Below are 144179 nucleotides of genomic sequence, written 5' to 3' on the forward strand. Positions count from 1 at the left end.
TCTGACATACAGACCACCTACGCCTAAGGCCTCCTCCTGTGGGAAACGGCTACCGGTGGCAAGCACTTTATCTTAGTGCTTCAGTTGCCCTATATTCAGCCATGACTGCTAAGAATGCCTGTTTTCTCTCCAGTGATTGCCATGTCCAGTGGAAGAACTGGGCAAGAATGAGGAAAATGGGGTGTGCTGGGAGGAGCTGCCCTAAAAGTGCACCTGGCTATTGAGGTGGGACACACAGCAGGGGAACCAGGGTCCAGATGAGCTGGGGTGGAGGGGGCTGTCCAGGTGCCAATCACAGGCAGCTACAGTCAGACAGAGTGAAGGCGAAGAGTGACATTAGGATAGAACAGCACAGAGAACAGAGTCTCCCAGTAGCCACCGCGGAGGGTAGTGGAGGAGAGTCCAGGGATATTCACTTGTTGACACACTTTTATTAAGCACCTATGGTGTGCCAGGCACTGTGCCAGGTGTTAGGAACAGTGAACCGATAAGAAAGTGTCTTTGCCCTGAGGGATTTTGCATCAGCAGGAGACGAGTGTTGTAAAGGAGAAAGTAGCATCTTCCCTGGGAGGACCTAGGAAGGGCATCTACTCTAGGCTAGGAGGAAGAGAAGGCTTCCTGGAAGCGATGCCACTTCAGACAACCTAAAGGATGCATAGGAGCCAGCCAGGTAAAGAGGGGAGAAGGGTACCCCAGACTGAGGGACATTCCCAAGTTTGAAGGAAAGTGGGTCCATGCTGTTTAATGAACTGGAAGAAGTCTGCTGTCTTGGAATTTAGAATACGTGGGTTGGAGGAGAGGGCAAGTGATTTCAAAGGAGTGAAAGATAAGAACAAGCTCCAAAAAGTTTTGTCAGTCAGGTTAAGACTTTATCTAAGCACCGAGAGAAGTTCTTTAGAAATGTAAGCTGGGGGTCGAGATCTGATCTGGGCTTTGGGGTGGAGGATGCATTTGGAAAAACAGCTCAAGTCTTCACAAATGTAGGCGAGCGACGCTGGTGACCAGGGCTCGGGTGGTGACTGTGGAGGTCGAGAAAAGTGGAAGAGTCGGAGCCATTTAGGACGAAGACTCGCCACTTGACAGCAGCTGATCCAACTGGGAATGAGAGAGAGGAAAGAGAAAGCAAATGCAGCTCTGAGTTTCCTGCTCCGGCTACAGGACAGGGAAGGGGGACGTTTGAAAAGTAGCTGGGCCATCCCCCTCACAAGTTCACCCCAGCTGAAGGGAGCAGGGCCCACAGGCTGAGAAAGGGACTTTCAGCCCTGGCAGGGGGAGGCAGGAGCAAGATGAGCCCTGTGCCCCTCTCTCCTCTCCTTTGGTTGTCACCTCCGCACATGCTCCTTGCGCCCCGCCATCCCAGTGGGTCCGCGGTGGGGATTGACAGCCTGTGCCTCGTTCTGTGAGTGGATCCCCACCTACCCCTCAGCTCCACTAACTCTGTCTTGTCACCTGACACCTTGGGCACGTGAAAGTTAATCAGTTAGGGCTGAATAATATGCCATTGTGTGTGTCTGTATACATACCACATTTCTTTATCCAGTCACCCCTCAACACACCCATGTTATCTCCATAATCTGATTATTGCAAATAGCGCTGCAATGAATGCGGGAGTGCAGACATCTCTGATGTACTGATTTCAGTTCCTTTGAGTATATACCCAGAAATGGGATTGCTGCAACATAAAGTAATTCTGTTTTTCATTTTGGAGGGAACCTGCGTGCTGTTTTCCTTTTGGCTCAATCAATTTACAATCCCACCAAAGGCGTATGAGGATCTCCTTTTCTCCACATCTTGGCCAACACTTGTTATCATTTGACTTTATGATAAGAGCCTTCCTAACAGGTGTGTGTTACATGTTATGGTAATCACTTCACAATGTATATGGATATCAAAGCATGACATTTTACACCTTAAATATATGCAATTTTGATTGGCAATTATACCTCAATAAAGCTGGGGGGCAGAAAGTTAGTCAGTTAACATTTGTGAAGAAATTTTACATCCCTGGAGAGACACTTTCCACTAGTTAAAATTGTTACCTTCATCTGATGTGAGACTCTCTAGCTTTTTCAATTTCATATACCCAGAAAGCTAGCGGAGGACTATAGCTAAACCATCATCAAAAACTTTCAAAGATGACAGAGAGAAGATCAGAAAACAAGCAGCTTCTTCTAGTCATGCCTTCATTCATTTGCTCATTTCACTAATACTCATTGTCATTTAACAAATATTTTAAACCTCCTTTGAATGTTCGAGGTTGTGTTAAACACAGCTGTGAACAAGACAAGTTGTCTGCCCTCATAGTGTGTACATTTTTGCAAGGAAGACAATAAATAAATGAATATTAGCAAATCAGTACCAATTTTGGTAAGTACTACAAAGAAAATAAATGAGGTGAAGAGCAGAGAGTGCCTGAGAATGGCCTTTCTACATGGACTCATTGGGGAAGGCCTGACCTTCCATGTGACAAGGAGACAGCCATGCAAAGAGCTGGAGGATGTGGAATAAAGGAAACTCTTGTAGAATGTTGATGGAAATGTGAATTGGCGCAACCACTATGGAAAACAGTGTGGAGTTTCCTCAAAAAATTAGGACTAGAACTACAATTTCATCCAACAATGATGCTTAGGGGTATATATCCAAAGGAAATGAAATCGACACTTTGAAGAGACTATCTGCTCTCTTGTGTTTATTGCAGCATTATTCACAATAGCCAAAACATAGAAGTGACCTAAGTGTCCCTCAGTGGACAAATGGATGAAGAAAGTGTGGAATATACATACAATGGAATATTATTCAGCCTTTACAAAGAAGGGAAACTTGCCCCTCACAACAACATAGATGATTCTGGAGGACATTATACTAAGCCAGCTACTAAAGGACAAATACTACATGATACCATCTTTATGAGTAATCTAAAATACCATAAAATTCATAGACGCAGAGGGTAAAATGATGGTTGAGAGAGACTGGGGGAGGGGAAATGGGAAGGCATTGGTCAAAGGGTACTAAGTTTTGGTTATTGGAGACGAATAAGTTTTGGGGACCTACTGTACAGCATAGTGCCTATAGTTAACAGTAGTGTATTGTATATGTAAAAATTTGCTAAAAGGGTAGATCTTGAGTATTCTTATCACTAAATAACAATAGTAATAAATAAAGAGGGCAGGAGGAAGCTTTTGGAGGTGATGGATAGGTTTAGGTCATAGATTGTCGTGCTAGTTTCACGGGGCTACACTTATCTCCAAACTCACCAAGTTGTATGCATTAAGCACATGCAGCTTTTTCTATGTCAATCATACTTTAATAAAGTGGTTTGAAAAAAGGATGTTGGGTTTCATTCTAAGTACAAAATCACCGGATGTCTTAGGCAGGGAGTGACAATATCGGCTGTGTTATAAGATTACTCTGGCCACACTGTGGAAAAGAGACGGGAGTAGAAACAAGAGACGACAGTCAAGAGGTTGCTGCAGGAGACCCGGTGAGAAATGCGAATGGGACCATGTCTCTGTGGAGATGGGAAAAAAGTGCAACAGCTTGGAGGAAGATTTGCTGGGGAGGGACAGGCAGGGAGGTTGGGGACAGGGAGAATCTCTAGTCTGTGCAAGGCACACGCCTTCTATTTTCTCTTCTGTAAACACCTCCCACCTCATCTCAACTGATGGCTTGTGGAAACTATTCCTACGTGGAATCACAGTTTAGCAGCTATCATTGGATTTCATTCGACTGAAGTCTATTTTCACATCCTGGCCTATGTGTCAGGTATATTTCAGGTCACAAAGGAAGAATTCTGTGCCCAGCCATCATCACTGGTGGGCAACTTTTTCATTGCTTGGCCCAACTTACCTTCCCTTTCCCTCAACCCCACCCTCCTGGAAAGTTTTGCACTTGCACAGCTGGAAAAGATGACTACTGGGGGCTGAAATGCCACCACTGCCCAGAGGGCCAAGGCATCACTTTAAAAATAGAATATTGAGCCATTTAGCAGCGTAGTAAAAAGTCCAGATGCCTCCATTACGTGGAGGATCTGGCCAGCTTGAGACAATCAAGAGGGGCTTTGGGACCCTTCTAAAACTTTCTTACCCCTGTTGCCCCTTAGTCTCTACCTCAGTTTGCACTCATGACACAGCTAGTTCATCACTGCTTTCTGTGTGCTATGAAGTCATTTGCACATGGGGCATCATCTCAAATTTTAGGCTGTCCTGTATGGACAACACGGTGTCCGTCTTAGCCTCAAACTAAGAAAGTGCTTGCAGTAAAAACACACTGATTGACCCCCCACACTTTATCTCCCTCCCCAAATAGACCTACTTTTTTTTTTCCTGTGAAATTTGCACCCCCTGAGGTCACAAAGTCTGCTGCATGTGTTCACGCTTTTGGTGTCTCCTGTTCATTAAACCAGAGCCGGTCTCACTTCTCTCCTGGAAAATGAACCAGAGCTGGTCAGGGCAAGGACAGGAATTACTGGAGGATTTTGTGTGTGTGTGTATTCAAGTACAGGACTTTCTTAGCACGTCCCTGGAAAGAAAATTTATGGGCAGTAATTGGTGACAGGGAAAGAGATACGTGGCGCTGGCCATCTGGTGGTCTGAGCAGGCTGTGGCTTTATTTCATTCAGACGCTGTTTGTCCTTTTGTAGATTCCAGCTGTCTCATTAGATTGCTCCTTGGCACCAAATATTCTTTCCAAATCATTTCGTTTCTAATAATAAAATTAACCTAGGATTTTTAAACTATTTCTATATTAAAACTTTTAAAAATATATTTTTTGGTTTGAAGAAATTTTGCGGGTGGGTGAAGACTTCCTGATATTTTCTCCCTATGTCATCCCCATAAAACTGTTACAGTGAAATTCTTCTGGCATATTAACATTTATATACTAGGAAGAAAAGAACCTAAGCATATGGCTCACCTCTCTGTCAGCTCTGACCCTCTCCAAATGTTTTCTCAGACTATGCTGTTCCTGTGCTGCCTTCCTAGAACAAGTACTTCTCTGGGAAATGGGAACCAGACTATTTATTCCTGAAGGAGAATTAAGTTACCATTTATCTGAGCCGCAGCACTGAAGTTCAGGAATCACGATGATTTTATTCTCCCACTTTGGGGTGTTTTTCTACTAGAAGAGACAGATTCACATGGATTACTTTCCCACTCTTTTTGTGTGTGTGTGTATGTGTTTTAAAACTCTATTTCTTAGATTACATACTGTAAAATTGACTCCTGCGAATGTGCAGTTCTATGGGTTTTGAAAAATGCACACATGCGTACATCTACCACAATCGTGATATACAGAACATTCCATTGCCCCTGAAATTCTCTCATGCTGCCCTTTTGTGATCAACGCCCCCTCACCCACACCCCACTCTTCTTTTTCCCATCTCTATCGTTCTGCCTTTTCTAGAATGTCATATAAATGAAATCATACACTCTATAGCCTTTTGGGTCAGCTTTTCACTTAGCAAAATGCATTTGGGACTCATGCAGGTTGCTGCGTACCCCAGTCCTTCGTTCTTTTTACTGCTGAGCAGTGTCGTGTTGCCTGGCACACCACAGTCTGCTCATCCGTTCACCTGCTGAAGGACATTTGGGCTGTTTTCAGTTTTTGGAGATTACATACAAAGCTTCTACAAACGTTTGTGTACAGATTTTCATAGGAACGTAAGTTATTATTTATTTAACAAACATTGTTAAGCCCTACTACATATCTAAGGCTATTCTATGCACAAGGGATGCTGTGATGAGTAACATTCTCACGAATTTACATTTTGGAGAGGGAGATGGATGATAAACAAAATTAACATATTGTGTGCTGGATTGAAAAGTGCCCCCAAAATTCCACATCTGCCTGGAACCTGTGAATGTGACATTGTTTGGAAATAGTATCTTTGCAGATGTAATCAAGTTAGGATAGGGTTATGCTGGATAAGGGTGGGCTCTCGATCTAACATGACTAATGTCCTTATAAGAAGAGAGACATTTGGACACAAAAAATCGAGAAACAGGGAGACGATGGTAGAGGCAGAAATTAGAGTGAGGCAGCTACAAGCCAAAGAACAGCAAGTGGTGCCACTGCCACGGAAGGCAGGAGAGAGGCTGGCACACACTCTCCCTCAGTGCCTCCAGAAGGAACCTACCTTACTAACACCCTGATTTCAGACTTCTGGCCTCCTGAACTGTGAAAGAACAAATTTCTGCTGTGTTAAGCTACCTAGATTGTGGTACATTTTTATGGCAGCCCGAGGAAATTAACACAATTTACGAGTGATGATAAGAGAGGAGAAAAAGTAAAGCGGTTAAGTGGGATAGAGAGTTGGAGTGAGGGGGAGATTGCAATGTTAAGTTGTCCAGAAAAGTCCTCCATGAGAAGGTATCATGGACAAACAAAATTGGCGGAGGTGAGGGAGTGACACACGACGATGACGATACCTGCAGAAAGTGCTCCTGGCAGAAGGAAAAGCACGTGCAAAGGCCCTGAGGTGGGGGCAGGCCTGCATGTTCAGGGAATAGCAAAAGGCCAGTGTGGTTGAATGGAGCGGCAGAGAAGGAGCGCAGAGGAGAGGAAGGGCTCAGAGAGGTGGTGGGAGCCAGGTCATGGAAATGCCATGGGCCGTTGTGAAGTCTCCGGCTGCTGCTCTGACTCAGACATAAAGAAAGCTCTCAGAGAGTTTGGAATTTAGAAGCTGATAGATAGAGAGTTTGGAACTCTCCAAGAGTGAATCAAGGAGTGACAAGATCTGGCCTGTATTTTCATAGGATCTTTAAGTTGTTGAGAATATTCTGAAAAGAACTAGACAGAAGCTGGTAGACTAGGTGGAAAACCATGGCAATAACCCAGCTGAGAAATAATAGGAACTTAGACTAGGGTGGTAGTGGTGAGGGTACTTGCACAGGGTCAGATTCTGGATATTTTTTGTAGGTATGGCCGATTAGACTTATGGCCAATGAGATCAGATATGGAATCTGAGTAAAAGAGAAGAGTCAAATATGGCTCTAAGGTGCTTTGTCAGAGGAATTGGAAGAACAGACTTGCTATTTACCAGGAGGGAAAGGCTGTGAGAAGGCTAGGTACGGTGGGAATGATCAGAAATCATCTGGGGAAATGTTAACCTTCAGATGCCATTTATATATGCAAGTGCGAACATTGACTAGGCAGCTGGGTATCCAAGATGGAGTTAGGGAGAAATCTTGGCAGGAGATTCTAGTTTACAGTTGTTGGGATAGAGATGGCACCACATGTTGTGTTCTGGTATCCTTAACACACCTCTACCATGCTTCTTATTTTCCTGCAGAAGGACCATATAATTTGACAATGCAGGAGGGTGACCCTGCCTCTGATTAATGACAGTTCTGCACCCCTCTTATGGAAAGAATTATAAAAATGGCTTACTAAAACCTGTTCAATGTCTTAGATTGTTATGTATTTATGATTTATAATCCTTCTGTCTTAAAAAATGTGTTAGGAAGTTCACAACGTTCAAACACATAAAATACAAAAATCATAATTTGAAAAAGTAAAAATAGCAATTAGAAAGAGAAGTTAAATAAGTAAACCAAGTACCATGAGTAGGGGACTTCTTTACAATCTTTTTATGATCATTACACTTCCTGAAAGGAAGAAAAGACAACAGGTATCAGCTTCCACGGCAAATTTCTAAATAACATTTTATTATTACCTCATTTTTGAAAAAACTTTGAATGTATTACTTGGAATCAATGAATGCAAAGGTTTGTACTGATCATCGAGATCTAACCTCAAAATTGTATTGATTCCTAGTATTAATTAAACATTGTCTCCTATGAAGATTTAATAACTAAGTTATGACTCCTTTGCAGGAATCCTTGGCCAGTGACCCTAAAGTAAGTATATCAATAGGAAGAAAGCCTCTCTTCTAGTTTAGAGCATAGAGGGTGGTGGCCCAGTGATACAAACAGGTGGATCTGAGAGGATGACCAGGACTCAGCTGGGAGCAGGAAAGAGTTCAGGGGAGGGCTGAATTCACTGAGGGCTGAACCCCCGGGGGACAGGGACTGCTGTGATTTATTCTTTTTTTAAAACAATATTTATTTATTTTTGATTATGCATATTGACAAGGTACAGAGTTGATTATCAATATTTGTGTACAATATGTGATAATCAATATTATTAGCATGTTCATAGTTACAAGTTGTAATTATTTTTTGCATCTTTTACCCACTTACTCCCTAACTCCCCTCCTGCTCCTCCTTTCCCACCTCTAGTAACTGTAACCCTGTTCTCTCCTTCTGAAAGTTCAATGTTTTATTGTGGTATTTCTTTAATTCTTCCTTCCTTCTTTTCTTCCTTCCTTAGCTCCCACTTATGAGTGAAGACACGCAGTATTTCTCTTTCCATGCCTGACTTATTTTACTGAACGTAATTTTCTCCAAGCTCATCATGTTGCTGTGAATGGCAGATTTTCATTCTTTTTTATGGCTGAGTAGTATTCCATTGTGTATATATACCACATTTTCCTTATCCAGTCATCTGTCAATGGACACTTGGGTTGGTTCCATATTTTGGCTGTTGTTAATAGAGCTGCAATGAACATGGGAATGCAGGTATCTCTTCAACATGATGATTTCCATTCCTTTGGATATATACCCGTAGTGGGATTGCTGGATAATATGGTAGTTCTGTCTGTAGTTGTTTGAGAAACCTCCATATTGTTGTCCATAATGGCTGTACTAATTTACAGTCCCACCAACAGTGTAGAAGAGTTCCCTTTTCTCCACATCCTCACCAGCATTTGATATTCTCAGACTTTTTGTTAATAGCCAGTCTAACTTGAGACGATGATATCTCAATGTGGTTTTGATTTGCATTTCCCTAATGATTAGTGATGTTGGGCATTTTTTTTTCATGTACATGTTGGCCATTTTTATGTCTTTCTTTGAAAAATGTCTATTCAGATCCTTTGTCCATTATTTAATTGGATTATTTGTTTTTATACAGTGAACTTGTTTGAGTTGCTTGTGCACTCTGGATATTAATCCCCTGTTGGATATACAGTTTGCAAACATTTTCTCCCATTCTGTAGATTGTCTTTTCCCTCTGTTGATTGTTTCCTTTGGTGTGTAGAAGTTTTTAGTTTGATATAATCCCATTTGTTTATTTTTTCTTTTGTTGTCTGTGCTTTTTGGGTATTATTCATAAAGTGTTTGCCCAGTCCCACATCCTGAAGTGTTTCCCTAAGTTTTCTTCTAGGAGTTTTATAGTTTCGGGTCTTATACTTATAAGTCTCTAATACATTTTGACTTGATTTTGGTATATAGCAAGATTTATGGGTCTCGTTTCATTCTTCTATACATGAGTATCCAGTTTTCCCAGCACAATTTACTGAAGAGGCTGTCATTTCCCCAGTATACGTTCTTGGTGACTTTGTCAAGGATCAGTTAATTGGTTGCAAGAACCTGTGTTGTTTTCTGGGTTCTCTGTTCTGTTCCATTGGTCCATGTGTCTTTTTAATGCCAGTACCATGCTGTTTTGGTTACTGTAGCTTTGTAGTATAGTTTGAAGTCAGGTAATGTAATGCATTTAAATTTTTTTTTTTTTTTTTTTTTTTTGCTCAGGTTTGTTTTGGCTATTTGGGGTCTTTTGTTATTCCATAGGAATGTTAGGATTGCTTTTTCTATTTCTGCAAAGAATGTCATTAGCATTTTGATGGAGATTGTATTGAATCTGTAGATCGCTTTGGGTAGTGTGGACATTTCCAGATCATTAATTCTTCCAATCCATGAATATGGAATGTCTTTCCATCTTTTGGTGTCCTCTTTAATTTCTTTCAGCAGTTTTGTGGTTCTCATCATAGAGATCTTTCACCTCTTGTTAAATTTATTCCTAGGTATTTTATTATTTGTAGCTATTGTAAATGGGCTTACATTCTTGATTTCTTTTTCTACTTGTTTGTTGTTGATATACAAAAATGCTACTGGTTTTGTGTCCTGATTTTGTATCCTGCAACTTGACTGAATTTGTTTATGAACTCTAGGAGTTTTTGATAGAGTTTATGGATTTTTCTGTATATAGCATCATGTCATCTCTGAACAGTGACAATTTGACTTTGTCTTTTCCAATTTGGATACCCTTTATTTCTTTCTCTTTCCTAATTGCTCTGGCCAATATTTCCAATACTATGTTGAATAGGCATGGTTATTGTGGGCATCCTTGTCTTGTTCCTGTTCTTTAAAGAAAAACTTTCCATTTTTCCCCCTTCAAGATGATGTTGGCAGTAGGTTTGTCATATACGGCTTTTATCATGTTGAAATGCTTTCTGAATTTTGTTAAATGCTTTTTCTGTATCCATTGAGATAATCATGTGATTTTATTCCTTGCTTTTGTTGATGTGGTATATCACATTTATTGATTTGCATATGCTGAACCATCCTTGCATTCTTGGGATGGATCACACTTGATCGTGGTGTATAATCTTTTTGATGTGCTGTTGTATTCTGTTTGCTAATATCTTGTGTATGATTTTTCCATCTATGTTCATCAAGGATATTGGCCTGTAGTTTTTTTTCTTTCGGTTGTGTCTTTGTCTGATTGTGGTATCAGAGTGATGCTGGCCTCATACAATAAGTTTGGGAGAGTGGCCTCTGTTTCAATTTTTGGAGTAATTTGAAAAGGATCTGTGTTGATTCTTCTTAAAGGTTTGATAGAATTCAGAAGTGAAGCCATATGGTCCTGGGCTTTTTTTTGTTGGGAAACTGCTGATTTCTACATCAATCTCATTGCTTGTTATTGGTCTGTTCAGGTTTCGTATTTCTTCTTGTTTCAGTCTTGGTAGTTCATATGTGACCAGAAATTTATCCATTTCCTCCAGGTTTTCAAATTTATTGGCATATAGCTGTTCATATTCATCTCTAATGATTCTTTATATTTCTGTGGTGTCAGTTATAATGTTTCCTTTTTCATTTCTGATTTTTGTTATTTGGGTCTTCTCGCTTCTTTTTTTAGTTATTCTCCCAATGGCTTGTCTATTTTTGTTTATCCTCTCAAAAAACCAACTTTTTGTTTCATTGATTTTTTTATATCATTCTTTTGGTCTCTATTCCATTTAGTTCTTCTCTGATCTTAATAATGTCTTTCCATCTACTAGTTTGGAGATTAGATTCATCTTTTTTTTGTAGTCCTTTGATATTTAACAGTAGGTTGTTTATTTGAAGTCTTTCTATTTTTTTGACATAAGCACTTATTGAAATAAATTTTCCTCTTAGTACTGTTTTTGCAGTATTCCAAACATTTTTGCAAGTAGTACTTGTATTTTCATTCATTTCTAGGAATTTTCTGATTTCCTGCTTTATTTCTTCTTTGACCACTCATCATTCAGGAGCATGTTGCTTAATTTCCATGAATTTGTATATTTTCCATAATTTTGTTTGTTTTTAATTTCTACTTTTATTCCATTGTGGTCTGAAAATATACTTGATATAATTTCAATCTTTTTAAATTTGTTGAATGTTAATTTGTGACATAACGTGTGGTCTATCCTGGAGAATGATCCATGTGCTGATGAGAAGAATGTATATTTTGTCATTATTGGATGAAATGTTCTGTATATGTCTGTCAAGTCCATTTGGTCTAAAATGCTGTTTAAATCCAAAATTTCTCTGCTGATTCTTTGTCTAGATGACTTCTCCAGTGATGAGAGTGGCATGTTAAAGTTTGTAGCTGTTACTGTGTTGGAGTCTATCTCTCCCATAAGATCCAATAACAGTTGCTTTATATATCTGAGTGCTCTGATGTTGGGTCATATATATTTATGATTGTTATATCTTCTCCCTGAATTTATCCTTTTATCATTATATAATGTCCTTCTTTGTCTTTTTGTGTAGTTCTTGTTTTGAAGTCTGTTTTATCTGATATAAGTATGGAAACTCCTTGTTTTTGGTTTCATTTGCATGGAATGTCTTTTTTCTATCCTTTCACTATTACTCTGTGTGTCTTTCTTAGAGAAGTGAGTTTCTTGCAGGAAGCAAACAGTTGGGTGTAGCTTTTTAATCCATTCAGCTAGTGAATATTTTTAAGTGGGGAATTTAGCCCGTTTACATTCACTGTTGTTACTGAAAGATATTGTCTTATTCTTGCCATTTTATTACTTTCTCTATGGTTGTTCTATATTTCTTATGTTCCTTTCTTTCCTTTTTATTATCTTTGTTATTGGGGGTTGTTTGTTTGGTTGGTTGGTTTTTGTAGTAATAAAATACATTTTCCTTCTCTTTTTCATCTGTATGTCTGTTCTACTAGTGGTTTTATTCTTTCCTGTTGAAAAGTCTGCTGTTAGCCTGATGCAGATTCTCTTACAAGTGATTTGACAATTTTCTCTTGCTGATTTTAAAATTCTTTCTTTGTCTTTGACTTTTGATAATTTGACTACAATGTGTCTCAGATTGTTCTTTTTGGGGTTGAATCTGTTTAGGGATCTTTGAGTTTCTTGGATTTGTAAGACCATCTCTCTCCCAATATATGAGACGTTTTCAGCTATTATTTCATTAAATAGACTTTCAGTGCCTTTTCCTTTCTCTTCCCCTTCTCGTACTCCTATAATAAGGATATTTGTATGCTTAAAGTTATTAGAAATATTTTGCAGATTTTCTTCATCTTATTAAATTCTCCTTTTTCTCTTTTTTGCTTTTTTTGGGGGTTCCTGCTGTGTTAATCCAAACAGCCTGTCTTCTAGTTCAGAGATTCTTTCTTCTATTTGTTCTAGACTGCTGTTTATGCTCTCAGTTGTACTTTTTATTCCTTTGAATGAATTCTTCAGTTCCAGGATTTCTACTTGATTTTTTTTATTATTGTTTGTATCTCTTTGTTGAATATCTCATAGATGTCCTTGAATTTCTTTGTTACTTCACTGTGATTTCTATCTATTTTTTCATTCATCATTTTGAGATTCCTTTGGGGTTCCTCCTCAGGCAATCTGTCTATTTCCTGCTGTTTGGGATCTGGTATTGTGGAATCGTAGTCTTCTTTTGGGGGAGTCACTCTTCCTTGTTTTTTAATGCTTCTGATATCTCTGTGTTGATATCTGGATAGCTGGAGGTATAGTCACTCGTTTTAATTCTAGGAGTGATTTTTGAAGGTGGAGACTCTTTCCTATAGAAGTATTCTATATTGATAATGAGGTTGGGCATTTTAAGTTTAGATCTGGATGAGTATGGTAGTGCAGGCTTTGTGAGACTTCTTCAACTGTGTTCGATCTTAGAGTTGTCAGTGGGTGCCTTTGTGGCTTAGGCAGAGGGACCATCAGCAGTTTCGTATTGGAGTGGGTCTCTTGCTGGGGTGTATGATCGGCTGTCAGTCAGTGGGTAGATGTATACTGTTGCAGCAGTTCCTGGTAGATATGTAGGGGGCCACTGGCTCAGCTGTTGAGTTTGGAACAAGCCTGTGTGGATGCTGCAGGACCCAGAAGCTTTCTAGAGGGGTCCTATAAGGAGGAAAACCTGCTACTCAATCAGCTGTTGGTTTGTGAGTAGGAGTACACAGCTGTTGCAGGGTCTGGAAGCTCTGAAGGGCTGGCATGATCAGCTGTTGAGCCTGATACAAGCCTGTAAGGGTGCATCCAAAGTCAGCAGCTCTGCAGAGGCCTGCTTTCAGGTGCCTGAGCCCCTACCTGACCCACTGTCAGTCTGGGAGCAGATACACACTGAGGCTACAGGTCCTGGGAGTTCTGTAGAGGGCCCCTGGCATAGCTTTTGAACCTGGAGCAACCCTATATGATGACGCAAGGCCCAGAATCTCTGTGGAGGCATTCTGTAGGAAGGGAAAGCTGCTTCCCAAATGTTGTTGAGCCCAGTGAGTCTGCAACGGTGCAGCTGAGCCCAGCAGCACTCTGGAGACCTGCTTTGGGGAGGGGTGCTGCATGAGTTCAGAAGCTGGTGTCTTGGTCCTTCCATCTGTCCTAAGCTCCAGGCAGCCTGTGCCTTGGTTCCATCTGTGCCTGAGCAAGCATGGTAGAATGTAGACAGGGCCTCCAGACAAAGGGACTCAGGGTCGTTGGGTCCAGCACAGGAGTCTGGGCTCCAAATAGCTGAGATTTTGGTCCTACCAGTTCCCATGTGAGCACTTGGAGAGTCATGGAGGGAGGTGGGGCTTCCATTGAGTTAGCTATGGACACTATAGGCAACCATGGGCTCAGCCCTCATGGTCTGTGCAAGGCAGACACGAATGTGGGGAAACACTGCACTCCAGTGGATTTTCTGCCTGCCTGCCTGAGGAGGAGGGGTGCTGAGTTCAAATGCTGGGGTCTCGGTCTTTCTGCCTATCCTAGGCTCCAGGAAGCCTATGCCCCGACCCCACCAGTGCCTAAATGAGTGCTGTAGAATACAGGGGTGCCACCACATGAAGGAATTCAAGCTTGCTGGGTCTGGTGCAGGGGTCTAGGCTCCAGATATCTGGGACTGTGGCCCTGCCAGCACCCATGAAAGCATGTGGAGGGTCCCAGAGGGAGGCAAGGCTTCTGCTGGGCTTGCTATGGGCCATGCAGGCACTTGTGGGTTCAGCCCCCATGGGGCCATGCAAAGTGGGCTGAGAATGTGGGGAACCACTGCACTTCAGCAGATTTCCTGTTCAGCAGGTCTTGCCTGCCCACCTGGAGGGGAGTGAGTGCTGAGTGAATTCAGACATGGGTTCCCAAAATGTCTGGGGAGACCTCCCCAAGGTGGGGATCACTGGCATTTGTGGTGATGGTGGAAGTAGCTGGGGTCTTTTCCTGCCTACCTTCTTTCCACCCAGCTCTAGGCTGGTCCCCTTGGCAGGGCTGAGGCTGGATGCCCTGCTCTGCTCTCAGTGGTTCCATTCCCTTCTTCGGCACTTCACAAGAATCTCTTCACTCTCCCAGTGCTCTGCACTGTGTTTCTTCTGGTTCCAGTCAAAATATACTTGTTGGTCTGCTGTTTTGGTCTCTTTTTATGGGGAGGGGACTAGTGCCAGACCTCTCTAGTTGGCTGTCCTAGGAGGAAAAAAAGACTTCCTTATTCTTACTCAGTGATGCTTTGAGGTCTGACGTCATCCACGGTTCCTGCTTTTATTAAGAAATTGAGTCGAGTCATGATCCTAGAGGGGTTCCTTCCCACTCACCCAAAGAAGAATCCTGAGCTAAGAATGTGCCACTTTAGAGCCAAGGGTGTGAAGCAGGTGGATAATACCACATCTCTCTAATTTGAGAACTTGGTGTTGCATGTTCAATAAAATTGGGTCCTGGGTGGGCATTAGTGAAAATGTTTTGATTAGTTATTTTCCTCCTAATTTCTCTTGCCAACTCAGAGAGACTATCTAAAACAACTGGTAGGGGTTAGATATTATAACTGAATGCTGAATTCAACTTTGAGCTTCAGAGTAACCAAGTTAAAACAAATCATTAGATTTTACTCACAAAAGGTAAGTTTTTAAAAGGCTTATAAATTTGCATGATGCTACAGACTAAATATTTGTGGCCCCCTAACATGTGTTGAAATCCTAACCCCAAAAATAATGGTATTAGGAGGTGTGGCTCTTGGGAGGTGATTAGGTCATAAGGGATCTTATCTCATAAATGGGATTAGTGCCCTTATAAAAAGAGACCATGGAGGCCGAGCCTGTGGCGCACTTGGTAGAGTGCTGTGCTGGCAGCGCGGCGACGCTCCCGCCGCGGGTTCGGATCCTATATAGGACTGACCGGTGCACTCACTGGCTGAGTGCCGGTCACGAAAAAACGACAAAAAAAAAAAAAAGAGACCATGGAGAGCTTTCTTACGCCTTCCACCAGTTGAGGTTACAGTGGAAAGACAACCATCTATAAACCAGGAAGTGGGCCTTACCAGATACCAAATCTCCCAGTGCTTTGATCTTGGACTTCCCAGCCTCCAGAACTGAAAAATAAATGTTTATTTATTAAGCCACCCAGTTTGTGATGTTTTGTTATGTCAGCCTAAAAGGACTAAGACAAATGGAAAAGCATTTTTTTTTTCTGGTGTAAATCTAGGAAGTACTTATTGCATGGAATTTAGTGTCATGGATATTGGATGGTAGTAAGAAATGCTTACCACCTAGCTTTTGAAAATGATACTGACTATAAATAATCACACTAGTATTATTCTCACACAAAATGTGTAGCACTGCATACAAATCAAAAGCTATCTTCAAAGAATTAGAATTCACACAAACCAAGTCTGATTATATGAGTATAACCTTAAAATGAAAAGGGCTTAGGAAATGTAGAGGAATTAATGATTAATGTGTCTTTTGTGCAAACACTTTAAAATGTCAGATATTTTTAAAGACAAAAGTTTGAAAGCGCTGGACTGGCATCAATTCATTATGCTTAAAGTCTTGCTATTCTGTAATGTTGATTAAAGAGATGATCATAAAATTTAAGCAGGGATTACAACCCACATTGTCTACAAAGGCCAGGTTGGTAAGAGAATCAGGTAGTAAATAGAGAGTTATGAGGACTGTGCAAACTCAAAATTACATGACTTGTTATCAAGGGGAATCACTACCCAGCTTCATCCCATTTTTATTTTAAGGAAATACAGACACATTATTATAAGACTTTTCTGGATTTTCAAAAACAAAGAAAGACAGAAATCTGGATTTTATCTAAATTTTTACTCTCTTTCATTAATTTATTTTAGACATATGTTAAAAGTTGATGCTAAACTAAGATGTTAAAATGTAAAAATTTAGATGTTAATAGTTGACATGTAAAGGGACTTCCTCTTCCTGTTAGAATGTAGAAAGTCATAAAAGGACAATTCTTCCACCTAAGAGGTCGTACAGACTGAATAAGCACACAGATTCTTCCCCATGCACAAGGCAGCTGTCCACCAAAGGCAGGGGGTAAAGTTAAAGAGTTGAGAAAAATCCTTCCAAGATTCACAAGTCTTTGGAAGCAGGTCAGCAGGGCAGAGAGAGGTTGCCTGGAGCACAGAGAACTGGAAGAAATTTTCAGATCAAAGAGAATTCCAAAAAAGCTGAGAAACCCAAAAAGCTGGTAGCCGGGTTATAAAATATATCAAAGTCTTGTGAGTGCACAGATCCCAAGCCCTGTTGAAGAAAAAATACTGATCTCTGTTGTAAAATTTAATATTATTTCAAATGTAGAACTGTGATAAGTTAAAAGCTCATGTAGAAATATCTAGAGAAATTGCTAAAATATACACTAATATCATAAAAGTTAATAGAGGAGATAAAATGGAATATTACAAAATCTTTGATTCATTTAAAAGAACATAATAACAGGAACAGCAGAAAAAAAGGATGAGGCAAATAGAAAACCAATACCAAGATAGTTGACTTAAGCCCAAATATCAATAATTACATTAAGTGTAAATGGATTCACATGTCATGTAAAAAGTAGAGATTATCAACTAGACAAAAAATAAGACCCAATCATTAACTGTTTACAAGAAACACCCTTGAAATTGAAAGACACAGCCAAATTAAAAGTAAAATGATGAGAAAAATACACCACGTAAGCACTAAGCATAAAAAGTTGATATAGGGGGCCGGCCCCATGGCTCACTTGGGAGAGTGCAGCGCTGGTATCACCGAGGCCGTAGGTTGGGATCCTACATGGGGATGACCGGTGCACTCACTGGCTGAGCGTGGTGCTGACAACACCGTGCCAAGGGTTGCAATCCCCTTACCAGTCAAAAAAAAAAGTTGATATAGGTATATTATGTCAAATAAATACACTCTGAAACAAAGAGCATAATCAAACTAAAAGAGAATCATTTGAAAATGACAAAATGGTCAATTCATCAAGAAGCCAAATAAATCACAAACAAATATGCACATAATTAAGAAGCAAAAACTGTCAGAAATTAGGGGAGAATTCAAGACAATTTTAGTTGGAGGACTTAACATCTTTTCCTCAGTAATTAATAGAAAAAACAAATTAAGAAATCAGTAGAGATATAAAAGGTTTGGATGCCACTATACTAGTATCTAACTTGACTCAGTTTGTATTCATAAGAAATGCAGTATCTTAAAATGCAGAATTCACATTTTTTTTCAAATACACATGAAATATTTACCAATAGACTGTATTTGGGGCCATAAAACTAGTTTCAACTTATTTTAAAAGACTGAAATAACAAAATATATTCTCTTATGGGACTGCACCCTTTTTCTAAGCAAAAACAACAGATGGCCTAAACAGATAAAAGGTGGCACCCAAGGGAAGTTAAGGGGGAGGGCTAAGCATAGAGAGGCAAGGCACGTGCACATTTGACCTTTTCAAGGATTGGCCTAAGCTTAGAAATCCCCACATGCTAAGCATATAAATATGATCTTTTGTGTTACAATAAATGGAACTGCCTGACAGAACCCCCGCTGCGTGTGCATGTGTTTGTTCCCTATCTGAGAGAGCAGCGGTGTGCTCACCCATCTCTTGGAATCTCTTTTTGCCCCATGTCCTGGGGGGGATAAAAGGGCAATCCCTTTGGCCCCAACCCTTTAGGGAAAGGAAAAACCTGTTGGGGTCCCGTGTGGCTGCTGGAGACACCCAACATTCTCTGTCCATAATAATATTAAATTAGAATTTTAAAACAATAAGATAGCTAGAGACATCCCCCCTAATACTCTTAAATGCTCTTGTAAATAATCAATGGGTCAAAGAAGAAGTTATAAGAGAAATTTAAAATATTTCAACCTAAATGACAGTAAAAGGACAATGTGCCAAAATGTATGGAATTCAGATAAAACTGTGCTAAGGGGAAAATGTTTAGCATTAATTGTTGATATTATAAAAGAAGAAAGATAGAAAATCACTGATCTCTACTTCTACCTTAAAATTAGTAAAAGAACAAATTAAACCCACAGTAAATAAGAAAAATAAATATAATAAAAATAAGGGTTGAAATCAATGAAATTTAAAGTGGAAAATCAATAAAGAAAAATCAACAAAATCAAAATTTGGTCTAGTGTCATGAACATAGACACTAAACTCTATAACAAAATATTAGCAAATTGAATCCAACAGTGTATAACAACCATAATACATTATGACCAAGAGGGGTTTACCCCAGGAATGCAAGGTTGGTTTGACATATGAAAAGTAATCAATGATATTTGACACTTGAACAAAATAAAGAAAAATTATAAAACCATCTCAAGAGATGACTAAAAAGAGCATTTGACAAAATTCAACCTTCATTCATGATTTCAATTTAAAAAATAAAAATACTCAGCATGTAAGGAATTGAAGAAAACCTCAATCTGATAGATTAATCTTTAAAAATAACAGCTGATATAATACCCATAATGTGACGCACTGAATGATTTCTCCCCAAGACTGAGAACAGGGCAAGGAAATTCACCCTCACCATTTCTATACAATATTGCACCAGAAGAGATAGGCTAATAAGGCATGAAAAAGAAAAACAAGGCATAACGTTTTGATAAGAAGAAGTAAAACTGTCATTATTTGCAGATCATATGACTGTGTATACAGAATTCTTTGTGGAATCTACAAAAAGAATTCTATTAAAACTGACAAGTGAATTTACTAAAGTTGGAGAATACTCATATTAGGGCAAAATACAGAAACAACAAAATACACTAACAACAAACAATTACAAAGTGCAATTTTAAAACAATACCACTTACAATAGCAACACAAAACTTCAAATACCTAAGAATAATTCTAGCAAAAGATGCACAAGATGTTTACACTGAAAACTATAAAATTTTCTGAGAGAAATTAAAGAAAACCTAAGTAAATGGAAAGATATGCTATATTAATCAGCTGAAGGACTCAGTACTGTTAATATCCATTTTACCCAAATTGAGTTTGGTACAATTTAATACAATCCCTATCAAAATTACAGCAAGCTTTTTTGAAAAATTGACAAGCTGATTTTAGAATGTATACAGAAGTGCAAAGGACCTGAAGAAGCCAAAATAATCCTGAGAAAGAATAAAGTGGGAGGATGTATACTACCTGATTTCAAATTTACTAGAAAGTAATATTAATCAAGACAGGATGCTGTTACAACAAAGATAAGCAAATAAATCAATAGAACAGAATAGATATTCCAGGGCAGGTCAGTTAGCTCAGCTGGTTAGAGTGTGCTGCTGATAACACCAAGGTCCAGGGTTTGATCCCTGTACCAGCCAGATGCTAAACAAAAAACCCAAAAAACAAACAAAAAACCCCCACCAGAATAGAGACTCCAGAAATAAATCCATACATATATGGCCAGTTGGTTTTCAACAAAGATGCTAAGGAATTTAATGGGGGAAAGAAAGTCTTTCACACAAATGATAATTTTTTTAAAAACCCTGGAATTACATGGACAAAAGATAAATAAATCTCAAGTGCTGTCTTAATTTGAGATGGATTATAGACCTAAACTTGAAAACTAGGGCCATATAATTCAAGGGTAGATAAAGATTCCTTAGGTCACAAGTGCACTAGCCACAGAAAAAAATATTTATAAATTAGACCTTATTAAAATGAAAATCTTCTGTTCATTAAAAACCACCAATTATAAAATTAATAGGGAAACCACAGACTAGGAAGAAAATATACTAGCTAAACATCTATTTTTATTTTATTTTTTTTTTTAATTTTATTTTGTCGATATACATTGTAGCTGATTAATGCTCCCCATCACCAAAACCTCCCTCCCTTCTCCCTCCCCTCCCTCCCCCCCAACAATGTCCTTTCTGTTTGTTTGTTGTATCAACTTCAAATAATTGTGGTTGTTATATCTTCTTCCTCCCCGCCCCCCGGTTTGTGTGTGTATGTGTGTATGTGTGTGTGTGAATTTATATATTAATTTTTAGCTCCCTCCAATAAGTGAGAACATGTGGTATTTCTCTTTCTGTGCCTGACTTGTTTCACTTAATATAATTCTCTCAAGGTCCATCCATGTTGTTGCAAATGGCAGTATTTCATTCGTTTTTATAGCTGAGTAGTATTCCATTGTGTAGATGTACCACATTTTCCGTATCCACTCATCTGATGATGGGCATTTGGGCTGGTTCCAACTCTTGGCTATTGTAAAGAGTGCTGCGATGAACATTGGGGAACAGGTATACCTTCGAATTGATGATTTCCATTCCTCTGGGTATATTCCCAACAGTGGGATGGCTGGGTCGTATGGTAGATCTATTTGCAATTGTTTAAGGAACCTCCATACCATTTTCCATAGAGGCTGCACCATTTTGCAGTCCCACCAACAATGTATGAGAGTTCCTTTTTCTCCGCAGCCTCGCCAGCATTTATCGTTCATAGTCTTTTGGATTTTAGCCATCCTAACTGGGGTTAGATGGTATCTCAATGTGGTTTTGATTTGCATTTCCCGGATGCTGAGTGATGTTGAGCATTTTTTCATATGTCTGTTGGCCATTTGTATATCTTCCTTAGAGAAATGCCTACTTAGCTCTTTTGCCCATTTTTTAATTGGGTTGCTTGTTTTCTTCTTGTAAAGTTGTTTGAGTTCCTTATATATTCTGGATATTAATCCTTTGTCAGATGTATATTTTGCAAATATTTTCTCCCACTCTGTTGGTTGTCTTTTAACTCTTTTAATTGTTTCTTTTGCTGTGCAGAAGCTTTTTAGTTTGATATAATCCCATTTGTTTATTTTTCCTTTGGTTGCCCGTGCTTTTGGGGTCGTATTCATGAAGTCTGTGCCCAGTCCTATTTCCTGAAGTGTTTCCCCTATGTTTTCTTTAAGAAGTTTTATTGTCTCAGGGTGTATATTTAAATCCTTAATCCATTTTGAGTTGATTTTAGTATACGGTGAGAGGTATGGATCTAGTTTCATTCTCCTGCATATCGATATCCAGTTATCCCAGCACCACTTGCTGAAGAGGCAGTCCCTTCCCCAGTGAATAGGTTTGGTGCCTTTGTCAAAGATCAGATGGCAGTAAGTGTGTGGGTTGATTTCTGGATTCTCTATTCTATTCCATTGGTCAGTGTGTCTGTTTTTATGCCAGTACCATACTGTTTTGGTTATTATAGCTTTGTAGTATAGCTTAAAGTCAGGTAGTGTTATGCCTCCAGCTTTATTTTTTTTGCTGAGCATTGCTTTGGCGATGCGTGGTCTTTTATTATTCCATATAAATGTCTGAATAGTTTTTTCCATTTCTGAGAAAAATGTCTTTGGAATTTTGATGGGGATTGCATTGAATTTGTATATCACTTTGGGTAGTATGGACATTTTCACTATGTTGATTCTTCCAATCCAAGAGCATGGAATATCTTTCCATCTTCTTGTATCCTCTCTAATTTCTCTCAGCAGTGGTTTGTAGTTCTCATTATAGAGATTTTTCACCTCCTTGGTTAACTCAATTCCTAAGTATTTTATTTTTTTGGTGGCTATTGTAAATGGGCAGGCTTTCTTGATTTCTCCTTCTGCATGTTCACTATTGGAGAAAAGAAATGCTACTGATTTTTGTGTGTTGATTTTGTATCCTGCTACTGTGCTGAAATCATTTATCAATTCCAACAGTTTTTTTGTAGAGGTTTTAGGCTGTTCGATATATAGGATCATGTCATCTTCAAACAGGGACAGTTTGACTTCATCTTTTCCAATCTGGATGCCCTTTATTTCCTTCTCTTCTCTGATTGCTCTGGCTAGTACTTCCAACACTATGTTGAATAGGAGTGGTGAGAGTGGGCATCCTTGTCTAGTGCCTGTTCTTAAAGGAAAAGCTTTCAGCTTTTCCCCATTCAGGATGATATTGGCAGTGGGTTTGGCATATATGGCTTTAATTACGTTGAGATACTTTCCCTCTATACCTAACTTATAGAGGGTCTTTGTCATGAATGAGTGCTGAACTTTATCAAATGCTTTTTCAGCATCTATAGAGATGATCATATGGTCCTTGTGTTTGAGTTTATTAATATGGTGTATCACATTTATTGATTTGCGTATGTTGAACCAACCTTGCATCCCTGGGATGAATCCCACTTGATCGTGATGAATAATTTTTCGTATGTGTTGCTGTATTCTGTTTGCTAGTATTTTAGTGAGGATTTTTGCATCTATATTCATCAAGGATATCGGCCTGTAGTTTTCTTTTTTGGTTATATCTTTACCTGGTTTTGGTATCAGGATGATGTTTGCTTCATAGAATGAGTTTGGGAGATTTGCGTCCGTTTCAATCTTTTGGAATAGTTTGTAAAGAATCGGTGTCAATTCCTCTTTGAATGTTTGGTAAAATTCTGCTGTGAATCCATCTGGTCCTGGGCTTTTCTTTGTTGGGAGCCTTCTGATAACAGCTTCAATCTCCTTTATTGTTATTGGTCTGTTCAGATTTTCTACGTCTTCACGGTTCAGTTTTGGGAGCTTGTGTGTGTCCAGAAATTTATCCATTGCCTCCAGATTTTCAAATTTGTTGGCGTACAGTTGTTTATAGTAGTCTCGAATGATTCCTTGTATTTCAGATGAATCAGTTGTAATATCGCCTTTTTCATTTCTAATTTTTGTTATTTGAGTCTTCTCTCTTCTTTTTTTTGTTAGCCATGCTAATGGTTTGTCAATTTTATTTATCTTTTCAAAAAACCAACTTTTTGATTCGTTGATCTTTTGAATTGTTTTTTGGTTTTCAATTTCATTCAGTTCTGCTCTGATCTTAATGATTTCTTTCCGTCTGCTAACTTTAGGATTGGATTGTTCTTGTTTTTCTAGTTCTTTAAGGTGAAGTGTTAGGTTGTTCACTTGCCATCTTTCCATTCTTCTGAAGTGAGCATTTAATGCAATAAATTTTCCCCTCAATACTGCTTTTGCAGTATCCCACAGGTTTTGGTATGATGTATCATTGTTTTCATTAGTTTCAATAAACTTTTTGATTTCCTGCTTGATTTCTTCTTGGACCCATATGTCATTAAGTAGAATGCTGTTTAATTTCCATGTGTTTGTATAGTTTCCAGAGTTTTGTTTGTTATTAATTTCTAGTTTTAATCCATTGTGGTCTGAGAAGATACATGGGATAATTCCAATTTTTTTGAATTTACTGAGACTTGATTTGTGACCTAATATGTGATCTATCCTGGAGAATGATCCATGTGCTGATGAGAAGAATGAATATTCTGAGGTTGTTGGGTGGAATGTTCTGTAGATATCTGCCAATTCCAATTGGTCTAGAGTCTTGTTTAGATCTTGTGTTTCTCTACTGATTCTTTGCCTAGATGATCTGTCTAATATTGACAGTGGAGTGTTCAGGTCCCCTGCTATTATGGTATTAGTGTCTATTTCCTTCTTTAGGTCTAATAGAGTTTGTTTTATAAATCTGGCTGCTCCAACATTGGGTGCGTACATATTTATGATTGTTATGTCTTCTTGATGGATCAGTCCTTTTATCATTAAGTAGTGTCCCTCATTGTCTCTTTTTATGGTTTTTAGTTTAAAGTCTATTTTGTCAGATATAAGAATAGCTACTCCAACTCGTTTTTCTTTTCTGTTTGCATGGTAAATCTTTTTCTATCCTTTCACTCTTAGTCTGTGTGAATCTTTATGGGTGAGGTGGGTCTCTTGTAGGCAGCATATAGTTGGGTCCTGCTTTTTGATCCAGTCAGCCAGTCTGTGTCTTTTAATTGGGGAATTTAAGCCTTTAACATTAAGAGTTGTTATTGAAAGGTGTTGATTTATTCCTAGCATTTTATTGGTTGTTTGGTTGTCTTAGGTGTCTTTTGTTCCTTGCTTTCTGATTTACTGTTTGGTTTCTTTGTTTGTTGGTTCCTTAGGTTGTAGATAGTGTTTTTGTTAGCTTGTTTTCTCTTCATGAATGCCATTTTTATTGTACTAGCGGGTTTAGATTTTTCTTAGGTTTTTATGGCAGTGGTAGTTATTTTTCCGGAACCAAACCCAGTACTCCCTTGAGGATTTCTTGTAAGGGTGGTCGTGTGGTAGTGAACTCCCGCAGTTTTTGTTTGTCTGAGAAATATACTATTTGCCCCTCATTTCGGAAGGATAGCCTTGCAGGGTAGAGTATTCTTGGCTGGCAATCTTTGTCTTTTAGTATTTTGAAAATATCATCCCATTCCTTTCTAGCTTTTAGGGTTTGTGATGAAAAGTCTGATGTTAACCTGATTGGGGCTCCCTTATAGGTGATTTGACGCTTCTCTCTTGCAGCTTTTAAGATTCTCTCTTTGTCTCTGAGTTTTGCCAATTTGACTATGACATGTCTTGGAGAAGGCCTTTTTGGGTTCAATACGTTTGGAGATCGTTGAGCTTCCTGGATCTGAAGATCTGTGATTTTTCCTATACCTGGGAAGTTTTCTGCCACTATTTTGTTGAATATGTTTTCAATGGAATCTCCATTTTCCTCCCCTTCTGGAATACCCATGACTCGGATATTTGAGCGCTTGAGGTTGTCTGATATCTCTCTCAGATTTTCTTCCATGTCCTTGATTCTTTTTTCTTTCTTTTTGTCTGCTTGTGTTATTTCAAACAGCCCATCTTCAAGTTCAGAGGTTCTCTCTTCAACTTCGACAAGCCTGCTGGTTAAACTCTCCGTTGTGTTTTTTATTTCGCTGAATAACTTCTTCAGTTCAGCAAGTTCTGCTACATTTTTTTTCAGGACATTGATTTCCTTGTATATTTCCTCTTTCAGATCCTGTATACTTTTCCTCATTTCATCATGATGTCTAGCTGAGTTTTCTTGTATCTCATTCAGTTTCCTTAGAATTATCACTCGAAATTCCTTGTCAGTTATTTCAAGGGCTTCTTGTTCTATAGGATCTAGAGTATGAGATTTATTAACTTTTGGTGGTGTACTTTCTTGATTTTTTGTATTTCTGGTGTCTTTTTTTTGGTGTTTATTCATTGTTGCAGGGGGTTTCACAGTCCACCGGTTTAAGACTAATGGCTAACTAGGATGTTGCTGTGGTTGCCAATTTGGTATGGCTCCCGCCGTGACTGCTCAGTTGGCCTCTAGTGTCTTGTGTGTGTGGTTGCCTCGGGTCTTGGGCTTCTCCGGGGATCCACCTTTCTGGTCAGCTTGTACTCTGCTGGGCTGGTGGATCACGTACCACAGGGTGTGTGATCTCTGTTGAGCTTTCACTTTCTGTACAGGACTTCTCCCCGTTCCGTGTGCTCTGGCCCAGGCTGTTAGATCGTGCAGTGGCGACCCCACCGGGTGTGTGGTTTCTGTCGAGACTCTGCCTCCCTGGCCGCACGTCTCCCCCCTCTGTGCACACTGTGCTGGGCTGGGGCGTGTCTTCTGCACCCCTCGTCTATCAGCTGGGCCTTCAAGACCCTGCTCAGCACCGCCTCGCCCAGGAAGTCTACCAAGTTTCTGCTAGGCACAGACGACCGGTCTCTCTGGGTGCCTTTGTAGCACTGTGTAGATCTTTCTCGGGTCTTGTTCACCTTTGTATCCCCCCGGTATAAACCGAGTCTAGTGCCCGCCTGCAGCCTGCTCTCCGGCAGGTTCAAGCGGACCTGGGAACTCTCCTACCACACACTATTCCCAACCAGAAATTCGTTAGGCTTTTTTCCAAACTGGTGGTCGCAGAGATGGTATCTCCCTCCCAGTAACAGGAAGTTTACCGGGGCCGGAGTCCAGGGTGTGGTGGAGTGACAGTCGGCCTTCACGTACTTTCTAGCCCTCCCAAAACTGGTCGGGACGCCCCACACCCCCAGTCCTGCCAGAGAACCGCGGAGGGAGTGGGAGAGGAGGTCTGCCCGCAGGGTCCGGAAAGCCCCGCGCCAGGCCAAGCAAATGGGCTCAGTGATGGCCGAGCAGGGCGGAGCTGCCCGCACCTGGGAAAATGGAGGCAGCACCGGGGCAGTGAGTGGCCTGGTGGTGCAGGCGGAAGCCGCGTGGGCATTCACCCCCCGAACAGAGCTGTGCCAGGGATCACTCACAGTGCTGTGCCAGGTCGGGCGCTCGCTCTGTCTCTGGTTTGTTGCCTTCCGTGTTCTCGGCGCTGCCGCCTCGGGCTGTTCAGTCGCGGCGCCACTCGGGCGCTCCCAGGAATCTTCTTTAATGTCGGCCTGAAACCTCGAATCCTGAATAGGGCAGCTGGCCGCCTTCAGTGCGGCCCCAGCCTCCGGGATCCTGGCTGCATCCACAGCAGCCCTGGCGCCGTGTTCCCTGTTTCAAGACTCACTTTTGCAGCTAAGAATCAGTTCTTTTCCTGCTCCACACTTCAAAGCTGTTGCCTGTAAATGAGGCAGCCTCTTCTGCCGGGGGCAAAGTGGCGTTGAGCCCCCACGACCGGCCAGCAGCAGCAGTCCTCCCTTAAGAGATGGCCAGAGGAAGGTCCACAAGTTTCCCGGCTGCCTGAGGCCCAGTGGCCACCTTTTCCACCTCAGCTACTCCGCGCCAGCCGCCTCAGCCGCCGCCATCTTGAAACTCTAAACATCTATTTTTAAAAATAACCCTAGTATCTAGGATGTATAAAGAACATCCATATGTAGAAAAATGAAACTATACCCATACCTCTCTCCATATACCAAACTTAAATCAAAATGGATTAAAGAATTAAATATACCTCCTAAAACTATAAAGTCCTAAAATAAAACATAGGGACAACACTTCAGGAAGTAGGACTGAGCATAGACTTGATGAATACAACCCCCAAAACACAGGCAACAAAAGGAAAAATAAACAAATGGGATTATGTCAAACTAAAAAGCTTCTGCACAGCAAAAGAAACAATTAACAGAGTGAAAGAACAACCAACAGAGTGAGAGAAAATATTTTCAAAATATGCATCTGACAAAGGATTAATATCCAGAATATACAGGAACCCAAACAACTTAATGGCAAAAAAACAAGTAACCTAATTTAAAAATGGGCAAAGGAGCTGAATAGGCATTTCTCAAAGGACTATATACAAATGGCCAACAGACACATCAAAAAATGTTCAACGTCACTCATTATCTGGGAAATGCAAATCAAAACCACAATGAGATATCATCTCACTCCAGTTAGGCTGGCTAATATCAAAAAGACAGAATAACAAATGCTGGCAAGGATGCAGAAGAAGGGGAACCCTCCTATACTGTTGGTGGGACTGTAAAATGGTGTAGCCATTATGAAAAATGGTATGGAGGTTTCTCAAACAACGACAGATAGAACTGCCATACAGTCCAGCAATCCTACTGCTGGGTATATGCCCAAAAGAATGGAAATCATCATGTCAAAGGGATACCTGCACTCCCATATTTATTGCAGTTCTATTTACAATAGCCAAAAGTTGAAACCAGCCTAAATGCCCATCATCAGACTAGTGGATAAGGAAAATATAGTATATCCACACAATAGAATACTACTCTGCTATAAAAAAGAATGAAATTCTGCCATTCACAGCAACATGGATGAATTTAGAGAAAATTATGGTAAGTGAAATAAGCCAGGCACAGAAAGAGAAACACTGCATGTTCTCACCTGTGGGAGCTAATATAAATAAATAAATAAATAAACAAACAAATAAATAAATAGAATGAAAAAAAACACACAACAACCACAATAATACTTTGAACTTGTTAAGAGAAGTGAACAGAACTGAGATTTCCAGGGATGGAAAAGGAGGGGGAGGGAGGTGGGAAAGGAAGGAATCGGTAAAAGGCCATGAAAATCAATTACATTGTATAATGATAAATAAAAATAAAATAAATTTTTTTTAAAGTGAACAATTCAGTGGCATTTAGTCTATTCACAATGCTGTGCAACCACCAACTCTATCAAGTTCTGCATTTCCAGTTATCCAAAATAAAACCCAAATAAATCACTCCAAAATTTTTTAAGAAAAGAAACAACTTACAACTTAATTTTTTAAATGGGCAAGATATTTGAACCAACCCTTTACAAAAAAAAAAAAAAAGATGTACAAGTGATCAATTGTACAGAAAAAGAAGCTTATTATTATTCAAAGATAAAGTCATATTAAAAACCAAACTGAGGCACCATTTCATACTCACTAGAATAACTAATATCACAAATTGACATTACCAAATATTAGTGATGATGTGGAACAATTAGAACTCTCACACACTGCTCGTGAAAACTTCAAATGGTACAACAACTTTGGAAAACTGTTAGGGAATTTCTCTTAAAATTAAACATATATCTGCCCCATAGCCAGAAATTACATTTCTAAGCATTTACTCAAAAGAACTGGAAACATATTCAGGCAAAGACTTGCACAACAATGTTCATAGCACTGGTATTCATAATAGTCAAAATCTGGAAACAATCCAAATAGCTATCTATCAACAGGTTGCTTCTTGGGGAGCAGGCTGACTAAAACGAGGCACAAAGGAACTTTCTGGAAGAAATGGAAATGTTCTATATGGTTTTCCTGGATGGTGGTTACATGGACATACACAGTTATCAAAACTCCAAACTAAACCCTTAAAACCAGTGCATTTTATTGTGTACAAATTATACCTCAATTTTAAGTTTGGGAAAATTTACGATAATTTTTAAAGTCAGGTGCCTACATGTTTTCTTCTGATGTAAAAGAGACATTGGGATAGAATGACCAATATTTTTCTTAAAAGGAAAAAGAAAGTATGAAATCTGCTTAAGCACTTGGATACTTAGTTGCAACTTCATAAATATGTATCATTCAGCAATAATTTTGAGATGCAAGAAAAATAACCCTATTAAAATGTGCAAAGGACTTGAATGGATATTTCTCCACTGAAGACAGACAAGTAGCCAACCAGGTGATAAAAAGATGGTTAACATCACTAATAATCATGGAAATGCAAATCAAAAGCACCGTGAGATACCACCTCACACCTGCTGGCATGGCTATTATCAAAACAAAGCAAAAGATGACAAGTGTTGGCAACAATGTGAAGAAAAGGTAACCCTTGTACACTGTGGGTAGCAATGTAAAATGGTGCAGCCAGTATGGAAAACAGTATGGTATTCCCCAGAAAATTAAAAATGGAGCCACCACCTAGTCCAGCAATCATACTTCCGGGTATATATCTGAAAGAATTGAAAATAGAATCTCGAAAAGGTGTCTGCACTTCCATGTTCATTGCAGCATTGTTCACAATAGCCAAGTCATGGAAACAACCCAAATATCCATCAACAGATGAATGGATAAAGAAAATGTGGTATATGTACATACAATGGAATATTATTCAGCCTTAAAAAAAAAATCCTTCTTTTCTAGCTGTGCTTAAAAAAAAAAAAAAAAGGAAATCCTATAATTTGCAACAACATGGATAGACCTGGAAGACATTATGCTAAATGAAATGTCAGTCACTGAAGGACAAATACTGCATAATTCCTCTTACATGAAACATCTAAAATAGTCAAAGGTAAAGAAGTAGACTGTAGAATCATGGTTACCAGGGGGACAGCAGGAGGGGACATGGGGAGCTGTTCAGCTGGTAGAAAGTTACATTTATACAAGATGAGCAAGTTCCAGAGATCTGCTGTACAACATAGCATCTATAGTTAACAGTAAGGTATGATGTATTTAGAAATTTGTCAAGAGAGTAGATCTCATGTTAAGTATTCTCCTACACCCCACAAAAAGAGAGAGAGGAGAGAGAGAAACACAAGGAAACTTTTGGAGGAAATGAGTATGTTTATTACCTGAATTATGGTGATGTAAAGTGAACATAAGTGTATACATATGTCCCAATTGTATCCATTAAGCATGCGCAGTTTTCAGTATACCAATTATATCTTCAATAAGCTGGGGGGAAAGGAACGGGAGAGTAACTTTGGGACAGTATTACTAAGTAAACTGCAGACTTTATGGCAAATTCACCAGTTTTTCATTAATATCCTTTTTCTGCTCCAGGGTCCACAACTGCAGTCAGGAGTGATTTCTCCTCAGATGCTTCCATCCTTCAGTATTGTGTCAATCTTGCAGTGTCTTTCATGACCTTGATGGACGTTTATTTTACATAAGTCTTACAAGGAAGAAGGGCTTCCCAATTAGAGAATCACACACATGCGCACACACACACACAAACACAATGCTGTTAAGGAGTAGAGGATAAAATCTTATGTGGGAACCAAATATTTTTAAAGGAAAATAAAATAAACAGGCAATTCTGATCAACCCTTTCTTGGTCCTTAAGGCAGGCAGCCCCTGAAGCTTCGTTAAGAAATCCAGCTGATCTTCAGAAGAGTTTGAGGGTCTCTAAGAAATAGAAAGTAAAGGACAATAATGTTTAAACATTTTAAGAGAAAAATGTTACGATCTCCCAATAACGAGCTTCACGGCCAAATGGGGTTTTTTTCTTTTTTTCTTTTGCTACGTTCTGTTGAGAGGTGGTTGTAGGGGTGCATTCATTTAAACTCGGAGAAATTTCTGACCGAGACTATAATTTTAGCCTTAGTTAGCTGATGTTAAGTCAATCTTATTGACAGTAATGACCCCCCAGGCTCAGTTGTTTCTTAACACCATCTTTGGTTGCTAACAATAAACCATGTTATCAATATAGAAGAGGTTACTTGAGGCATACAGGAGGGCATGCATCCAATCGATTGAAGAGCCCTGCCAGATTATTTAAATTTATGCTAGTAGAAAGGGAGGCAATGACAAACTACAGTTTTGCAGCATTTAGAAATGAAATTCCTTTTGAAAGAAGATAATTCTTACCCACCCTAAGCCAAGAGCATTATCCTACTAGAAGTTTTGAAAAAGTGTTATATGCAACACTTTGAAAGTGTGTTGCAAATGTTAAAACATGTTCTAGAGAATATTCTTTTCTATTTCATTGAAGTCTGTCAAGAAATGAAAGCAAAAAGCCCTACATCATCCCATTTTTCTCTATATTACATTGTCTGTTAGCTGAGCAATGATACAGCAGTTATCAGAAGTGGTAAAGTTATAGTAAAACTTCATATTAAATGCTCCACGCCATTCATTTTGTTTTGTTTCTTTCTTATTTCAGAAAACCTTGTCCAGTCTTGAAGGAATATATAAGACACTAGTAGGCCTGTAAATTGGGACAAAATAGAGTTTTTCTTTTGTGGAAACTGCATAGACAACACTTCAGGTCGACCCTGATGAAGTCCTATGGAGGAGCTAAAGTTCATAAGAGACGATGATACCACCTCCTGCTCTCAGTTCTGCCAGATCCTGAAGAAAAGAGAAAACCTTATCTTACTATTATTTTTAATTTTAAATATTCACAAATGTTTTAATATGACAAAGGAAATCATTGATAAAAGTAATAATAACAAAATAAAAAATTCTGCATGGCAAAATATACCATAAGCAGAGTCAAAATACAAATGGAAAAAAAAAAAAAGAAGGGAAAAGGTATTTGAAACTCACATCATAGACAAAAGGATAATTTCCTTTATAATGATCTCAGAAATCATTAACACCAACAAACCAATAGTAGAATGGTCAAAGAACAGGAACATATAAAAACTATAAATAGCTCTTAAACACATGAAAAGATGCCCAGTCTCAGGCAGAAAAAGAGAAGTAAACATTTACACTAAAATTAGATGTCATTATTTCATTTATCAGATTGGCAAATATCAAAAAGTTTGGTAGTCCCAGGGTTGGTGAAATGGCAGGGAACGAGGCACTTTCACACATTGCTGATGGGAGTATGGAGACGATGGGAGACGGAACAGACGATACAGACATCAGTTTGGAAATTTCCATCAAATGTACCAAATGTACAAGTGCTATGTTGTTTGCAATAGTAAAGGAGACCCATCAATGGGAATCTGGTTAAATAAGCTATGGAACATACATAGAGTGGAATGTGGTATTGGAAAGGATATGAGAGTTTCATATGTGATGGTCTGGGGAGAAAAAACTTCAGTTTTTAAAGACGGAACTCCAAACCCTCCATCACGTACCCAGGATCAGGTTTTAGAGTACGAGGAAAGATGAAAGAATTCTCCTCTCCAAATACCTTTGGCATTCAGAGGGCAAAGGAGGACTTGGTTCATTTCCAAGTGGGGCCCAGAGAGGCAGGCAAAGTCCTTGTCTTAGTCTGGGGAAAAAAAAAAAAAAAAAAGTAGATCCTTAAAAAGGTCTATTTGCTACTACTTTTCAGGGAGTACAAAGAAGCAGGAGTGAGGGATGGGGACAAGGTGAGTGAGGCAGAGGAGCAGATGACGAGAGGATGCACTACCAAGCTGGCCACAGTAAAACATGACCTGTTGCCACATCTTTCCAAACAGATCTCTGAGAAGTCATATAAAATGAGTCTCAGGATTCTCTGTCTGGGGAATGAAGGAAGGATGGAGAAAGAATTTATCCACCATCCATCAGTTCCTATTACATTGGTCAAAGGTTCACCCAGGAAGCACTAACTACCCAGCTCTTCCAAGTTGTAAATTTCATGGGGCACCTCAGCAGAGAACATGACTGTGGTAGACGCATCGCCCCACAGCCACCACCAAACCATGCCACTGGTCCCCACGGAACTTCTTTACCTGGAGAGGAGAAGAAAAAGCCCCCAAATGAACTTAATCTGAAATACTTAATCTGGAATAAACTGGATAAATTTTCTGCCACCAGGCACAAATGAGGCTCAAGATAGACATAAAATTGACGTATAGAAAAATAAAGCCACATTCTTAGCATCCCTGAGCACATGGCATGAAGATATTGGTCGTGCTACTTGTATATTGGCTGATTCAGTGGCAGCAAGATTGAGGCTCAAAACCTGTTCAAATTGGTCTAAAATAGCTGTTTCAGGAGTACAGTTTGCAAAGAAACACTGATTAATAAAGAATCGATAGGGCTGGTTTTCTAATGAAAGTATACTTTTCTCTAAACAAGTATATTACTTAGCTGGGGCTGCTCTAACAAAGTACCACAGGCTGGGTGGCTTCAACAACAGAAGTTTATTTTCTTACTATTCTGGAGTCTGGAAGTTCAAAATCAAGGTACAGCAGGGTTGGCTCCTTCTGAGGGCTGTGAGGAAGTGTCTGTTCCAGGCCTCTCTCCTTGGCTTCTAGATGGTCATCTCTCTGTGTCTTCCCATTGTCTTCTTTTTGTTTGTTTCTGGGTCTAATGATCTCACTTTAACTTAATCCCCCCTATAAAGACCATATCTTCAAATACAGTCACATTCTAAGGTACCAGAGGTTAGGACTTCAACATAGAAACTTTTTATTGATGGAAGGTGTCCATTCAGCCCATAACCACAAGCTACCTTCCCCCTCCCACAATGTGTGTGAGGCGCTATGAGGCCAGAGAGGAAAGGACCAACAAAGGCATTGCCCGGGACATGTGTGGGGAAGGGATGAAGATGGTCAATAACCAGGAGGCTGGGGAAAATTATTGTAGTCATAGACACAGCAGACCTCCTGCAAGAGACAAATGTAGACTTTAACAGATGGAAAGGTATCCCCTGTTCTTGGATAGGCGACTTGACATTAAACAAGAAAGTTTGCCATATAGTAATTTGTCAAGTCAGTGCAATCCCAATAAAAATTCCAACGAGCTATTTAACGGAGTTATACAACTTGATAACTAAAACTCATAAGGGAAAACAAACATACAAGAATAGCCAAGAAAATTTTGAAAAAGAAAAATTACTGGAAGGAACTAGATCTCTCAGACATTAAAACACTATAAAATCTCTGTTAGCCAAACAGTGTGATACTGGCACGTAAAAAGAGAAATAGATTAGTAGAATAGGATAAAATGTCCAGAAATGGATACAGGTAGATACAAGCATTTAGTATATGATAAAGGTGACATCTTAAATCACTAAGAAAAAAATAAATGGTGCTGGAACAACTTAGTCAGTGGTGGTTGGACAACTCAATGGTGCTGATAAATGATTTGGAAAAGATAAAATTAGATTCATATCTCACATCATACACAAAAATTTTGTACTCTAGTTAGCAAATATGTTTCTCACAGGGGTATGGGCTAGCCATTCTACTACAATCCTTTGTATATATTCTAATATTGAACAAATAAGTGAATATACTATACATAATGCAAGCCAGGTTTCTCACTATGAGAGGAAGAAGTTACAAATGAGGAAGCTAGAAGGAACCTTGTGGTGTTGGATTGGAATCAGAAATATTAGGATGAACTCGTAGTTTTTAATATATATGCAGATAAATGAATTAGAAATAAATGTAGATGTAGATGTGTGAGTTATTATAAACAGTACTCACTGAGACAATCTGGGATCAATGATACCACAGAATAATGAGAACAGTCAGTACGCAGATTTTTGTTTTCTAAATACCATTCTCCCAAAAAAGAAACCAGGCTCCTTGGAGGAGTGGCTGATACCAGGGCTGGAGCAGATACAAGATAAGATAAGCCTGGGACATCTTAAGATGCTAAAAAATAAGGAAGTGCATGAAAAAGAATTGGGCAGGTCAAAGGGACACAAGAGTCAAATGGAGGAATTCCCAATGGCCAAAGTTGAAACAAGTTGAGCAAAAATAATAATGATAGCAATGACAGTATTGGATTAGAAACCATAGAATAAAATAAATATCCATGAGTCCCTGTGGGTATAAATACATACTTGAATAAACAAATAAATTGGGGATATGGGACATCTCTTCTTCACAAAAGAATTCCAATTAATAAATGCAAAAGAAGAGAAGAAAATAAAATCACCATCAGGCAAGAACCACAGTACTATTTGTTACAGACAAGATCCATTAATGGATGCTAAAATTAAAGGCAGAAGTTCAAGGAAAAACAGGATATTAGTATACTCTCAAAGTATCTCCCCAACTCTATTTATCAATTTGAAATGTAAAAATAACTATACAGTGACAATCCAGCAGACAATACCTAAACCAAGTGATCAAAATTAATATCACCAGTAATAAGATGGATCTACTCTCTCTATGGTATGCTGAGAAGAGCACAGCATCACCTGTGGTATTCTTGTCAAAAATGCATAAACTCAACCTAATCATGAGAAAACATCAGACAAATGCAAACTGAGATATTTTCTGCAAAATAACCAACTGGTAGTCATCAAAATTGTCAGGGTCATGAAAGACAGAAATAATTTGGAACCAGCACCAACTGGAGAAGACAAAGAGATAACTAAGTGCAAGTGAGGTCATGGACAAGATCCTGGAACAGAAAAGGGACATTAGGGAATAAGGAAAAAATAAAACTAGTGAAATTTGAACAGGTCTCTCTTGTGAACAGAACTGCACCAGTGTTAATTTTTGATCTTGATCATTGGTTTTGATCATTGCACTGAGGGTTTATAAGTTGTTAACATCAGAAGAAGCTTGGTGAAGGTACATTTTAAGTAGATACTATCTTTGCAACTTTTCTGTAAATCTAAACTAAAAAAGTTTTTCTTTAGAAAGACATGGGAAGGGGGAATTATCTATTACAATTTCCAGCTGTATGGGAAACGGAATTCAAGAGAAAAGAATTCTGTGGATAAAGCGGTTCAAAAAACAAAAAAAGGAATTACACATGGAAGACACAATATAACACCAGTTATCCTCTGAACAAAACACGCACCCGTAGCCCAGTGGTCCGCTTGTCTCCTTAAGCCATATCAGAGGACCTCCTCTGAGGGTGACATGATGGGGGACAGAAGGAACAGCTTCTAGAGATCAAAGCACAGGCCATTCAATCTCTCACAAGATTTTTGGGAGGATTAATGAGGAAATATGTGCAGAAGAGCCCGGTGTGGTGACTGATGAACAAGGGGTGTTTGACAAGGTTAGTTTCTGGAAGGGAGGGTGGGGCTTAGTGTTTATCCTAGCCTCACATATCCACAGAAGAGGGGGACTTTTGCTCCACTCCACAGCAAGTAGCAGTGGGAAGAAAATTGCCCATCTCCCCCCTCTTCCTTAGGAGAAGGTGCATTTTCTCTGAATGTTGAAGTCACAGTGACTAATGAGACTGGGTCACATAACCAGTGACTTCTCTGCACTCACTGACCACAGGCTGCCTGCCTCAGTGTCCATAAGGAAACCCGCAGACGCCTGCTGCACGTGCTTGCCTCCAGCAACTTCCACCCGCAGGTAAACAGGTGAGTCAGGACAGCAGGGATCCCAAGATCACTTTTCCATGGGTAATCTCAGTTTGGTCCTTACCCAAAAGCACTGCTTTTAGAAACAGATTAATGAACTGTAGTCTGATCCTTTGATAACACATGTATTTTTATCTCTGGTCTTGTCTTTAGGGACACACTCTTTGGACTTTGGAAGAAAAGAGAAGTGATAGAAACTGGGTGTCAAGCCTGACTCTGAACTTCCTACAGTTCTATTCCCTTATGTTCATATATAGGAGACTTGAATTCAATGTAATTGTGATACATTATGTGATCCTTGTCCAGGAGGGTTCCTGAATTCTATTCATGCCTAAATTGTCAATTAGAAATTTTTTTTGTGAAAAGAACAATAAAATCCAAGGGCAGGGACTCTACTACATCTGAAAGATCTAGCTATAATGATTTAAATTCTGATTTTTTTCTGGTTGCCAGAGTGTGAAAGGGAAATTAGAAAGCTTATTAAAAGAATCCTTTGCCAGTTCTGGTTTAGAGATAGGTAGATCGATGAAGTGATTGTTTCCCTGGGAAGAACCTCACTACGCTTCCTTCCCCCAAAGTCTGCTACTTATGTAATATTTTAAACATTTATTGAACAGATTATATATACACAATAGTCAGTGAATGCTGTGAGGAATACAAAAGATTTGTGAATTTCCTCAGGAACTCACAATCTCACTGAGAAAATGACAGACTGAAGCACAAAATACATACAGAGATTAGCAAAAGCCATCGAGAGTACTATAAGATCATGTGACAAAATGTGGTAGAACCAATAAGTGCTATGGGGAAGTCAAAAGAAAAAAAGATCAGGATTGCTAAAAATGTTTGAAAAGGGCTTCATGAAGACATGAAAACTGAAATCGATTCTGAAGACTTTATATTTGTCATGGTCAAGACAAGTGCAAGTAAAAAATGGTATGGTAGGCAGAATAACACCCCCCCACCCCCAGCCCCACTGCCCCCATGTCCATGCCCCAATCCCTGGAACCTGTGCAAATGTTACCTTATGTGGCAAAGGGACTTTGCAGATGCAATTAACATGACCAACTTTGAGAAGGTGGGATTATCCTAGATTACACAGGTGAGCCTATTCTAGTCACATCAGTCCTTAAATGTGAAGAAGACAGAAGGTCAGTCGGGGAATGGGATGATAGAAGAAACAGCAGGAGAAATTTGGAGTGGGAGAGAAACTTCACCCACTGTTGCTGTCTTTGAAGACAGAGAGAGAGGCCACCAGCCAAGGAATGCAGGCAGCCTCTTGAAGCTGGGAATGGCCCTCAGCTGACAGCCATCAAGGAAACAGATCCTCAGTCCTACAATTGCAAGGAACTGAATTCTGCCAACAACCCAAATGATCCTGGAAACAGAATCTCCCCCAGAACCTCTAGAAAAGAGTGCAGCCATGCCAACACCTGGATTTTCGTCCAGTGATGCCCAGGTAAGATTTCTGACCTACAGAACTGTAAAATAATAAATTTGTGTTGCTTTAAGCCACTAAGTGGGTGGTAACTTGTTATAGCAGAAACAGAAAACTGTACACATGGGCACAATTCCCATAGCTTGCACAAGGAAACGTTAACTCTTTTCCTGCACAGTGCTTATCTATGCAGCCCACTGGGAACACGATGAAATAGGGCTGCGATCATCCTTTTCTATCTGAGAGTCCTCACAATGGCTGCTATGGTCATAACTCACTGCAGCAGGTTTCCTGACACAGAGGTCTCCATGCACTGATCCATCTAGTCCTAATACCTTGGACAGAATTGAATGAACTAGGGAAGGTCACCTGACCTAACGCAACCAAAATAGTTCAGAAGCTCATCAGAAGGCCCAGGAGCATGCTATCCTCCTGCATGGTGGATGCCACAATCAAATCCTCTACACGACACGAAAAGAGTCATCAGGCAGATGGTTTGGGGGCAGGAGGAAAGAGGTTCGCAGAGAACAGTGATTAAAAGAAGGCATTCAGAAGCTAACAGAAGGCATGAATGTAACCCACAAGTTAACAGAAACCCTGATATTAAAAGAAAAAGAGAGGAACATAAGCAGTTATCTGAGGATGCTGGGCGCGGTGGAAGCAGAGCATGCACGATTGTGCAGAGAAGGAAGCAAAACACCCTACTGTGGAGGGGTCATGAAAGAACAGAACTGCATGAATCAAACTGTACTTGAACGAACTTCCAGGCTCCACGAAGCCCTCTGAGAAACTTTCCCATTCCTTATTTCCTGTTCTTTGTATCCTATAACAAGGCTTTTTCTCTGTAGGTAACCTGACATCTCTCTTATCCTGCAACCTGAAAGAGCTGACTGGTTGCTGGGGATGACTTGCTCTTCTGAACAAAAAGGTAACTATTGTAAGGGACCCTCTTGACCTCTGTGGATTTCATTTATTGTTGTCTGTTATTTACTAAGAAGTTGGCTATGATTTTCCAGAAAGTACTCTGATAACGACGCCATTCTAAAATCACAGAAATGAGAAGTTAGAGTAGGCAAACAGGAAATCAAAAACTACCTTTACTTCTACACAAACGTATCATTTATCAATTAACGATATGCACAATCATAGTCTAGTACCGTTTTCAATTGTTTTGTGGGTATTAGTCCTTTTTCTGCTATTAAACTATAAATTTCTGAGGACAGAGGCTCTATATGTTATATTTGAATGTAGGGTACTTAGTTACATACCTAATAAGATGATCAAGGTCTTCACAGCATAATCAAAGATCATCTTTCCTCTCTTTCTGTCACAAAATACCATCCACCTTGATCTACTCTTCATAAAAGAATCCTCTTCCAAATGGTTTATTTGTAAAAATAATACCCCACCAATAGCAGACATCAGATCTGCTACTTGGAAATATCTTTCTAAGGAAAAATGAACGGGGTGTTACTTGAAGGAATATTTATGGTTTCCTTACCTCTTTTTTAGAAATGGATAAACATAGCTACCATTTGCTGAACACCTGTTATGTATCAGTCGTTGTGTACACATTATGACTGCTCTTCACAAGAGCTCTTGTGACAGGCAGGCACTGGTCACTTCACTTTAGTGCTGAGGAGCTGGAGTTTAGAGGGATTAGACTGCTAGGCCAAAAGGGTTGTGCTCAAAATGGCTGATTCTGCAGTCACTATTTTCCAGAGACCTCATGCCCCACCTCCTCATGCCTGGCTTGCATTCTTTGCAAATTGATTTGAAGCGTGCAAGTAAGCAGACTCTGAGTACCTCAGGAAGCAGGGTTATGATTCCTACTTGAATCTGCCTAATGTAATTAATAAGATCTCAGAGAAGTCAGTGGTCTGTGCTATAGCTTTAAGGGGGAAATGTTTCCATTGAGACCTGGTGCCACCTGTTGGCTAATCTGTGAAACTGGTGATATAGTTAGTTTCACTCCCACCTCCACCCCCAAAATCAAACAACCAAGAGGTCATGCAAGAATTCTTTAAAAATAGAGCCATATCAAGAACATTTTTCTCAGCCCCATTCCTTCCCACCTCCAGCCTCTAGTATCTGCGTCCAGCCAGTTGATGACACATAAAAACTATTGAATTTTAAAATCAATCTCAGTTCCCATTTAGTACTGTAAACTGTGTGGAGGCAAGTTAGACATGCACATCTGTCCTTCCATAACTGGATCACAGATTCCCTGACTTTATTCCTGTCTATCTGTGCTAGAGTTATTTATATGTAACAGTGTCTTCTTCTAGATAATGAATCCCCAAGGGAATGGGCAGAGCTTATCAATCTAGATGTACTGGCAATACACAGCACAATGTTGTACATGTATTGGGGGCTCAAATATATGTTTAATTTTTAAGAAAAATTTTTCCTTAATGAGCATATGGTATCAGGTGAGGATCAACTTTGAAATGCTTCATTAAGAGAAAAGAGATGACTTTTAATGACAGGGAGCATTAGAGATCCAGGGATCCAAGGGAGGAAATGTAAATTTCAAATAGAAATAGTCATAAATTTTATGTGAAAGAACTGAAGGTAGAAATACTGATTTCTGGGAGCAAATATTCCCCTTCCATTTATCGATAATTTTTTCTTTTTCAAATTTTTTTCACAAACATTCTGCAGTATAGGGTGTTACATGACTTACCCAGAGGTTATAGTGTATGAGTCAACACTGGAGCATGGGTTTCCTGCCAGCGTTTTTTTCCACTTATGATATCATCTCACCGTATGGCCAGAGATCAGAATATTGTCATACACATTCTCCTATTCACCTTTCAAACCCAGTTCAAATGTCATTTCTTTGGGAAGCCTTTTGTGGTACCCTCAGGTAGAGCTCATGGCATCATCCTCTGGAATCACATGATATGCAGCAACCCTTTTTTCTATTTTCAGGGTTTTCTTTCTCCCACTAAATCATTAGTACACTTAGCACAATGCTGGGCACATTTTAGATATCAATAGTCATGAACGCACATTGACTCCATGCTGTCCTGAGCAGTGGCTGCCTTCTGGGAATTCACCGTTGATGGACATAAGGCAGGATGGCCTCTTTCACCAAGTCATATCTGGGAGATTATAAACAAAGCATCATGACAAAGAAGTCAATCTCATGATTTAAAAGATTAACCAAGACTTTAAACAGCATTTAGAAATTGCCCATTTTTAAATGTTAAATCCCAGTGAACTGTGAAGGACCCTAATAGAAGTGCTGGAGCGTATAATGTTATGTAGTAAGTGAAGTGGGAGTCAGGGGCTCAGGTTTCGGAGCCAAGTCCTGGGTTCAAATAAGAATTTGTTTTCTCTATACAAGTGATTTTATCGCTAAACCAAAATCTATCGTTTTTGACCTCTCTCCTTTTTTTGTATCTTATTAGTAAACTATATGCAGTCTCCCTCCTTCTACCTTTGACTCTATATGGTATATATGGTATATGCTCAAGTCAATACCCAGTGATCCCTTTAAAATGTAAGTAAGATCTGCTCAAAGCCTTTCAAGTGCCCTGTTAATGGGAAAGAGGGTGAGGGGATGAGAAGGCTAGGGGCAGACTCCTGGAGATGTGATTCCACAGGAAAGCAGATCTTTATCATTACTCTGAACTATCAAAAAGTGGAAAAGATTGGACTCGAAATGTATGCATTTTCACATAAACTTTTACTCTTGACTATTTCAATATAATAAGAGAAATACTTAGATTTATTAAAGTTCAGCTGTTGTAAATGATTATTAAAATAAATTTAATTTTTTTCACCTGCTTATTTGTGAAAAGTTTCCACTTGATAAACTATCAAGAATTTGAAGCAGGGTCGGCTGGTTAGCTCAGTTGGTTAGAGTGCAGCCTTGTAACACCAAGGTCAAAGATTCAGTTCCCATGCTGGCCAGCCACCAAAAAAAAAAAAAAAGAATTTAAAGCGACTGTCCTTAAAAAGCCTGGTCAGAAATTGTCTTTGGCTGTTTCAAGTCTAAAAGCTAATACAAAAAATTCATGGTCATAGAGGTGAGTTCATGTCTTTTATTTAAAATAGAGCAAGATTTTGTTTGTAAGTTTTATGAAAAGTAAAAGTTTAATATTTTCCTTCATACTCAGTTATGTATTTTTCTAATACTTATATAACATCGAGAAAATAGAATAACTTTTTTTCATGGAGCTTGATAAAGATAATCCCAAATCCCCTCCAGTTTCCCCAGTCTGCATACAAATATCATCACTTTCTGTGTGTACTATTATATAAAATATTATTGAAAAGTACTGGAATAATGGTCAAGAGAGATAGAGATAGCAGACTCAATTTAAATCCACATTCTGCTACTCACTACTAGGTGATCTTAAATGAAATCTTCCTGAAATTTGGTTTCCTTATCTATAAAATGGGGATAACGCTATCGAGCTTTAGTGAACTATGTGAGGGGATGTCTGTAAAGCACTTGGCACAGTGCCCAGCATGTAGTCATTGCTCGGTGAGTAACAGTTGTGTCATGGTGGCAGTGGTGATGAAAATGCTCGATGCTGAAGAAAACCTTCAAATTACAAAACTAGCTTTACATTCAGTTCTTGAGACATTTGCAGATAACCAAAACTATGACTTTCCTGTATCTGGAACTTCGTGAAAGTGCAGTTAAGAATTGTGCACTCATTACATGAGCAAGAGTTGAGAATCTCATTCCCACACACTGTGCTGAAAATTCTCTCAAGTTTATTAAATTGGGATTAGTACTTAAATTGCGTGGTCTCAGCATGCTACACAAATTGCAGGGGCTAAGTAAAGATTTCTTTAATTCAACCCTGAAACCATGAAATGTAACCTAAAGGAAATATTACAGTGTATGCTGTCATTTTGCTCACTTTTCTCAATTTAAATATAGATATGAAATAAAAATGGCACCATCTCTCCAAGAGTCTCATGCATTTTTCATACATGTGTGGTATTAAAATACCTTGAATATCCTGAGCCTCTTACTGTTTTTTTTTTTGGTTTTTTTTTTTTTTTTGAGTTATATTTATGACGTTCTACTATCTGCAAGTCAGGTTCCACCTAGAAGGAAATATTTATACACACCAGGGAATCATGCATAATTTAATGCCGAAGCAGGAAAGAAAAAAGAAAATGTGCCAGCATGTACTACAACATCACTTACAAGTATATATGTCTAAGTAGGAGTTGAAAATCAAAGACTTTTCTCTTAAGCAACACCAGATATTGAGAGTAAGAAAAAATTTAATTTGGATTTTTCTATTGACTATTCCCTAGAAAACCAGGGCATGATTTATTAATCTCTAAATTAAGGGGCAAAAGAAAATTCCCAGAGTATCTAAAGATAAATTTTTAATATGACGAGAAAGCTTAGCAACAGAATAAACTGGTATATATTATCTATGTAATAATAAACTCAATTATATTCTGGCAATAATCTCTGGCTTTCTAACAGTTAGCATTTAGGCACGTTTATTGCAAAACTGCATAATATATTTTCACTGTTGGCACCTCCATTTTATTGTTTTATTGAAAATTGATGTTATCTGAGAATTTTAGAGCATTATTGCTTCTGCAATTCATAGTACTTAATTATATGATCAAGTTTTTAAACTATATAATAATGTCTAATGCAGCAATTTAATAATATAAATATGATGGTGGTAACAAAACAAAGGTGTGTTGATTTAATAATGTTAAAGTGAAGAAGAATAACAAAAATTTTTATATACACTTGAATTAAAACTAGCAAAAAGTGTGCATATATTACACAAATAAAGACATTGTGATTGTCATTAATGCTGTTCATAAATATTTCAACATTCTTCTTCTGAATGCACAGTGGATATATTAGCTTCCTGGGGCTGATATAATGAAAGCAAAGTATAACAAAGTATGTACCACAGACTGGGTGGCTCAAAACAATAGAAATGTAGTGTCTTGCAGTTCTAGAAGCTAGACATCCAAAACCAAGTTGTCGGTAGGTTGTTTCCCTCCCAGAGCTGTGAGGGAGAATCTGTTCCAGACTTGCCTCCTAGCTTCTGGTAACCTCAGGCATTCCATGTCTTGTAGGTGGCATTCTCTCTGTGTCTTCACACTGTCTTCCCTCTATGCATGCCTGTCTCTGTGTCCCAATTTCCCCTTTTCATAAGGACAGCAGTTGTATTAGATTAGGGCTTAGCCTAATGACCTCATTTTAACTTGATTACCTCTGTAAAGACCCTATTTCCAAATCAGATCACATTCACAGGTATGGGAGTTAGGGCTTCAACATCTTTGTGGGATACACAATTCAACTCATAACAGTGGGAATGCACTTTTCCCACCCACTTTGAAATTAGGCCTGATTATGTGACTTGCTATGACCAATGAAACGTGAGCAGAACTAATGTGTGTCATTTCAGTGCATAATCCTGCACATCTACTTTTTCCTGCCTGCACACACACCAAAGCATGTGCTCAGATGGAGCTTCCATCAGCCTGAGCCCCTGAGTAATTCTGATGAGCCAACCCTCTGTTAAATCAAACTAAAAAAAATTGACCTGAGAAAACCTCTTTATTCTCATTCCTGAGCTCCTACGTATGAACCGCAGCCTAACTTAGCACGTAAGCACGTGGGCAAATTGAAAACCTAACTTAGGAGTGTGCTTCTGTGACAACAGCTAAATATCAGCCAATTGGAGGCAGTCAGCTAGTCTGTACCACCATTTCTCCTTTCCTGCCTATAAATATAATGGACCATGTGTTTTCAGCTGTAGACCCTCTGAATTTGTTCTGATGCAAGGGGCTGCCATATTCAATTAATTGTTTTTATTTATTTTTTCTTTTCTTACTCAAATTACACTATGTTAAATTTAATTTGCCTAAATTTGTTCTTTTAACAGATTGGTGTCAGAAGTGGTATACAAAGTAGCACCTCCAGCGACCCCTGGAGCATTGAGTGACCAAGTGAGGTGCCCACAAGACCCATTGCATCCGTTGGTCTCTCACAGCAACTGGGGTTCTTATGTAAGTTATCTCTCAGATTCTGGAGCTCCATAAATTTGTGTTTTGAGCTATCTGAGTTTGTTTGAGCAAGTTTTTTTATCAGGACTGGATTCGGAAGACAAGATTAGATCCAATAATGAACTGGATTCAATTCATTTAGAGGCCTCACATGTCTGGCTGGATCAAACAAGACAGAAACTGGACTGGGTCCAGGATTAGACTGGATGAGATGGTGATTACTACTGTAGGAAGTGAACTCCAGCTTTGGGAAATTCACAGGGGTTTTGCACTCTATCATCTTTACTTCTTTCTTTTCTGTGTTCAAGTAGAGAAAAATCTTTGACTTCATGGATCAAGGAGATTGCAAAGCCAAAGCCAAGATTTAGCACAAAATGAGATCCTTAATTTCTAAAGCACTGAGTACTCCAGCTTCTGGCTATGCCTACATTTACATGTGTAAGTTTTAGGCCCCAGAAGTGGCAAATGCATAAAACATAGTGAAATCTTACTAAAGATCATTTAAAATTATGTTGGAACATTCCAAATGAACAACAGTGCACTTTAAACTGAGGGCCCCCTAATTAGGCTTATCAAGGATGCCCGTTGATATGTAAAAGTTTAAAATTTGAAGATTTCAAAATTTGTATTGTCTCTTTTAAAAAACCCTTTACAAAAGGCAAATAAAAGGCTTAAGTGAATAATTGATAATAAAAATTGAATATGTTTACCTTTTGGCTCAGCCCTTAGCTCAATAAATCAGGTTAGGGACAGAAACTAAATTAAAAGCAAACTATCTAGATGGTCTCCAAAGTATTATCTCCTGTCATTCAACTGGTAATTTTGAACAGATTTTTGTATTTTCTTCTAGGCTCATCTGTGTGTCCTCTCCTAAAATCCTATGGTGATGTTCTATGATTTTATTTTGTCTTGGCATCCATTTTTAATCTGTTTTTCTATCTCTGGCAAACCCAAACTCCTTGGGAAAAGTTTGTATTCTTTCTCTGTGCTCTGAGATGTAAATTTGCTACTTTGTTTTTTCTAAAATATGGTGAAGGCTTCAGCCATGTGAAGTAGATAAGCTTTGACTTCTTTCATTAAGATTCATGATTTGAATCCAAACTGTCCTTTTAAATTAGCGAGTTTTATATTATATCTTTATTTGTTTCTGTGTTTCCTATGCATGCATATATACACGTGTAGGCTGTATGTTGTGTCTACTTGTTTATGTCTATACATGTGTTTGTATATAGTCTACTTGGTACCAAATTGACTTATAAATAATGTGCACTAATAATAAGCATAATTGCTTTCAAGTTCAAATGACTTTAGTTTTTGAAATTGTTGGGTAGAATAGATATGTTTTCAGAATTTAATGTAGACATTTGTGCCGAGGTTTGTTTATTGATCTAAAACTTATACTGTCTCTGATGTTTTAAGGCCAGAAAATTGTTGCTTTTGTGATATGTTTTATACTTGCTTAATTTGTTCATGAACTAAAAAGCTATGAGAGTATTGGCCGCTGGGCTTCCCCAAAAGCTTTACACATATCTTGCTGTTAACTCATCTTTGGTTTTAAGCCTTTAAATTCTGGAGTTTAGACAGGTAGCCATGGTGAGGCCTAGGGACATGTGTTCATAGCACATGGGCCACCAGCTACAGGACAAAATCCAATATGGTCTCTGCCTCCTGGCCCTGCTGGGAGGGACAATATTCTTTAGACATTATCTTTCAGCCTCTGTTCTTGAGCTTGTCATGGCTGTCTTGGATGCCACGTGTGTACTTATGACCCAGGAAGGCTAGAGAAAGGGTACCTATGTCCAGTATCTCAAATGCCTTAGTTAATACTGGTTGATAAAGGTTTATCTTGGTATGAGTAAATTAGACAAATGTGAATGGGTTAAACACTTGTAAATAAAATTGTCATAGTTTCAAAAATTCTTTCAAGTAATTTAAAATCTTAAAGTCATGTTATGTTAAATTACATAATAGGCAACCATGAATGTCTGAGTCATTTCTAAGTAAGTTAAAATACTGAAACATTAGTTATTATACATAATTTTTAGTTTATATACTCTGATGTTTTGTTTTTATATGATATTTTAAAAGCTAAATATATTATATCAGTTTAAAAAAATTGAAAATATGTCTTTTCAAAAACAACTAGGAAATGGGTTTCATCTACACATTGATAATAATAGTTTAAAATTCCTTCCTTAGGTTTTTCCACTGGAAGTTAGGATTACTAAGAGTTAAAAGAGTTAATATATATAATTGGAACTACTAAGTAAAAGAAAATTTTACATGCAGAGTATTTAAGGAGCACTCTAAAGAAATATAATTTTTTATTTATGTGAGGAAATTTTTTATTTACGTGAGAAAAGTAAAATTTTTTTGGTAAAAAGGTTACAAAAGAACATGAAAATGTGCTGTGGTTTTGTTAAAGGAAAAAATTTGTCTACTTTAAATGGTATTTAAAGAGTATTTCAAGTTAAAAAAATAGAAAGAAATGTTATACATATATCTAAATGGATACAGTTTGAAAAATTTGTAAGAGATTATAAAAAGTCTATAGAAATCTTGTCTTGTTTGGTTAAAGCTGACTGAGATTGGATAGATTTGTTTATTATAAATTTTTATTGAAATTAGTTTTAGTATTAATAGTAGACTAGTACAGAGTAAAGTTGGTTTTCTCTTCTAAATAACATTTTCACCTTTTGAATAAACTGCAAAAAAAGAAAAAGAGGGAAGAATCAGAAACAGATTCTGTATATTTCTTAGGTCTTTTGATTATTTGGATAACTGAGTCTCCCCTCTATCAAAGAGTAAAGGTTTTCACTTTTCAAAATCTTACTTTTGCTAAATGAATGACTATTATTTTACAAGGACTTGTAATCCTATTTTGATCAAGTGTTGTAAACTTTTCACATATTTCACAGGCTTTCCAAAATCAAATTTAAAAATCAATATTAAGTCTTTTTTACCTCAAACTAACTTTGGCCCCTAAAGCATTCAAAAGAGAGATAATAAACAGGCTTATGTGATATGTTAAGTTATATGGGAAGCATTGTCAAACAAAAAACAGTGTTTAACTTTTTCTATTTTTTAAATTATATCTGTATGGATATGTTATTAATATATGTTCCAAAACTGTGTGAAATTCCTAAAGTTCTAATATGTCTTGGTATGTTATCAGTTATAATTATTATTGTGTTAAATTATTGTAGGTCAAAGAAATAACCACATTTTCTTATCAGTTGCATCTTTAGTCATGACCATTTTAAGTTTTGTTGTCCACAGTTAATTGCTTAATTTTGATGCTTTTTCTTAAAGCTCATTACAAACAAGTATAATCCTAAAGTCTTCAAGGAGGTTCATGAAAAGTACTCTGACAAGTACAGTTTTCTACTAACTTTAGATCATATCATTGCAGTAAGTAAGAATTACCTGAACCGTGATTAAAAGAAAAAAAGCTGACCGGTTTATAAAACTGCTAACCAATAGCAATCAAGATAAGAATGAATTAAATACCAAAAAAAATGCTTTGGCAAATTTTTGTGCTAAGTTAGCCTGCACTGAAATTGATAAGATATGTAATTTGAATGAATTCCTTAATCCAAATCAAGTTACCTTTGATAACCCATTTGATGACAATGTGAAATTGTGAAAAACAATTGGTAAAACAAAATTGGTATTTAAAAAAATATATGAGAATCCAATGTTGAGCATGAACTGATGGAGAGCCTGGGTGGCCGCCTGGTCCTTTCTGAGTCCTTAGAGCTTTGTTACTAAAAGCTCTGCAATCCATGACTCATCATGGAAAAGATAAAATATTCCAAATTATGGGGAAAAATTGTTGTGGTGACTATTATAAAACTGGTCATAAAATGGTTTATGACCAATGTCTGGTTTGTCAAACTCATAATTCTGGGAAGACAATAAAAACTTCAGGTGAATTTCTGCTACCTGATGGGTCATTTAAACATTTATAGAGGGATTTCATTCAACTGCCATTTTCAATGCATGTTTTCTGGTTGTACGGAGGCTTTCCCATGCAGGAAAGCCAGTGCAGCAGCAGTAACTTAAAGGTTATTAAAAAGTGTGTTTCTCTCATGGGGCATTCCTGTAGAAAGTCTCCAGTGATGGAGGTACTTGTTTTACTGGACAGGTTATACAGCAGTTAAACAAGGTTCACAGAAACAACAACCTTAAGCAAAGCTCATTTAATTGACTAAATTGCCTTGGTCAAAGGTATTGTAGATTTATGGCAATTAGATCTACTTCTAATGGGAAACATAAGTTCACCCCTTATGAAATATTCACCAGAAGGCTTATGCCCCTAGTAATGGAACCTCTTGCATCTCCTGCTCTTCTAAACTCTGATGTGACCAAGTGCTTCAAGGATTTAATGCATTACGCCAAAGTGCATTTTTACCAGGTTCTAGAACCTGGAGATTGGATCTTCTGGAAAGGACACCAGAAAAAGACTGCCATTGCCACCCACTCTGCAGCAAAACCTTGGGACCTTGAACTTTGGGTACACATCTCACAGCTCAAGGGCCCCTCCAGACTCTTGGAACTCTACACCCCTTGGAGACCTTAAGGTAAAGCTAACCAGGGAAGATTCTCCCCAGAAGGAGATGGCATCATAGAAGTGAACAGCTTTTCCAAGAACACAGATCAAAATATCTCTGCCATCATAAAAGCCTTGTGCCTTTTTTCTTTTCTATTATTTCCTGCTATCCTATCCTTTCCTTTTCCCCACAGGAAAATCCATGGGACCATAATGAGGGGATGATTTTAGCTCAAGCTTATGCTTTAGCACAAAACTAGAGCAATTGTTGGGTTTGTGGACTGGTAGCCAAAACTCAGGAAATAATTCCACTGACACCAATGCCTCTCCATGTTCCCAATGAGAATCACACGGAAACTCCAAAGGAAGAGTGGAAAGATATCCTTGATGTTCTAAACATCACTGCTACCTGCTTTCCAGCACTTACTAGAAACAAAACTCTGACTTTTCCAGTTAATAATCTGGTTGCTACAAAACATAGAGTGATGCCTGCAAAATGTATATTGTGCTTTCAGGCATCACACACTCAAGATCTGGGAATTATCTATGTGGGTACAAGTAATTGTTTATATAATGTCACCAGATTAAATCCAGTAGGGTCTCTTTTTTTCCAAATATGGTTATATAACCTTACAGCATGCTATAAGGGGGCCACAAAAAAGTAAATTTCCCACTAGACATTGTTCAAGAGCTATGCAAATTTATGAGTAAACAGATTTAACTGATGCTTGCTGTAATGCAACTACGTGGCCCTCCTTTCCAGCATCCAAGGGCCTATATTGAGTCTGTGGAGAATCTGCTTATTTGTACCTTGCTATTTGGTCTGACTCACTCTTGCCTTTCAAAGCACATCCCCTGCAAGCTCTCATAGGGCCAAAAAAGTCAGTAAATGAAATTAACACCAACCCTGAAAAAGATTAAAATACATTAATTTCTGATGAAGAAAGACTCCAGTGGGGTTCCTGAGGGCTCACTCTTGGTGGTAGTGGAATACCAATTGTATAGAATTTGAAGTTAATCCATCAATTGGGAAAAATCTTGGATTTTGTAGCCTCCTTAGATCAGACCTTCCTGGGTTCAGACATGAAGAAGCTACTCTTCAAAAAGGGGATGATAACATACATATTCAACAAAAACACTTCATGGACCATGCAGCTTTAGACCTCCTTTTTGCTTAAGTCGAGGGCTTTTGCTTGTTACTGAACAAAACTGAATGTTGTACCTACCTCTCCCTGATTTTGTTACCACAAAAGCTTAACTAGAAAGGTGGTTGACACAGCTGTTTCCTTAGACTCTGCCACCAAACACATTAAGGAAATTTCTCAAGAGAAAGGAACATATGATGTGTTTACGGGAACAACTACCAGTTGGTTGCAGGCGTCCGTAATGGTGGCTGGCAAGCTTGGGTTTTCCAAGGTTTTCTAGTCTTTGTATTTCTTCTAGTAGGTCTCCAGTTATTAAGACTCATGTAACTAGGCTAACAGCAAAAATGAATCCTTCTTTAAATCAGGGCACTTTACAGCAAACTATGGTCTTTAATTGCTGCCATACCCTGAAAGAGGACTATGACCAAGTAGACTCAAACATTGTTGAATTACCTATATTGCCTGCCATAAGAGTTCCTCTGAAGTGAACCAAACTTCTGTTTGGGTTTGGTTCACTTCATAAGAACTCTTGTTTGAAGAGTACACTTTGGTTTTTTAATATTTTCCTTTTGATAGTTATCATAGCCCCCCCCCCATTGCGCTGTATTCTCTCAAGTCTTAGATGTTTGTGTGCAGACATCCATCACTCAATGAATGGCCTCACTTCAACTACATCAGCAATAACATGAGCATTGGTCAACTGGTGTGATGTTGAACTGCTGAACTTCACACTCAGACCAAAGAAGACTGGCGAACTCCAAACTGAGACCAGAGAAGTCTCACGAATTCCACACTGAGACTGAACAAATCATTTGCGATGGTGACAAAGAGTGACATCAATGCCCAAAGTTTTGGTTAATCTGAGAGGCTGACTAAAAGGAAGGAATTGTTAAATCAAACTAAAAAAAGAATTGGCCTGAGAAAGCCTCTGTATTCTCATTCCTAAGCTCTTCCTTACAACCTGCAACCTGACTTAGCACATAAGCACGTGGGCGAGTTGAAAACCTAACTTAGAAGTGTGCTTCTGTGCCAGTAGCTGAATCTCAGCCAACTGCAGGCAGTCACCTGTTGTGTACCTCACTTTCCTTTTTCTGCCTATAAGTCTAACTGACCAAGCATTTTTCCTATAGTATCCTCTGAATCTCTTCTGACTGTAGGAGCTACCTGATTCGAGAATCATTTTAATTTTTTTTCTTTTCTTTCTCAGATCCAACTTTGTTAAATTTAATTTGCCTAAACTTATTCTTTTAACACCTCTTTGGACATCATGAACAAGAAAGGTAACAGAGTTATAATATTTGAATAATTAATAGAATTGTAGGCTGGAAAGAAACAATTGCTCCCACCCTAAACAGTAAAATATAAAATTTAGAAATGCATTGAGTAACAAGGCTTATTAAAACCCAGCCTTGGAGCAAGAAATAATTCAGAAAGATCACACCTATTGTTAAGCCTCTGAATGAAATAGAATACCTGGGAGTAACCGTCAGCTGAGTGTGGTGCCCAGTAAAGACTTTTGATAGGACAAAAGGGTTCAAAAAGGTAAGCAAGAGGGACAGTCATACACTGCCGACCAACTTTGAACATAAAGTATAAAAATAAACAAATTTTTGCAAATTAGCAACTCAGTCAAGAGAGAGAAGGAGATCAGAAAGCAATGAAAACACAAAGTATAACAGTTTAGAAGTCTAGAAAGGAACTGTGGGCATGGTTATGGATGCATGAAATTGATAGGAATCATATAGATAAAAAAGCCTACTAAATGCCTAAAAAAATCTGAGCCCCCCCAAGAAGCTCTAAGCCTATCCTGACTGATTCAGTAATTAAGGGAACACAAGAGAAAATTAAAATAGTTGCTCTGTCAAGTAGTTAAAATTAGGGGCGAAATTTAAGTTTTATTTTCTTCCACAATGTTTTATAGTTTTTTTTTAATAATGGGGTTATAAAGACAAAGAAGTAATACAGAAAAATTTAAACTCTGGTGGCTAATAAACATATTTTTCATTCTCAAGTAAATAACATTCTCCCAGGCAGTACCAGCCCAAGGTCAAGGATGTGAGTAGAGTGACATGGTATTGTGAGAATCTCAACACAAATCAAAAGAAGTTGGCTGTACTGCAGATTTCCACAGATTCCCCAGGCAAGTGAGCACAAATCATATTTGGGCAAGAGAAACTATATTTGGTAAAATTTTGATAGGATGCATTCATGTCTGAATGTTTTAATCATTTGTTATATTTTTTACTGCAGGAATATGTTACATGTATTATACTCTTTTATAGTTCAGATTGATTTTTGTGCAAAAAATAAGCACTGTAATAAATGATGTACACAAGCTTCTTTTCTACTTTTCAACAAGCTCATTAAATTCCTTATTGATTCAAATTTACAGTTATATGGTTGCAAGCCCAAAAGAGTATAGAAATTCAAGTTCACGTTTACATCTATATGTTACTATCTGCGACAAACAAGTGCATCTGATCTTCTCAGAAAGATCAGACAATTTAATAAGAAAAAGAAAGAAAGGTAGGAAGGGGGGAAAATCGAGGTTATAGAAAGCAGAAGGGAATCTTTGATGAGAAGGAGTATCACGTTCAAAGCAAGGTCTCAGTGAAATTATTTGAGTCTTGATTTTGATTTTAAAAGTGAAAGACCAATTCTAATTCAGTCAAATCTAACCCCTTTGATCTGGGGAAATCTTCCTTAGTCCGGAAAAGAGATTTTATGGTAATGAATCCTTTGGGGAATCAGCCATCCAGCAATCCCAAAGGAATGGAAATCATCACATTGAAGGAATATGTGCACCCCCATGTTCATCACAGCTCTACTTACAATAGCCAAGATATGGAACCAACCTAAACGTCCATCAATGGGCAACTAGATAAGGAAAAAGTGGTATATATACACAACTCTGCCATAAAATGAAATTCTGCCATTCACAGCGACATGGATGAGCTTGGAGAAAATTATGTCAAGTGAAGTAAGACCTCACTCGTAAGTGAGAACAAAGAAGCAAGGAAGGAAGATCACAATAACATGTTGAACTTTGAGGAGAGAACAGACCTATGGTTACTAGAGGTGGGGAGCGGGAGAGGGAGGGGGTTAGGGAAAAATTGGGTAAGAGACACAGAGATAATTACAATTTGTAATAATGAACATGCTAATAGTATTTATTTGATCATCACATATTGTACAAAAATACTGATGGTCAACTCTGTGCCCCCAAAATATGTATAATCAATTATGCTTCAATTAACAAAAAGCAATTTGGCAACATCTCCTGAGTGACCATTTATTTATGTCTCTGCAGTTTACATATCAATCTTCAGATCTAAATTGGATATTCACAGGTGGGATACATGTTTAAAATATCTTCCTTGGCGCTGAGAGTTACTGATAGAGATGAAGCCAGTTTTCCTCGTGTTCTACCCCAACACGCATGTGGGTGCGGATGGGCAAACACGTATGCAAGTGCGTGCACACACGTGCACACATGCACCCCTTATTGTCACGGGTCCTATAGCTAGAGCCAGATTCAAACATGCCTCAAGGAGCCAACAAAAAGTTAAACCCCAGAATAAAGGATTATCCCCCCAAAACATTGTAGAACTTTGCTTGCTCATGTTGGCAAAACTCTAGAGAATATGTGGGAGAACGTATTTTGAGGTATTTAGCAAAGAAGAAAAGAATGCAGCTTTAGATCAAGCCTAAATTTATCATCATGTGCACTCTTAGCAGAAGTTCTGGCTTTGATGTCCTTCTCAAATAGCTGGGAGTGGCGCTAAAAGTGTGTTCAGCTGGTTCACAGAAATTTTGACTCATTGTCGGACCACAGTGAACAAAGACAAACTGCCAGAAATTCCTCAGTGGAATGTAGTGAGTGGATTCTGAAGACTTTGGGAGAAAGGAATGCTGAAACGTATTTACTGTGTGACTGTACCCACTCACTCCCAGACTATGTCCCCCACAGTGATTCAGAAGACACATCCTGCACCAAGTCCTTAGAGGGCATGCCAGTATCTATGAAACGCTCTTTAGTCACTGATCTGCATAAGCTAAGGAGTCCATTGCAAGATACTCTATTGAAATGGGCTTTCTGACTTCAATTGGATTGAAAGGATCCTGACAAAGACCTTAATCTCTAGCAGCACAGAAAGATGGCTTTTATAACAGGTATCAAGGCAAGCAATTAAAATGGTCCAGTTCCTTACCAGTGATTGGGGGTTCATTGGGACAGAATATATGGGCAGCTCACTGAGATCCTATTTTATTTTTTAATGAAAAATGTCCCAAACCAGGTAAACAGAAGTCTTATGTGACAAACAGTAAATGAAGTCTGCTTATGATGATCCCAGTACGTTTCCCAACACATTCTGAGGTGATTTCCACAGTTTCTGAGCCAAAGTTGAAATGGACATCCTCAGGAACTGAAGCCCCTCTATATTGGCTCACTAGCCCATGGCAATAGGGATACGATGGAAGAAAGGTCCAAATAGAAGTCCGTTGTTCTTCCTGCTCCCCAAGACAGTAAACCCCAAACTTAGAAAAGCAAAAGCTAAACATTTCCCTGGGGAAAATTGCGGAGATTAACGTCATCATCAAAGAGTCAGAAGATGCAGAGGTGGTAAGCCTACAAATCCTCGTTTATCTCTTTCAGTTTGGCCAGTGTGAAACACAGATAGTTCTTGGACTCAGGAAGTGGATTTTGAGAAACTGAATCATGGTGGCAAACAAGAACAACAGTTTTAGAAGTTGTCTCCTTACAGGAGCAAAGCAATTTAGGTCTGCCCCTGGAATGCAGTTCTGAATCTGGCAATTGCTTCTGTTGTATACCAACATATATATTGGGATTCAATACATACATACATATATATGTATTTTATATATATGTTTATATAATATACCTATTATATATAATATACATTTTATATATATAAAATACATGTATATATATATAAAATGTTTATCCATTTTATAAATTTTACAAGTTATAAATTTTTATACATTTTATTCATTTTTATACATTTGCATATATTATATTTTATATATGTTTGTGTGTGTGTATGTGTGTATATATATATATATATATATATATATATATATATATATATATATATAATGCCATAAGTTAACTTCTGTCACTTGGCAAGACAGCAGTACACCTTAACATTCTCTCTCGAGTTAGGTAGTTAGATCAACTCTCTTCTCTGTGTCACACTTGAGTATATAAGACATTGACTACCTTAACATCATACTGGTTCAGTACCTTGATAATGTCATCTCATGTTGGCAGGACCAGGAGAGCAGGAAGTGGCAGGTACTGTAGATGCCTCAGAAAGATGTATGCATGCTGGAGAGCTGGGGAGAGACCCTGTGAGAATAAAGAGGCCTAACTCAGTAAAGAAGGATGGCCGAGATTCAGTGGTTTCAGGTGCATTGGATATCCCCTCTAAAGTGAAGGCAAGTTTCTCACTAAACCAATAAGAAAAGCACAGTACACTATGGGTCTCTTTAAATGTGGGATGGAAATAAGTTAGATTTGGGGTGATGCTCTGATACATTTACCAAGGGACTTGACAACCACCAACCTTGTGTGAGGCCAACGCAAGATAATATTCTCCGGATGGGTAGACAGTAGAGCCAGCCAGCAGAGCCAGGAGTTCTGCTATCAACCTTATCACCCAAAGATGAGGGGAAGTCAAAGGGTCTCACATAGATCAGGAAGTTGTATGGAGACCATATCAAACCCCTCCAGGAGAATCACAGAGGTGGCCCCTTGGGTTCTAAAGGAGATTGTTCTTTCAAAGTTCATGGCTTGCTATTGAGCCCAGGTTCAGGGTGAATGACTTACCATAAGCACAAGTGACCGGAGCTGTATATATAACCCAACGATCTCTGATCCACCCAGCCATAAGTTCTGGCATAACCATCTTCACGTGCCCAAGCAAGTCTTGAAGACACAAGGAATTTGCTTGAGCAGGTTGCTTATTATACCTGCCAGCCTGCCTCTTCCTGCCATCCTGCCAGCTCTTCTTCAACACTCCTGGTGAGAGTATAACAAACAGCATTTCTTCTCAACAATAATCCCATTTTATAGTAAAAGGAGTGAGGCAATAAATTGACACCCATGGGATTCACTGGTGTTATCATATTCCACAACAGCCAGATGTAGCAGACATTACATAATGGTGAATTAGCCTATTAAAGACTTGGTTGAGTTCAAAAGGACTCCACATCTGCAAGGTTGGACTACCACTGTACAAAATGCTATAAATTTGCTAAAACAGAAGCAAATCTATGGAACATAACAGTGGTTCCACTGAAGTGGAATGTGACAATTTCAGGCATCTCATGCCAGTGGGTAAAAATGAAGGAAACGGTATTACGGTACTAATGATTATTTCTGATTAGCAAAAAGAATAGTCTGGAAGCTACTTCCTGGGAAAGAGTCTGAACAGAAGCCAGACCATCACTTGTGGAATTCCCCTTGTAGGCATGTCCAGGGGACGAGGAGTTAATTAACCTGCTCTGTGTCAGGCACTGTAACAGGTATTTAGAATATAGCAATTAAAAAAAAAAACAAATAGGGCCGACCCCGTGGCGCACTTGGGAGAGTGCAGCGCTGGGAGTGCAGCAACGCTCCCGCCGCAGGTTTGGATCCTATATAGGAATGGCCAGTGCACTCACTGGCTGAGTGCCGGTCACAAGAAAGACCAAAAAAATAAATAAACAAATAAGAGAGGGATCATCCTGACCCCCAAACACCTGAGGCAAAGATTATCAAAGGGCTGTAGAGGAGGCAGGTCATAAATTCTAAATACAACCTCTTGACCACCTGCACTAACTTTTCCCTCTCTCTTCCTCTCCTCCCATTATTATATATAAGTTTTATTGGTGATGATCGGCTTTAAAAATTAATTCAGAGATGTCAGAATAACAAGATGGGATGAAGACACACCAGAAGAAAAATGGGCATCTCTCAGGAATACTGAACCAGGTACAAAATCCAACGAAGTTTTGGGTTATCTCCATTGAAGAGGGAATGGATATCTTCTTGGCTGTTTGAACAATATTCCCTTTTTTTTCTTTTTCAGTGTAAGTGTAGAGAAAGTTTAGGTCTCTTAAGCAGTCAGAGAGGTAGGGTCCAGTAAACACTGCCCTTTTTTTCTTTTTAAACTCCCAGCAACCAAACCCGCTTCTTCATTGTGTGCGATATGGGAGAGGTACCGTGTTTCACCCCCCATTCTGGAAGCCAGTGTGAGGGGATCTCTCTCTTCCAGTCTCTATCACATAGGAACAAAAACGCAGCCAGGTGCATTTTCCAAACTAGGCCCCTGAAACTTTAGGAAGTGATACAAACATGTAAAAGTTTAGGAGGTAAATGCAACAGCAAAATCAATAGGTCAATGGTATGTCCATCGACAAGAGCCCCAGCAGGACCCCAACCAGATCATTTGCATGGGTTCATCTTGGCTGTGATACCAGCTCCCTTCCGTCCTCTGCACTCTGTTTTCTGTACTTGTTTCCCCAGCCATGCCATCCTCTGATACATTCCCTTTCAGCAAAGGTTAGCCTGAGATGTTTCTATGGCTCACAACTAGGATCCTAAATGGATTCACACTGCCACCCTCTATGGTCAGTCTACCGGATTACGGCTGTAGCTTCCATTCTTGTCTCTCCCTTCAGCCTCTCTCTAGTCTAAGCAATCCAAAACTTTAAAACCAGATTATTCCAACTAAGGTTAGACACTGATCATGTCATTTTACTGCCCACAATCTTAATGACCCTCTTCTGTCACCTCTCACCTCTACTACTGCCACATTGCTTACTGAATTAAGTGATATCGTCTCATCACAGATCAATTTCCTGGCGTTATACTCACGATTTCTCTTTATTTCTACAGAATTTGATGACTTTGTTCTGCAAACACATGTCATGTTTTTATGGTACTGCACCTTTGCTCATCCTCTCCTCCTGTACTGTCACATCTACACCTGTCAAAATTCTCCCCATCTGTTAAGACACATCTCAGATGCCACCTCCTCTATGACATCTTTCAGATCACCCCCAAAAAACATACCATCTCCCCTTCCTTTGAATGTTTTAGAGTACTTCATGTTTCCTGTCTTACATCAGTCTGCATTATAGTTATTTGAGAACTTTTCTTCTCATTTTATGGTGCAAGTAGTTTGAATATTTTTCTTTGTAGAACCTAAAGCACCCAGTATGTACCTCCAACATATTATTGAATCAGAATGTTGGATGAATTCAGCATATCATACTTTAATATCTAACCAGTAAGATGATACACACTCTGTGTGAAGAAAAAAAGTTAAATGACCAGTGCCCAATCTGGCAAAGGTGCATACTACTATAGAGTCACCTGAGGCCGGAAACTCTGGCTGAGTATTGTATTATAATATTCCCAGATTGTATTATAGTTAGGGCTCCTCACATGTCCTGAATGCCAACAAAGTAAACATGACCACATTACATTTGGAAGTAGACATGAGCAGTGGAGATGGAAACCTCATCCAGGGAAACTGGACCGAGTCATGTTGGCCTGGTTATAATGTTGTGTAAGACTCAAAATGTAGCAAGTGCTCTCTGCTGTTTGAACATTCATGCCTCACTAGGAAATACTGGCTGTGACATCCTTCAGAACCAAAGGACATCAATACTGCATCGCAGATACTGAATTTGGAGCAAGCTTGAACTCATATTGTACCTCATTCTATCAGCTTCCCAAAAGACACCCAAAACTTCATGATTCTGATCTTTGAGATCAGTTCAAACATCATATGTACTGTCTAAGAAGCAAAATTCAATGACAGGTCATAGGCTTTTGATGCCAGTAAAAAGCTTTGGGGAAGTTGTTTATGCAGCCTGCTCCTACACGGGCTCATTCTGACAAATGTGTCAGGCAGACATGCCTCAAATGTTTCTCTCAAAGCAGTCTGCAGTTCTTTAATGGCTCTCACTGGGGTGCTGAATAATACTCTTAATTTATAATGCATTCCATTCAAGAATTGCCAAGTCCTTTACTCTCCTATACTGTTATTGGAAGGATAGTGTTGCAATATTTCTGTAGAATAGCTTCATCATGTATCAAGCTTTAATGTATATATCAAAGCCTTGAAAAAAATTCTGCATATCATTTCACCCGACAATGCCACTTCTAGAAATTTATCCTAAGAAAAAATTATCCTAAAAGATGGAATTCGACATGTGCATAAGAATGTTAGATGCAGGATTATTTATAATATTAAAAAATTAGGAAACAACCTAACAGTTTAGTAATAAAAGATTGGTTAAGGAAATTATAGTATTCTAAATTATTTTTTATTGAAAGATAATTTATTATACATATTTGTGGGGTACAAAAGTGAATATCAATATTTGTGTACAATGTGTGATGGTCAAATCAGGATAGTTAGCTTATTCACCAGTACTATACATAATCATTCTTTGTCCATTAACCAATTTCTCATTAATTTCTCATTAACCCACCTACCTCATCCTCTTCCCTCTCCCTTTCCACTTCTAGTAACCACAGGTCTTTTCTTTCCTATTAAAAGCTCACCATATTATTGTGATTGCTGTTTCCTTCTTTCTCGCTCTCTTTCTTTATTATTTATTTATGTATGGATTCAGCTCCCAATTATGAATGAGATGTGGTATTTCTCTTTCTGCGCCTGGGTTGTTTACTTAGCATAATTTGCTCCAGGCTCATCTATGTTGCTGCAAATGGCAGAATTTCATTCTTTTTATGGCTGAGTAGTATTCCATTGTTTATACAGACTACATTTTCCTTATCCAGTCATACATCAATGGACATCTAGGTTGGATCCATAGCCTGGCTATTGTAAATAGAGCTGCAGTAAACATGGGATTGCAGGTGTCCCTTTTACATGATGATTTCCATTCCTTTGGATATATACCCAGAAGTGGGACCGCTGGATTGTATGGTAGTTCTATCTGCAGTTGTTTAAGGAGCCTCCATACTGTTCTCCATAATGGCTGCACTAATTTACAGTCCCACCAAGAGTGCAAAAGTGTTCCTCTTTCTCCACCTCCTCACCAACATTTGTTATTCTGTCTCTGGTAATAGCCAGTCTAACCAGGATGAGATGATATCTCAGAGTGGTTTTGATTTGCATTTCCCTGATGATTAGTGATGTTGAGCATTTTTTCATAAACCTGTTGGCCGTTTGTTTGTCCACATTTGAGAAATGTCTATTCAGCTCTTTTGCCCATTTCTTAATTGGATTATTTCCTTTTTTACTGTAAAGTTGTTTGACCATTCAGGATGATCCATTCAGGACGATATTGATGGTGGGCTTGTCACATCTGTCTTTTATTGTGTTGTGATACCTTTCTTCTATACCTACTTTCTTGGGAGTCTTTATCATGAAGCATGTTGAATTTTGTCAAATGCTTTTTCTGTGTCTACTGAGATGATTATATGGTTTTTGTTCTTTATTTTGTTGATATGGTATATCACATTTATTGATTTGCATATGTCGAACCATCTTTGCATCCCTGGGATGAATCCTACTAATCATGATGTATAATCTTTGTGATGTGCTGCTGTATTCTGTTTGCTAGTATTTTGTTGAGGATTTTTCCATCTATGTTCATCAAGGATATTGTTCTGTAGTTTTTGTTGTTATTGTTATAATTCTATCTTTGTCTGATTTTGGTATCAGGGTGATGCTGGCCTCATAGAGTGAGTTCGGGAGGTTGGCCTCTGTTTCGATTTTTTGGAATAGTTTGAAAATAACTGGTACAAATTCCTCTTTTAAGATTTGGTAGAATTCAGCAGTGAAGCCACCCAGTCTTGGGCTTTTCTTTGTTGGAAGATTTCTGATTACTGCTTCAATCTTGTTGCTCATTATTGGTCTGTTCAGTTTTACTATTTCTTCCCAGTTCAGTCTTGGTAGTTTGTATGTGTCCAGAAATGTATCCATTTCCTCCAGGTTTTCAAATTGGTTAGCGTATAGTTGCTCATAGTAGTCTATCCACCAAGAGGACATAACAATCATGAGTACATGTGCTTCCAACAATGGTGCCTCCAGACATACAAAGCAAACATTATTACACCTAAAGGGAGAGATAGGTCCCAATTCAATAATCATTTGGGGTCTGGACACTGCGTTCTCAGCACTGGACAGATCATCTAGGCAACAAATCAATGGAGAAATACAGCTGGGTTTTTTTTTTTTTTTGACCAGTAAAGGGGTTGCAACCCTTGACATGGTGTCGTCCACACCACACTCAGCCAGTGAGCGCACCGGCCATCCCTATATAGGATCCAAACCCACAGCCTCGGTGCTACCAGCGCCGCACTCTCCCAAGTGAGCCATGGGGCCGGCCCGAAATACAGGTTTTAAATTAGACTTTACATGGATTGGACTTGGTGTATATATACAAAACATTTCACCCAACAACTAGAAAATATACATTCTTCAGCACATGGAACATTCTCCAAGAGGCCACATATTAAGCCACAAATCAAGGTCTCAACAAATTTTTTTAAATTGAAATTATTTCAAGCATCTTCTCAGACCACAATGGATTAAAACTAGAAGTCAATAACAAGTGATACTTTGGAAATCATGCAAATACATGGAAGTTAAACAACATGCTCCTGAATGTCATATGGGTCAAAGAAGAAATCAAACAGGAAATCAAAAAATTTCTTGAAACTAATGATAATAACAACACATCATACCAAAACCTATAGGATACTGCAAAAGCAGTACTTAGAGGAAAGTTGATTGCAATAAATACTTACATCAAAAGAATAGAAAGACTTCAAATAAGCAACTTAATGTTATACCTCAAAGAACTAAAAACACAGGAACAATCCAATCCCAAATTAGTAAACAAAAAGAATTAAAATCAGAGCAGAATGAAATGGAGACCAAAAATATGATACAAAAGACCAATGAAACAAAAAGTTGGTTTTTTGAGAAGATAAACAAAATAGACAAACCATTAGCCTAACTAAAAAAAAAAAAACGAGAGAGAGAGAGAGAGAGAGAAGACCCAAATCACAAAAATCATAAGCAAAAAAGGAAACATTAAAAATGTTACCACAGAAAAATGGTATATTTTTTATGTGATGGATATTAAGCATCTCAAACATCAGGTTGTAGAAAAGTATTTGTTAGCATGGAAAAAAGTCACAATATATTGCTAAATGAAAAAGAAATCAGGTCACTTCAATCCTATTTTGTTTAAATATACATCAAGAAGAGGGATTAACTACAAAGCCATCACACTTCAGCTCTGGGCCCTTCCATTGCATCAGCCCTTCCAAGGTAAGCCATGTCCCCTTGCAAGCAGAAAGAAGTAACTTCAGCTTCAAGGTGCCCAAGGCTCAAGGTCACCCTCTGTACCTTTGTGTTCTTCTGGGGGGTTGACAGCATATAGGCTGCCAGACCTATCTTCACATCCACCAGGCCTGGCAAGAACTCACCCCTGGGTGATCTTATACAGTATTCAGACCCCATCTTTGTCCCAAAGGAGAAGGATCTGAATGAGTCACTGCCCAGTGGCCCTCTGAGCCACTTCGACCTCAGCTGCATGGACCCCTCCAGATCTCCCAGAGTAGACAGCCTTTGTGGGAGCACGGCTCATTTACCCATCTCTTCCCCACATCTGTTACAGAGGAAGTTATAGATGAGACAATATCAATAAGAAATGTGGAAAAAGAAACCCTAAACTATCAAAAATAAAAAATGAATGCTGATCGACCATGGGAGAGGAAAGACTGAATTATCCTTCTAATTATCTTTCTAGTCTTTCTATAGAAAATGGTATTAAATTATTGTTACTGAACCCAAGTCTGGCTGCTCACCATCCAACAATTCAACAGTCAAAAGCTGGTGAAAAGTGGGGGCAGCTTTATTCAGGACCAGGAACCTGAGGGAGAGAACAGGCTAATTCATCTCCAAGGCTCAGATCTACCAAGAGGTTTTTAAGGAGGAATGTGCGGTAATAGAAAGCAGGAGAGAGACATGAGCTGTGAAAATTATGTGTAAGGGGCAAATTCTCCTCAAGCCTCCATCTGGCTTCTGTTCTCGTCCTAGACGTTATCTCAGGGTCCTGCAGGATGTTGATTTGCTTCAGGGTGGAATCAGCACAGTTTTATGGACGTCTTCGTCGGTTTCTCAGGGTCTGAGAAACAGCTCTATACTTATGTAAATAACATCATCCTCCCCCACAACCAAGGTTCAAAATATGAAGTAACCATGGGAAAAGAGAGAACTCAGAGAACTGCCTTCTAAGAAAAAAAATGGTTTTTAAAAATTTTTCTAAAGCCCATGCAGTTTGAGGTCCCAACATGGCTTCAGTCCTGCTCACTCCAACAAAAACATTGTCTTACAAAGAGGCAGAGTGTTCAACCCAAAATTGGCGGGGGGGGGAGAGTATCAAGCAGTGAAATAGTAAAAATAGTAATTTGTTTTTTTTGCATTGTATGACATTTGTAGTACAGTAGTCCCTCCTTATCCATGGTTTCACTTTCCGCAGTTTCAGTTATCCATGGTCATGGTCAATGATGTTTTGAAAATATTAAATGGAAAATTCCAGAAATAAACATTCATATCACTTTTATTACAGTAAATTATTATAAATGCTCTATTTTATTATTAGTTCTTGTTGTTAATCTCTTACTGTGCCTAATTTATAAATTAAACTTTATCATAGGTAAGTATATATAGAAAAAACATGGTATAATATAGGGCTCAGCACTATCCATGGTTTCGGGCATCCACTGGATGTCTTGGAATGTATCCCCTGAGAATAAGGGGAAACTACTGTATTTTTCAACTTTATAAAATTCTTAATTTTTGTGATTTTCTATCTCATTCAATGTAAATATTCACTTCCAACTTCAGTTTTGTGTTTATAATTTTGATTCTTTTTGTTAAAGAAGGTCCCTAAAAGTTCAGGCCTTGCAAAAGTTCTGAATTCATTCCTGATTTAGAAAAAGTGCTGTAAGGGCTAAAATACACCAAAATATTAGTAATGAGGAAACCAGTGAGATTAAGGGTGATTCTTCTCTTCTTTTGTTTTCCTTTCTGCTTTTCCAGGTTTTCCCGATTTTTCACACAAAGCATGTGCTATACTATAATTAGAAAAAAACTCTTATAATAAAAAATGTTTAGAGAATTGCAAAGTTCTTAACCAACCCACTAGGCTGGATAAAACACATGATTAAAAAAATCACCTCTGCGTACACACTCTCTAACCTAGGACACATAAGAAGAATGCTTTACGTGTAGAAAGCACTCAATGACTTAATAAAATATACCTAAAATAAAACTATTTAAAAATGTGGTCTTTTGTATTTAAGTGAGAGAGATGTCTTGTTAATAATAGTTTTTCATTTTGTGAATTTATTAAATTAGCTAAATTAGCCTTATGAGTTAACTTGCACATGGATTAGTAAAAACCCATTCCAGGAAAATGCCAAATTGCAACCAAAGCCCAAGACATTATTAACCACCTCTCACAGATACAGGCATTCCTCTAGGTTCAAAGGAATACAGAATAACTAAACTGAGGTGTGGAGCTTGCTCTCTAGAAGATTCTAATGTGATTGAAGAAATAATTTATGTGCAATAAAAGGCATGAATAAATTTGTGTAAAAGTACATGGCAGAGCCATTAAGAGAACACGACAGTATATACTAAGATTCTAATCGGGTAGAACAGACAAACTTAGATGGATGTGGAAATGAAAATTATCAGAGTGTGTAGATATCCTGAACGAGGCCTCAGAGGATGTGGGCAAAGTAGGACTGGGGAAGGCCTTCTAGATGATGTAAATCAATTTGTATTAGCCTGAAGGTAGGCTGAGCAGAGTATGGCTAAGAAATAGGGAGGAAACAAATAAAACTGAAGCAAATAGTGTTTGCTGAGGAGTAAAAATGCCTACCGTCTTTTTTATAGTGATGACAACATAATGATGTTTGAAAAAACTCACCTCTACCATGGAACTTAAAACTAAGAAAGTCAGTACATAAACATATTTTACTTGAGAAGATGCACTTGACTAGAAAAACAAAAGTACAAATTATTCATAATTATTCACCCAAGTCCAGTTAAGTTAACTGTGATTTATATTCGTGTAACTAACTATGGTTCTTTCTCTATTATTCAAACCTGAAAACATAGATATCTGGCTAAAAAATTTTTTTCTTATTTACTAGCAGATATCAGCAATTGAACCAGCATAATTTATGTGTCCTTGTGTAGATACAGGTAATTAAGAACTCAAATTTATAGTGATGCATTTAATAGTCACCTGTTGTACTCTAGCCATGTTTAGTTTTCTTCAGGAGCAAAATGGAATTATTTTTCACATGCTCATTGGGGACATTATAACTGTCTCAAGAAAGTATGACAGTTAATTCATTTCTGGGTAGAGGGAGAACACTGCTACCCTGGCTGAGTTTCAGGAGATAATATGATAATTCTAGAGAATTTCAGTGAAGAAAGAATTTCTGGTTCAGAAACCCGAATTTTTTTCAGTGCTTTGAGTCCTCATTCAAGTTCATGTATGTAGATTCAGACTTTAACCCACTTAACTATTTGTTTATATCAGATATTGTGGAACTTTGATAAAGTTTTTAAAGTCCATCAGAATGTTAAAAAATTGAAATAAGAGTATGAATGAATGAATGACAGCCAGAACTCCTCTGCAGCAGCTTGTGCAGCTGGGCTTTTACAGCTAAACACAGAAGCAAAATAATTACTTGTATGGCTACAGCTAGGTGTTTGCCTTATTTGGGTATGGTTTGATGGGAAGTTGCTAGTAATATAACCGGTCAGATGATTGGCTGCCTGTGATTGGCTGATGCTTGATTCAAAATTAAGCAGTTATAAGGAATGTCTCAAGTAAAGTTGTTTGATCGTTTTTTATCAATACACAATGTAAACATTTTGTGTGGCCCTTTACCAATTTCTCCCTCACACCTCCCCCCCACCATCCCCTTTCCCAACTCTGGTGGCCTCAGTTCTGCTCTCTCCTTTGAAACTTCAAAGAATTGTTGTGATTGTTGTATCTTTCTTTCTTTTTTGGTTTTGTTTTGTTTTGTTTTGTTTTGTTCAGCTCCTGCTTATGAGTGAGGACATGCAGTATTTCTCTTTCTGTACCTGGCTTATTTCACTTAACATATTTTCTCTAAGTTCATCCATGTTGCTGCAAATGGCACAATTTCATTCCTTTTTATAGCAGAGTAGTATTCCATTGTGTATATATAACACGTTTTCCTTATCCAGTCATCCATTAATGGACATTTATGTTGGTTCCATATCATGGCTATTGTAAATAGAGTTGCAATGAACATGGGAGTGCAGGTATTACTTCAACATGATGATTTCATTCCTTTGAGGATATACCGAGTAGTGGGATTGCTGGATCATACGGAAGTTCTATTGGTAGTTGTTTGAGGAACCTCCATACTGCTCTCCATAATGTCTACACTAATTTACAGTCCCACCAACAGTGCGGGATGGTTCCCCTTTCTCCACATCCTCACCAGCATTTGTTATTTCCTGTCTTTTTGAAAACAGCCCATCTAACTGGCATGAGATATCTCACTGTGGTTTTGACTTCCATTTTGCTCATGCTGAGTGACGTTCAGCATTTTTTCATGTGTGTGTTGGCCATTTGTGTATCTTCCTTTGAGAAATGCCTATGCAGCTCCTTTGCCCATTTTTGAATTGGGCTACTTGTTTCTTTACTGTTAAGTTGTTTGACTTCCTTGTATATTCTGGATATTAATCCCTTGTCAAATGCATAGCTTGTGAATATTTTCTCCCATTCTGTAGGTTAATTGCTCTGTTAACTATTTCTTTTGCTGTGCAGAAGCTTTAGTTTGATGTAATCCCATTTGTTTATTTTTTCTTTTGTTGCCTCTGCTTTTGTGGTCTTGCTCATGAAGTCCTATGACTCTGCCCAGTCCTACTTCTTGAAGTGTTACCCCTATGTTTTCTTTTAGGAGTTTTATAGTTTTAAGTCTTCTATATAAGTTTTTAATACATTTTGAGTTGGTTTTGGTATATGGTGAGAGGTACAGGTCTAGTTTCATTCTTCTACATATGGATGTACAGTTTTCCTAGCACCACTTTTTGAAGAGGCAGTCCTTTCTCCAAAGTATGTTCCTGCTGCCCTTGTCAAATATCAGTTGGCTATAACTATGTTGGCTGATCTCTAGGTTCTCCATTCTGCTCCATTGGTATGAGTGTCTATTTTTATGCCAATACCATGCTGTTTTGGTTACTAAAGCTTTGAAGCATAATTTGAAGTCAGGTGGTGTAATGCCTACAGCTTTATTATTTATTTATTTATTTATTCACTTACTTACTTACTTACTTTTTTTTTTTTTTTTTTTTTGCTTAGGATTTCTTTCACTATTTGGGGTCTTTTGTTATTCCATGGGAATGTTAGGATTGTTTTTTCTATTTCTGTGAAGAATGTCATTGATATTTTGATATGGATTGCATTGAATCTGTAGATTGCTTTGAGTAGTATGGACATTTTCACAATGTTAATTCTAATCCAAGAGCATAGAATGTCTTTCCATCTTTTGTGTCCTCTTTAATTTCTTTCAGCAGTGATTAGTAGTTCTCATTGTAGAGATCTTTCACCTCCTTGGGTAAATGCATTCCTAGATATTTTATTTTTTTTGGACTATTGCAAATGGGTTTGCTTTCTTGATTTCTTTTTCTGCTCATTTATTATTGGAGTTTAAAAATGCTACTGATTTTTGTGTATTGATTTTGTATCCTGCAACTTTACTGAAATTGTTTATCAGCTCTAAGAGTTTTTTGTAGAGTATTTAGGTTTTTCTATATAGGATCATGTCATCTGCAAACAGGAACAGTTAAACTTCATCTTTTCAATGTTGATGTCCTTTATTTCTCTCACTTGCCTGTAGCTCTGGCTAGTACTTCCAATACTATGTCAAATAGGAGTGCTAAGAGTGGGCATCCTTGTCTTTTTCTTGTTCTTAAGGAAAAAGCTGTCAGCTTTTCCCCATTCGGGATGATATTGGTGGTAGGTTTGTCATACATAACTTTTATAGTATTGAGACACTTTCCTTCTACAACTAATTTGCTTACAGTCTTTATCATGAGGGGATATTGAATTTCCTTAAATGCTTTTTCTACATCTATTGAGATAATCATATGTTTTGTCATTAATTTTGTTGATATGGTGTATCACACTTATTGACTCGCATATGTTGAACTACCCTTACATCCCTGGGATGAATCCCACTTGATCGTGTTGTATAATTTTTTTAATGTGTTGCTGTATTCTGTTTGCTAATATTTTGTTCAGGATTTTTGCATCTATGTTCCTCAGAGATATTGGCCTGTAGTTTTCTTTTTTTGTTGTATCTTTGTCTGCTTTTGGTATCAAGGTGATGCTGGCCTCATAGAATGACTTCTGAGAGAATGGCTTCTGTTTGAATTTTTTGGAATAATTTGAAGAGAATTGATAGTATTGATTCCTCTTTAAACATTTGGTAGAATACACCAGTAAAGCCCTCCGGTCCTGGGATTTTGTTTGTTGGGAGGCTGCTGATTACTGCTTCAATCTTGTTGCTTGTTGGTCTGTCAAGTTTTCTATTTCTCCTTGGTTTAGTCTTGGTAGCTTGTATGTGTCCAGGAATTTATCCATTTCCTCCAGGTTTTTAAGTTTGTTGGCATATAGTTGTTTATAATAGTCTCTAATGATTCTTTATATTTCTGTGGTATTGGTTGTAATGTCTCCTTTTTCATTTCTGGTTTTTATTTTTTGGATCTTCTCTCTCTCTTTTTTTTTTTTTTTTTTTTTTTTTTTTTTAGTTAGCCTAGCTAATAGTTTGTCTATTCAGTTTATATTCTCAAAAAACCAACTTTTTGTTTCACTGATCTTTGGTACACTTTTGGGGGGTCTCTATTTCATTTAGTTCTGTTCTGATCTTTTTATTTTATTCTACTAATTTTGAGATTACACTGTTCCTGTTTTTCTAGTTCTTTGAGGCGTGACTTTAGGCTGTTTATTTGAAATCTTTCTATTCTTTTGATGTAAGTATTTATTGCAATAAATTTCCCTCAGTATCACTTTTGCAGTATCTCACACGTATGGGTGGGTATGATATGTCTTTATTTTCATTAGTTTCAAGAAATTTTTTGTTTCCTGTTTAATTTCTTCTTGGATCCATAGGTAATTCAGAAGCATGTTGTTTAATTTCCACGTGTTTGTATACTTACCAGAGTTGTGCTTGTTATTGATTTCTAGTACTACTCTGTTATGATCTGAAAAGATACTTGAAGTCATTTCAGTTTTTTAAAATTTGTTGAGACTTGATTTGTGCCCTACATGTAATCTATCCTGGAGAATGTTCCATATGCTGATGAGAAGAATGTATATTCTGTAGTTGGGTGAAATGTTCTATAGATATCTGCCAGGTCCAATTGGTCTAAAGTGTAGTTTAAATCCTATGTTTCTCTGTTGATATGTTTCCTAGATGATCTGCTCAATGCTGAGAGAGGGGTGCTCCAGTCCCCAATGGTATCATATTGGGGTCTATCTCTTTCTTTAGGTCTAATAGTGTTTGCTTTATATATCTGTATGCTCCCATGTTGGGTACATATATATTTATGATTATTATGTCTTTTTGCTGGCTAGATCCCTTTATCATTATATCATGGCCTTCTTTGTCTCTTTTTATGGTTTTTGGTTTAAAGTCTATTTTATCAGATATAAGAATAGCTACTTCTGCTTGTTTTGGGTTTCCATTCATGTGATATATTTTTTCCATCCCCTTACTGTGTTTGTTTTTATAGGTGAGGTGGGTCTCTTGAAGGCAGCATATAGTTGGGTCTAGCTTTTTAATCCAGTCAGTCAGTCTGTGTCTTGAGTGAAGAGTTTAATCCATTTACATTTATGGTTGTTACTGAAAGGTATTTTCTTACCCTGGACAATTTATGCACTCTCATTTGGATGTTTTAAATATCTTTTGTTCCTTTCTTCCCCTTTTATTGTTTGCCTTTGATGTTTGTTTGTTTCATGAGGTGATAAGATTTATCTTCTGTCTCTTTCTCATTTGCATTTTTGTTCTACCAGTGGGTCTTGTCCTTTCTTGTGCATTCATGGTAGAGATTATTGTTTTTCAGATTCCAGATGCAGGACTCCCTTGAGTATTTCTTGCAAGGCTGGTCATGTGGTGGTGAACACCCACAGTTTTTGTTTGTCTGGAAAATACACTATTTTCCTCTCATTTCTGAAGGATACCCTTGCTGGGTATAGTATTCTTGGCTGGCAGTTTCTTTCTTTTAGTGTTTTGAATATATCATCCATCATCTTCTGGCATGTAGTTTCTGTTGAGAATTCTGCTGTTAGTCTGATAGGGGCTCCCTTATAGGTGACTTGATGCTTCTCTCTTACAGCTTTTAAGATTCTCTTTTTGTCTTTGAGCTTGCCAGCATGACTATCATTTGTCTCAGAGAGGATCTTTTTGGATTGAATCTGTTTGGGGATCTTTGAGCCTCCTGGCTCTGAAAGTCCATGTCTCTCCCTATACCTGGGAAGTTTTCTGTTATTATTTCATTGAATAGGTTTTTAATGCCTTTTCCTTTCTCCTCCCCCTCTGGAACACCTATGATTTGAATGTTTGTGTGCTTAAGATTGTCTGTTAGCTCTCTTAGATTTACTTCATTTTTTTTAATTCTTTTTTTTTTAATTCTTTTTTTTTTTTGTCTGCTTGGGTTATTTCAAAAAGGCTATCTTCAAGATCAGAAAATTTTTCATCTGCTTGTTCTAGCCCACTGCCTAAGCTCTCAATTGTGTTTTTTATTTCATTGAATGAACCTTTCAATTCCATCACTTCTGCTCCATTCTTTTTTAAGGCAATATCCCTTTTTAAATTTCCTCTTTCATATCCTGGATTTTTTTTTCTCATTTGGTTATGTTGTCTGAATCTTCTCACATCTCAGTGATTTAGTTAAGATTGTTGCTTGGGATTCTTTTTCAGTGATTTCAAGGGTTTCCTGCTCTATAGGGTCTGGTATTTGAGAATTACTGTACTGTTTTGGTGGTGTCACATTTTCTTGTTTTTTTGTATTACTAGTATCTCTATTTTCTGTTTTAGTCCATTTTGTGTTGCTATAACAGAAATACCTGAGACTGGGTAATTTATAAAGGAAAGAGGTTTATTTGGCTCATGATTCTGAGACAGCTGCATCTGGCACAGGCCTCAGGCTGCTTCTATTCATGGCAGAAAGTGGCAGGCAGCTGGTGGGTACAAGCAGATCACATGGTGAGAGGAAGCAAGAGAGAGAAAGCAAGAGAGAGAGAGAAGGTGCCAGGGTCTTTTTTAAGCAACAAGCTCTCGCGGGAACTAATAGAGCGAGAACTCACTCATTAATCCCCCCTCCCCCAGGGAGAGCATTAATCCATTCATGAGGGTTCCACCCCCATGACTCAATCAGTTTCCAACACTGCCACATTGGAGATCAGATTTCCTCATAAGTTTTGGAGGGGACAACACATCCAAACTCCATCACTCTACATTGATCTCTGGTCATCTGGTGGAACAGTTTCTTCTACCACTCTGGAGTGGGCTTTGAGGAGAAAGATTTACTCTTCTTTTTCTAGTCTCTGCTGGTTACTCATCGCAGTCGAGGGGGTGGCAGGCCACCTGCATGGCTGTAGCCACTACTGTGGTGGTGAGTTGCCCTTGTGGCATCAGTGGCTGTGGCAGTGGCTGTAGTGGGCCACCCACATGGAAATGGTATTTTTGTCATGCTCCTGCATTCTGCCAGGCAGTGGGGGCTGCCCATGGTTCCTTGCCTCTAAGATTTTGGCTTGTTGCCTAAGGGTTCCAGGACAGAAACATCCCCAGGCTAATGGCCTCCTGCTTATTTTGCTTTAACACTTCATGTTAATAGCCCTGTCCCTAGGGATTTGGCAGTCCCCTGGGAGGTAGGGTCAGATGCTAATCTGTGTTACTCCTTTAACAGGCATTTGGGGCTGGCTAAGCTGGGGTCTAAACATGATGAATAGAGACAGATATCAGTTTTGTGCCCCATCCTCAATTCTGTACTTTACCTTATCCCACTATTTATTTGCAACCACTAAATGGGGTACTTTTACTTTACACACAGGGGCTGAAGGTTAAGGAAAAGGGTAAAGGAGATAGACTGGAGGGTGTGGTGTCTGTTCTCAATAATTCTCTTACACTCTTTTGGAGCACTTGGCACAGGCATTAAAAGGAGACATGCAGGAGCCCAGGCTTTGGGGGATACGACCTGGGTGACATCCTTGCTCTTCTGTTCTCTCAGCTGTAAAAAGGGATTGTTGTGATAATTAGTAATTCTTTTAAATCCTGACATATAGTAAGCCCTCAATAAATGTTTGTAATGATAGAAAAATTAGGTATCGGGAAAAACATCTTTGTTTTGCCTACTTTATAAGCAAATATAAACATTGAAAATATATCTTGTAGAACTTCCAGTGATAGAGAATATTACCTTTCTAAGGTACATACATAATTGAAAATTATGTATGGACAGTGTCACAGAAGATACTCAGTTCTTGTCTCCAAGACCTGTTTCATAAAAGAGAAAATTTAATGGTTTTTGCCTAAGGAAGGAAAGTCCATTCCAAAGTCAAAGATATTTTTTTGCTTAAAAAAGAAATGAAACAAAAAAATTTAAAGGAAAATGGGATATTACTATTGAAATCATGGTCTCAACTAAGATATCAGATTATCACATGGAGAATCCAACCAAACATTTTAGGGATAGCTTAATTTTTCAACACAGGCTCTTGGAAATCATTAAAAAGTAAACTGAAATAATAAAGTATGTTTACTTAGGACATTATCTACCAAGCGTTATCTAATGCTTCTAACAAATATTCACAGTCATGATGCAACGGGAAAATAGAAGCTGTTTCTTAGATTCATAAAAGAATCTCAAAATTTTTTAAATGGTAACCAGCCCTCAAGTTGCAACATAATATAATCTCTAATAAATAGGAGTTTTGTCATTTTCTGACACCTATCAAAAGTCAAAAATGAAAACTCTTGGCTAAGCAATGAAGGATAATATATTCTGATTTATTTATACCTAATTCCTCTTGAAGGTTCTTCTCCTACTGCACTTAAATTTCTGGAATTTCTCCTCTAAAAAGCATACATTTAGAATGAAAACAAGCTTTCAGTTTCTCTCCAGTTGTACCAATTAAAGCTTCTACACTAAGTGAGAGATGGTAGTTCAAGCTTTGAGGATTGTAGGGAGATTAAAGCAAACTCAAAAAATGTGCCTTTATTTGCTTTATTGTCTAAGCCTCAGGTTGGTTAGTTACTCATATTTTGGTAACTATCATTCTTACAAGGTACTGATTTTCTTAAATATCTTCCTATCATACTTATCCATAAACCTATTCCAACCCCTTCTTCTATCCATATGCTAAAGAACATCTTGTTCACTGGAATGGATTACTTTCACAGCACTTTGGCACAAGACTAGAAACCAACCACACTAGATTTTCTCAAGAATATTCTGAGAAGCACTTACTAATCAATCTCATAGGATAAGAGCAAAAAAGAAAAAAAATTATTTGGTGGTCAAATAAGAATGAAAAATACTACAAGTTACACAGTTCCTATGGCATATTAAAAGATATGAGAAGTACTGTTTAAGGGACACAACTTATTCGTTTTTTCTTTGCTACAAAATCTTTTTTGCATGGAACAGCTACAAACATCCTGAACATTGATTTTTTTTTTTTTTTTTTTTTTTTTTGCCCACCCATTGGGAAATGCTGGATTAGAGAGCATTAGGCAGAAGGCTGTACCGATGATGATATTTAAAAGCCTTCCTGGGATGTGGCCTAGAATCTTTCGACTAATGGTGTTCTAAAACTTCTCAAGAAGGAGCACACTTTTATGTTATTCTAAGTGAACTTTCTAGATCATAAAATAATCCTCAGTAACAGTGAATTTGTATTCTACATATATTTCAACCAAACCATTTATCAATCTCATCTTAAGTGCTAAGTGGTTACAGTCATTCTGTCAATGATATTATTATTTCATTTTATAAATAAGGAAACTGAGTTCAGAGAGGTTAATTAACTTGTACAAAATTATGTTGTTATTAGGGAACAAAACCAAGGTCTGTCTGTCTCAAAAAACAGTGCATTTTCTTTTTGTTGTTGTTTAAAAAAGATGACCGGTAAGGAGACCGTAACCCTTGACTTGGTGTTGTCAGCACCACGCTCTCAGAAGTGAGCCATAGGCCGGCCCTTGAGACGAGTGCATTTTCTAAGACCCTAGAATGTAAAATTAATATTAATATTTTGGGCACCTGTTATGCAGTTTACCTTCTGTATTTAGTCCAAAGAATTCAATATTAAACAACAATGGACAGGACTCATCACAGAGCATGGAGACCAAAGGGTGAGACCTACCTTAGTAAAAAAATCATGAATATGAGCAAGGCACTGTGTTTGTGATTCAAGGAATTACAGAAACAATACATTTCCTCAAAGACATTAACATACAGTTAAATATATATTTTTAAATGAGAAATTAAATAACAATATACAGAGTAAATAATAATATAAACTCAAAATACTAATAGTATCAAGGGGGGATACAAGCCTCCAGGTATTTATAGGAACTACAAGGATATAAAGACCTTCATTTACTCATGAAGAAATATTTATTGAGCAAACTACTCATGTCAGGCACTATGTTGCACTTGGAATACATTGGAGAGGACTTATTCAAACCAAGCCAAATAATTTGGCCAGTGAGGCAAGTTCTCGTATCCTGGTTCAACCATGCAGAAGTTGCGTGGAGGTGAGCAACGGACTCTCTAAGCTTCACTTCCTTATCTGTGAGATGGAAGCAGTAGAAATATCTACCTCAAAGGGGGGTTTGTAATATTTAAACCAGAGAACGTATGGGAACAGCTTATCATGGTGATCAGGTATGCTTGGTAAATAGCAACAATTAGCAGTCAACAGAAGTGAAAAGTCACTGGAGTTTTCTGAGAACACGTAGAACGTGATCAGTGAGTGACTTGAGAAGATTAATTTACAGTAAAGTTAGGATGGATCCGAGTGGGGAGAGGCAGGGGCCGTGTGCTCAACCCTATCAAATCGAAGAGTAGTCTGGGTGTGAGGTGAAAGGGCGATGAGGGCAGGGGTCATGATCTTCAAACCTAGGGGTTAGACTGCATCAGGGGAAAGTCATGATCAACAGAGTCCAGAGGCAGCATTGTATCTTATCCTGCGGACTGGCCACAGCTCAGACTGATTGATCAGGTACCAGTTTTGGTTGAATGCCAAGTTGTTAATCCTTTGAACATCACCTCTAGGCATAGAAAAATGAGCAAAGAATTAACCAGACTCAATCTCATTTTTTTTAAATTTATAATGGTGGGGAGAGAGGATTTAATTGTTTCTACTCCAGAAATTATTTATGTGGCTTAGTACTAATGTATGAAAAACATCCTGCATATAGCAGGCACACAATAAATAACCATTAGTATATTTAAACAAACATATTGTTTAAGAATTTAGGCTGCAAAGCATCACAGTGCCTTTGTATCATATTATAACAAGCAATGTGCCATACATAGTCTTCGTGAAGTTTCTCAGCTTCTTTTCTCTTCCATCCTACCCCCATGGGCAACGTACTCCCATCAATCAGGTTAGAAGCAGAGATTTCTCAACATCTCTCACCCTCCCCTAACACCGTCTCAACCTACCACTTGGTTCCAAATGACTCAAGAATCAACTTTAACCTTGGAAAAAATGGAAGTTTCACTTTTGAAATCTTTCAGGCACTATTGTACACCAGTTTATTGTGTGTGTACATTCGCCTGTTTAATAGATAAGACAGAAGAGGAAATAAAAATTGATCTAAGCATTTAAAAGCTTACAAAAGAAATGCATTAGCTTTACTCTGCATCACTACCAAACTCCAAAAACGTTTCCCAGGAGCTCCACAGATGAACAATAGAGTGTGCACACTGGTTTCATAAATAATGAGTCCTGATTCCATTCAACCTAAGGCAAGGCAGGCACACCCAGTAAAGTAGAGCTGTTTGTCAAAATGCCATCCAAAGACCATGTAGGGTGAGACTCAGAGCTAGGGTAGTGTTTTGTAGCATTTGTTTGTGTCAGAACTAGCAGGGACTGGAGAGATCATCCATTTTAACTGCGCACCCAGTGTCCCTGCATCCCTCTGCCACGAATCTCAAGGGCCCAACCTTGCTGGAAAAAAATGCCAGTGGGGAAGTTCTCATATTTTTTAGTGTGTGTGAAAGTTCTGATGTTAGAAAGATTTTCATTCCAATGAGCTAAAATTCTGCATCCCTGAAAATTCACTCAGTGTTTCTTCTACCTAAAGCCATATCCTTTCTTTCCCTGATCTTTCTCCTGTTTTATCATTTCCATTTCCTTTATGCACTCTTCAGACGACATGTTTCCGAGGACGTTTACACATCTCATCATCTGCATCTGAACTTCAGTTTGTCCATAATAATCCTCTCGGTCAGCAAGATGGCAGAGAAGCAGACGCCAGCCTTCCTCCCTATACAAAAACAATTAACAATTAGCTACCTACGAAGGAAAATAGCCCTGGGAGGGCTCAAGGGTCCCATTAAGAACCTGTAGTAACACAGTGGAGCAAAAACACACAGAGTGACAACACAGAAAGACGGCAGGAAGATCAGCATGGCTGAGACGCGGAAAGATGGCTGGGAACAAAGAATCAGGGCCGTGTCTCCCGCTGTCACCAGCAGGCAGATGCCACACGGTTCCGATCCTGCAGCCTTCGCCAGTGAGGACCTCAACAGCAGCGCCACCCCCAGCCACGGCCTCCCGCGATCTTTCACAACAGAGGACACCAAAGTGTACATTGGCGCAGACCCCAGCGGCCTGATCTGAAGTCACTAAGCTTTCCCCCAAGAAGGAGACCTGTTGCTCGGCGCTGGGACAGGGGCCCCCCACCCCCACCCCCGCAGCCGGGGACTCGGAGCCGTGGCAGCTGCACTCGGCTATGCTCCGGACACTAGAGCCACCGCTGCTGCGGCTCGCCCGGGCAGGGACCCCAGCTCTGCTGCCACCACGTGCGCGCCCGCCCTAAGACTCCAGAGCCGCAGGCACAACCGCACCCGGACCCTGCAACCAAAGTAGCTCTGCACATGCCCACGCTCCTCGCCCCAGCTACGCGGCGCCCGTGCCTTGGACACTGTAGCCGCCTCTGCAATGGGACCCCCAGGGCCCCAGACCCCAGAGCTGCCTTAGCTGTGCTCCAGCCCGCGCCCGGACCCCAGCTCTCCAGCTGCTCCACAAGCACCTGTGCGTCCCACACTGTTCCCAACACTGCAGCCCAGGCACAGTTGCCACCGTCACCCCGGACCCCAGAGCCACAGTCCCTTCATTGCAAAGAGATACCTGCACTCCCATGTCTTGGTAGCATTATTCACAGTAACCACGATATGGAAACAACCTAAGTGCCCATCAGTGGATGAACAGATAAAGAAAATGTGAGATTATATATACATACATATTACGAATATTATTCAACTTTTAAAAAGAAGGAAATCCTGCCATCTTGTGACAACATTGATGAACCTGGAAGACATTAAAGTAAATTGGCCAGGCCCAGAAAGACAAATACTCCATGACCTCACTTGTACGAAGGTACTTCAAAAAGTTCATGAAAAGATTTGTATTATTTTTTAAATCTGTTTTTCCACAAACTTTCTGAAATACCCTTGTACGTGGAATCTAAGAAAAAGTTGACCTCAGTAACAGAGTAAATGGTAGGACCAGGGGCTGGGAGTAGGAGGAAAGGAGAGATGTTGGTCAAAGGGTACACACTTACTGTTATGAGATGAATAAGTTCTGGACACCTAATATACAGCACAGTGACTGTAGTTAATAATGTATTGTATACTTGAAGTTAGTTAAGAGAATATATCTCAAGTGTTCTTACCAAATAAAAAAAGAAAAGAAAAGAAATGGTAACTAGGTGAGGTGATGAGCACGTTAGTTTGAGAGGTAATCATTTCATAATGCACACATATATCAAGACATCAAATTGTACACCTTAAATATAAGAGGGTATTTCAAAAAGTTCATGGAATAATAGAATTGAAAGATAATACAAGTCTTTCCATGAACTTTTTGAAGACTCCACATTTATTTGTCAATCATGTTGCAGTAAAGCTGAAGAAAATAATAATAACAATTCTCCTGTATGTCTAATCCAGAAATGAATACAATATTCCAGATGTGACCTGACTAGTGCTGTTACACACACTTCCCTTGTTCTGGACACCCTCCTTCTAATACAGCCAAAGAACATCAATCTTTTCAGCAACGCCAAATCACTGTCCATTCAGGTGAGTCAATTCAGTCAATAAAACTACCTTAGGGCCCTTCAGGGAAAGTCCCTTTGCCTGAATTACCTAAGGCATTCGTTTACTCTTCCGCCTCCCTCTGGATGCAAAGCTAGAGTTACAGCTGTGCGTGGTAGTCATGTTTACCCATTCCAGAGGCTGACAGAGAAATGACACAGCATAAACCTGAGCAAGAGACAAATGTCAAGAACCGTGTAGGATCTGGTATTTTACCCTGCTTGCAAGGTAACAGGTTAGGCTGCTGCAGTTTCACACACAAGACACAAGACTCCCGGTCAGAGACACAAGACATTATTACTCAGCAAGAGCAGTGGGTAACAGTATCTGTTTCCCTGAGCCCTAATTCCCATAGGGCAGCACAAAGAAGGCCAGGTTATGTCTTCACGTGAAGTAGGTTACATCACAGGAGACAAGCTCTGATCATAGACAACTTGACTCTTTTATACAGGACAATAAACACTCCTGCCTTTTGTTCCAGAGGGAGACACTACCGCTATCTTCCAAGTCTGTTCACTGTGAAAATATCCTTGAAAAGATAATCTGGAACAAAGGCTGTCAGAGTCTACTTGCGAGGTGTAGATTAATGTGAGACCCATGTACAATTGTCTCCCAACAATAGGTTATTCAACACACGGTTCAGAAAATTGACTATTTAGAAAATAATGAAGTTTAAAACTTTCCTCATAGTACAAATAAATTCCAGACATGACAACTAAGTGCAACACGTGATCCTTGATTGGATTCTATACTGGGGAAAAACTATACTGCTATTAGAGAATTATTAGGACAAAAATTGGCTAACTTTAAATAAATCTGTATATTAGATAACTATTTTATCAAAGTTAATTTCTTAATCTTGATAATTTTACTATGGTTATATCTATAATAATGTGTGTATTTCTGGATTAGACATTCAAGAGAAATATTTTACCACTGAATTATGTTCAAATGGAGGTGATCAGTATAGCAAACATTTTTTTTTTTTAGGAAATACATACTGAATTATTTAGAGGTAAGGAGGCAAAGGGGAATCACGTATGCAACTTACTCTCAAATTGTTTAGAAATATATATATTTATATACATATGTGTGCATGTAGATGTAGAGATAGACAATGGGAAAGAAAAAGTTAAAACAAATGTGTGAAATATTAACATTTGGGGAATCTGGGTAAAGATAGAGAGAACTCTTTGTACTATTCTTTCTGCTTTTCAGTAAGACTGGTTGTTTCAAACTAAAAATATTTCAAAAATCATAAACAACTAGGAAAAATGCTGAGACATATCTAATTAATCTCAGGATGGAAAATAATTTTCTAGTTAAGTAAAAGAAATAAGAAATTTCTCAAAGGAAAACATAAAAATTTATAAATTGTAGACATCAAAAAGCCCATAAAAAAGGAAGGACAAAAGAAAAATAATACAAAGTTACTTGTGATAATTATTCAGACAAAACATCAACTTACACAGATAGTAAAATTTTTATAGCTTAATAACAAAAATACAAATCCTTTAATGGAAAATGATCAGTGAAAGGAGACACTTCGTAAAAAAGGAAGAACAAATCTCTAGAGAAACAGGAATGCTGTTCAACTTCGGTGGTTATAAAATTGCAAATTAAAACAATACCCATCAAATTGGCAGAGACTGCAAAAGATGATGCCCCAAACTAGTAAAGATATAACAAAATATAATCTCAAACACCACTGGAATCGTTTTTTCTGAAAAGCAATCTGACAACGTGCATCAGTTGCTCTTAAAATATTCATGTCTATTGACCCAGATATTCCATTTCTAGGAATCTAAGGAAATAAGTGGGGGCTTGGGTTCTCTGAACTCTGGCAACAAACTCCCTTCCACCCCAGCTTGGGCAGCAGTTGGCTCCTCACTTCAGTGACCCCCTCACAGATGTGCCAGTCGGCACCCTACAGCACCCACCCTGGGAGCTTCCGCCCTCCTTCCTGCCCAGAGCCCGCTTGCTGCCCTCCTGAGCCTGCACGGTTGTGATCACAGTGGGGAAGTGAGATGCTTGCACCAGAAGTTCTTTCATCTTGGCAGCCCGCACTCTGCCACAACACTGTTGGACCCAGGACCAGAAACGGGCAGAAATGGGGAAGGAGAGGCAGGGAGAACCCAAGCTGAGTCAACGTACCCTGGCCTCTCCCCACCCCCAGTCCTATTTCTCTTGGTCCTACCCCCCTCCACCTCTCCCCTTGTTCCTCCTGGGCAGAAACTTTCCATATTTAATATTCTGACTTCGCTCCCTCTATGTGGTTTGTAGTAAAACTCTTTGATCTGACTATTAAAGTTTATTCTTGATGTGTGAAAGGAAAGTTGTTGAATTTTGAAGACTCTTTTCTCCCTCAATAAAGCCTGCCTTTTAAAACCGTCTTTCCATAGACCTCAAGATCCTATATTGAAAGTCAAAAGTGTCTTTTTTCTAAAAGAACCTTCATTCTCTTCTTGGCGAATGATGTGTTTGGCTGAATCTTGGGCTGATTACACTTAGTAAGTATATGGGGGATGGGAAACAGTGTATCACTATGTTTGAAAAAATGTTATTCCTGTTACAAGGGAAAATCTGGAAGAAAATAATACACAAAAATGAATGGAAATAGTAATTTTTACTGAGTGAGAGAGAGATTATCACTGAGTGTGTTTACTTTTCACACTTTTCTGAGTTTTCAGAATATAATACAATGAGCATGTACTACTTCTAAAATAAAGGGAAAAAAGGAAGGAAAGCCACCATCTGGCCACATTCCTGTTTGTTTCTGGCTGACTAAATGGTCATTTCAGTGGTAATGGATCTGCTTGAACATACCAACACAGGGACTCTCTTCTACTTCTTGCCCCAATCCCCTTAGTATACTGTATCAAGGTTTCGCCTGGAATTGTGACTAACTACAAACCCCTAAATTACCTTTCAAGCTAAATATTTCCCTGAACTACAATTTCTACAAAGATGTGTTCGTAAGAAAAAAAGAGACTCCCACACTCAGCAAGTATCCCGCTCCTTTCAGAATCATCCTTTTCGAAGTCCTGAGTGTAATTTAGGTCAAATCATTTACTGTACAGCACTGTTATGAGCTGTGTTGGCATCAAATATTATCATCCTATTTAAAAAAAAAAAAAAAAAGGAAAGAAATAAATTGAGGCAAAGAGACCAAAACTTTCCCTTAAGGAATAAATTGGTCATTGGAAACGTGTAAAATAGAGCCCTTAAACTTCCAATTAATATCCTGGGTACTGAGCCTCTCTTTTGTTCCAGACAAGGCTGTAACCAGCCTACGAGGACAACTCTTTAAAGCTTTTTGATGAATTGAGCATATATCATTCTGTCAAGCTAAAGAAATAAAAAGAATACTCTGGCTTTTTTTATGAGTTAATTTTTGTGCCACAGTCTAAGAAACTGCAAACCACTGTAGAGTGACGCACTTATTCCCATTTCTTCTTGCTTTTCTTAATTTTCTGTTGCATTTAACTTTCTTTACTTTCCTCCTCCATAACTAAAAATCATAAAATGGAGATTGAAAAGCATGTCATGACCAGAAGTAACAGGAAATTATCTGTTTCAGTTTCTGTCTGAACACCAAGCACCTAGGGTTCCACTGACTAGGTAATTTATTCAAAATGGAACACGTGGTTGGGCACAAAGACCAAGTTTACTGGAAAATTTAAACTGAACCGTAACCACTTAGAAGAAAATATAAGGGTAAATATTCATGACCTTGGATTTGGCAACGGATTCTTAAACATGATACCGAGCAAAAATTAAAAACATTTCAGCATCAAGGCACATTACCAAGAAAGTAAGAAAACTACCTACAGAATGAGAGAAAATATTTGCAAATAATGTATCTGATAACATTCTAATATCCAGAAAATATAAAGAACTCTTACAACTCAGCAACAAAAAGACAAGCAACCCAATTTTTTAAATGGGCAAAAGACTCGAGTCGATATTTCTCTAACGAAGATATACAAATGGCCAACAAGCACATGAAAAGCTGCTCAGCATCATTACTCACTGGGAAAATGCAAACCCAAACCACAGGGAGATACCACTTCACACCTATAAAAATAGCTATAATCAGAAAATAATAAGTGTTGTCGAAGATGTGGAGAAATTGGAACCCTCGTACATTGCTGGTTGGGAATGTAAAATGATCCAGCCACTATGGAAAGCAGTTTGGTGGTTCCCAAAAAGGATAAACAGAGCAGCTTCATTTCTCTTACCAAAAAAAAAAAAAAAAATACAAATGCAGAGCTAGATGTTGCCAGAACACAAGGATAAAGAGGGTTTAACAAGCATTGAGAGGGACAACAAAAGTATCAGCATAATAGGAGATCACTGCATAGAAATAATCATGTACATTACGTTAAGCTCACTCATTCAACATTCAATTTCTAAAAATCTTAAATGATTGCCATACACCAGGTATTCTGCTAGGCAATTAGGATAATAGTAATAAAGCCCATCACTTACTGAAAACTTACTAAGATGTTCTATGCATTTTATATGAAATAATCTTTATGGGAAATTATCTCTTTTTATCCCCATTTTATAGGTGAAGAAACAGGCTCAGAGAGATGAAGTAACTTGCCCAAGATCACACAGAAGGTGAATGGATTCAGCAGCAAACAAGGCATCTGCATTCCATGTTCTAGGGCATCTTAGAATCTGATGTCACTGACAATTTCTTCTGGATTCTTTCAGAAGACAACTTCAATTCATTCACATTATGTAGTCAGTGAAGCACTCTGCTCTCTGAGCTTCTCTAATTTATGTTTCAAGCCCAACAAATTCAGCAAATTGTGTTTACAAAACAAAAGCCAACATTTACTTGATAAAAATAATAATAAAGAGGTAAAAAAGATGGAAGAGAGAAATATAGTAGGATAGAAAGGAGTGAAAGAAGCTAAAGAAAAGCACTTTCTGAAAAATGAATATTGGTAACTGTTAAAAAAGTAAATAGGATTTCCATTTCCAGCATATGAAGACTAGATATCCTGAAAGCCACTAGCCATAAAATACCTGGAAATGCTAGATAAAATAGTTGAAACACTTTTAAATGCATTGCTGAGCTTACAGAAAAGTAAGGCAAATCTCCAAAAACCAAAACTAAAGTAAAATCCTGAATATGAAAGCCAAATCCAACAGCTGGCAATTCCCAGCTTGAACTTTCAGTTTTAATAGGTGACTCTTTTCGTATAAATAATAAATTAGTAAAGAAAAGAGGAAGAAAGCACAAATGTGCGAATAAAACCACAAATCAAAACAGACATTTTATTACATGCAAACAAATACAAAAACCTGGATGAAATTAATTTCTTTTTAGAAGAGTCAAAAAGCAATAAGATAATTTCTATTAAGTCAAGAACGAGACTATCACCACTAAAAACTTTTTAACACACGAATCAATGCAATTAAACTAAAGAAAGAAATAAGCAGTGTAAACAGTAGAAAGGAGGAGGTAACATTTACATTTTTTGAAGATTTGATGCTTATAAACCTGGAAAATCCAAGAAAACTCATTAGAAGATTACCACACTGCAAAAAATATGAGAATTCAAAAGGTGACTGCGTTAAAAATTAGTTTTAAAAATGCCAAAACCAGTTAGAAGACATACTACAGAGGAAGATACACTTAATTCAAAATAGCATTAAAAAGATAATATATCTAGAAATTAGCTTAGTCCAGATGTGAAAACATCTACATAGAGAAAATATTTTAAACACTGAGACTCATAACATAGTAACTGGGAAAATATATCCTGCTATTGGATAGGAAAAGTCAATGTTGCAACGATGCCAGTTCTCCCTAAGTAAAATAGATAAGTTTATTGTGACTATGGTTAAAATAAAATAGGGTTTTCTTAATAAATAGGCAAGCTAATTTAAAATTCCCATGGAAAAATAGGTAGAAAATTTCCAAAAAAAAATAGAAGAAGAGCAATTAAAACAGTATAATGGTACTAAAGCATTCAAGACACACTAATAAATGGAACAGAAGAAAGAATTCAAAATAGAGGCAAACACATGACAGCCTCTGGAATATGATGAAGGTAGCATTCCATTCCAGAAGATAAAGATGGATTAACAGATAAATGTATTATTCGATAAATAATGCTGTGTCAACAGGGTAGCAATATGAGAAGTTACTTCATCTCTATCTTATACCTTATATCCAAGTAAATATTAGATAAAGCAATGATTTAAAACATTTTTTAAAAAGAAGTAGAATTTTTTTTTAAAAAACCCATGAAACATTAGCAAACACCAAGGAAAAAAAAAATTCTTTTTCTTCAATCTTAGCGTGGAAATAGACTTTTTAAGTATGACACAAAATCCAGGAGCCAAAAGAGAAAAGACTAGCAAATTCAAATACATGTAGAAAAAAAAGTCAATTTCTTCATGGCAAAAGCAAACAGGAAAAAAGTATTTGCAGCAATATGTCAGCCATCAACACAAAGTGAATTTCAACTAAGGCCAGCAGACCAATAGAAAAAAATAGACAAAATGAACAGGTGATTCATGATATAATAGAAATGGCTTTTAAACATTTAAAAGATATTAAACTTCTCTCACAAAAAAGAAATTCTATATAAAACTACAAGACACAACTTATTATCTTATTTATTATCTAATAAAAATGGCTCATAGACATTTACAAGATGTTAACTTCACTAATAATAAAATCAACTCTAAATAAAACTACAAGATATGATTTCTTGTCTTATTTATTAGCCTATTAAATCAGAATTCCCAAAATCAAAAAGTTTGATAATTTTTTGGTGAGGTTAGAGAGAAATAGGTCCTTACCCTCTTCATTGATGTGAAACTAGTGCTACATTTGTGATGGTAATCTATCAGTCCCTTTGTTCTAATAACTTTATATCTACAAACTTGTCCTTTAGAAATGCCCCAACGTGTGCTCAGCATTGTAGATACAAAGCTACTCATCGAGCACGAGCAAAAGATTGTGTGAGCAAAAGAGTGGAGACCCCCATTGGCAGGGGACTGTTTAAATACATTTTGATACATGCATGTAGATTTATAAACATCCACGAAAAGTACAACTGTATAGCTTCTGAAACTGAACAATCCCAATACATGTTGTTTAGTTTTTTTAAAAGGATGGAAAGACGTGTATGCTATTTGTGTAAAACATAGAATATGTATACGAAGGTACTTCAAAAAGTTCACAGAAAGATTCATATTACCTTTTAGTCCTATTGTTCTATGAACTCTTTGAAGTACCTCCGTATATTTTATACATCTGTAAGCATAGATTATCTCTGGAAGGACATATAATTAACTGAATCCAGTTGACTCAGAAAGAGAATTGGGTTGCTGCTTGACAATATTCTACCAACTGGAAGACAAGGCAAGTAGGAAATTTGTTTTCTGTTGTATCTCTTTATAAACCATTTGTGTGAGCATTAACACATGTATGCATTAATTACTCAAAAATTTAAAGTAGCTTTTTAAAAAGTTATACACACAGTGGTTACTTCTCACAAATAAATAAATAAACTGGTTTACTGTGCCATGTCAGCCTAAGTTGTACAATTTGTAGAACCACATGAAAGGTGTTTTTTTCCAAAATAGAAGTATTGCACCATTTTTCAACAAAAGAAGAGGTTTCTCTTTGCCATCTGAAGTTTGTTAGAAATAGCATACCAATATAAACAGAATTTGAAGCTGCATAATGAAAAATATCCATTTGCTCTGTTGTTAAAGTCACATTGGTAAATTGAATATAACTTTGCACCACTTGCTCTAATAAGCTTCTTTAAGAATTTAGCAAATCACATAAAATAGCAAAATTATTTTGTTAGCTGCTTGTTAAAAATATTATAGATCTTTTGAAAATACACATTTAAAAAATGAGTACTATTTCAACTTCCAACTAACTTGCTCCACATTTGCTGGAGTCCAATGCATCTATATTCATAAAAAAAAAAACTTCTCTAAACTTGTTTTATCAATTTAGATGTGAACAGTTTTCTGAGTTGATCATAATTATCTACATAATAATGATAATTTTATTGCCAAAAGTTTTATTTTTTAAAATAAAAGTGCCTACAAAAACTGATAAGAATAATGTAATTTTAGAAAATATCATCCAATAATTTTTAATATTTGTTGATTCTCAAAGCTAACTGTATGAAAAATAAGCATTAAAATATAACAAATTCTGTTAAGATAATGTTTAGGTATCTACTAATAGTTTGTTGTTTGACAGTTTTTTTATTGAAACAATTGATATATTGGGGGTACAAAAATGAATATCAATACATGTGTACAAAATGTGGTGATCAAATCAGGATAATTAGTATGCTCATTGTTTTAGTACATTTGTGTTGCTATAATAGAAATACCTGAGACGGGGTAATTTATAAAGAAGAGAGGTTTATTTGGCTTATGATTCTGTGACAGCTGCATTTGGCATGGGCCTCAGGCTGCTTCTACTCATGGTGGAAAGTGGCAGGCAGCTGGTGGGTACAAGCAGATCATATGGCGAAGGGAAGCAGAAGAGAAGAAGAGGAGGTGCCAGGGTCTTTTAAACAACCAGCTCTTGCGGGAACTAATAGAGCGAGAACTCACTTGCTACCCCTTCTCCCCCAAGGAGAGCACTAATACATTCATGAGGGATCCACCCCCATGACTCAAACAGCCTCCAGCACTGCCACACTAGGGATCAAATTTCCACATGAGTTTTCGCAGGGACAACACATCCAAATTCTATCACTCATGTTTACAAAATGTAATCAATCTTTGTGACCCTTACTAATTTCTCACTAACCCCTTTCCCACCTCTAATAACTACAGTTCTGTTCACTTTAGGAATCTACTAATGAAAATATTAGGGAGAAAAACACAGATGTGTGGCTATTCACCTAAAATTATGAAATTATCACATGCAAAAACTTTTTTTTGGAAACATTCTATAAATAAATTTTATTATTATATGCTCCCCTACACTTATTTCTAAGATTTTATTCTCTTATTTCCTACTGTGGGGAAAATAGGATAATTTACTCAGGCTGTCTCAGCTCAGGTCCAGTTGGGGGCCATGCAGCACATTTCTTTGTAAACAAGTTGTGTGGGTGGAGTTTGTGCACATGTGCACCAATGTATCGTTTTAGTTTATTGCTATTGTGTGTTCTTGAGTTTGTGAAGCAGGCTGGTGAACAGAGAGCTCACATCTAAAAATAAAGCGTGTTTACTCAGCTGACAGCTGCTCAGTTTTTCTGTGGACTTTGCTGGTAGCAGTTGAATTTCTGAGTTTCTCTGTGGACTGCTTGGCTCATAGTGTTGTGTGTGATGAATAAAGACTATTCCTTCTTCAACTAAGGCTCCAAGGACCTTTTTGCTTGTTACCTAGCTCACAGACCTGCCATGTGAAGGGTCTGTGAATGGGCTTGAGGGGTCTGTGAGTTCCAGACCCTAGTTCTAGCTCTACACCTAACTTAGCTTTTACTGTGAAAGATCTCAAAAAAACAAAAGAAAAGAAAAGAACTTTGGTGGATGTGGCAAGTTCATTTTTCCCTCAGCTTCTAAAAACAAACTTTAGTAAACAATCCTTAGGCATAACAAAGTAAGCTACCAAAAAATGTCCAAAAATTCAGAAATATTAACCTATTGACAACTGACATGTCGAACAATGAGCATATATGCTGTGGGTTTAACATTATGTCATGGTCCCTATTAATAAAAAAAAAAATTGTAACTGAGTGAGAGACACAAAAACACACACTCCAAAATGTACATTAATATGAGAGAGTTTATGAATAAGGATTGAATGGGGGTGGGGACAGCTACTGATGCAAAACATTATAGGAGTACAAAAGAGAGGGACACCAAAGAGGACCAAGATGACCTGCAAAGGCCTCAAGACTTCATCAAGATGTTATTAACAGGACAAATATTTTTTTAAAAAAAAGAACATTTAACCTAGGTGAAAGGAATGAAGATGGAAGTTCAGGCCAAGGCAGAAATCAGCTTGATATGTGTGAAAGATCTATGTTGGAAAACAGTAGGAAGTAAACCAAGACAGCAGAGAGTGGAAGGGCTATGGGGCCTCTGGAAGCTCAGCAAACCTTCCCGACACCACAGAGCCAGCGGGGGCCTGAGCCCAGACACAGCCCCCACAGAACTGTTGTGTTACTTGTTCTCAAACTCCCATCTCACATACATTTTCCAAAATTTGCGGGGCAGAAAAAATTATTTCCAGAAGGAATAGCTGTTTTTCTAGGTAAATGCTTCTACTTCATAAAAACATTTCTTCGACTTTATTCCCGTATTATCAATCCTTTTTTCCAATTGGACTTTCCTCAGCAGGTTCCCGTTAGGCAAAAATACACCTTTGTCACCTCCTCGTCTTTGCTGGCTGCCACTCCACCTAAAGAGATGTCCTTTCTCCTTCTAACTTCTGAAGGAATTGTATCTGCCCTTCAATAATAAACTCCCAGAACATTCTGCGGTCTGTTCCAGTGCCTCTAAACCCACACTAATATCTCCTTTCTCTGAGTCTTTATAGCACTTACAATCTTTTTATCACTTTTTATACCACATGATTGAGCTCTCAATTGTTACACTTTTTTTCCTGTGTAACAGAGATGGAAAAAAGGAATTATGTGATTACTCAAGCACTATGTATGCATTGAGGCCCAGATGGACTGCACTTCAGTTATTTCCCCATTAGGAGGAGAAAAACTGAATGTGTCAGCCCGATTTAAAGTTAGCCTCTTCCTTTCATTGTAAAGGCAAAGAAGTTTCACAAGAAAATTCAATTGATTTAATCATTACAGAGAACACAAGGACTAGTAGCATCAGTGCAATAACAAAATTCCATAATGCAATTTGCAAAAGGTTAAGTCACTCCACCAACAAAAGCTTGTTCTTAGCAAATACTTTCTTTTCCTACAGCAGTTTCTTCAGTATTTTTATATAACAATAAAGCAACTTTAGGTTAACCTGCACCAAGGATGTCTGTCTTGAGCCAACAAATTTGCTGTGTTACAATTCTTTATCTACAATGGAGACTTTAGCCTGGGGAAAGTTTCCTGTCTCTTGCAAGCTTAACATTTCTATGTAATTTTGTTAGTTAGGTTATACCTGGAACTACAGGGCTTTGGAAACTAGGCCCTGTGAAGTACATTTACTTTATAAATGTTAGTATACTCCACATCTCCCCCATTTTATTTATTTAATTAAAAGAAAAAGCAAAAGCTATAGATCAAGTTTTCACAGTTAAGACAAAAGCATTTTGTTAAAGCCCAGTTAGCATCATTTAGCATGGCAAGTCCTTTTAATTTATTCCAGGTGAGGACTGATGATGTCATTGTTTCTCAGAGCTGTTTCATTGGCATCATTCTTGGTGCTGTGATTGGGGTGTAATTCCCAGCTGTTGACACTCTGGAATGGGGTTCTGTTTAGTCTAGAGAGTTTGTTGATGTTCACTAGTCCAAGACATTACTGCTTCCAAAGCATCTAATCTTTGTAAAATTTCTGATTAATTATAAATCTTTTGCTTAAGAACAGGATGTTTCATCCAAATCATAGGCACCCTCTTTAAGGCTGAGAAAATTTAGAGAACTGCTTTCGTAGATAAGATATTATTTCCCCCTTTACGATCAAATATTCCTCATAAAAGCATTGATTATCAATTTTTTGATAGAAAAGGTTTTACTTTTCTTTGTATACATCCCTCACCACTGGGAAGGCTCATTCCCAGGCTGTCATGTCCCACATCAGGGGAAAAGATGAAGCAGCAAGATGAAATAGCAGTTAGGCCAAATTAGGGCAACATGAAGAGAGGTCAAGAACTTAGAAGAGATATGCTATCTTATAACCAAAGTTTTAAATTATATCCTGTTATAAAGAGAGAGTTAATTTTTATTGAAGTTATAAAAATAGCCACATTGTCATAATAATCATAAGGATACTCAAAGTTATTAAATTTGAGGGGATAAAATAAAGAGAAAACAAATGTTTTAATTTCTGTTTTAAATGATATTTTACCAAGATATTGTCAGTTATAGATAGCTTAAGAAAGAGAGTTTTCTTAAATCTGGAAAACAAAACATTAAGAGAACCAGCAGTGTTTCAAAATAAGGAAATTGTAAAAACCCATAATTCTTTTTAGTCAGCTCATTAGTTAACTTTTGTTGTTTTGACCTTGGTGAGCAACTTCATAAACCCATCAGTTTCTTCATTAGAATTTTGTAAATTTAGTTTAAAGGCATGAACTCAAAGTTTGTCAGGAAACTGTACCTAACACAGTATTTTCATGAAATATTTGAAGACATAACTTTTTAAAATTATAATTGAACCGAGATTAGGATTGGTAGCATTTATATCAAGACACAGATTTTCAAGAACCTTACAAGATTTGGGAACACATATTAATAACATCTCAATACTGACAATGCTTTCCCATGTAGTCTAATTTATCAAATAAGTCAATTAGTTTTGATACATCTCTTATACGTCCTTTGAGAATCTCCAGGGCCCTTGGAACTCCTTAAAGTTAATTTAAGTCAAAAGTTGAGCTTTCAGAATTTAGTTTTGGAAAGTTTGTCAAATAACAAAGGCTTAAAACACTTGGTTGAATAAGATCACAAATTACTACAAAAACCAAAGTGACAACAGATTTCAAAGGGAGAGAGCACAAGAAATTATCATGCACAACTTAAAAGACCTCTAGAAAAAAACAAACGTAATCCTATTTGATTAGTAAACCCAGGCAAAGATGTGTGCTGATAAGAACATTTTTACACATTCAGGTTAGTAAATGGTTGTTCATTTTTCAGAACAGATTATGCAAAGCCCAGTTTGAGCCTCAGCTATTTTCACCAAATAAATATTTATGGTTAGTCAAAAACTTGGTGTATTAAATCTATACTCTTATCAGTTAATGTTAACTAGGGCCTTTGAGATATTGGGCACAGGTCCCCTTTCACTAGCCATCCTGGGTTTCAGGTTTCCATGTGGCATTTAGGGCCATATGGAATCCAGAGAGGCCATGTGGAGCAAAGATAGTGTCTAACAGATATTGTTTCTCCCAGTATGGCCAGGAGGCAGAGCTGAGGTAAGGAGCAGATGTACTGACCTAAAGACAAATTTAGGTAAAAGGTTTAAATCAAATTTTAAAGATCTATTTATCTTATCAAAACTTTAGAAAATTAAAGTCACGTGAACTTGAAAAGTATACTTATTTATTTAATGAGTGTGCATTAATTATAAGCCAATTTGGTACCATGCAGGCAATACAAACACACATACAGACATGAACATATAGACATAACATACAGCTAACATACATATATATACAGACATAAACAAAAACAAATAAGGATCTTATAGGTTTTGTTTTAAATGTAATAAGGAGACAGATAAATAGAAAACTCACTAGTATAAAAGGACAGTCAGGTTTAGATTGTGTTTCTAAAGAATATTAAAGCTTATCTGTGAGGCCTAACACTGTTTTAGAGAAAGCAAGGTAACAAATTTACATTGTAAAGCAAATTATGCAAGCCTTTTCAAGGAGATGCAGAGAAAGGATGACCAGAAACATGAGATGAATTGTGGCTACTGTTTGACTAATGAGACCTTTTAATTTACCCCAGGTCGGTTTGGAGCTTGTTGTCATCATAGTCATTACTGGTGGGCTCCTGTAGGTCAGAGTGGAGGTAGTTGTTGGCACCATCACTAGTGGTCTGATGTGTACCAATCCCAGTGGGATGGACTGAGGTGTGGTGGTGAGGCATTGAGACTCTGGGATCACATTCAACTCTTCATCTGGTTTGGGGTTCCACATGATAAGTTTTGACAGCCTTAGCAGGGATCCATAGCAGACCTGCAGATGAAAGAAGAGATGCATACCCTCTCCCCCATGTTAACAATTTGACAGGTCCCAACCATTGTGGTCCTTTTGGCAAGTGGTGGTGTAAAACCAAGGGTTAGGTCTCTTTTTAGGAGGGATAAAGTGTTGTTCTGTGGCCATTAATTTTTGAGAGTTACAATTTTTAGAATTTAGTGTAAACAGAGCTTTAAAGACCTGTTTATGAGGGGCCAAGCCTATATCTGTATTACCCCTCCTTCATTTATTTATTTGAGATTTAAGAAGGCCATTAGCTCTTTCAATAATTGCCTGGCCAGTGGGGTTAAATGGGATTCCTGTGACATGTTTAATGTTCCAGTTGCCACAGAATACTTGAAAGACTTTGGAGGTGTATGCCGGTCCATTATCTGTTTTAATTTGATTTGGAATCCCCATGGCAGCAAAGGCAGAAAGACAATGTTTTTTAACATGTTTACCAATTTCTCCTGTTTGGGCAGTGGCATGAATAAGACCAGAGTAAGTATCAACAGTAACAAGTAAATAATTAAGACGTCCAAAAGGGGCATAATGAGTGATGTCCATTTGCCAAATTTCATTACCTTTTATTCCTCAAGGATTAACTTCTCCAGGGAAATTAGATTTAGAAAACCTCTGACAATCAGGACAAGTACAAACAATATGTTGAGCTTGTCTGTAAGAGATCTGATGCATGTTAGCCAAAGCTCATGCACCCTGATGAAAAAACTGATGAGAATCAATAGCTTTTTGTAAAACATTATTATACATAACAAAGTGATCAGCCATATCATTTCCAATTGATAAAGGGCCAGGAAGACCAGAAAGAGAACACATGTTTTACATAGAAAGGATGATGTCTTTTTCGAATAAGTTTTCGTAAATGTTGAAACATTTCAATTAAAAGAAAATCATTTCCCTCATGGATAGATGCATCTTGAATAACCTGTAAGGCCCCAACTATGTAGGCAGAGTCAGCTACTAAATTAAGTGGCTGATTGAAAAAAATGTCGTAAAGCTGCAATGGCAGCCACCAATTCAGCCCTTTGAGTGGACTTATGATGAATAGTAACAAAATGTTTACAGATTCCCTGTTCCTGCCATGTTATAGATCCCCTTCCTGATCTGCCAGAACCATCAATAAACATAGTTAGCACTTGAGGGAGAGAAATAGGGGATAAACAGAATTTTAATTGTATAGGCAGTAATTGAAGTCCCTGTAAGATTTTGTCATGGGGTATAGAGAATTGTATCTTACCAACAAAATCAGCCATAGTTATCTGTAAAGACTCTGATTGTTCAAGGGCAGTGTAAAAATCAGTTTTAGAAAGACCAGAATTAATAATATCAGGATATACACAGTAAGTACTTGACAATGGTGTCTTCCTGTAGTGAGTAAATTTAGTATATAATTTATTTTTTTGTTGATGGGATAAGAAAATCCATTCAATGACTTCTATCTGAGGAAGAAATTGACGAAGCAAACCTGTGGGATTATGTGGGGTATTTAAAATAACGAAATGAATGACTTGAGATTTAACAATACATGTTTATTGTCTGGAATGTAAAAAGGATTCCATCTGTTTTAATTCTAATTTTGCTTCTTCAGATAAGTAACGAGGGGAGGACAGATCAGGGTCTCCCTTTAAGGTATTGAACAAATGTTGTAATTGATAAGTAGGAATACCCATAGAAGGGCGGAACCAGTTAATATGGCCAAGTAATTTTTGTAAATCATTTAGAGTAAACGGCTCCTGAATATGGAAAGATATATTTTGTGGCCGCATATTTCTCTGAGTGATCAAAAAACCAAGGTATTTCCAAGTCTCCTTTTTTGGAATTTTATCTGGAACTGTTTGTAAACCAGCATTATTAACTTATTTGATTAAATGTAAATAAATTTGTGATAGCAGTTCTATATTATCATGTGCAATGAGGATATCATCCATGTAATGATAAATAAGAGCAGTTGGGAATTTTTCATGAATGGGTCAAATAGTTTGATCCACGAAGTCTTGACAAATAGTAGAGCTATTAATCATTCCTTGAGGGAGAACTTTCCACGGATATCTTTGAGCAGGTGCTCCTGCATTAATGCTAGGAAGGGAGAAGGCAAACTTTTCTTTGTCTTCTGGGTGTAAAGGTATGGTAAAAAGCAATCTTTTAGATCTATGATAATTAGATGATAATTGTTAGGAATAAGGGCTGGATTAGGGAGCACAGGCTGTAGAGCCCCCGTGCAAAGAATGCAGGCATTAATTTTTCTTAAATCATGTAATAATCTCCATTTCCTGATTTTTTAGGAATACAAAATACGGGAGTATTCCAGGGACTATGTGATGGCTCTAAATGTTCCATTTGTGACTGCTGTTTGACAAGTAAATTAGCTTGACTTAATTTCTCCCCTTTAAGAGGGCACTGCTCCATCAAGGGAGTAAATGAATTGTTTGCCTCTAAAGGTGGAGGTGGGGCGAGGAGGAGGAGGCGAGGATTGTTTTTCATCCTCTTTAGTGACATAAACACGTTTTTGCCTTTTGTTAGGGTCCTGAAAATTTTTTAAAGCAATTTGACATAATTTCCAAGCCATTATAATCAATAATAATTTAGTTAGATGATGGTTAGTTACTTTATAACCTACTGCCTTAAAGAGACATTGAAGTAGTGACCTATGTTGAACTTCCTTCTTAGACAGTGAACCACCCATAATCATAAGAACAGATAGAAAATTGAAAAGGTAAGAAAGCAAAACTTCCAGGTGAAACCCTAGCTAGGCACTGCCACAGGCATGCAATCACTAATCTAAAGCCACCTGTGGTCTCCTTTATCGAGGTGAGTCTCCCTTACCAGGACTTCCCTTGACGGGATGAGTAGTGGGCGTCCTTTTCCTTTCCAAGGCTTGGCAAGTCGGTCTCTGATCTGCGAAGCCAGAATTCATCACATTGGGGTCACCATTTGTTACTCTTCTTTTTCTTGTGTAACGGAGATGAAAAAAGGAATTATGTGATTACTCAAGCACTATGTATGCATTGTGGCCCAGACGGACTGCACTTCAGTAATTCCCCATTAGGAGGAGAAAAACTGAATGTGTCAGCCTGATTTAAAGTTAGCCTCTCCCTTTCATTGTAAAGACAAGGTAGTTTCACAAGAAAATTCAATTGATTTAATCATTACCGAGAACACAAGGACTAGTAGCATCAGTGCAATAACAAAGTGACATTCCATAATGCAATTTCCAAAAGGTTGTCATTCCACCAACAAAAGCTTGTTCTTAGCAAATACTGTCTTTTCCTACAGCAGTTTCTTCAGTATTTTTACATAACAATAAATCAACTTTACATTAACCTGCACCAAGGACATCTGTCTTTGAGCCAACAAATTTGGCTGTGTTACAATTCTTTATCTACAACAGAGAGTCTAGCCTGGGGAAAGTTTCCTGTCTCTTGCAAGCTTAAGATTTCTATATGTAATTTTGAAAGTTAGGTTATACCTGGAACTACAGGGCTTTGGAAACTAGGCCTTGTGAAATACATTTACTTTGTAAATGTTAGTATACTCCACACTTAATTATAAACTTTCTTGTGTTGTTCCCTAATTTTTATGTCACTCTGACTTACAGTATCTTACTAAATACACCATATGTACAAGAATCACATCAGATTTTGTTCTGTGTCCCATGTAGCTCTGTGTATGCATTATCTTTCTTATTCTTTTCACTTTTCTTCAGTACAGCTTTCCTCAAATGGTCCTTCTGGTCAGAGGTACTGATGGCTGACATGGGCAGTATCTTCAACATGCTCTCCTGGGAGAAGAACTGAATAGGACATGAAACTAGGAAAATCTTGTATATTTCCAAGTCACTCAACCTTTTCAAGGTGATCTCACTGAACACCATGGCAGATAATACAGCAAGCTAAAATAACGAAGATGGGTTTTTTTCCTCTGCTCTTTTTTCTGTTTGAAAAACATAGAAAAATGAATTATGTGTTCTAAAATCTGAAACATTCAATTCACCCATCTCAGAAAAATAAACATATTAAAATGCAATGTTTATTTTAAAGTTTTTCTCCGAGCAGCATCCAAAATTTAAAATCCAGATGAGTCACAAGTCTATCTTAATGTTTAATTCAGGACCCAGAACTAGTCAAAGGTCAGTTAAGAGCAGAGTTGCTACAGATTGTTATGTAATGTGGTGTCCCCCTAGTAGTTCATAGCATTCTTTCAAGTAGTAAAATAGTCTCAGGGTTATTATATTAGCAATGGATTAATTTGCTAGTTGGGTAGTTAGAATTTTAAATATTTCATTAGGAAAAGTACTGGCCAAAATGTTAATTATTGCTATTCTTGCTAAATTATGTGTGAAGTACCTTTCTAATTTATCTTGTAATAACTTTTGCATGTACTTATGCATGGTGTAATTGATTTAAGAGGGGGGCTTATAATGATAACACGTGCTTCCTTAAAACACTTCCATTTAAGACTGGCACTTGATATATTCTTAGGATGCCATAATTCTCCTCTTTATTCCCAGATGCTAATTTGTTGCGTCAGGAGACAGAGAAAGGTTTTGATATGTACACAGTCTCTAGTACCAACTCAGCAGGTCATTCAGTGGTTACGAGCCACTACAAACAGATTGCACTCTGAAGTCCCTTATAACATGAATTATGAACTAAAGAGGCTATGCCTGGAATTAACCTGCTGTCAAAAAAACAAAATTTTAACAAATTTAATTTAAAGATCTAATTGGCTTTTATTAGCAATTCATGAATCAGGCAGCATCCCATCTAAAGATTTTTAAAGGTGATCCAATGAGCTGGGCAGAGGAGGTGGGCTTTACAGATAGAAAAAGGCTAAAGAAAGCAGAAACAAGGAACAAAAAGCAGATTGGTCTTTACAAAGTTATTTTCCTTATAGCGTTAAAACAAAGAAGACTCGGTTATCACACAGGCTCAAGTAAACTGGGCCTCTTCCGATGGGTTGCTGTGACTTTCCTATTTTTCAGGAAACCAGCTTGTTTTTCAAGTTCAGTTTGATTACGTGGCACCTGCCATGAGTGACGTCATTCTGGTCTGGTCTGGTCTGCTGGGACCTAGAGCAGGAGTTCAGTTCAAAACAATGGCCTCCCATTCATTTGATCTGACACTACTCACAACATCCTAATTAAACCGGTAAATTCTAAAGTCTGCAGTCCCATGAATATGATTCTCACGGTCAGGAGCAGAAGAGTGGAGGTATTCAAGGAGAAAAAGAATGTGATATGGCAAAAGAAAAAAGGAGGCCATGATTCCCGTCATCAAAGGAACTTACTCTCTAGACAAGAAAAACATTTGATTGTATTTTCAAAGTCAAAGAAGAATTTATATAAAACAAAGTACTCTTGTGCTTACACAGAATAAGAAATGGCCGGCTTATAATTTAACATATACAAGAAAGTCTGTTTCTTCCCATAAGCTTTCCCTTAAAATTTTCACTGACCATTACCTCAGTCACTACAAGTTCGAGGATGTAAGCACACTTCTTAATTCTAAACAAATCATGATATTAATTCATTAAAGGTCAATCTTAGTCATGAAGGGGCTCTAAAATCAGATCATTTTCCAGTGAAAGCCGTGAGGTGACAAACTCCATCCATAAACATGGAGCTTCCAATTTATTTTGGCATCCTACTCTTTAATAAGAACAGCCTAGAATCACCAGGCATTTGAGGAACGCCTCTATGGTGGAATACAAAGACCAAAACAAACAAAGGGGTAAATTGAAAAAAAATAGTCTGGAAGAAAGAAACTTAGAAAGTAAACTATCACTAAAAATCCCCAGAGAGGGGCTTCTGAATTCCACCAGGAGAGAGTAACTGCAGCTGGATTTATTGATCCTCCTGCCTTAAACACCTTGAAAGCTGGATATGAAAAAATGGTTTCAGGCAGTGACAACAGGCAGGGCAGGACTGTGGTCTCAGAGGGAAAGGAAACCAGTAGGGTGAGCCCTACAGTTGGTCCACATTGAGGTAGTTTCCAGGCTGCAAGGCAGGGAATGGAACCTAAAGAGAGCCTACAGTTGAGGAGACAAGGACAGAATTGGGGGAGGTCTGGAAGGTTAGAATTTGCAGGGCTGAGTACAAGAGAGGAGAGGCTTCAGGGAGAGAGGGCACCTGAGCCCTGGACACTTGAGGCTGAGGACTGATTGGCACATGCCTGCAGGCAGGAAGGAGCTACCAGAGGAGCTACCAGAGGAGCAAAACAATTCCCAATGACCACAGAGGTCTGGGAATAGTTCATAGCCCGGCCAACTTTTAGGGAGCAGGAAACTCAGCAGCAAAGTGGTGTGAGAGCTATTCAGAGAACTGCTGCTCTTTCTAAGAGGACTTGTAGAACTATATGCCTATACAGTTTTAATAAAGACAATGTTTACAAACACTTATTATAGCAGCACTATTCACAGTAGTCAAATGGTAGAAGCAGCCCAAATACCCATCAACTGATGAGTGGATAAACAAACTGGAATAGCCACACCATGGAACTCAGCTACCCAAGGGAATAAAGTCCTGACACATGCTGCAATGTGGGTGAATCTCCAGCACATTATGCTAAATGAAAGAAGCCAGACACCAAAGATCACATATTGTATGATTCTATTTATACGGAATAGCCAGAATAGATAAATCCATAGAGATAAAATGCGAAGTGATGGTTGCCAGAGGCTGGGGAGAGGGAGGAATGGAGAGAAATGGGTTAGTGGAAAAGGAGTTTCAGTTTGGAGGGATGGAAATGTTTTGGAACTAGGTAGAGGTGGGGGTCACACAACATTATAAAACTACCAAATGCCACTGAATTGTTCACTTTAAAACAGTTCATCCTATACCATGTAGATTTCACCTAATAAGTTATTTCTAAAAAACTCTTATTAAACAAAAGCAACAGATGCCATATATTATCAAATTTTAGATGTGAATTGCCAGTTAGTTCAGCTCTACTGAAGCTTTGTGGTAACTAACAATTTATTTTCCCCAGAAAGCTTGACAGACTTCCAAAAGATTAGATCCACAGTAAGTGACAGTGATCATTGCTAAAATACTAGCATAAGAAGCAAAGTTGCACTGTACCCCATAAACATGTACAGTATAAAAGTTAATTTAAAAGAAAAAGGAAGAAAAGTTGCAGATTTTTTGCGATTTACTGAAGAAGCAAATATTGCCAAGAAAATGGAGATAGTTGCTGGTGCTCAACTTCTGCCACATTTGTACAAGGAAGCCTTAAAGCACCTTTATCTTTTAACAAAATACAAATTGCTTTTTGATTCAATGCTCCTACCGCAGCAGGAAATTTCTCCTAATTTAAACTCAGCTGAAGATGAGAATTGTATCTAAGTGTATAATGAACGAGAGCAATTTAGAAACATGAATTTAAGCATCCTGTGGCTTCTTGTGGTCATTCCTTGGTTCTCAGCAGCTTGTGCATTTGGCTTCTCCAGCTCGTATTTGTCTTCTGTGAAGAGTATATCCGGATCTGTTTCACATACTGCGATGCCATCTGAGATGGGAAAAGATGGAAGATATGATGACTTTGGGTTTGGTGTTCTTTTAGTTTGAAGGAAAATCAAGATGATAGGAAACAATGCAAGGTTTTTTGTTTTTTGGTTGGTTGTTTTTGTTTGTTTTTTTTTTGTTTTTTTTGCAATCTGCCTTTTTCTTTATTTTTAACAAGAAAAAAATCAAGCGCTAGTTTTTCCCTTAAATTTTAATATGGAGGCTGATGGAGTTTGGATGTGCTGTCCCCTCCAAAACTCATGTGGAAATTTGATCTCCAACGTGGCAGTGTTGGAGACTGATTGAGTCATGGGGGCGGATCCCTCATGTATGGATTAATGCTCTCCCTGGGGCAGGGGGATTAATGAGAGAGTTCTTGCTCTATTAGTTCCCGCTAGAGCTCGTTGCTTAAAAAGACCCTGGCACCTTCTCTCGCTCTCTCTTGCTTCCTCTCGCCATGTGATCTGCTTGTACCCGCCGGCTGCCTGCCACTTTCTGCCATGAGTAGAAGCAGCCTGAGGCCCATGCCAGATGCAGCTGTCCCAGAATCATAAGCCAAATAAACCTCTTTTCTTTATAAATTACCCAGTCTCAGGTATTTCTGTTATAGCAACACAAAATGGACTAAAACAGAGGCAATGTGATTCAGAGAAAAGCAAGTGGGTTTTGGGAATCAAAGGGACTTAGATTTGAATCCTTGTCCTGCCACTTAAAAACTTACACAGTAGATGCTGAATAAACGGTAGCTATAATTATTGTCATTATCTGAAAGGCACAGAGATTTGAAAGAGAAGAGCAGGGAAGACTATGAGAAAGGAAGGAGAAAGGAGAAAATAGGGAAAGGTCAGGGATGAGGAAAGAAAGAGTAAGGAAGGACTTCGAGAGAATCCGATTGGTTATACATGCTGAAACAGGATGCCAGAATCCTGAATCTTTGCCCCAGGCCTTCCTCTGATTTTACTACTATCTTCCTCATTTTCTCTTCTCTTTTTTCTTTTGGGGGATGTTATTTAAAGAGTCTCATCCATGTTCATTTCCCCTTGGATGGTACTATACGAATACACAGAACGCATTCATAAGGTAAAGGAAGAACAAACCAGTGAGGTAAACAACGTTTTGGGGTCAAATTTTAACAAGATCTGAAAATCTAGTTGTCGAAAGCAAAGACCAGGAAAGAACTTTCTTTTTCCTGATGGGTCTTTTCTCTATTAAAATAATAATACATGACTACCACAGAGAGTTGAGAATTGCAAGAAGGTACTAGGAGAAAATTAAAATCAGAGTAGGCATTCCCACCCCGAGACAACACAGTTAACACAGTTAATATTTTCTTTTTTTTCCTTCCAACCTTGTAGTCTCATTCTTTAACAAGAAAAAAATCTAACACTAGTTTTTCCCTTAAATTTCAATATGGAAGCAATGTGATTCAGGGAAAAGCCAGTGTAAGTCAAAAGGACTTGGATTTCAGTCCTGGTCCTGCCCCTTGAAGACTTACGTTGCAGTACACCCAGCAGATGCTCATACATGGTAGCTGAAATATGATATTGTTTCCTGATTTTTCAGTTTTCATTATATCTTGAGCATTTTTCATGTTAAGTGATTTCCCAAAACACCACTTCTATTGTGTACATATACCTTAGTTCATTCAATATTAATCAAACATTAATAATAAGCTTTCTATGCCAACTCCTAACCCCACCCCTTAGCACAGTACCACAACTGTAAAAGAAATGGCTGATGCAAAAGGTAACGTATTTCTTAAGATTTAAGTATTGCCACGTGTGTCTTCGTTTTACAAGCAAAAATTAAGGGTATACCTAGAAAATCGAAGAACTTGAAAAATATTGAGAAATAATGCTGCCCCTTCCCAAGTAGTTTTTTACTCTCATATTATACATCATTTCTATGTCAATTTTCATACTATCACAAGCATAAAGAAAGCTTTTGCCCCTCAAGTCTCTTTTCAACTTGAGTTTGTCACTTGCTTTAGAGTAGGCAAGGCCATGTCCTCCAGGACACAAAGAGATCATTCTGGCTGCAGACCTGCTTAAGCATTGACTTTTCCTTAGTCAAGGAGGTAATTTGCCAACAGAACAAATTAGGTAATGTCTCAGCTGACTGCAAGTAAATGGCTTCCCCTAAAATTTGATCCAATCTACCCTAGTCCTGACAGAAAAATTAAAAATAAAAATGAAAGCTCATCATGTGCTCCCTTGAGCTTTAGTTTATGTTTATTTTAAACAAACAAACCAAAAAGTTTAAATGCACATTTTTTTTAATTTCAGGAGACAAGAATTAGGAAGAAGCATCTTAAATATTTCAACCCCCTTATGTATTTTAACGTCTTAATAAAATAGTATATGCTAAGTATTTGTTGCTAAATGAGCAAATAAATGGATAAATTTTAGCATTTAATGATGTGGAGAAATCAGAAACCAGAGAGCAAGAGTCAGCTCTTGGGAGCCTCACTGCTAGGAAATGTGTCTGAGTCCTGCCAACTCTGTTTACTAGTTTTGTTTTTGTGCAAGTCACTCTGCACTTTTTTTTCTGCATGGGGAAAAAAAACCCTCTAAGCCTCAATTTCCCAACCTATAAAATTACATTGTAACATTTTATCTTCACAAGGACATGGGGGTGATTAGCTTAGGTCATGTTGGTTCATGTATACTGTAAACAGCAGAGTGAATGGACTTTGGAGACCAACAGATTTCAGACCACATTCCAGCTTCTTATCTTTTAGCCATGTCACCTTGGGCAAGTTTCTCAAACTCAAGCCTGTTTCCTCCCCAGTGAAATGGAGAATATACTAATTTACAGCACTGTGAGTTTTAAATGTCATAATAATATATAACATGCTAAGCAGAGGCCTGGCTTTTAACAGTGAAGGGAGAACCGCCTTTATCATTCTGCTTCAAAACAGAAACTGATACGGGGACCGTCATTCAGGCTCATCATGATACATGGTGAGCCCAAGTCAGGAAGTATTAGTATTCTGTCTTCTACACAAATAGCCCAAGTCAAGCAGGAGCACATCCAACCTCTCTAGAGTTCTTCTTCCATAGTCTCCAGGCTCCATCTCTTCTCCTACTGGTGATCTTTTCCAGCCATGAAATCCTAATTTTCTCTGGAATTATCATTGTTTGGTTTAAAAACTTTTTAGAGATAGAGTACATTGTAATTATGTTTCAAGAACTCTTGGTGCTACAATAATAAAAGAAGGAAAAAATATTTGTATTTTTTTTTCTTTTTTTCCCCTCTGTTACACTTTCCTAAGAACAGAACAACTTTTACTCATCATGACATAGACATCGCGCCAAAGAATTTTAGGATACTCCTAGTATTTAACTTCAAAGACATTTGGCAAGTATTAATGATGAAAGTTTGTGTTCAAACTTTAATCGTTTCTTAAGAAGTTTGAGTTGACATTAGAATTTTAGTTATGGTTTGTTGATGAGATTATTACCAGCAGATATTGCAATTTCAAGGACATATTTTATTGAAAAAATGCAATAAGTAAAACCCAATTATAATGTTGAAGGTGCTAAAGTAATGTAAGTTTATTCAAATTATTTTTGTTTCCATTCACCTCCCCTACAAGACGAACTTTATGTTTTTCAAAATATAGAGGAATTGAGCCCAAGAAACCATCTCCCCCAAGGAGATCACCCACTAGGAAGCCATGTAAACACCTGCAGGAAAGAGTTTAGTGCTGAATTTAGGACTGTGACCCCAAAGTCCTGTAATAGTTAATTCACATACCATATAAAGAATGATCTTTGTTATAGCCTAGTTCCAGACAGCTGCCACCAGTGTCTCCCCTCCCTAAACAAGCATGCCATTGCCCCATCAAAAAGTGAAGTCAACCCAATTGTCCATTAACAGATGAATGGATAAATGTAGTACGTATCCGCAATGGAATACTATTCAGCCATAAAAAAGAACAAAATCCTGCCATTTACAACAACATGGATGAGCTTGGGAGACATTGTGTTAAGTGAAGTCACGAACAGAAAGAGAAATACCTCATGTTATCACTCCTATGTGGAAGCTAAGAAACTAGATCACGTAGAAGTAGAGAATAGAATGGAGGTTACCAGAGGCCGAAAAGGGTAAGGAGAGAAGGGATCGTAAGAGGCTGGTTAATGGTTACAACAGTACAGCCAGATAGGAGGAATCATATCTAGTGTTCTTAGCACTGTAGGGTGACTATAATTAACAACAATTTATTGTATGCTTTCGGTGAGCTAGAAGAGAGAGGATTTTCAATGTTCCCAACACAAAGTAATAATAAATGTTTAAGGCAATGTAAAAAAAAAAATCAGTGATTGCCAGGGCTTTCGGGGAGGAGGGAGGGAGAGAAGAAGGATGGAGCACATAAGATTTTCAAGGCAGAGAAACTATTCTGTACGATACTTTAGTGGTGAATACATGACACTATGCATTTGGCAAAACCCATAGAACTGTCCAACACAAAGAGGAGACCCTAATGTAAAACTGAATTAATAATAATCCATCAGTATTGGTTCACAACTGTAACAGATGTGCTATATTAATGTAAGGTGTTAATAACAGGAGAGACTGTGTATGTTAGGGGGAGAGTATGAGAACTATCTGGATTTTCTGCTCCATTTCTCCGTAAACCTAAAACTGCTAAAAAAATCAAGTCTAATTTTTTTTAAAAGTCAATGCTATTTCCTCCCTATATGAGTCCATGTATGTTGCTTATAACAAAATACTTGGAACTGGGTGATTTATAAAGAAAACAAAATTTATTGCTTATGGTTTCTGAGGCTGGGAAGTCCAAAGTCCATCTGGTGGTGGGGACAGCGACCCAGGGGTCTCACATGGCAAGATGGTGGAAGCAGAGAGAGAGAGACAGAAATGAAGATGAAGCCCAGTTTAATTTCTCAATTGATCATATTCAGGAGAGAATAATTGAAGTTACAGGAGTCTTCTAGTCATTCTCCTTGGAAAGAAATTCAATTCAGGTTATTTCTTAGATATTCATAATACTCTCCCTCCTCTTAAAACAGGGCTGGATGAGACACTTGCTTGGCCAATAAAGTATAGAAGAATTGATGCTCTGAAGCCAACATGAACAAGGTAGAGGAATTTAAAATTACTTTAATAAGATACGTGTTCCTTACTGTAGTTTTAGAAACTAGGGAGGAGAAGATTGAAACAAAAAAGTATGACCAGAAGTGACAATATAAAAATTCTGTTCTAAGGTAGTGTCCTGATGAAAATGACATAATTATCTCTCATAGATATATCCTTTATCATAGCTTAGCATTATAATATTTATGCTTTTATATTTTCTTTTTATTGAACTCTTTTAGCCCTAGATGGAGACTACAAATTAGAAATTAAAACACATTGAGTTTTTAGACTTTTTCCAGGCTATGTCATTGATGAATGTCAAATTTACTATTTAAAAAGCTCTTAAAAATTAAACCTATGTTTAGCAAACAAGGGAACCTGCAGCATAGTGACAAATGTGTATCTATTCTGTATCACAAACAATTAGCCCATCAATATTTTTGCTTGTATTTTTAAGAACACTAGATATTGTGTTTTTATTTTGTTTTTCTCATCATCTCTTTTTATTCTTTCATTCTACATTTCAAACACATATTAAGAATAGATAAGCCTCAGGTTCATGAGATGGATTAGTTTAAATATCTTAAATTTTCATTTTTTCAGTCATCCCACAGTCATTTTTATGCCCACCAAACCCAGCTTGCAAATTAAACAGTTGTTTTCATCCATTGTGCTCACAGACAGGTAGGGCAAGCCTCCAATCTTCCCTTTCTAAAATATTTTTACTGCTTCCTCCAAATTCTTAAATTACTTGAATACTGTGTTTATTGGTCTAAATTCTTTAGACCTTGGAAGAGGTGCTGTTGGTCACTGCAAATTTCTTTCCTGTCATGTATGAAGTGCAGAGAGAATGGGCATATAATTCTCTTGTTTTGAAAATCCGAGTAAATCCACTTCAAAAGCTGAGGGTCCCACTTTGAAGTTTCCTCCACTTCAGAAGCTTTGCCTGGAAGAACGTTATGGAGACAAACGTGCACACACACAGAGACATCCTGAATTTTAAGGTTTATTGCGAATGACTTCCTGTGGTGAGAAATAAAAACCAAATAATAAATGGGGGAAAGTCAGTCTGAAAGAAAATTTGAAGAGATATAGAAATCAAATTTTTCTGTTTCAAAAAAACAAAAGCCTAAATGTTTATTTTGCAAGAGTTTCAGCATACTTTTTCTTTATGGTTTACTCCCTTAGTAACTTTCAACCCAAAGGTACAGGGTTTTCATCCTAAATAAGATAATATTGTAAAACGGAGTATTTTTTAAATTCTAATGAAATTTAAAACAGTATGAAAGAGAGAGACCTTCACACAAAGCCAAGGGTAAAAAAGTGTAGTACTATTTGTCCTTGTCATCTGAGAAAACCATTTAGAGTATTACTTCATAAAATGAAGAACACAAAAAAGGTAGTATAAAAGAATATACATCTTTTGGTTTGTTTTTTTTTATTTAGAAGTTATGCTTAATCTGTGGTAGCTCCTTAAGGACAGGCGTGTTTGTTTTGTTTATCAATGTCTCTTTCACTAGGTTAGTGCCAGCCACACCATGGGTGGGTGCTCAAAACAGTTCCTAAATAAGCGAATGATCACAAATAAACCAGACAAAATGCAGAGAAAAGATAACAAAGTGGTCTCTGGAATAGAATGTTATGACTTACTACTCACAGATCACTAAAATATAGAGCTGGAAGAGACCTTCAGAAATTACCTAGACCACTGCTCCTTGAAGTGTGGTCCACAGACCAGCAGCGTACACATCATCTGAGAGTTTGTTAGACACACAGATTCTCAGAGCCTACCCAGATGTATTGAGTCAGAATCTGCGTTTTTAACAAGACCTTCAAGTGACTCACATGCACAATAACATTTGCAAAGCCCAGACTTAGATGATTCTGGAGCTCACTGTGGAGTCATATCTCAAGACTGAGTAGGCAAGTCTGGTAATTTACTGCAGGACAGGACAGAAGTTAGAGAGACCTTGGAGAAACCAATGCTACAACTGATCTTGATAAAGAAAAGTCTAGCTGAGGAGTAGACACAGGATTCAAAAGAAAACAGAAGCATTTGGTCAGAGGCTGGGCAATTTGTCAACAAAATATGGTTGAAGATCAAGGAAAAGTACCTCCCAGTAGGTGGGAAAAAACAACAGGGGTGCATTTAAATAGTTTTCTCAGAAGTGCAGAGTTGGGGTAAGCACACTTTGGTTCCTTGGATGGTCCATATGGGTTACAGAGCCTCAGACACTGAGCTGGAATAAAAGGGAAAGGCTCTGAGGTTGTCCTGACAAAAGAAAGAAAGAAAGGAGTTAGAGAAGAAAGAATAGAAGAAAAGAGGAATGAAGGGAGGAGTGAGGGAGAGAGGAAGGGAAGGATCCAAAAAGGTATGAGAAGACCAGAAGACGACCTCAGGAACAAAGAGGAAAAGGGAAAAATGACTTTCCTTAAACATCGGCAAGAGACAGACACTGAGCCCGACACTGTTCATACAGTATCTAATTACACCCCATATGATATGCATTGTTATCTGAATTTTGCAGATGAAAAGTAAAATACTGAGCTCAGAGAACAAAAAAAAAAAAAAAAAATGAACAATCCTTTCACAGGAATCATATATGACCAATAAACATACAAAGAACTCAGCTTCACGAGAAATTAGGGAAATTCAAACCAAGACCAAAGGAGACCACCTTTTCTACCTAAAGACGGATAAAAATGAAGAAATATGACAACATCAAGTGCTGCAACAGGTGTGGACCAATAGACTCTTTTACATTACTAGTGGGAGTATAAATGAGTATAATTACTTTGGAAAAACTTGAGCCTTATCGTATAAAACTGCAGAGGTGCATCTCTTTCAACCTAGTAATTCCTTTCTTAGACATAGACCCTTAACGAGAGATGATCGTGCATGTGTGAACAAGAAGACATCAGTAAAAATTTTCATAGCAACACTTGTCATAACAGCAAAAAAATCAGAAACAACTGAAATGTGTATTGACTGAAAAGCAGATAAATAAGTGGTGGTATGCTCATACAATGGAATAATATGCAGCAAAGAAAATGAATGCATTTGAGTCACATTCATCAACATGGCTTTATCTTTGTAATATACTGAAAGAAAAAGCAAGTCTTAAAAGATGACATATAATAGGAAATCTTTGTTTTAGAGCTCAGAAACAAACAAAACTACATAAAATATTGAAGTAAATGTAAGTGGTATAACCAAAACAACAAGGCAAGGGAATAATAAGCAGAAAATTGAGACAGTGATAACAGGAAGGATAGAGGAAGGTGGAGAGAAGAAAGAGGATCACAGATGGGGATGAAAATTGCAACAATTGGATAATGGATTCAAGGGTAGCAATTATATTATTAAATAAATAAATCCAAAGGCCAATGATCTGACTACATTATGAGCAAAGACTGTAACTAAATAAGTACTGTACGGTGGACATTCAAATTTAGAAAAGAAAAAAAAAAAGGAGAAAAAAATTGAAAAAGCATTGAATCTTTTTGACCATTTTGCAAAAGTCAAAGTTGCTGTGAAGACTATCACATCAATGATTATATAATTTAATCAAAAATATGTTATTCATTTTTATTCTAAGAATTAGTTCATATGTGCATTTAAAACCAGAATTTTGTTAACTCTAAAATAAAATAAATTTATTTTCATAATTTTAGTTTCAATTTTAAGTCCCAATCAAAACTTTTTTTATTTAAATTTACTATTTACTATGATGTTTTACTTTATGTTCAAAGTGGTATTACTTTAAGTGGTCTTTTCCTACAACCAAAATCTTAAAATAATATGGCCCTTTTATGTTAGAAAAAGCTTCCTCATATTAGGCCGAAACCTGCCCTTCTGTAATTTCTCTGTTGGTTCTAGTTCTGTCTCCTGGGATGCTTCTCCACTTACGTAAAACTTCACCTTGCTTTCACATTTTGACCTCCTTCTCTACAAATCCTGCCCTGAGTACTCCAACCCACAATGATTGCTGTCTTTTCTGAATCCCTATCTGCAATAGTCAGTTACTCATAATAGTTTAAATTTTTGATTGAATTTTATGTTTGTTCCTGGCCTCCCCAACTACAGTATATGCTACTTGAAGGCGATAGACTTACATGTTTTATACATCATTATAGTAGAGATTTGGGGTCAAACACTTACCCTTCCTCCTATTCTGGCCCTACCCATAGATAATAGACCCAGGGAGCTATATAGAGACCCCAAAAATCTGTTTTGTTAGTGATAATCTAATAATTAAACACACACACACTGATAAAGTTTTGTTGAACAGGTAGGTGGGACCTGAGGCCAAACAGGGAGGTAGCCCTTGAAAACAGTTGAGCATGCAAAGTATTTGCAACCAGAGAAAATAGAAAATGGCAGACCATCCCCTCCCAGGGGCCCTAGGATGTGGAAAATAGTCATATAGGCCCGTTCTGCATGAGCACAGCCTGCAGGCACTTCCCAAGAGGGAAATTTCTCACTGTCTTTTCTATGCAGCGGCCAATGCAGGTCAGGCACTGACCAGTAAAATTGGTTAGTCCATCTAATTAAATGAAAGAGAACGAAATGGAGATGCTCACTCCAATAGTCCCCACGCAGTGAGGAAAGAAGTAGCACTCTCCTCCTGTAGAAATATGAGGGAGAACACAGGCATCACCCAGTTAGGACAGTGCTATCCCTCGGTGAATGAATGAATGAACGAATGGATGGATGAATGGATCAATGCATTAAAAATGCTTATGGGACAAAAAAGCAAATTGTTTGTGATGAGGCATGCCCCTGTACAAAGAGAAATGGACACAGATATTCAGATTCAAATGATTCCCAACCTAAAACCTCATGGGTTCCTTGGACAACAGCTACAAGTCAAGATGTTGTAAGCTGAGCTGTTATTTCCTGTAGGTACAATTTTATAAACTGTGTTTTCATGTCTGGAAACACATTTCATTGCCAAAGAAATGACAATAAAGTACAAACATATGTTTTTACATACATGATGTATATAAAACAAAAATAGAGAGAGCGAGCTACTCTGTAAATGTCCCTTTTGTGGGGTGAGGGTTCTCTAACCGATTTGGAGAAGGTGAAGCTTTGTCAAAAAATGTCCAAGAATGCATCTCTTTGCTGATCAATCGCCCTACAACAAAGACATTCTTCTTTCCTCCAAGGAACGTTAATCTGCATTCAGAATTAATTAAGTCATCTTTCCTACAATTTTCACTGTCCATGTAACGTGCATGAATGTCTCTGGAAGCTTTTGAAAAAAAATGGTAAGAGGGTGAGAAGGGAACAGAGGGGAGAAGAGACTGCAGCTTCCATAGTGACTTCTTCAGTGGACCAGTAGATGCAATGGAACAGTTGTTCAGCCTGGATTACTTCCTTTAGACCGTTATCAATAAATAAGTTAGGGTCAGGATAATAAATGGCATAAAAGCAGCAATGAAGGGACAACTAAATCAAATTATTCAAGTTATGAATGTCCTGTGACTTGAGATGTGCCTGTTTATTTATGTCCTAGTCTCTGGCTTAAAAATTAAGAAATTTTATTTTATTTTATTTTTATTCTATTCATTTTTATTGTAACATAGCTGATTGTACATATCTGTGGGGTACAAAGCTGAATGTCAATACCTGTGTACAATGTGATGTTCAAATCAGGATAATTAGTATATTCAACATTATACAATATAATCATTTTTCATGTCCCTTTATCAGTTACCCTTACCCCCTCTGTCTCCCCCTTTCCCACCTCTAGTAACCTTAGTTCTATTCTCTCCTTTTGAAAGTTCAATGTATTATTGTGATTGTTGTATCTTTCTTTTCTCTTTTTTTTTTTAAATGTATTTGTTTATTTTTTAGCTGCCACTTATGAGTGAGGCCATGTGGCACTTCTCTTTCTGTGCCTGGCTTGTTTCACTTAACATGATTTTTTTCTAAGTTCATCCAGAATTTCATTCTTTTCATGGATGAGTAGTATTGCATTGAGTGTATACACCACATTTTGCTTACCCAGTCATCTGACAACAGACATTTAGGTTGGTTCCATATTTTGGCTATTGTAAATAGAGCTGCAGTGAACATGGGGGTGCAGGTATCCCTTCAATGTGATGATTTCCATTCTCTTGGGTATCTACCCAGCAGTGGGATTGCTGGATCATGTGGCAGATTCCTAAAACAACCTGTAGTTGTTTTAGGAATCTCCATACTGTTTTCCATAATGGCTGCACCAATTTACAGTGCCACCAACAGTGTAGGAGGGTTCCTCTTTCTCCACATCCTCACCAGCATTTGTTATTCTCTGTCTTTTTTATAATAGCCAGTCTAACTGGGGTGAGATGATATCTCAGTGTGGTTTTGAGTTGTATTTCTCTGATGCAGAGTGATGTTCGGCATTTTTTCATGTGTCTGTTGTCCATTTGTATATCTTCCTTTGAGAAATGTCTATTCAGCTCCTTAATTTATTCATTTCAAAGACTCAGAAATATGACTCTACGTTTGTTTCTAGCAAAGTGATAAAATCCGTGACCTGTTTGAGATGGAGAGAAAGGAGATTCAAATAACTTCATAAGACAGTGAAGTAGCCATTGTGTAAAGCTACTGAATATAAAAATAAAGAATGGCAGTATTTCTAGTTTCATCTAAGCAATTTACCATAACAAATAAATACTCAGCTGGAGTCAGCCCTGTGTCGCTAGTTTTCCACTCCTGCTTTCCAGCTTTGTGTCATACTTCCATCACAATGGAAGGAGGGGGAAGTTGCTCAATGGCTAGGTTGACAGGTGAGCTGCATGAAAAGTGAAAATATAATTGTCTACTTGGAGTTAGTTCATAAGCTTTTGTTCTACGAACCTCTTCAGCTGGGCAATTTATAGCGTATGACCTTCCTCAGAGGAGAATTCTTTACAATCTGGCGCAGAGATCAATCATTATAACTAGCAATGACAAAAATGTATGTAAACATCAATTTAGTAATTTTCTATGCAGATAACCAGTTTTATCATAGAAGTGAATGGAGTTCATCACAGAAACAAAAGATAGTTAAATCTCAGAAAAACCAATGTGATTCACTACATTAATAAACCATGAAAGAAAAATCACATAGTCAGCATGATAAACACAGAAAAGTTCTGATAAAATTTTTAAAATTAATTTCTAATTATTGGAAATTAATAATAGAACAGAATTTCTTTGACTTTATAAAGACCATTTACCAAAAACTCCAGTAAATATCATCATTAAAGAGAAACTTTAGATGAATTCTGTTTAAGATAGAAAACAAGAATGTTCTTGGCACAATGGAGCCAGCTTTGTTTGCCACAGTGACTAGAACAGTGTCTGGCATAAACAGGTGCTCAATAAATATTTGTAAAATGAATGACTATTGGTGCTGCTAAGCCCTGATCAGTACACTGAGACAAGGGGGAAAAAAAAGTTCACATAAGAATTAAGAGGAAGGAGACAGTTTAGCATGATTTGCATAACATTTGATTATTTATAGAAAAAATTCAAGTAATTCAATCCAACAGGCAAACCTCATTGTTCAATAGAACTGATAAGAAAAGTCAGCAAGATAATTAGACATGAGATCAATATACATAAATCAATAGGCACCACCAATATCCAACTAGGAAATATAATGGAAAATAAGACATATTAGTTAAAGCTTTTGTTCAGCTATACATACCAGAAAAACCCAACCTATAGCAATTTAAACAAATAGGAGTTGATTTTTCTCACATATGTGAAGGTGGATGGATGCTTGCATTGGTTCAGCAGTACAATAATAACAAGGAGACAGTCTCTTCAACACCCCTTTTGTTTTGGCCAGAAAACAAATCTTAATACATTTAAAAAGATTAAAATCATAGAAAATGATAGAAAATATGTTCTCTGACCACAGTAACAGAAAGAAATTTAGAAAATTCACAAATGTGTGGATATTAAATAATACTCTCCTAAATAAACAATAGGTAAAAAGAAAGATCGCGGAAATTAGAGAGTACTTTGAGATAAAAATCAAAGCACAACATATCAAAATTTATAGGATGGAGGGCTCATGCAGTCCTTAAAGGAAAATTTATGGCCGTAAACCCCAAATTAGAAATAAGAAAAATCTCGAATCACTAATTAAACTTCTACCTTAAGAAAATAGAAAAAGAAGAGCAAACTAAACCAAAAGCAAATATAAGTAGGAAATAACAATGATTACAACAGAAATACATGAAATAGCGAATTAAAAAACAATGGAGAAAAACAACAAAATCAAAAGTTGATTCTTTAAAAAGATCAACAAAATTTGCAAACCTTTATCTAGACTGACCAAGAAAAAAATGAGAGAAAACAGAAATTACCAAAATCAGAAATAAAGCAGGGGCATTATTACACTGTCATTATGGTTTTTTGTGGTGGTAAGATTTAGTTTTTTTCTCTTGCTCATTTTAATTTTTGTTCTACCAGTGGGTCTTGTTCTTTCTTGTGTATTCATGGTAGTGATTATCATTTTTCAGATTCCAGATGCAGGACTTCCTGGAGGATTTCTTGTAGGGCTGGTTGTATGGTGATGAATTCCCACAGTTTTTGTTTGTCTGGGAAATACACTATTTCTCCTTTGTTTCTGAAGGATAGCCTTGCTGGGTATAGTATTCCTGTCTGGCAGGTTCTTTTCTTTTAGTATTTTCAATATTTCATCACATTTTCTTCTGGCATGTACAGTTTCTGTTGAAAATTCCGCTGTTAGTCTGACAGGGGTCCCCTTATAGGTGACTTGATGCTTTCCTCTTGCTTCTTTTAAGGTTCTCTCTTTGCCTTAGCTTTGCCAGTTTGACTGTAATGTGTCTCAGAGAGGATCTTTTCAGGTTGAATCTGTTTGGGGATCTTTGAGCTTCCTGGATTTGAAGGTCTGTGTCTTTCCCTATACCTGGGAAGTTTTCCATTATTATTTAGTTAAATAGGTTTTCTATGCCTTTTCCTTTCTCCTCCCCTTCTGGAACACCCATAATTCGAATGTTTGTGCGCTTAAGGTTGTCTGCTAGCTCGCTTAGATTTTCTTCTTTTTTTTAAATTCCTTTTTCCTTTTTCTGTCCACCTGGATTATTTCAAAAAGAGTATCATCAGGATCAAAAATCCTTCCTTCTGCTTGTTCTAGCCTGCTGCTTAAGCTATCAGTTGTGTTTTTTATTATGTTGAATGAATCTTTCAGTTTCATGAGTTCTGCTACATTATTTTTTAAGGTATTAATCTTTTTGTAAATTTCCTCCTTCACATCCTGGATTTTTATTTTCATTTCATTATGTTGTCTAACTGAGTCTTCCCATATCTCAGTGAGTTTCCTTGCTCAGGAGTCCCACTCCACTGCCCACCCCTTCCCCAACCTGGACCTCACTGGGCTGTGTGCTCCTAGTCATCCTCGCCTTGAGGTGCCTTGCTGTGACCTGCAGACAGATGCAAGACAGGTTCTGGAGACCAATGAAGAGGCCTGAAGGAGATGGACGATGATACCCTAGACCCTTGAAGAAAGCGGAAGGTACTGCTAAGCCCCTGTTTGGGGGGACCACTTTTCCTCATGGAGCCTCAGGAGTTGTGAGATACTATTGGAAACGCTGATTACATTACCAAGGCTTTGACTGGAATATCATTATTTGAAAATGTTCATAGAATGCCTGGGTTCAAGGGTTCCCAAGCTTCCAGTCAGTGAGTAAAAAGTTGTCACTTTTTGGCATGGACAGGAATCTCAAAATATCAGATACAGCAGGCAAAGACTGCCTTGGCTTAGCTTCCTAGCACTCGAATTTTTTTTAAAGTCTAATCTGATATTCCTTGTCAAAATTTTCAACAGAACAAATTTAAAAGAAGCCTATGTAGTTATTCCTGCTGCATTTATATAAATAGGTAAATTGATCTTGCCATGATTTACTTTGGTAGAAATGGAGTGACTAGAGAGAGAAAAATTCGTTTTTCAAAAGAAAACTATAGTACACCTATTATTAGATTGTAACACTATGTACTGTTTTTGAGTTTTATTGTCTACCTATAGACTGTACTGGATTCTAAATTCTTCAAGTTTTTTCAAGTACCTGACTACAACTCTGAGAAAAAGAACTGCTGTGTTCCTGAAGACTGTGAGCTGAAGCTGCCTGCTTCTGGGCAGAGGGGGAGGCTGCCCTCAACTCCTGCCTAGGACCTCGGGCATCTGCAACACTCTTGTCTTTTCCAGAATGGTTGCAAGATGGCTGCTGCAGCTTCTGGCATTGTGTCCACATTTAAAGCAGAATGAAAGGGAAAAGACAAGTGCCAGGGAAATCTGTCTCTTTTTTCAGGAAAGCAAAATTTTTCACATGAACCCTCCCCACAACAGATTCCAGCTTCCATTTCATTGGCAAAACTATAGGACCAACACCCAGATGAAAAATAAAACTATTTCATTAGGGCATCCTTGGTAGCCAGAGGAGGGGTTGGAAATAATGTTTGGTTCATCCAAGCAATATCTGACAAATAATGGTCACAGTTTTCAAGAACTTTATTGAGAAGCTGTTTTTTTTTTTTTCAATTCTATTAATGGAAAATTTAAAATACCACTTAGAGAAAAGTTAAAACATGTCCACAGATGGAATGACTTAATATTGTAATGAGATCCAATTCTTCCAAAACTAACTTATAAAATCAGTGGAATTCAAATGAAAATCCCTGCAAAATGTATAGGAAAACTTGACAAACATAATCTAAAATGTATAACAATGAATAAAGTTTACAGACAACTCATGATTTCAAAAAAGAAGAAGGGGAGATGAAGGAACTCTTTTTACTATATGTTAAGATAAACTATAAAGCCATAGTAAAAACAGCATGGTGCTAGTGCACATGTGTGCACACACACACACACACACACACAAATCAATACATCAGAGGGCACAGAAATTGTGTTTAGAAGCTTGGTATATGATTTGTTGAGATCTATAGTTATGGAAATCTGTTGAGATAGCAGAAAGTAAATAAATGCTCAAAAAAAAAAAATAGGGACATGTCAAAAGTAAACAGGGACCAACCTGGAAGAATTCCCATTGGCCACAGATGGAACAAGTCAAACAATACAATAAACAACGTAGGATTGGATTATAACCCAAAATATAAAATGAGTTAATAGTACATGCATTATGACATGTATTTGACAGATGTAGATGTGAGTTCATAATGATATAAATAAGTAGCTGAATAAATAAATAGTACAGAAGAGACAAATCTTCTGTGGTATTTTTACCAAACATATATAAGCACAGTCTAATCATGAGAAAAACATCAGACAAACCCAGATGACAAACCTGCTTCAGAATGTGGAGCTTAATCTCCCCACCCTTTGAGTATGGACTGGACTTAGTGACTTGTTTCCAAAGGATAGATCATGAAAAGGGCAAATAGTAACTTTACATCAAAGAAACTTGGCCGAATTGTATTAGTTTCCTAGAGCTGCCATAACAAAGAAACACAAACTTGGTGGCCTCATAAAACAGACATTTATTCTCTAACAATGCTGAAGACGAGACGTCAAAAAGCAAGGTGTCAGTAAAGCCTCTCTCCCTCTGAAGTCTCTAGGGGAGAATCCCTGTTGACTCTCCAGCTCTTGGTGGCTCCAGGTTTCCAAGGCTTGTGGCAGCATAACTAATATCTGTTTGTGTCTTCACATGGTCATCTCTCTTTTATGTCTTTGTCCCAATCTCCTTCTTCTTTCTCTTATAGACACCACTCGTTGGATTTAGGGCCCATTCTAACTCCAGAAATGATTTCATCTTAAGATCTTTAACTAATTACATCTGCAAAGACCCTATTTACAAATAAGGTCACATTCTGAGGTTCTGGGTGAACATAAATTTTGGGGAGAAACTATTCATCCTACTACACAAATGATCAAGGTTAACATCACCAGTGACATCATGTGGATGTCATGTATCCTCTGATATTATGTGATGAGAAGGGCAGTTTACTTCTGTGGTATTCTTCCCAAATAGCTATAAACACAGTTTAATCATGGGAAAAGCATCAGACACCCAAATGACAAACATGCTATACTTCTCAAAACCGTCAAGGTCAGAAAGAACAAGGAAGATGGAAAATGCTGTCAACCAGACAGACTATAGAGACATAACAAGTAAATGCAATATGGTAACCTGGACTGGATCCTGAAACTGAAAAAAAAAAAAAAAAAAAAAACTTTAGTGGAAAATTGGTAAAATCTAAATAGAAGTCTGGAGATTAGTCAATAATAATGCACCAATGCTGTTTTGATAGTTTTGACAAATGTACAGTGATGTAAGATGATAACATTAAAAGAGACTGAAATTGGTTGAGGGGTATGCACAAGTTCTCTGGATCATCTTTGCAACTTTACTGTAAATATAAAACTATGGAGAAATAATGGGTTGTTTAATAGGTGGTAATGAAGAACATTACCAAAAATACAAAGAAAAATAAGTTAGATCCATACCTCACACCATATACAAAGGTGAATTCCTCAGTGTGAAAGGGCCAGTAGAACTAAACTTCATAAAAATGTCCTCATGACCTTGGATTAGAGAATTGTCTCATAAACAAGTCTTCAAAAGCACAAGCCACAGTGCTGGCCAGTTAGCTCAGTTGATTAGAGCATGGTGTTAAAACACCAAAATCAAGGGTTTGGATCACTGTACCAGCCAACTGCCAAAAAAAAAAAAAGGCACAAGACATAATTTCATAGTATTATGTATTTTTTTGTGTTGATATTTCCACCAATGTTCTTTTTCAGTTTATAATATATTTTATAATATAATGTATTATATTAATGAATTTGAATAATTTCTATGAACAAAAATAACCATGGACAATATTTTACAGGTGAGAGATGAGGAGAAAATACACACTTGCAATTTCTAAAACTGTTAAGAATTAATATTTAAAATATACAAAGAACTCTTTCTATTCAAGAAAAAGACAAAATTTGATAGAAAAAAAATGAGCAAAGAATACAAGCAGACAATTTACAGAAGGAAAATCTTAAATGAATTACAAATACCTTATTAGTTATGAAAATGCAAAGTAAAACAGGCATTTACACTCATCAGATCACATAAATTTGATGTAAGATAATACAGGTGCCATAGGAAAATAGGATTCTCTTTGCACTTCTGATGGAAGTACAAGTCGGTATGGCTATTCTAGAAAACAATCTGAGAGTCTGTGAAGAAATGTGTTATGCCTATAGCCCATAGTCTAGCAATCCTACTTTTGGGTATATATCTGTATTAGTCTGTTTGTGTTGCTATAACAGAAATACCTGAGACTGGTTATTTTATAAGGAAAAGAGGTTTATTTGGCTTACGATCCTGGGACAGCTGCATCTGGCACAGGCCTCAGGCTGCTTCTACTCATGCTGGAAAGCGGCAGGCAGCCTGTGGGTACACGCAGATCACATGGTGAGAGGAAGAAAGAGAGAGAGAGAGGGAGGGTGCCAGGGTCCTTTTTACAATCAGCTCTCACACGGGAACTAATAGAGCAAGAACTCACTCATTAATCCCCCCTCCCCCAGGGAGAGCATTAATCCATTCATGAGGGATCCACCCCCATGACTCAATCAGTTTCCAACACTGCCACATTGGAGATCAGATTTCCACATGAGTTTTGGAGGGGACAACACATCCAAGCTCCATCAATATCCAAGAAAACCCTCGTGCAACTCTATAAGGAAGCATCTATATGGATGCTCACCCCAATATTAGTTTTAGCAGCAGACTTGAGGTCAACCTAGGCATCCATCACTGAAGTCATAGAAAGGTTAAAAACAATCATAATAATACCATCCAGTAGTCAACACAGAGCTCTCTTGAAAACATAGCAGTGAAAAAAAACATTAAAAACAGAATGGGATTTGTAACACAGAAAGATAAAATACACACACACAAACACTATTTTTCTACATGTATTTCCAAAGGAATATTTCAAATTCATTAGAGTGGATGCCTTGAGAGGAAAGAGGGGTAAGAGAAATAGAGAGTGAATAGAGAGTAAAGGTTTTTTAAAAAGGAATAAAATAAAACAAGAGTCAGGCCTTTCATGAACTAATCATGACAGTTATATACTATCGCCATCATGAATTGAATAGGGTTAACACTGAGCTTGAGGTTGAAAAAAAGAATGATATTCCAAAGCCAAATATATTTTTTTCATTAACACATTTATTGCATACCTCCTATGTGCCCAACACTATTCTAGTCACTGGGGTTCCAGGTCTGAACAAGACAGAATCCTTGCCTTCATTAAGCTTACCTTCCAGTGCCAGTGACAGAGAGCATGCACTTGAGCAAGTAAGCATGCATTAGAGTGTCAAGTACACATGCTAGGAAGAAACAAAAAGCAGAGTGAGGGGTTAACAGTAATGTGGGTTATGTGAGCTACTGCAGATACAGTCGTCATTGGTCATGAAGGGCCTCCTGAAGAGAATGACATGTGAGCATTTGGAGATGGAAATCACAACATATAATAAAATAAAAATGGGTTAATGAAGAAATGTCATTTGCAAATTATCACAATGTCATTTGCAATATTATCCACATTATTGTTGGATTTTGGCTAGGGAAGTTCCCAAGGGAAAGGAACTATCTCTGGTGAAATGCTGTTGAATTTGAGTGCTCTGTATAAATGTGTGATGGAGCTCAGATGGGAGGTAGCCCTGAAGACCAATCGTGGTTTAGAGGCAACCACCACAGCAGGAGCAGTGGGTTAGATGGATGAGAAATGAGGAAAAGAGAACTCTCGAGGATATCTCCCTTCAGTGGGCAGAAAGAGGAAGAGAGGTCAATGAAAGGGACAGAGTAAAAACAAAGAGGTAGGAAAGTTAAAAATATTCAATATTATGAAAGTCCAGAGAGAGGGTAATAAAATATGTGAAACAATGCAAAAATGTCAAGGAGATGAAGGACTGAGAAATCATCATCGGATTTATGTGTTTTTATTTTGCATTGTTTTGATCATGTGAAGGCAATTTCAGTACAGTGTGGAAAAGTAAGCAAATGACCAGCTAATGAATATTTTCTAGGTCCTAAGCATTTACCTATATTATGTCATTTAATCTCCCCAACCCTAAAATGTAGACATAATTGTTGCTATATTATAGATTGAAAAAAAAAAACTGTCATGAACACACATTGAAGAAGTAAGAATTCAAATGGGATTTATTTAACTACAAAGTCCATGCACTATCCTCACAAAGCTCCAGGAGTTTAAGAAGTAAATGAATAGTCAGGATATTTTTTAAATTTTCTCTATATGGAAATAATAGCTAGCACTTACTGAATGCTTACTATGTAATAGGTCTTACTCCAAGCGCTTTACTTATTTTATCTGAATTATCACAATAACTCTGTGAAAGGGGGACTCAGTGGTGCTGGAGCCATCTCGTACCTGATCCCCAGAGCTAAATGGAAGCATCTCACCCCCACTCAGTTCAGTGAAGTCATATTGGGAGCTTGAAATAGGCCTGGGTGGGAATATTTACACAATGGAAATTGACACACTCACAAATCAGGGCTTTCTCTCCCACGTGCCCCCAGAGCTGGTAGCACACCACCACGTGCCTCCCAGAGCTGGTAGGACATCACTACGTGCCCCCCTTAATGCCACACCACTGTCATTGCTATGCCCATCTTACAAAGAGGGACCTCTTCCACATCACACAGCTAATAAGAGGCAGAACTGAAACTGAACCCGGGCAATCTAGTTTTAGATTCTAGAATTTTAAACCTTGCCCCTCTACTGAGGTCCCTAAGAACTTGGGAGGGTGACAAAATCAAGGAAAAGAATGTTGTAACCAAAAACTTGTTATGTTTAGAGGCAGAGGAGGTGGAGCAAACAGAAAAGGCAAAACTGAAGATGTAAAAGAGACTGGGGATTACACATAAAGTGTGATCAAGCGAGAGGACAAGAAAAATGGAATCATGAGTTCAGATATTGGCTTCAGACTGAACGACAAGGAACAATTTTCACCTAGAAAAGAAGGAACAAAGGAGCAGTGAATATACACAGGGACTTTGGAGGTGGCCAGGATGAAAATTAAGACACACATGTGATACGCAGCTCAGTCTTGTCTATAAAATTGAATCCAAGGTTATTTGTCAAGAGAGAGATGACAAAGAAAAGTTGGAAATTACAAAAGCAGAAAAGTTCTGAAATCCTGTTGCTGACAGTGTTTCAGCCCTATCTTAGATATTTGAAAATGAGTATTATATATGGAAAACTAGTAAGTGAAGGGCTGAAATCCCACTGTGTGTTTAATAGGCTGCAATTTGCTACACTGATCTTGCACACAACCACGTCAATCACTCCACGAGCACAGGTACTTCAATTTGCAGTCCTGCTATCTGGCTAGTAGGGCTGTATGCCAATGTCAGGCAGTGTGGAAGAAAGCGGGCTTTACTCACTTTCCCCCGTTTGCATTGCCTAGGGAGTAGAGTGATCAGTAAAATACATTCAGTAGGAAGATGAATATCTGCACTTATTTTAACCATATGGATGAGACCACTAAGAAATAAAAACAGAAATATTCTCTCAAAGAAATATGTTTGCAACGAATTTGATTTTATCTAAAATAATTATAATTAATGTATATGAATCTTAGTAGTGAGTGAGAGTTCCCTCAATTCTTTTTAATAATATTTATCTGAGTTTCACCATTTTCTAGTAACCAGATCAGAAGCAGAGGACATGTCTGAAATGAATGCCGTGTGGTTTTAAAGTGATTCCACTGGTGGAGGAATCAGGTTGACTCTACTTTTTTAAAGATTTGCCATAACTTTTTTTCTGGAGTTATCTTCTTATGCACAGAGGATGTCAGCATCCTGATGTTTGGTTTTTCACTTTCTTACATGATAGATACGTGGGAGTGAAAGGTGCACAATGTATAAAAATTGAATCATAATCCACAACGAAAGTACACTAACTGCAAAAAATAATCTTAGACTCTTCATGAGATCTCAATTAGTATAACAGTGATGTTTTCAGCGGTTGCTCAAATTTTGATTTGATTGACAGTCAGTAGGCAGCAAATAGTCTCTTAAGGAAAAAATAAGTTGAAATATTTTAAAATCAGTTAATCTTTTTGACAAAAAGGAACTTTGTAGAAAGACGTGTGTGCCTACCATGACCTGAGCTTTCTCCACTCTCTTTGGAATTGTTCTCCTTTTTAATAAATAGCTTCTCTTCCATGTGAGTATGTCCCTATTGTGTTGATTTTCAACTGGTGCTGCTGTCTGCGTGTTTTCTTGAAACTGAGCTCCAGACATTACCTTATAATCATTCAGAGTCAGGCACAAATATAACACAACCCCTTTCCAAAGGACATTGTGGCGCATTTCTCTGGAACTGAAAACTCAGTTACTAAGCACAGTAGTTGCCCTCCAGGCATGTTCTCTAGTGAACAAGGAAATCTTCTTGAGAATAATTCCGAAACTCAGTATGACTTTGTGTCCTTTATGTTCTCCCTCTTCGACTAGAGTCAACAAACACAGACACAGTTACTGCACACAGTAAAAGCAAGGATGACTGCGTTTTGTGCTGCTTTTCCTTTTATCTCCCTGTTGTGTGTTGTCAGTGCTCCATGTTCAAGAGCATTGTGTCGTCTGTAATGTACTCCTTCTTAATAATACACCAAAGGACCATATCTGGCAAAAACAGCTGACAGAAATTTAGATCCTGAAGATGGGATGATTTTTTAAACTTACATCGGCTACTTTGGCCAACAAACCAGAACAAACAATTCTAGAAACCCAGCTACATATCAGAGAGAGAACTTTGGCTTTGGTCCTCCCTGAAGCATGATAGTTCATAAATTCAAACCAATTTTAAGTGACACCACGGGCACAGCACATAGATATGTCTATAGGAAAAAAATCAGAGCTTTCCCAGAATTATTTTATAAAGCACCATATAAATGTTACAGACCAAACACCAGCACAGAAATAGATGTGCGGCACTGCTCCTTTTATTGTAGTCCTACACATTTCCATGATTACTTTTTCTGCATATCATGTTACCTCAGCATCGAGCCAGTCTGCATTTTGTACTCGCTGCAGAGGAGCACCTGTCTCTCTGACTGTAGTTACTCTAAGTTTAGATTTGAGTGGTACCATCAGCCATGATTTAAGCAGCTCACACCAGTCCTGTTTGGTCTGCATAGAGTTGACCGAGGTCACTCCTCCTCTGTGTGGTGCAGCACTAGCTGTAGCTACTGTCGTGCTGGGTCCCCCTACTCTGGACTGTTGCAGATGCTCATGCCTCGATACACCTGTGAACACATCTGTGCACACAAGTGCTGGTGAGGGTGGGGTTGGGGCAAAGATTTGATAGTTGGCCTGTTCTCCCAACATACAGAAGAACTGACTTTCTTGTTTCCTGTGACATGTGATCCAACATGCTAACATGCTATACCTTCTCTTCCCAACCTCATGCCTACTCACCCACCACATTGAGAGCAGGCTAGGATTTTGCTATTTAAAAATATCTTGCCCAATATGGATGGTCTATTTTAGCAATTTGCAACAGTTGGTCCATACGAAATTGTCAATATTTGACCTACAAAAATGGCAGTTCCATATGATTCCAACCTAAAAGTTCTGTTCAAATACTGCCTTCTAGTACAGTGAAATAGACCGCTGGTCTAAGAAATGTTAATCTTCGGTCTGTCAAATATTGAATTAGCATCACTTTGTTTGCAATTCAATAATTAATCCTGTATCATTATTTTTATTTTATACCTACATCGTGACATGAAGACATTTGATCAATCAGTATTTCAGATTCTATAGTTTGGAAAGAAAATTTTCCAGACAGCTGTGGCTAATCCTCTGTTATTATTTCTACCCACATTTCATACTGCATTTATCGACTGTCTCAGAAAATAGGCAGGCAGAGGCAAATACAGATCAAACTAATTTTCCTGATAGTTTATAATTCTGGTGACTTTCTATTATGAACAAGGCTAAAATAGAGTTTAGAGATTAATCCAGTGCTTATGTCCCTTTTCCTTAGAAAAAATTAAATGCTAATTGCAGATATAATGGTGAAATCGATATGTACATTATCATCCATAAAATTTTCCAGAACCTCCAAGGTAATTTTCATCCAGTCAAATACAGTATTATGTGATTACATGGAGCCAGTAACACAAAACCAAGCAATGGAATCCTCTAAAGCACTTTTCTGAGGAAACTAGATATGCTGTGAATTCTCGAGAGCATTGTACTACAAAATTGATACTACATATAAAAAAGCATATAAAAGGCTGAAGGCATCTTGGGGAACAGGCAAAGTAAGCCATTACCCTGAAAAGAAACTCATATTTAGATAACATTTCTTTCTTTAAGAAGGTCTTAGTAATTTGATGCATTTAGTAAATTATATATGGTTTCCATTATACCCCCCAAAAAGATCATTTAACTCTCACAGAGAGTATTTATCTTACCAAGATTACTAAGAATTCTACACCTTTGAAAGAAATTATTATCTGAGTATTTCCAGTGCTTTAATTTTATGTCTCTTTTGTGGATTGCACAAAAATAACAAAAGATAAAATAAAGCAGATTCTCTACATTTCTGATTTTAAAAGATTCTCCAGCATCTCTATAAGATTTTTCACAAATTGATCATTTTCATTTGATTTGTAAATATTTTCTAGTTTTTTTCCACCTAAAGACATTACGGTAAGATGAAAAGTTTTCCAGAATTGTATATAATTTTTACAGTTTCTTGCAGACACAGGAAACCTTGGATTGACTGAAATTTCACTAACTTGTTTTATCAAGGCTTTGCATTTTGAATCTTAAAATTTGTAGCACCTTTATAATTTCATCATTTTGCTTCAAATTGAACTCATTGTTATCAAATCTCATACAGTAGCTTGTAGCCAGTCGTATTTCTTTCTAACTGTCTGCTTCCCTTTTACCCATTTTAAACAAGTTTTAACATTGAAAAAATTCCTGCATGATGAAAGACTTCAAAAGTAAAATGAAAAGACAAGTTATACCTGGGACAAAGTATATGCAATATATGTAATAGAAAAAGTATTAACACTGACATGTTAGAAGAATTCCCCAAAAATATTAATGACAGAAATACTTTCAAAGCTGGAAAGATGGAATAGATGTAACTTTTTCTATTTCTCTCACCAAAAAAAATTTAAAATCCTGGACATTATATATAAAACAAACAAGAAAATTCTGAAAGATGGATAAAAGAACGGCAGACTGGCTGTAGACCTTGAGAACTGAGGAACAAGACAGTGGCCTGGTAAATCACAGGAAGGCAGGAAAAAGAAAACCCAAAAATGAAAAATGTAGAAAACAAGCAGAAACCAAAAAATAAAATGGCAGGCTTAAACTCTACAATATCAACAGTTATACTAAATAAAAATGATCTAAACATACCAATTAAAAGGCAAAGACTGGCAGAGAGGATTAAAAAATACAACCCAACTACATGCTTTCTAGAAAAAACTCACTTCAAATTTAATGATATTATAGGTGGGTTAAAAGTGAAAGGACAGAAAAACTATATAATGTAAACATAAATCAAAGAAAAGCAGGAGTAGCTATATTAATATCAGATAAAGTAGTCTTCAGAGAAAAGAAAATTACTGGAGAAAGAGAAGGATATTATATAACGATAAAATGTTCAATTCACCGAGAAGACATAACAATTCTAAATGTGTGTGCACCAAAAAACAGAACTGCAAAATATGTGAAGCAAAAACTGATAGAACAATTGTAGTTCTAAGACTTCCACATCCCTTTCTCAATAATTAATAAACTAACTAGACAGAAAATTAGTAAGGATATAGAAGAACTCAACCAACTGGATCTAATGACATTTTTAGAACACTCCACCCAATAACAATATATATTTTTTCTGAAGTGCCCATGAAACATTTATCAAGATAAACTGTATCTCAGGCCATAAAGCAATCCTTAATAAGTTTAAAAGAATTGAAATTATAGTGTAGTCTTTGAACACAATGTAATTAAACTAGAAATCAATGACAGAAAGATAACAGAAAATCTCCAAATACTTATAAATAACTCACGTGTCAAAAAGTAAATTATAAGGGAAATTTAAAAGTACATTGAACTAAATTAAAATGAAAATATATCAAAATTTGTGATACAGTCATACCATGGAATATCACTCAGAATAAAAAGAAATAAACTATTGATACACAAAACTTAGAATCTATCTCCAATTGAATTATGCTTAAAAAAAAAATCCCAAAAGTTTACACACTGTGTGATTCCATTTCTACAATACCATTGACATGACAAAATTATGCAAATGGAAAACAGATTGCAGGGGGTTGAAGAGGTGGTGGAAACAGGAGGAAAGTGGGTGTGGTTATAAAAAGGTAACCTAAAGATTCCTTTGGTGATGCAAATGTTCTGTATCTTGACTACATCAATGTCAATATCCGCACTGTGATATTGTACCATAGTTTTGCAAGATGTTGCCACTGGGAGAAATTGGGTAAAGGGTACTCTTGATCTCTCTGTATTGTCTGTTACAATTGCAAGTCAATCGACAATTATCTCAAAATAGAAAAGTTGATTAAAAAGAAAAAAAATCAATGAGAAATTAATTTCATAGAGTCAGTACTGCCAGTGTTTCCTTTATAATTTCTGGTGTTGTATCTGCTTGGCAAAGTCTCTCCCCTCTTCAAGGTTACAAAAATAACCTTCTAAATCTACTGTTTTTATCATTTTATTTTTAACATATGGAACCTTTCTCTATTGGATATTTTTTAATTGAGTAAGCCATGGTATACACACCATGTACCTTATCTGAATGCTCTACGAAACTAGCAGTGATGTTGGCATCCCTCTTAAAAACCACAAAGTGTGCTGGTGACAACCATGATTAATTTCATAAGTTCTCAAAGGAATTTTCTAATAAAAATACTTTCTATTTCTGATGTGATTGAAATGTGTTCCATAAGCAAAACCTAAAGGCTTCATTAGGAAGTTAGTTGCCAATACTAAAAGTAGGCCAGTAAATCTAAGTTCAAATTAAATTTCTGTTGCACAGTTATCTGGATAAGATCACCCCAAGCGATGGTGCAGGTGTACACACTCCAAGTGGCACCATGAAGGTAGACTACAGCCTGCACACACTTAGATGGCAGCACTTTTAATTCAGCCAGTCATACTTGGGCCCATTCCATCTCTGCTAGTATACAATGTTCAGGCACTTACAGATCCTGGCTCTATGACAGAAGAAAAGCTTTTGGGTGAAAGGAGAAAGGTTTACAAGAAAAGGTGATAAGCAAGGCTTGTCAGGAGAGGAGAGTGACAGAGTAGCTGAGCCTTCTTCATGAATGCCCTGACCAGGCATCTCACTATACTGAGCGATGCAAAGAAAAGCCTCTTTTCTCTGCCACATTCCCCCATCTCCCAAGCTCTGGCTCTCTGAATCCAGAGTAGGAGTCTGAACCCCCAATGACTGAACACAGAAAAAGAGAGAGTTATATTATACAGGAAACGGACACAGGCAGAGAAAGAACTCAAGGGCGTGACCTGCCTAAGGCCACAGGGCCCCCTGATATTGGGAACTCAGTTTCTCTGATTTTCTACAGCCAGCAATTTAGAAGTGCAGCCTGGGGAGATCAAAGAAAGCACAATAACCCCAGGCTTCTGGTCAGGAGCAGAAACGTGATTGTCATGAGCAAACTAGTGACCACTGATGTGGAGTCCTGTTGAATGCATTATTTAAACATCCATAAACACTGACAACACATACCTAAATTATTTAGCTTCCCTGAGAAAAAAGGAAAATGATATCACATCAAGTATACATAGTCAAAACATAAAAACTTTCCAAAAAATGGACCAAGAGCATGTTCTCAAAATGTCTAATTATCAAGACTGATTATAATAGAAAGTTGTTGAGTGCAACACCCAGGGCAGTGCTCTGAGCCTGTTCTGAATAGAGATGTAATCCTGTAGGTGGGATGTATTTATCAACTTCATTTGCATCCCTGCTTAAAATGAATGGGTACACAATTTTATCAAAGAAATAAATGTAAATAAAAGAATTTCCATATGGAAATCTAGCTTTCTCATTCAGGTTATCACAGAATTAACAAGAAATCTGCATTTCTAAAGTAATCTAAACATATATTTTTCTAGTAAACCAGACACTGAGAATTTTATATCAATATTTTGTAGATTTAAAACAAAGAGATTTATTTGTGTGAGGAGAGGGCTACTCCAGTCATTGAATTTGATTGAAATAACACCAGCAACTTTGATTTACACAGTGCCTTCAGTACTAGGAGTTAAATGCGCCTTCGCAGGAAGTGCTTCACATGCCCGTAAATCCAGGGGTTATTGGGATTCAAACCATTTCCTCACGTTTGCAATCGGATTCATGTTATATACTAGAAATTATTTGCTATAAATTTTACTTGAAATAAGCAGGGAATGGAAATATTTTTATTAATTTTATGCTGAAGTTTTTTTCCACTTGGTTTTCCAACAGTTACATGCTAGTTGCAATACTAATTGCAAAAACAAACAGATACACACTTTTCCTATGTGAAACTTCTAAAAATTTACTTCTAGAGTACTTGTTCACTGTTTTTCTATGGCTTTAGCTACTGTGACTGGTAACAATATTATAATAGCTCCCTTTCCTGAGGATTTATGAGGTGTCAAATACCTCCCATCACATGTACACAATGATGTAATCCTCACAAAAGCACTGTACTACTATTGTCCCCACTTTAAATATAAAGAAACTGAACTTTAGAGACACTGAACAATTCTCCAATATCACAGAGTTTATAAGTAAAAGAGGCAAGATCTGATTCTGATCTGTCTGCCTCTGAGGTCTGTGTTTGAACCACTGAGCTCAATTGTTATTCCAAATGTTCTCTCCCCAGATCCGTGTCACGCAGGCTCTAGGTAGCACCTCTCAGCTCCAGCGTATTAAGGCTGACTTCACATTTCCTGAAACACACGGTGCTGATGAGTTTTCCTTGGATTGTGGTGAAAAGATAAACACCTAAATTAATTGCCTAAAACTGTCTCACCTACTACCTAGACAATGTTTCACCCATGCGGGTCAGAATAACAGCAAACTCTTGTAAAGTTACTTACTATATGCCGAGCACTCTTCTAAAGACATTATTTATGTTAATTCATGCAACACTTCATCCTTGGTACTATTGGTGTCCCAGTTTTACAGCTGAGGAAACTGAGGCATGGAAAGATTAAAAACCTTTCCTGAGAACACAGGAATAGTAAGCAACAGAAGTGCCTGCCCAGGCCATACAGCTCCGGGATCTAAGCACTAATACTTAGCATCCCCTAACATTTCAGGGCCTGAGCTACAGGCTAGATTCTGGACTGGGCTCCAAGGGAGCTGCTATAAACCAGGCAGATACAGCCTCCATCCTGGTGTGGAAGACAGAAATTAATCACATCATATATACATATGATTACAAACTGTAATAAACATGTGAAAGAAAAGGAGAGAGCTGTGAGAGCGTAACGAGGCCTGCGTTAGACTGGATGGGCAAAGCAGCCTTCTGCAGGAAGCTGCATCTAACCCGAGACCCGACGTGGAGGAGGAACCAGCCACGTGGAAGCTCTGAGCCCAGAGGGAGCCAGCCTGTGGGAACGGGAAAGCGAGGCAGGACGTCCTGAAAACCCCCACTCATTTCTTTATTATTTTAAAGTTGTAAGAAGATGCCAAAATATGACTCATCCTATCTCTGTTTCATCTTCCCATAGACTGACAACATAATAATAGGTCCCAAGTGCTCCTACAGGACCTGTAAAGAGGGTACCCAGAAACTGATTTGCCAGTCCCGTGGGAGCACCTATCACCAATCTCAAGGGGACAACAGGATTGGAGTCGAAAAGATTAAGAGCAAGAATTTCTCTGGAAAAGCTGTATTTATGCTCTGCATCCCCTCCTTTACCTTGTCTGTCCCACAAAGGGGAAGAGAGGAGTGTTTTACCCGCTCACTTTGAGATCTGGTGAGGGGGCTCAGGGATCCACTCAATGAACTGGGTCTGATTTAGCAGAATAATCTAAAGGCAAGAGGCCTGGCTCAGCCACACTGAGGAGCAGCGATCAGAGACGGTGGGCGGCTTTGGAAGTGAGCTGCACTTTCACACAGGCAAGGATGTAAGAGAGATTCCCATCAACCATGGTTCTTGTGGGTCTTGTGGGAGCCAGGCTGGAGCCATCTTCAAAGAGACCTTGCTCAGGAGATTTACCAGAGAAAGTCTCCTGGTGGGAGAGGCCAGATGCCCAGGGACTGCGCATCGTTGAGTGGCCAGCCCTATCCCACATTACAGTGGGGAGTTCCCTAGAAACCCACAAAACGTATCCCAAGGGAAAGATCTAGGTTTATATTTGTCGAGACTCATGAACACTGAGGACATAACGTGAAAATGCCTCTCTCTGAATACAGTGTGTTTCCTTGATTTCTTCCTCCCAACTCTGAAGGAATCAGGAGCCCAGATAGTGAGCTGGGGTTGGGGGAGCAGAGCAAGGTGGGGATTTGAAACTAAAGACATCCATGTTTCCTGCTCATGTCAGGACTCAAAAGCTGGGAGAGAGGGATACACTTTAATCTTGACTAAAGGTCTGAACTTTATTATTACATGGAACTGGGTCATTTAAGTCACAGAAATAACACTGTCCCTGTGGCATGAGGTGTCCCAAGACCTTTTCATTACCTAATTCTAAGCGAAAAAGCTCGAGCACCTGGTCAACTATTAATCTAGGAGAAGGGAAAACATGTAGACCTCACCAGACAGGTTTGAAGATTTCTGGTAGGGTTAGAGAGAGAATTGTTTTTAATCATTCAACAAATATTTATTGAGTACCTACAATGTGCCATGTGTAATTCCAATATGTGGAATATGTCAGTGAACAGGCAAAATATCTGCCCTCATATAGCTTACATTCTATGGGAGTAGGGGAGGCAGTCAAGCAATAAATGTGATAACTAGGTAAATTATACATTATGATAAAAAGTAATTAGTGCTATAAGAAAATTGATCAAGCTAAGATCATGGAGAATGCTGAGGGAAGGTAGCTTGTAATTTTAAATCAGGTGTTTATGGTGGGCCTTATTGAGTGGGTGATACTTGAGAAAGGAGATTGTTTTAAAATATAAGTCAGATCACGTCACTCCTCTGCTCAAAACCCTGCAATGGCTCCTAAACTGGCTGCTGGGACAGAAACTATAAAAGGCAAGGATGGAGCAGAGAGAACTGCTGGGAGGCTATGGCAGGAATCAAGGTGACAGATCATGTAGCAAGTGGTGTCTGTGGGGGAGGTAAGGGGTGGACAGACTCTGGAGATATTCTGAGAGAGAATTTCCTGACTGGGTAGAGGTGAGATGTGAAAAAAAAGAGAGAAAGAGTTAAGATTGACCCCAAGGTCTTTGTCCTAAGCAACTGAAATGCTGGAATTACCAAAAACTGTCCTGGAGAAGACTGTTAGAATAGATTTGGGCTTGGAGCACAGTTTTGGACAGTGTTAGGTCTGAGATGTTCATTGGACCACCCAGTGGGGAGGTTGTATAAATGCCTGGTACATGCATCTGAAGTCTAAGAAAAAGTCTGGGCTAGAGTTACAAATTTAGAATAGAGACTGAGAACTGCTTATCACTTGCAATAAGAGCCCTAGTATAAGAGAAAAAGCAGCCCATTGTCAACCAGCAAGGGTGAATAATAAGGTGTCCAGAACCTAAATGGAAAAGAAGACAATTTCCATAAAATCAGAACATACGTTTCTGCCAACTCATTATTCAAAGAAATCCTGTATGTATACTCTCTGGTAATTTGGAAAGTTTTTTCACACTAGCTATCCTTCTGAAGATGTGCTGGGTCTTTTTGCTTGGATTTTTTTCTTTTTTTAATTTCTTCAAATGAGAAATGCTCATATATTTTCCACACTGGAGGAAGAACAGACTACCGAGGGTGAGGTGAGGGGTGTCTAGACACTTTCTACCCTCAACAAAGAAAATGTTCTCCTAATAAACTTGTCTATTCAACTTTACACTTAATTGATGTAATAATCTATCAGTCACGCCATCAGATTGCTGGCTTTGGAAAGGAAGCATCTTTCTGGCCTTTCTTCCTAAAGAGTCCACAGGGCACGAGCAGAATCCCTGCCTGCTTTTCCATGGTAATCATGCCATCCTAATAAGCCCCACCAGAGCCCAATTAGTTCTGTATCTCCTGGCAACATAACTGACACAGCATTTTCCTGGTGGAGCAAAGGATACAGACAGCCTAATCACTGTGCTCAATAAAACTGAATATAGTGACTTTACTTCCTTAAACTTTGGGGTGAGGTCTTTCTCCAGCAATTTATTTAAAATTTAGAGCAACATATATCTCTTGAATACAGACAAAATTACCTTTATATATAGATAGAGAGAGAGAAGAATATGTTCATTTCTTTAAGCCAACCAATCAGTTAAGAATATGTGGGGAGTCCCCTCTGTAAAGTATTACTTAGTTATCCATGATGAAGAATTCAGAGCTACATTCCTACCTTCGTTCCTTGGTAAGCCCTCTAACCACAGTAAAAAGGGGAAATTTAGTCTCCCTCTCTGTAGCCCAGACAAAGAAAATTGCAGCTAGAGCTCAGAGGGGCAAAATAAATGTCACTCTGACCCAAAGGCTTGGAAAGAATGTAAAATCCCATTATGACAAATGAGGGGGCAAGAAAAATGGTGGTAGTAATGTCAAACTGCCAGGTATATTCTGGAACTGATTACGTTCTCATGAAGGATGGGGACCAGGACACAGCAAATACAGACAGTCTATTCAGTTGAATTCCAGACAGGAAATAGAGAGACAAACGAGACAGCTCCATCCTTCACAGTCCTATGGCTCTGAGACAGTGAGTCATTACAGCACAGAAGACAATGAAACAAACACTGAAGGAAACATAGAAGCGACAATAAACATAGCCAAGCAGAGAAAACCATTTGTAATACAGTTAAACTCAGAGGATTCAGCTTTGACTTAAAAGGTAGTAGGAGAACTGGTTCCAAGTCAGGCTGGGAGGGTTGTTTGTTTCGCCTTGCTTGAGTCACATCTGATGATCCTAATAACTTTAAATATTCCTAAATTATTCCCCAGACTTGGTTAGATTTTGTATCAGGGCCCTAGACAGTGAGCACTGATCTATTTAGCATTCAATCAACCCAGCTCTCAATTTGCCAGCATTTTGCCCCTCTGTCAGTACAGTGAGTGTTAACATTTATACTTGCATGCCTAAAATATTCCAAGAGTATAGCATCCCTTCAGAATTATTAAAGTTCAGTTAGTTTCAGGGTTAAGTTAATTGCATTGGCTTCTTTTTCGTTTTCATTTCTTTTCTTTTCTTTCTTTCTTTTTTTTTTTTTATTTTTTTTGGAGATTATGTGGTATTTCTCTGTTAACCAGAATACTCGACTAACTAGAAAACCTCGTTCTCTAGGACAGAGCTACTCAATAGAACTCTCTGGGAAGAGGACCACATTCCGTGTCTGTGCTGTTCAATACAGTAACTACTAGCCACATGTGACTATTGAGCACTCAATATATGGCTAATGTGTCCAAGGAAGTGAATTTTTAATTTAATAATTTGAAATAATTTTAATTTCAATTTGATTTTAAAGAGCTGCATGTGGCTAGTGGCTAGTGGTGTATCAGATGGTGCTGCTCTAGAACAACAGAGAAGGTGTGCGATTGTATCTGGTATCTGTGTTGCAACAGAGAAGGTATTATTAGCCTACAGACAAACACTGACTCTGTATGCAAATGAGTCTGCAAAACATAGAGGTTCTATCCACTAATGTCAGGGTTAGGGTCTAACCCTAAGCAGAAGCAGCTTATCTTTTATCATACAGCCTGTGGTAGGCTGTGGGCAGGCCTGCTGTGGGACTGTTGACAGCATAAAGGGGAGCATTAGTTTCCTAGGGCTGCCTTAGCAATGCACCAAAAACTGGGTGGCTTCAAACAATACAAACTTATTACTTCACAGTTTTGGAGGCTAGAAGTCCAAAGTCAAAGTGTCATCAAGGCCACGCTCTGTCTGGTGGCTCTAGAGGAGAATTCTTTCTTGCCTCTTGTAGCTTCTGGTGTTTGCCAGCAATTCTCGATGTTCCTTGCCATGTGGAGATGTCACTCCAGTCCCATGGCTGTCTTATGCCTATGATGTGTCTTCATGTTGTCTTCCTTCTGTGCGTGTCTGCCTCTGTGTCAAAATTTCCCCTTTTTATAAGGACACCAGTCATATTAGATCATGGCCCATCCTAACAACCTCATTTTAATTTGGTTGTCCCTGTAAAGATCCTACTTCTAAATAAGATCACATTCTGAGGTATCAAGGGTTAGGACTTCCACATATCTTTTGGGGGGACAAAATTCCACACGTGACATTTGGTACAGTACTAATTTTCTTACATGGCAGTAGGTGGATCCCCGAAAGCTGATACGGCCCCTTTCCCACTCTGTCCTTTAAAGGCAGTGGGACCAGGTCAGAGGTCCTGGCAGGCTCTCGTTTCCACACAAACAGCATTGACCATAGAACTCTGAGCAAGAGATACTGAGGAGCTGCATCCACTCACGCCTAACCTTACCTAGGGTATCGCGTGGCTTCGTGCAGGTCTGGCAGTAAAGTGAGGATACGGCAACTTGAACAGAATCCAAGACATCGTTCTCCCCAGCTTTGAATCAGACTGGCTCTGTTGCCTGGCCTGCGCAGTGCTGCTGTCAGAACCCATCACTACTCATAACCTCTTAGAAGTTTAGATGAAGGAAGACTTTCCTTTTAAAATTTAAAATTAAAAGTATACTTGCTCTTCTCTTCTTTTTGTCTTTCCTGCCATTTCCCTTTGCTGTCAGTCTGATCTCCTTTCTGTCAAGCAACATCCTTCTACTACTGGATGTGGCATTTCACATAGTACCTGATCCTTTAGGAAACTGGGTCATGTTATGTACCAGCCAAGGGTGCAGGGCACAAATCTCCCCAGATGAAATGTGATCCCAGTAGCAGCAACTCATAGAAGGGCCATAGGCCTTGATGAGCTGTGCTAATGAAAGTTTTCCTGGTGAAGTGAGAGTCCTGAGACTGCAGGAGGACTGAGCAAGGAGAATTGGATTTGGATTGGGCAAGCAAACCTGAAAGCCACAAAGGGGAAAGGGTAGGGTGTGGAGGGACTGAGGAAATGAGGTGGTCCAGAGTAGCTCAATAAGGACTTTGAAACACCAAACAAGAAGCAGGCCCTTGTGATGGTCAACTTTATGTGCCAACGGGACTGGGCTAATGGATGCCCAGATAGCTGGTGAAACATCATTTCTGGGTGTGTCTGTGAGGGTGTTTCCAGAAGAGATGAGCATTTGAATCAGTAGACTGAGTAAAGATCTCCCTCACCAATGTTGTCAGGTGTCATCCAATCCATAGAGGCCTGAACAGAACAAAAAGGTAGAAAAGGGGCAAATTGGCTCTCTCTGCTTCAGTCATGACATCCATTTTCTCCTGCCCTCAGACGTCAGAGCTCCTGGTTTTCAGGCCTTCAGACTCAAACCGAGCTACACCACCAGTTCTCCTAGATCTCTGGTTGGCAGATGGCATATCACAGGACTTTTCAGCCTCCATAATCATGTGAGCCAAGTCCCAAAATAAATCTCCTCTTTTGTATCTCTATCTCTATCTCCATCTATCTATCTACCCTTTCTGTTGGTTGTTTCTAATACAAGCCCGATAGAGATGCTGAGGAAACCACTATGGTAGCATGGGAAGGGGGGGGGGGAACAAAAAAGACAGAAGGCAATTCAATCAGCATCTCTAAGGACTGAGCAAAAGGATGTCAACCAGAGTCTCAAAAATACTTTGTCAGTGAATCGCCAGGTTGAGTGAGACAGTAAAGTCCTTGAGGGCAATAAGAGGAAGCTGTCTTCTAAGTCTTTATATACGAGCACCTAACACAGTGGCTGGTGCACAGAAGTTGCCCAATAATTGTTAAACGGATAAAGAAAAAAGCAAATGAGTTTTGGGATTACTGTATCATTTCAAAGTGCAGGAAAGTACTATTCTGAGAAGTTAGTTGGGAGATAGAAACAAATAGCCTAAGAAGAAAGATATCAGGAAATAAAGAATAAAATGTGAAGAACAAAAATAGTCTTCAGTCACATTGAATAAACAAATGAAGAAATGGGGAAATGAATAAGCAAAGAAGTCAGAAACAATTGAGGTTTTTCACCTGAGGCTTTGGTGTTATAGTGCATTAGCTATTAAGGTAGAAACCTGGGTGTGAAGTCTCCTGTGATGACAAATGCCCATGATCACCTTGCAGATGTGTTTTGTTTCTCCCACCCTGGGTTTAAAGAATAGCTTTCTTAAAGGATGTTTCCAATGGACATAAAAATCCACGGGAATGTAACCAGTAGTGGCCAGTAGCAGCGTTCCTGCTCAGGTTCCCACAGCCTCACCACACTCTATCGTCTCTTTGCAGAGCCCACGTAGCCCATGTGGGGAGGGCTGATAATCCACAGGTACACATCGGTTTAGGCAAACAGGCTGTTAAAGTATTGAAATGCTTTATATTGATTGGTAAGTCTGCACTGTCTATGCCTTCCCACTGTTTCTCTGTTTCTCGAGCTATCCCAGATCCACCGCCTGAGCATCCTCCAGTCCTCCCCAACATCCAGCAAATACAAGAGAAATGCCAATGGCACAGAGAACCTACTGGATCCTCTTCTGATTGGTCAGTGCTGATACCACATCAGTTGTTCAATGTTCTCAATAGCATCCCTGCTTGAAGGTCACCTGCCTACTCCCTGAGGGTATTTGAGTTTGCCACCTCTGCTCAAACCTCAGATCTCTCCCATTCGCATCTATAGGTGCTCATCTGAATTTTCTGTCTTTATTCTGCTGCCCAATATATCTTAAAATATTTGTGTGGGTCACACAACATTATCCTTGTGTGACCTTTAGAACATGGTTTTGTTGAAGCCCCATTCCCATGCAGGGCCCTTAACAACTTCTGTGCTCAACCTCTCGGCTTAATCATCCTTCTGACCCTTTGCATAGCTGGTTGTCAATTTGTTTGATATCTTCCCACAAAACCCCCCTCTGCTCCCTTTCTCTGGGCTTTCCCCCACCCCAGTTACTGTTTATTACTGGATTTGAATACTGAAATCTTGCGTACTCTTTATTTACCTAAAATGTGTGCAACGTAAAGCAGGAAGAGGAAGGTTTTATTATTGAAAAAGTTCCATTGATTGAAAGGTTACCATCAGTTACCTAATGAAACTCAAATATCAGAAGATAAGAAAGAAAATCAGAAACACAATTTTTCTATCCAGTTTTCTAAGAGTTTCTGCCTAAGCTTAGAAAATATCTAAAGTGCTAGGAGCTCCATCTTAACAGTGGAGTCCTGTGGAGGCCAGAATTTGGCTGCATTTCAAAACAATAAGCATTTGGTTCAGAAGGCTGTCTAAAGGAAATAAAAAGGCATAAAATCTCCATCATCCAATATGGTGTGTATTAGAATAAATTGATTACCCATATCTAACATGATCAGAGTTCTGCCAAGGGCCTGGCAAGCAATGAGTGTTGACATAGCCCAAATCCTAATCAGCTATTTGTAACAAGTGATTATGTAGTAAGCACTCACAGTCACCTTTGTTTCTTTAACCAAATGAAGGAAGAAAAGACAGGAGTACCTTCAGAGGGAATAAAATGAGCTCCAAGACGATTTTTTTCTCTTTGTGAGTACAAGAAAATGTGTCCATGGGCAAAGAAAAATTCAATGCTGTCAGTCAGCCCCTACACAATTGAAAAGTCACTCCTTCCATCTCTGAAACTCTTAAAGAACAACTGACTTACTGAACTATTCCTAAGTGAAAATATTGAATGAGGAGATTCAGGGTCATGACGCTTTTCCTAAAGCACATATTCTTTTTTCTGTTGTAACATGTATAAAAGTAAATAATTACAAGGTACAAAGCAATATGTTAATTAAAGAAATGTTCCGTTATTTCTTAGTTGTACTTTATTGAAAGATGAGTCCAGTTCATCAAGCATCTGAAATTCCAAGCAAACGTTTAATCAGGTACACTAAATAATGATAAACATGGCAAATTTAAAGAGAAAACTTGGAACATCATTAAGATATATTAATGGTTTACCAATCGACAATAGACTAAAAAATTTTTTACAACAATCTTGAACAAAAAAGCAGCATTTTTTTACTCTGTGGTATCACCATAAAGAGTAGCTCTTCTCATTTTTTCCTAGACTAGTTTTGATAAAAACATTTGATGTTAGTTGGTTGACTTTCTAATCTTTCCTATCTCTCAACTTCCAATTTACTAACTTGACACCCTGTTCAGAAAAAAAATTTTTGTAACTGTCTAAAAATATGATAAAATTGTCAAAGGCACATGAACTAAGTTATATAAATTTTGAAATATGCCATAGTATTATTTATTCTTTAATGTTATAAGTTCCCAGCAAAACAGTTAATATATAAAACTTCTAGAAGAGAGCATAGGAGAAAATCTATGTGCCTTTGGGTTTGATAATGAGTTTTTAGATACAGCACCAAAGCATAATCCATGAAAGACAAAATTGTTAAATTAGACTTTATTAAAATTTAAATATCCTGCTCTGTAAAAGATCCTGTTAAGAGAATAAAAAGATAAGCTACAGACTGGGAGAATGCATTTGCAAAACAAATATCTGACCAGGAAACTGTATCCCAAATATACAAAGAATGCTTAAAACTCAATGATAATTTTTAAAAAAACAAAAACACCCAATTTATAAATTAGCAAAAGATAGCAAATAAGCATATAGAAAGATATTCAATATCATCTGTCATAAGGGAATTTCAAGTTAAAAAAATAACGAGATACCGCTATATACCTGCTAGAGTAGCTAAATCCAAAACGCTGACAATACTAAATGCTGACAAGGATATAAAGCAACACAAATTCTCATTCATTACTGGGGGGAATGCAAAATGTATGGCCATTTTGGAAGACTGTATGGCAGTTTGTGCAAAGTTATACATAATCTTACCATATGCTCCAGCAATAGCGCTCCTAGATATTTGTCCAATTGATTTCAAAAACTGTGTCCACAATAACCTCCCATGAATGTTTAGAGCAGCCTTAATCATAATCACCAAAGCTACAAGCAACCAAGATGTCCTTTAATAGGTAAATATATAAACACACTGTGTGGTACATGCGTACAATACAATACTATTCAGCAATAAAAAGAAATGAGCTATCAAGCCATGAAAAGACATGGAGGCACATTAAATATATATTAAGTGAAAGAAGCCAGTCTAAAAAGCTTACAAACTGTATGATGCCAATAATATGGCCTTCAAGAAAAGGCAAAACTATAGACACAGTAGAAATATCAGTGGTTGCCAGAAGCTCAGGGGTAGAGAGAAAGGATGAATAGGTAAAGCATCAGTGCTTTTCAGGGCAGTGAAACTCTTCTTCATAGTATTCTAATAATGGATATATTGTGTATTTGTCAAAATTCATTGAAATTTACAACACCAAGAGTGAACCTTAATGTATGCAAGTATATTTTTTATATAATAAGAGGTCAGGAGATCTCAGGAATAAATGCAGACCAATCTCTTATAAATGTGATAAAAATGGCATTTTACCACCATGATCTTCCTTCTATAAAACCATAAACTCAGTCTAATCATGAGAAAAAACATCAGACAAATTCCAACAGAGAATCATCCTACAAAATCCCTGAGCAACACTCCTTAAAACTGTCGAACTAAGTCACCAAAAACAAGGAAACTAAGAAACTCAAAGCAAAGAGGAGCCTAAGGAGTCATAATAATTAGATGTAATACAGTATCCTGGATGGGATATTGTAACAGAAAAAAGACATCAGGTAAAATCGAAAGAGATATAAACAAACTATGGATTTTAATCAATAAAAATTTATTAATAGTAGTTCATTAATTTTAACAAATGTACCATACTAATGTAAAATGTTAATAATGGGAAACTAACGTTGGGATATATGGGAATTTTTGCACTAGCTTCTCAGTTTTTCTGTAAATTTAAAACTATTCTAAAAAATACAGTTTATTTTGAATCAACCATTAAGATTGTGGATCTCCAGGACAAGGCCTATTGGGTTTTTTTTCTTCAGCATTCCAAAGAATTTTCTTGCTAGAAGAAGCTTTACAAATCATTAGATCTAATTCTTTTCCCTGTCAATATGCATGAACATGATATAGTGGACAGAATTTGGGATTGAAAGAACAGGCCTATATGTAAGGAACATTTCTATTATCGACTAAGTAAGTGACTTTGAGTTAATTAGTTCCATCGTCTGCCCAACAGAGATAAAAACAGTTACTTCGTGGAATTACTGTCAAGAAAGCCCCCACACTTGTGTCACATAGAGGATCCTTAATAAATATTTTATTTTGCTCTGCCCCTAACTCATCCATGCCCTCACTTAACATATTCTGTTAAACTAATGAATGCATTAGTGATTACCATTCCATAATGAGAAAAAATCAGATAGAGAGGCAGAAGCCATTATCAAACGAGGAAGAGGAGCAAACACCACCTCTGAGCACAGAACTTCTCAAGGGGGAAATTTCCTGTGACCTCACAAAAACCAACTTCAAGCCAACGCATCTCTCCCTAATGTCTATTCACACTCATGCTGAGCAGTGTTGAAAGCAATACTTAAATCAATTCTGTGGCTCCCACTGGGGCCGCTCTTCCCCTTGGCAGGAGAAAGAAAGGCCCAGGATCATCGGCTTCCTGGGGGAATGATTCTTACAGTGTCCTGGGTTGCTTCCGCCCATGATTTCTAAGTGTCACAAGAGGTGGCTTGACTTGGATACTTCTTTTCCAAGTCAGCCCCTCTTTCTGGGGTGTGGGGGGGACAGGGCAACACAGAACATTATCAATTTTTACTTTTTGGAAATGAAGATTGTTTTAGAATTTTTTTAAAAGTCTTGAAGTGTTAGCATCAAGCCTGATAAGCAGGTTATTGTAGAGGGGAAATAATGGTTTCTAGAACACACGTCTCTAATTCAGACACATTTGGTGGCAACTCGGAAAAGTGGAAAATATGGATTAAAGAATATTTTTAAAATATTCGTATTACTTCCAAATACATGACCACCTCCATGATCTGTATCAGTGAAGATCGGGTCAAGAAATTGAAATAACACCAGTTATTCAAACAGCATGAATTTAATATAAACAATTGTTAACTAGGGATTGAAGAACTAAAAAGACAAAGAACACAAAGGATTCACAGAGGTTGCAACTATGATAAGCAACTACCATCATTAAGGCCAAGGAAATAAAGGGAGAGGTGGAAATCACTGAAAAGTAAGAACTCCAGGAAGGACCTTGCTGTTGCTGGTTCTCTAAGGGAGCGCAATGAGCACTGTTGGGAAAATTGTAAACTGGATCCAGATGCTGCTACCGAAATAAACCGCCACTGCCAGAGCGAGGGAGAGAGGACGCTGAAGGCCTTGCTGGCAGGAAGCAAGCGGGATGGATCCAGCTCCTTCTTCTAACTTTCCAGCGTCCCTCAAGCACCTAAGTACTGAGAAAGCCAGGAGCCAATTTGCAGAGCAGAAATATGGTTCTTTCACATAGTTTAGAAAGGTAGGTTTGAAGCAGACCGAAAATAGCTTTATAAATGGTATTTTTATAATATACCATTGATGAAACAGAAAAAAATTTTAAAACAAAGAATTGTTAAAAAATAAAAAGGAGGGAGCTAAAAATTAATATATAAATTCACACACACACATACACACACACACACACAAACCGGGGGGGTGGGGATGAAGATATAACAACCACAATTATTTGAAGTTGATACAACAAGCAAACAGAAAGGACATTGTTGGGGGGGAGGGGGAGAGGGAGAAGGGAGGGAGGTTTTGGTGATGGGGAGCAATAATCAGCTACAATGTATATCGACAAAATAAAATTTAAAAAATAAATAAATAAATAAATAAATAAATAAATAAATAAATAAAAAATAAAAATAGACCTTAAAAGTTAAGTAGGATAAACATTACTCCTGAGATCTTATTTTACCTTTTTTAATTAATTTGGAAAAACTATTCTTCCCAGATAATGCAAAAGCAGATGAAGAGTGTATAAGACATTTTCACAAATTTCAAATTTATGAGGAATGGATACATTAGGTCCTACTGTACTTGCAGAGTCATGTAAGGTAATCTTATTAAAAGAGAAAAGGGAAGCACATGCAAGCCTCCTGGGCTTCAATTTCCTGACCTTTCTGTGATTAGATCCTTGAAATATATACCATCTCAATTTATCTCGAAAAAAGGTAGAGAATTAGTTGTATTGGATGGCAAGCCAATAGTCACCAAACCAGTGGGAGGAAAGTGCATGTCTGTGCACCATTCCCCTGATAATGAAAATAGCTCGGTGGATTGTCAGAGGTTGATCACGTGGGAAATTTCCATGAGATGTTCACCCCCAATCCATCAATTGAAGCAGCTATGGGCAAAGATTTCGTTGTTCATTAAGATGTATTTTGTCCGGCCTTAACAAAAGCAAGCCCTGGAAGGTGGCTTTTACTACAGCCAGGATTAAGGCTGAGAAGTCCGTACATGTCTGTCAATTGCTCACACTTCTAGTGTCCTGGTAAAAGAGAGATGGCAACTGTCACCCAGGAAATAATCATCAACAAGTACTTAAAGTCTGGGCCCTGTACTTGTTCTGGGAGTATAAGAAGGTGTAGGATACTCTACTGTCCCCAAAGAATCTTCAAATTCAGATGAGGAGGTAGGAATACACGTACAAATAAAACATATGTTAACACTAATGTGATTGAAATGATCACCAAGTGAGAGGTCACCGCGTCATCTCAGGAGGAGGTGATAACAAGGAGGTGGTGAGATAAGACTGTACAGAAAAGGCAGGATGGGTGTTGGAGGATGAGGTAGGACTTGGAATCAGGAAGGAGTCTAAGGAATGGTGAAAATAATTTGGAAGCAGGAACAGGAAGGGGTGGATTAGGGAACCATAAACGAAGTAATCCGGTTGGAGTAAATGTGTGTTCTAAGGTTTAATGAAATACAATGTTTTTTAAAAA

The sequence above is a fragment of the Cynocephalus volans genome, chromosome 11 (assembly GCF_027409185.1).
Source record: "Cynocephalus volans isolate mCynVol1 chromosome 11, mCynVol1.pri, whole genome shotgun sequence".
Lineage (NCBI taxonomy): Eukaryota > Metazoa > Chordata > Mammalia > Dermoptera > Cynocephalidae > Cynocephalus > Cynocephalus volans.